Source organism: Carassius gibelio, chromosome B16, assembly GCF_023724105.1.
Source record: "Carassius gibelio isolate Cgi1373 ecotype wild population from Czech Republic chromosome B16, carGib1.2-hapl.c, whole genome shotgun sequence".
NCBI classification, from domain to species: Eukaryota; Metazoa; Chordata; class Actinopteri; order Cypriniformes; family Cyprinidae; genus Carassius; species Carassius gibelio.
Window position 1 is genome coordinate 32,037,073 of NC_068411.1, and position 144,179 is coordinate 32,181,251.

The window sequence follows — 144,179 nt, forward strand, 5'->3', positions numbered from 1 at the left end:
CATTAGTTTTTGTGCATATAACTTCTAACACATTAAAAACTATCTTACAGCATTGCAGAAAACATTTTATTTCATAAGACATAAGCATGTTTCAGTTTGGCAAGATTTGCACTGAATATTGAATGAAACAGCTTTCTCTAATAGAGAGACAAGCTTTTGAGCAGATTTGGGCTTGATTTCACTTCATTTGAACAAAAGCACTATTTCAGCATTACTGGACTCAGAAAGCTGTAAACTGACAATCTTGATCATTGAAGTCCTAACATTAGTTTTTGTGCATATAACTTCTAACACATTAAAAACTGTCTTACAGCATTGCAGAAAACATTTTATTTCATAAGGCATAAGCATGTTTCAGTTTGGCAAGATTTGCACTGAATATTGAATGAAACAGCTTTCTCTAATAGAGAGAAAAGCTTTTGAGCAGATTTGGGCTTGATTTCACTTCATTTGAACAAAAGCACTATTTCAACATTACTGGACTCAGAAAGCTGTAAACTGACAATCTTGATCATTGAAGTCCTAACATTAGTTTTTGTGCATATAACTTCTAACACATTAAAAACTGTCTTACAGCATTGCAGAAAACATTGTATTTCATATGGCATAAGCATCTATCAGTTTGGCAAGATTTGCACTGAATACTGAATGAAACAGCTTTCTCTATTAGAGAGACAAGCTTTTGAGCAGATTTGGGCTTGATTTCACTTCATTTGAACAAAAGCACTATTTCAACATTACTGGACTCAGAAAGCTGTGAACTGACAATCTTGATCATTGAAGTCCTAACATTAGTTTTTGTGTATATAACTTCTAACACATTAAAAACTGTCTTACAGCATTGCAGAAAACATTGTACTTCATAAGGTTTAAGCATCTATCAGTTTGGCAAGATTTGCACTGAATACTGAATGAAACAGCTTTCTCTAATAGAGAGACAAGCTTTTGAGCAGATTTGGGCTTGATTTCACTTCATTTGAACAGAATCACTATTTCAACATTACTGGACTCAGAAAGCTGTAAACTGACAATCTTGATCATTGAAGTCCTAACATTAGTTTTTGTTCATATAACTTCTAACACATTAAAAACTGTCTTACAGCATTGCAGAAAACATTTTATTTCATAAGACATAAGCATGTTTCAGATTGGCAAGATTTGCACTGAATACTGAATGAAACAGCTTTCTCTAATAGAGAGACAAGCTTTTGAGCAGATTTGGGCTTGATTTCACTTCATTTGAACAAAAGCACTATTTCAACATTACTGGACTCAGAAAGCTGTAAACTGACAATCTTGATCATTGAAGTCCTAACATTAGTTTTTGTGCATATAACTTCTAACACATTAAAAACTGTCTTACAGCATTGCAGAAAACATTTTATTTCATAAGACATAAGCATGTTTCAGTTTGGCAAGATTTGCACTTAATACTAAATGAAACAGCTTTCTCTAATAGAGAGAAAAGCTTTTGAGCAGATTTGGTCTTGATTTCACTTCATTTGAACAGAAGCAATATTTCAACATTACTGGACTCAGAAAGCTGTAAACTGACAATCTTGATCATTGAAGTCCTAACATTAGTTTTTGTGCATGTAACTTCTAACACATTAAAAACTGTCTTACAGCATTGCAGAAAACATTTTATTTCATAAGACATAAGCATGTTTCAGTTTGGCAAGATTTGCACTGAATACTGAATGAAACAGCTTTCTCTAATAGAGAGAAAAGCTTTTGAGCAGATTTGGGCTTGATTTCACTTCATTTGAACAGAAGCACTATTTCAACATTACTGGACTCAGAAAGCTGTAAACTGACAATCTTGATCATTGAAGTCCTAACATTAGTTTTTGTGCATATAACTTCTAACACATTAAAAACTGTCTTACAGCATTGCAGAAAACATTTTATTTCATAAGACATAAGCATGTTTCAGTTTGGCAAGATTTGCACTGAATATTGAATGAAACAGCTTTCTCTAATAGAGAGAAAAGCTTTTGAGCAGATTTGGGCTTGATTTCACTTCATTTGAACAAAAGCACTATTTCAACATTACTGGACTCAGAAAGCTGTAAACTGACAATCTTGATCATTGAAGTCCTAACATTAGTTTTTGTGCATATAACTTCTAACACATTAAAAACTGTCTTACAGCATTGCAGAAAACATTTTATTTCATAAGACATAAGCATGTTTCAGTTTGGCAAGATTTGCACTGAATACTGAATGAAACAGCTTTCTCTAATAGAGAGAAAAGCTTTTGAGCAGATTTGGGCTTGATTTCACTTCATTTGAACAAAAGCACTATTTCAACATTACTGGACTCAGAAAGCTGTAAACTGACAATCTTGATCATTGAAGTCCTAACATTAGTTTTTGTGCATATAACTTCTAACACATTAAAAACTGTCTTACAGCATTGCAGAAAACATTTTACTTCATAAGACATAAGCTTGTTTCAGTTTGGCAAGATTTGCACTGAATACTGAATGAAACAGCTTTCTCTATTAGAGAGACAAGCTTTTGAGCAGATTTGGGCTTGATTTCACTTCATTTGAACAAAAGCACTATTTCAACATTACTGGACTCAGAAAGCTGTAAACTGACAATCTTGATCATTGAAGTCCTAACATTAGTTTTTGTGCATATAACTTCTAACACATTAAAAACTATCTTACAGCATTGCAGAAAACATTTTATTTCATAAGACATAAGCATGTTTCAGTTTGGCAAGATTTGCACTGAATATTGAATGAAACAGCTTTCTCTAATAGAGAGACAAGCTTTTGAGCAGATTTGGGCTTGATTTCACTTCATTTGAACAAAAGCACTATTTCAGCATTACTGGACTCAGAAAGCTGTAAACTGACAATCTTGATCATTGAAGTCCTAACATTAGTTTTTGTGCATATAACTTCTAACACATTAAAAACTGTCTTACAGCATTGCAGAAAACATTTTATTTCATAAGGCATAAGCATGTTTCAGTTTGGCAAGATTTGCACTGAATATTGAATGAAACAGCTTTCTCTAATAGAGAGAAAAGCTTTTGAGCAGATTTGGGCTTGATTTCACTTCATTTGAACAAAAGCACTATTTCAACATTACTGGACTCAGAAAGCTGTAAACTGACAATCTTGATCATTGAAGTCCTAACATTAGTTTTTGTGCATATAACTTCTAACACATTAAAAACTGTCTTACAGCATTGCAGAAAACATTGTATTTCATATGGCATAAGCATCTATCAGTTTGGCAAGATTTGCACTGAATACTGAATGAAACAGCTTTCTCTATTAGAGAGACAAGCTTTTGAGCAGATTTGGGCTTGATTTCACTTCATTTGAACAAAAGCACTATTTCAACATTACTGGACTCAGAAAGCTGTGAACTGACAATCTTGATCATTGAAGTCCTAACATTAGTTTTTGTGTATATAACTTCTAACACATTAAAAACTGTCTTACAGCATTGCAGAAAACATTGTACTTCATAAGGTTTAAGCATCTATCAGTTTGGCAAGATTTGCACTGAATACTGAATGAAACAGCTTTCTCTAATAGAGAGACAAGCTTTTGAGCAGATTTGGGCTTGATTTCACTTCATTTGAACAGAATCACTATTTCAACATTACTGGACTCAGAAAGCTGTAAACTGACAATCTTGATCATTGAAGTCCTAACATTAGTTTTTGTTCATATAACTTCTAACACATTAAAAACTGTCTTACAGCATTGCAGAAAACATTTTATTTCATAAGACATAAGCATGTTTCAGATTGGCAAGATTTGCACTGAATACTGAATGAAACAGCTTTCTCTAATAGAGAGAAAAGCTTTTGAGCAGATTTGGGCTTGATTTCACTTCATTTGAACAAAAGCACTATTTCAACATTACTGGACTCAGAAAGCTGTGAACTGACAATCTTGATCATTGAAGTCCTAACATTAGTTCCCTTTCAATACTTCACTCGTACTGCGTCGAAGACGCATATGGGAAAAAACCCCTTTTTCTCCTGAACTGAAGCCTTATTCAATCACGCAGTGAAACTGCACAGCCATTGGATCGTGCAGTGCTATTAAAACAAACCAATGGCTTGGCAGCGGTGCTGCACGAACCTATGGCAGCGAAGCCCGCCAAAGCCCGCCAATATGGGCGGGGAATCTGGCTATATATTGGCCGCTTCGCCACAGGAATTCAGATTATTTCTCCTTCAGCGACGACGTCACATCGCTTCGCTGATCTCCGCTGAACTGCTCGCCGTTGACACGCCTCGCACTGGAACGCGACTGCCGGTCCCCACCGCAGATTCATCGCTTCCCTGCGGCCATCCGGTGAGATATATTGAAAGAGCAAATTTCTCTAAAAGAGCCTTTTTCTACGGCGTTGTTGCAAATGCCGTCTCGTCATTGCAGCTCGTGCAGAGCCCCTCTGCACGCTGATGACGGGCACAGCGAGTGTGTCGCGTGCTTGGGGAAACCCCACGCTGACACAGCACTCGCGGGGAATTCATGTTCTCATTGCGAGAACATGAATATCGCCTCTCTGCGCTCGCGAATCGCTTTCTTTTCAGAGAGCGATCTCGCTCCTCGCGCCCTCCCTTTTTCTTCCTCCCGCGAGCCGGCGAGGAAGAAAAGGCGGGGCAGAGGATTAAAGCAGCAGGATGAAAGCGAGCTCACGCCGGCTCAGCCCCCGCGTGCCTCGTTTTCTCCGCCCAGAGGGGATTCCCCAGTCCTCTTTGTACAGCCAGACCAGTGTCCCTCTGCTGCCGCGAGTGATCTGGTTTTGTTTGGAGGGACTGAAGAGGAACTGCTAGAGGACAGCATGTCTCTAGCCGCTTCAGATGCTGAGGAGCTGTCGGGCTCGCCGGACCCCGCCCCCTCGATGTCATCTGAACCAAACCGCTCGAAACTCGGGATGGACGCCGAGCTTATCCGCGTTCTCTCCAGGGCAGTGGATGAGCTGGGTCTGGATTGGTCTCCTCCAGAGGAACCAGCCCGTAGCCGTCGGGATGAATGGTTTCTGCCGGGGCGCCAGCAAGCCCCTCGTCAGCGAACTGCTCCGTTCTTCCCGGAGGTCCACGACGAGCTCACTAAATCGTGGCGCGCCCCCTACTCAGCGCGCCTGCGTACTTCATCTTCATCTGCCCTCACCTCAATTGACGGCGCTGATGAAAGAGGATACGAACGGCTGCCGCCGCTGGACGAGTCTGTGGCCGTGCATCTCTGCCCGCCAGCAGCTATTGGATGGAAAGCCAAGGCCAACCATCCGTCCAAACCCTGCCGTACGACGTCGGCGCTCGCCGGGCGTGCCTACTCATCGGCAGGGCAAGCAGCCGCGGCGCTCCACTCTATGGCGGTGCTTCAAGTCTTCCAGGCCAAACTTCTCGCCGCCACCGACGAGTCTGGCCCAGATGTCGCCACACTCAGGGAGCTGAGAAGTGCAACAGACTTGGCGCTGCGTGCTACCAAGAGCACCGCCCAGGCCATTGGGCGCTCGATGGCTAACCTGGTCATCTTGGAGCGCCACTTATGGCTCAACCTTACGGAGATCAAGGATGCTGACAGAGCCCAGTTCCTAGACGCACCGATCTCCCCCAGCGGCCTCTTTGGCCCGGCGATAGAGGGATTCGCCGAGCGTTTCACAGAGGCGCAGAAGTCGTCCCAGGCAATGCGACACTTCCTGCCGAAGCGCGCTTCATCTGCTGCCAGTCGCCCCAGACAGGTGCCGATTCGTCAGCCTCCTAAGCAAGCGCCAGCTGCTACCACCGCAGCCCAGCCGGTGAAACCCGAGCCTCGACACCGTTCTCGCTCGGCCACCAGACGGTATCAGTATCCCAAGCGCATGGGACCCCGGCCCAAGATAGTGCTGGACCCTGCGCCGCCGCCGTCATCCTGATCGACAGGAAAGAAAGAGGAGGGGGCTAAGTCTCGCCACAGCCGGACCACCCCCCAAACTGCCCCGTGTGTTCTGCCGTCCATCTCCAGATGTCGACGAAGTTGTTCCTGCTGCAAACAATGGGCCCTTGTTAGCGCCCAGACAGCAAAGCGCTGTTATAGTGCAAAAAATAAAAAACACACTCCTTCACAAAAAGAGCAGTTCTCCTCACACAACACTCACGAGTGCTATGTCCCCCCACGGCGGTCAATCACTCGAGTTAATACAACCTCTGTCCATCCGGGCCTCACAATGGCAAGCCATTCCCGGGGTATCAGATTGGGTCATGGGAGTAATAAAACACGGCTATTCCCTTCAGTTCACACGACGGCCACCACGCTTTCACGGGGCGGTCACCACTTCAGTGCACAACGAGAACGCTCACGTTCTTCGTGCCGAAGTGAAAATCTGCTGGTGAAGGGAGCTATAGAAATCGTTCCCCCAGCACACCGCGACTCAGGGTTTTACAGCCGTTACTTCCTGGTTCTTAAGAAGGATGGTGGGCTGCGCCCCATCCTCGATTTAAGACATCTGAACCGTGCCCTCATGAGACGGCGCTTCAGAATGATCACATTGAAACAAATCCTCTCGCAAATACGCTCAGGGGATTGGTTCTTTTCGCTGGATCTGAAAGACGCTTACTTTCACATCCAGATAGCCCCCCGTCACAGGCCGTTCTTGAGATTTGCCTTCGAGGGCGTGGCTTACCAATACAAGGTCCTCCCCTTTGGGCTGTCTCTGGCGACTCGCACGTTCACAAAGTGCATGGATGCGGCTCTCTCCCCTCTCAGGCAGAAGGGCATCCGCATTCTCAATTACCTCGACGACTGGCTAGTTCTAGCTCAGTCAGAGGGGGAGGCATTGGGTTACAGAACTGTGCTCCTCAGCCATCTGGAATGCCTGGGGCTCAGGGTGAACTTTGTCAAGAGCTCACTGTCCCCCAGCCGGCGGATATCGTTTCTGGGAACAATGTTAGACTCAGTGACAATGAGGGCAACAATGGTGAAGGAGTGCGCTGCGGCTCTACAGCGACTTGCGGCCTCTTTCAAAATAGGTGCTTCTCGACCCCTAAAGACATTCCAGAAGCTGCTGGGTCTTATGGCGGCGGCATCGCCGGTGCTGGAGCTCGGGCTGCTTCGTATGCGCCCCCTCCAATATTGGCTGAAACCACGTGTTCCACCTCATGCATGGCGTCACAGACGCTTGAATATCAAGGTGAGTCAGGACTGTATTTCGGCCCTGACCCCTTGGAGGGACATGCAATGGATAGAACGGGGTGCTCCACTTGGTATGGTTTGCAGAAGGAAAGTGATCTCCACAGACGCGTCCAACAAGGGTTGGGGCGCGCTGTGCGAAGGGAAACCCGCTTTCGGCCAATGGTCGAAAGAGGAGAGCAGGCTTCACATCAACTGCCTCGAGATGATTGCAGTTCAACGAGCCTGCCAGAGCTTCCTGTCAGACCTAAAGAGCCACCACGTGCTGGTCAGATCGGACAGCATGACGGTGGTCTCTTATATAAATCACCAAGGTGGGCTGTCGTCGACGCGTCTCTTCAGACTGACGTCGCGACTGCTGGAATGGACCCAAAGCAATTTGGGGTCCCTGAGAGCAGTGCATCTTCCGGGCAAGCTGAACAAGGGCGCGGATATGCTGTCAAGAAGCGGAGTCTCCTCAGAAGAGTGGAGACTCCACCCGCAGACGGTTCAGAAGATATGGGAGGTCTTTGGCAGAGCGGAAATAGACCTCTTTGCCTCAAAAGACAACTCTCATTGCCCAATATATTTTTCCAAGATCAAGGACGCGTTGTCCCAGGACTGGCCCAACCGTCTTCTTTATGCTTTTCCTCCGGTCCCTCTGATTCCCCAAGTAATCAGGCGGGTCAGGGACCAGAGATGCAGGGTTCTGCTTGTAGCCCCATTCTGGGAAAATCAGCACTGGATAGCCGACCTGTCGCAGATGCTGACTGCAGCCCCATGGCCCGTTCCCCTGAGACGGGACCTCCTTTCTCAGGCGGACGGGACGATTTGGCATCCACACCCAGAGAAGTGGTCTCTGCACCTTTGGTCGCTCGACGGGAGCCCGCGGGACTCCCTGAGCGTGTGCTAGACACAATTTCACAGGCTAGAGCTCCGTCTACACGACGCCTCTATGCCTCCAAATGGTCTGTGTTCTCCACATGGTGTTCAGACCATGGTGAGAGCCCGACCTCTTGTGACGTATCAGTGATACTGTCATTTTTGCAAGAGCTCTTGGAGAAGGGACGATCCCCCTCCACGCTCAAGGTCTATGTAGCAACTATAGCGGCATCACACGCCCTTATAGCAGGCCAGTCGGTGGGCAGAAACGACTTAGTCGTCCGATTTATGAGAGGTGCCAGACGGCTTCATCCGCCTTGCCCTCCCACCGTCCCTTCTTGGGACCTGCCCACGGTGCTGAAAGCCCTGAAGGGGGCCCCCTTTGAACCGCTACAGTCCATAGGCCTTAAAGCCCTGTCGCTAAAGACCGCTCTGCTATTGGCACTAGCGTCTGTTAAGCGTGTGGGTGATTTGCAAGCACTTTCGATGAGCCCTAATTGCCTAGAATTCGGGCCTAACGACTCGAGGGTCGTCCTGAAACCGAGGCATGGCTATGTGCCAAAGGTGCTCTCCACACCTTTTAGAGAACAAGTGGTCACCCTCTCTGCGTTACAAAACACAGAGGAGGATCCAGGGCTGAATCTACTTTGCCCAGTGAGGGCTCTAAAAGTCTACATAGAGCGTTCTGCACCAATAAGACGATCAGAACAGCTCTTCATATGCTTTGGAAACCGCACCAGAGGGTTACCGGTCTCTAAGCAAAGACTTTCAAGGTGGATTGTGGATGCAATCCAGCTAGCCTACTCTTCTTTGGGCCTGCAAAGCCCAATTGGAGTAAGAGCCCATTCGACGAGAGCAGTGTCTTCGTCTTGGGCATGGTCTAATGGTGTGACTATCGCAGAAATTTGTGAGGCGGCTGGCTGGAGCTCGCCGTCCACATTTGCTAGATTTTACAATCTAGACGTCCCAGCGCTTCATGCTAGGGTACTTTCTGTGTGAAGGTCACCTTCTTGTTCCTCATTTGCATGCTCTTGGCCATTCTTGCCCAAGGCTCAAACTCTACTCGTATGCACTCGGTCCCTTGGCTACTGAGGCGATACGAACACGGGATGATCAGGCTAGGCCAGACGTAACCTCATTGAGCTTATTCTGCCCCTAGTTGCTATTATCATATCTTGGTTTAACAAATCAAGTTTGATTGCGTTGGTCGTCCTCCCTTCTTAGCATGGCGTGATTGAACTGGGTTCCCATATGCGTCTTCGACGCAGTACGAGTGAAGTATTGAAAGGGAACGTACTCGGTTACTAACGTAACCTCGGTTCCCTGAAATACGGGAACGAGTACTGCGTTCCTTGCCATGCTAAAAAGGCTGCACAACTCAGTCGTCGCTTCAGTCGAAGTAACCTGAATTCCTGTGGCGAAGCGGCCAATATATAGCCAGATTCCCCGCCCATATTGGCGGGCTTTGGCGGGCTTCGCTGCCATAGGTTCGTGCAGCACCGCTGCCAAGCCATTGGTTTGTTTTAATAGCACTGCACGATCTAATGGCTGTGCAGTTTCACTGCGTGATTGAATAAGGCTTCAGTTCAGGAGAAAAAGGGGGTTTTTCCCATATGCGTCTTCGACGCAGTACTCGTTCCCGTATTTCAGGGAACCGAGGTTACGTTAGTAACCGAGTACGTTTTTGTGCATATAACTTCTAACACATTAAAAACTGTCTTACAGCATTGCAGAAAACATTTTATTTCATAAGACATAAGCATGTTTCAGTTTGGCAAGATTTGCACTGAATACTGAATGAAACAGCTTTCTCTAATAGAGAGAAAGCTTTTGAGCAGATTTGGGCTTGATTTCACTTCATTTGAACAAAAGCACTATTTCAACATTACTGGACTCAGAAAGCTGTAAACTGACAATCTTGATCATTGAAGTCCTAACATTAGTTTTTGTGCATATAACTTCTAACACATTAAAAACTGTCTTACAGCATTGCAGAAAACATTTTATTTCATAAGACATAAGCATGTTTCAGTTTGGCAAGATTTGCACTGAATACTGAATGAAACAGCTTTCTCTAATAGAGAGAAAAGCTTTTGAGCAGATTTGGGCTTGATTTCACTTCATTTGAACAGAAGCAATATTTCAACATTACTGGACTCAGAAAGCTGTAAACTGACAATCTTGATCATTGAAGTCCTAACATTAGTTTTTGTGCATGTAACTTCTAACACATTAAAAACTGTCTTACAGCATTGCAGAAAACATTTTATTTCATAAGACATAAGCATGTTTCAGTTTGGCAAGATTTGCACTGAATACTGAATGAAACAGCTTTCTCTAATAGAGAGAAAAGCTTTTGAGCAGATTTGGGCTTGATTTCACTTCATTTGAACAGAAGCACTATTTCAACATTACTGGACTCAGAAAGCTGTAAACTGACAATCTTGATCATTGAAGTCCTAACATTAGTTTTTGTGCATATAACTTCTAACACATTAAAAACTGTCTTACAGCATTGCAGAAAACATTTTATTTCATAAGACATAAGCATGTTTCAGTTTGGCAAGATTTGCACTGAATATTGAATGAAACAGCTTTCTCTAATAGAGAGAAAAGCTTTTGAGCAGATTTGGGCTTGATTTCACTTCATTTGAACAAAAGCACTATTTCAACATTACTGGACTCAGAAAGCTGTGAACTGACAATCTTGATCATTGAAGTCCTAACATTAGTTTTTGTGTATATAACTTCTAACACATTAAAAACTGTCTTACAGCATTGCACAAAACATTGTACTTCATAAGGTTTAAGCATCTATCAGTTTGGCAAGATTTGCACTGAATACTGAATGAAACAGCTTTCTCTAATAGAGAGACAAGCTTTTGAGCAGATTTGGGCTTGATTTCACTTCATTTGAACAGAATCACTATTTCAACATTACTGGACTCAGAAAGCTGTAAACTGACAATCTTGATCATTGAAGTCCTAACATTAGTTTTTGTTCATATAACTTCTAACACATTAAAAACTGTCTTACAGCATTGCAGAAAACATTTTATTTCATAAGACATAAGCATGTTTCAGATTGGCAAGATTTGCACTGAATACTGAATGAAACAGCTTTCTCTAATAGAGAGAAAAGCTTTTGAGCAGATTTGGGCTTGATTTCACTTCATTTGAACAAAAGCACTATTTCAACATTACTGGACTCAGAAAGCTGTAAACTGACAATCTTGATCATTGAAGTCCTAACATTAGTTTTTGTGCATATAACTTCTAACACATTAAAAACTATCTTACAGCATTGCAGAAAACATTTTATTTCATAAGACATAAGCATGTTTCAGTTTGGCAAGATTTGCACTGAATATTGAATGAAACAGCTTTCTCTAATAGAGAGACAAGCTTTTGAGCAGATTTGGGCTTGATTTCACTTCATTTTAACAAAAGCACTATTTCAGCATTACTGGACTCAGAAAGCTGTAAACTGACAATCTTGATCATTGAAGTCCTAACATTAGTTTTTGTGCATATAACTTCTAACACATTAAAAACTGTCTTACAGCATTGCAGAAAACATTTTATTTCATAAGGCATAAGCATGTTTCAGTTTGGCAAGATTTGCACTGAATATTGAATGAAACAGCTTTCTCTAATAGAGAGAAAAGCTTTTGAGCAGATTTGGGCTTGATTTCACTTCATTTGAACAAAAGCACTATTTCAACATTACTGGACTCAGAAAGCTGTAAACTGACAATCTTGATCATTGAAGTCCTAACATTAGTTTTTGTGCATATAACTTCTAACACATTAAAAACTGTCTTACAGCATTGCAGAAAACATTGTATTTCATATGGCATAAGCATCTATCAATTTGGCAAGATTTGCACTGAATACTGAATGAAACAGCTTTCTCTATTAGAGAGACAAGCTTTTGAGCAGATTTGGGCTTGATTTCACTTCATTTGAACAAAAGCACTATTTCAACATTACTGGACTCAGAAAGCTGTAAACTGACAATCTTGATCATTGAAGTCCTAACATTAGTTTTTGTGTATATAACTTCTGACACATTAAAAACTGTCTTACAGCATTGCAGAAAACATTGTACTTCATAAGGTTTAAGCATCTATCAGTTTGGCAAGATTTGCACTGAATACTGAATGAAACAGCTTTCTCTAATAGAGAGACAAGCTTTTGAGCAGATTTGGGCTTGATTTCACTTCATTTGAACAGAATCACTATTTCAACATTACTGGACTCAGAAAGCTGTAAACTGACAATCTTGATCATTGAAGTCCTAACATTAGTTTTTGTGCATATAACTTCTAACACATTAAAAACTGTCTTACAGCATTGCAGAAAACATTTTATTTCATAAGACATAAGCATGTTTCAGTTTGGCAAGATTTGCACTGAATGTTGAATGAAACAGCTTTCTCTAATAGAGAGACAAGCTTTTGAGCAGATTTGGGCTTGATTTCACTTCATTTGAACAAAAGCACTATTTCAGCATTACTGGACTCAGAAAGCTGTAAACTGACAATCTTGATCATTGAAGTCCTAACATTAGTTTTTGTGCATATAACTTCTAACACATTAAAAACTGTCTTACAGCATTGCAGAAAACATTTTATTTCATAAGACATAAGCATGTTTCAGTTTGGCAAGATTTGCACTGAATATTGAATGATACAGCTTTCTCTAATAGAGAGACAAGCTTTTGAGCAGATTTGGGCTTGATTTCACTTCATTTGAACAAAAGCACTATTTCAGCATTACTAGACTCAGAAAGCTGTAAACTGACAATCTTGATCATTGAAGTCCTAACATTAGTTTTTGTGCATATAACTTCTAACACATTAAAAACTGTCTTACAGCATTGCAGAAAACATTTTATTTCATAAGACATAAGCATGTTTCAGTTTGGCAAGATTTGCACTGAATACTGAAGGAAACAGCTTTCTCTAATAGAGAGAAAAGCTTTTGAGCAGATTTGGGCTTGATTTCACTTCATTTGAACAAAAGCACTATTTCAACATTACTGGACTCAGAAAGCTGTAAACTGACAATCTTGATCATTGAAGTCCTAACATTAGTTTTTGTGTATATAACTTCTAACACATTAGAAACTGTCTTACAGCATTGCAGAAAACATTGTACTTCATAAGGTTTAAGCATCTATCAGTTTGGCAAGATTTGCACTGAATACTGAATGAAACAGCTTTCTCTAATAGAGAGACAAGCTTTTGAGCAGATTTGGGCTTGATTTCACTTCATTTGAACAGAATCACTATTTCAACATTACTGGACTCAGAAAGCTGTAAACTGACAATCTTGATCATTGATGTCCTAACATTAGTTTTTGTGCATATAACTTCTAACACATTAAAAACTGTCTTACAGCATTGCAGAAAACATTGTACTTCATAAGGTTTAAGCATCTATCAGTTTGGCAAGATTTGCACTGAATGCTGAATGAAACAGCTTTCTCTAATAGAGAGAAAAGCTTTTGAGCAGATTTGGGCTTGATTTCACTTCATTTGAACAAAAGCACTATTTCAACATTACTGGACTCAGAAAGCTGTAAACTGACAATCTTGATCATTGAAGTCCTAACATTAGTTTTTGTGCATATAACTTCTAACACATTAAAAACTGTCTTACAGCATTGCAGAAAACATTGTATTTCATATGGCATAAGCATCTATCAGTTTGGCAAGATTTGCACTGAATACTGAATGAAACAGCTTTCTCTATTAGAGAGACAAGCTTTTGAGCAGATTTGGGCTTGATTTCACTTCATTTGAACAAAAGCACTATTTCAACATTACTGGACTCAGAAAGCTGTAAACTGACAATCTTGATCATTGAAGTCCTAACATTAGTTTTTGTGCATATAACTTCTAACACATTAAAAACTATCTTACAGCATTGCAGAAAACATTTTATTTCATAAGACATAAGCATGTTTCAGTTTGGCAAGATTTGCACTGAATATTGAATGAAACAGCTTTCTCTAATAGAGAGACAAGCTTTTGAGCAGATTTGGGCTTGATTTCACTTCATTTTAACAAAAGCACTATTTCAGCATTACTGGACTCAGAAAGCTGTAAACTGACAATCTTGATCATTGAAGTCCTAACATTAGTTTTTGTGCATATAACTTCTAACACATTAAAAACTGTCTTACACCATTGCAGAAAACATTTTATTTCATAAGGCATAAGCATGTTTCAGTTTGGCAAGATTTGCACTGAATATTGAATGAAACAGCTTTCTCTAATAGAGAGAAAAGCTTTTGAGCAGATTTGGGCTTGATTTCACTTCATTTGAACAAAAGCACTATTTCAACATTACTGGACTCAGAAAGCTGTAAACTGACAATCTTGATCATTGAAGTCCTAACATTAGTTTTTGTGCATATAACTTCTAACACATTAAAAACTGTCTTACAGCATTGCAGAAAACATTGTATTTCATATGGCATAAGCATCTATCAGTTTGGCAAGATTTGCACTGAATACTGAATGAAACAGCTTTCTCTATTAGAGAGACAAGCTTTTGAGCAGATTTGGGCTTGATTTCACTTCATTTGAACAAAAGCACTATTTCAACATTACTGGACTCAGAAAGCTGTAAACTGACAATCTTGATCATTGAAGTCCTAACATTAGTTTTTGTGTATATAACTTCTAACACATTAAAAACTGTCTTACAGCATTGCAGAAAACATTGTACTTCATAAGGTTTAAGCATCTATCAGTTTGGCAAGATTTGCACTGAATACTGAATGAAACAGCTTTCTCTAATAGAGAGACAAGCTTTTGAGCAGATTTGGGCTTGATTTCACTTCATTTGAACAAAAGCACTATTTCAACATTACTGGACTCAGAAAGCTGTAAACTGACAATCTTGATCATTGAAGTCCTAACATTAGTTTTTGTGCATATAACTTCTAACACATTAAAAACTGTCTTACAGCATTGCAGAAAACATTTTATTTCATAAGACATAAGCATGTTTCAGATTGGCAAGATTTGCACTGAATACTGAATGAAACAGCTTTCTCTGATAGAGAGAAAAGCTTTTGAGCAGATTTGGGCTTGATTTCACTTCATTTGAACAAAAGCACTATTTCAACATTACTGGACTCAGAAAGCTGTAAACTGACAATCTTGATCATTGAAGTCCTAACATTAGTTTTTGTGCATATAACTTCTAACACATTAAAAACTGTCTTACAGCATTGCAGAAAACATTTTATTTCATAAGACATAAGCATGTTTCAGTTTGGCAAGATTTGCACTGAATATTGAATGATACAGCTTTCTCTAATAGAGAGACAAGCTTTTGAGCAGATTTGGGCTTGATTTCACTTCATTTGAACAAAAGCACTATTTCAGCATTAATAGACTCAGAAAGCTGTAAACTGACAATCTTGATCATTGAAGTCCTAACATTAGTTTTTGTGCATATAACTTCTAACACATTAAAAACTGTCTTACAGCATTGCAGAAAACATTTTATTTCATAAGACATAAGCATGTTTCAGTTTGGCAAGATTTGCACTGAATACTGAATGAAACAGCTTTCTCTAATAGAGAGAAAAGCTTTTGAGCAGATTTGGGCTTGATTTCACTTCATTTGAACAAAAGCACTATTTCAACATTACTGGACTCAGAAAGCTGTAAACTGACAATCTTGATCATTGAAGTCCTAACATTAGTTTTTGTGCATATAACTTCTAACACATTAAAAACTGTCTTACAGCATTGCAGAAAACATTGTATTTCATATGGCATAAGCATCTATCAGTTTGGCAAGATTTGCACTGAATACTGAATGAAACAGCTTTCTCTATTTGAGAGACAAGCTTTTGAGCAGATTTGGGCTTGATTTCACTTCATTTGAACAAAAGCACTATTTCAACATTACTGGACTCAGAAAGCTGTAAACTGACAATCTTGATCATTGAAGTCCTAACATTAGTTTTTGTGTATATAACTTCTAACACATTAAAAACTGTCTTACAGCATTGCAGAAAACATTGTACTTCATAAGGTTTAAGCATCTATCAGTTTGGCAAGATTTGCACTGAATACTGAATGAAACAGCTTTCTCTAATAGAGAGACAAGCTTTTGAGCAGATTTGGGCTTGATTTCACTTCATTTGAACAGAATCACTATTTCAACATTACTGGACTCAGAAAGCTGTAAACTGACAATCTTGATCATTGATGTCCTAACATTAGTTTTTGTGCATATAACTTCTAACACATTAAAAACTGTCTTACAGCATTGCAGAAAACATTGTACTTCATAAGGTTTAAGCATCTATCAGTTTGGCAAGATTTGCACTGAATACTGAATGAAACAGCTTTCTCTAATAGAGAGAAAAGCTTTTGAGCAGATTTGGGCTTGATTTCACTTCATTTGAACAAAAGCACTATTTCAACATTACTGGACTCAGAAAGCTGTAAACTGACAATCTTGATCATTGAAGTCCTAACATTAGTTTTTGTGCATATAACTTCTAACACATTAAAAACTGTCTTACAGCATTGCAGAAAACATTGTATTTCATATGGCATAAGCATCTATCAGTTTGGCAAGATTTGCACTGAATACTGAATGAAACAGCTTTCTCTATTAGAGAGACAAGCTTTTGAGCAGATTTGGGCTTGATTTCACTTCATTTGAACAAAAGCACTATTTCAACATTACTGGACTCAGAAAGCTGTAAACTGACAATCTTGATCATTGAAGTCCTAACATTAGTTTTTGTGTATATAACTTCTAACACATTAAAAACTGTCTTACAGCATTGCAGAAAACATTGTACTTCATAAGGTTTAAGCATCTATCAGTTTGGCAAGATTTGCACTGAATACTGAATGAAACAGCTTTCTCTAATAGAGAGACAAGCTTTTGAGCAGATTTGGGCTTGATTTCACTTCATTTGAACAGAATCACTATTTCAACATTACTGGACTCAGAAACATGTAAACTGACAATCTTGATCATTGAAGTCCTAACATTAGTTTTTGTGTATATAACTTCTAACACATTAAAAACTGTCTTACAGCATTGCAGAAAACATTGTACTTCATAAGGTTTAAGCATCTATCAGTTTGGCAAGATTTGCACTGAATACTGAATGAAACAGCTTTCTCTAATAGAGAGACAAGCTTTTGAGCAGATTTGGGCTTGATTTCACTTCATTTGAACAGAATCACTATTTCAACATTACTGGACTCAGAAAGCTGTAAACTGACAATCTTGATCATTGAAGTCCTAACATTAGTTTTTGTGCATATAACTTCTAACACATTAAAAACTGTCTTACAGCATTGCAGAAAACATTTTATTTCATAAGACATAAGCATGTTTCAGATTGGCAAGATTTGCACTGAATACTGAATGAAACAGCTTTCTCTAATAGAGAGAAAAGCTTTTGAGCAGATTTGGGCTTGATTTCACTTCATTTGAACAAAAGCACTATTTCAACATTACTGGACTCAGAAAGCTGTAAACTGACAATCTTGATCATTGAAGTCCTAACATTAGTTTTTGTGCATATAACTTCTAACACATTAAAAACTGTCTTACAGCATTGCAGAAAACATTGTATTTCATATGGCATAAGCATCTATCAGTTTGGCAAGATTTGCACTGAATACTGAATGAAACAGCTTTCTCTATTAGAGAGACAAGCTTTTGAGCAGATTTGGGCTTGATTTCACTTCATTTGAACAAAAGCACTATTTCAACATTACTGGACTCAGAAAGCTGTAAACTGACAATCTTGATCATTGAAGTCCTAACATTAGTTTTTGTGCATATAACTTCTAACACATTAAAAACTATCTTACAGCATTGCAGAAAACATTTTATTTCATAAGACATAAGCATGTTTCAGTTTGGCAAGATTTGCACTGAATATTGAATGAAACAGCTTTCTCTAATAGAGAGAAAAGCTTTTGAGCAGATTTGGGCTTGATTTCACTTCATTTGAACAAAAGCACTATTTCAACATTACTGGACTCAGAAAGCTGTAAACTGACAATCTTGATCATTGAAGTCCTAACATTAGTTTTTGTGCATATAACTTCTAACACATTAAAAACTGTCTTACAGCATTGCAGAAAACATTGTATTTCATATGGCATAAGCATCTATCAGTTTGGCAAGATTTGCACTGAATACTGAATGAAACAGCTTTCTCTATTAGAGAGACAAGCTTTTGAGCAGATTTGGGCTTGATTTCACTTCATTTGAACAAAAGCACTATTTCAACATTACTGGACTCAGAAAGCTGTAAACTGACAATCTTGATCATTGAAGTCCTAACATTAGTTTTTGTGTATATAACTTCTAACACATTAAAAACTGTCTTACAGCATTGCAGAAAACATTGTACTTCATAAAGTTTAAGCATCTATCAGTTTGGCAAGATTTGCACTGAATACTGAATGAAACAGCTTTCTCTAATAGAGAGACAAGCTTTTGAGCAGATTTGGGCTTGATTTCACTTCATTTGAACAAAAGCACTATTTCAACATTACTGGACTCAGAAAGCTGTAAACTGACAATCTTGATCATTGAAGTCCTAACATTAGTTTTTGTGCATATAACTTCTAACACATTAAAAACTGTCTTACAGCATTGCAGAAAACATTTTATTTCATAAGACATAAGCATGTTTCAGATTGGCAAGATTTGCACTGAATACTGAATGAAACAGCTTTCTCTGATAGAGAGAAAAGCTTTTGAGCAGATTTGGGCTTGATTTCACTTCATTTGAACAAAAGCACTATTTCAACATTACTGGACTCAGAAAGCTGTAAACTGACAATCTTGATCATTGAAGTCCTAACATTAGTTTTTGTGCATATAACTTCTAACACATTAAAAACTGTCTTACAGCATTGCAGAAAACATTTTATTTCATAAGACATAAGCATGTTTCAGTTTGGCAAGATTTGCACTGAATATTGAATGATACAGCTTTCTCTAATAGAGAGACAAGCTTTTGAGCAGATTTGGGCTTGATTTCACTTCATTTGAACAAAAGCACTATTTCAGCATTACTAGACTCAGAAAGCTGTAAACTGACAATCTTGATCATTGAAGTCCTAACATTAGTTTTTGTGCATATAACTTCTAACACATTAAAAACTGTCTTACAGCATTGCAGAAAACATTTTATTTCATAAGACATAAGCATGTTTCAGTTTGGCAAGATTTGCACTGAATACTGAATGAAACAGCTTTCTCTAATAGAGAGAAAAGCTTTTGAGCAGATTTGGGCTTGATTTCACTTCATTTGAACAAAAGCACTATTTCAACATTACTGGACTCAGAAAGCTGTAAACTGACAATCTTGATCATTGAAGTCCTAACATTAGTTTTTGTGCATATAACTTCTAACACATTAAAAACTGTCTTACAGCATTGCAGAAAACATTGTATTTCATATGGCATAAGCATCTATCAGTTTGGCAAGATTTGCACTGAATACTGAATGAAACAGCTTTCTCTATTAGAGAGACAAGCTTTTGAGCAGATTTGGGCTTGATTTCACTTCATTTGAACAAAAGCACTATTTCAACATTACTGGACTCAGAAAGCTGTAAACTGACAATCTTGATCATTGAAGTCCTAACATTAGTTTTTGTGTATATAACTTCTAACACATTAAAAACTGTCTTACAGCATTGCAGAAAACATTGTACTTCATAAGGTTTAAGCATCTATCAGTTTGGCAAGATTTGCACTGAATACTGAATGAAACAGCTTTCTCTAATAGAGAGACAAGCTTTTGAGCAGATTTGGGCTTGATTTCACTTCATTTGAACAGAATCACTATTTCAACATTACTGGACTCAGAAAGCTGTAAACTGACAATCTTGATCATTGATGTCCTAACATTAGTTTTTGTGCATATAACTTCTAACACATTAAAAACTGTCTTACAGCATTGCAGAAAACATTGTACTTCATAAGGTTTAAGCATCTATCAGTTTGGCAAGATTTGCACTGAATACTGAATGAAACAGCTTTCTCTAATAGAGAGAAAAGCTTTTGAGCAGATTTGGGCTTGATTTCACTTCATTTGAACAAAAGCACTATTTCAACATTACTGGACTCAGAAAGCTGTAAACTGACAATCTTGATCATTGAAGTCCTAACATTAGTTTTTGTGCATATAACTTCTAACACATTAAAAACTGTCTTACAGCATTGCAGAAAACATTGTATTTCATATGGCATAAGCATCTATCAGTTTGGCAAGATTTGCACTGAATACTGAATGAAACAGCTTTCTCTATTAGAGAGACAAGCTTTTGAGCAGATTTGGGCTTGATTTCACTTCATTTGAACAAAAGCACTATTTCAACATTACTGGACTCAGAAAGCTGTAAACTGACAATCTTGATCATTGAAGTCCTAACATTAGTTTTTGTGTATATAACTTCTAACACATTAAAAACTGTCTTACAGCATTGCAGAAAACATTGTACTTCATAAGGTTTAAGCATCTATCAGTTTGGCAAGATTTGCACTGAATACTGAATGAAACAGCTTTCTCTAATAGAGAGACAAGCTTTTGAGCAGATTTGGGCTTGATTTCACTTCATTTGAACAGAATCACTATTTCAACATTACTGGACTCAGAAACATGTAAACTGACAATCTTGATCATTGAAGTCCTAACATTAGTTTTTGTGTATATAACTTCTAACACATTAAAAACTGTCTTACAGCATTGCAGAAAACATTGTACTTCATAAGGTTTAAGCATCTATCAGTTTGGCAAGATTTGCACTGAATACTGAATGAAACAGCTTTCTCTAATAGAGAGACAAGCTTTTGAGCAGATTTGGGCTTGATTTCACTTCATTTGAACAGAATCACTATTTCAACATTACTGGACTCAGAAAGCTGTAAACTGACAATCTTGATCATTGAAGTCCTAACATTAGTTTTTGTGCATATAACTTCTAACACATTAAAAACTGTCTTACAGCATTGCAGAAAACATTTTATTTCATAAGACATAAGCATGTTTCAGATTGGCAAGATTTGCACTGAATACTGAATGAAACAGCTTTCTCTAATAGAGAGAAAAGCTTTTGAGCAGATTTGGGCTTGATTTCACTTCATTTGAACAAAAGCACTATTTCAACATTACTGGACTCAGAAAGCTGTAAACTGACAATCTTGATCATTGAAGTCCTAACATTAGTTTTTGTGCTGTCACGGGAGGAGCACAAGACAGACACAGTGGGCGTGGCGTCAGGCCTCGGAGAGGCTTTTATTAACAGAAATCATAAAACAAAGGGAATAAAAGTGGCCAAAAGGGGGAAAGTGTCCAAAATAACAGGGAATCTGGTGTCCTCGTTGTGCTGCGGGATTTGTGTAGGTCGGGCAGTGTTCATCAAGGAAGGGTCCAGGCAAGGGGCGGAGTCCGGCGGCCGCACGCGCTCCCCTCCTTGGTCCGGGGCGCGAGGGGCGGCGGCTTCTCCTAGCGGCCGCGTCTCTCTCGTTGGCCGCGGCGCTGGTAGGGGATGGACGGCCCGGCATCCTGGCCCGTCGGCCGTGTATACGGGTGCGGTTCCCATCCGGATCGCGGGTCCGGCAGCTCACGTCTTGGTGGCGCGGGAGTCCCTCAACGCACCCTTCCTGGACCCACGAGGACACCAGTGTGCATGCACGGGGAAGAGACCGGTCTCCTGAGGAGAGGCGCGTTGGGCTTTTAAACAGCGGCGGTAATGAGGCTCCACTTCCTTCAGGTGTGCCCCATCACACGCCGCCAGCCCTGACTCGTCCAGCGCCCCTCCTCTCACACACCCACTCCAGTCGGGAGCCTGGTGAAGGGCGGCGATTTAGGACGGGGTGCCGGTGACAATCAGGGAGGAGGCAGCTGACTCGTCACATTCCCCCTCCCAAGCGACATCCCCGTCCCCAGGGCGCCACCCACACGGGAGTGCTACCATCCTCAACCAGGCTCCTTACGGTCGGAGTGGGCGGGGATTCCTCTCCGGGCGGTCCTCCCTCTCGCAGCGCACCAGAACAGGGACAGAGAAACCGGGTTTTAGTGACAGCCTCAACCAACCACAGGGTAAAATGACAATGGAAAAGTCACTTACCCCTTGTGTGGCTGGGAGGCTGTCCCCAGTTTTCCTCCGTCCCAGTCTGGGTTCTCACGAACGTTTGCAAGCGAGAGGGGTTGACGTCACCAGACGTTTCCCAACTGCGCTGTCTAGGCTCCGCCTGCCCGCATTCTCCACCAGTGTCACGGGAGGAGCACAAGACAGACACAGTGGGCGTGGCGTCAGGCCTCGGAGAGGCTTTTATTAACAGAAATCATAAAACAAAGGGAATAAAAGTGGCCAAAAGGGGGAAAGTGTCCAAAATAACAGGGAATCTGGTGTCCTCGTTGTGCTGCGGGATTTGTGTAGGTCGGGCAGTGTTCATCAAGGAAGGGTCCAGGCAAGGGGCGGAGTCCGGCGGCCGCACGCGCTCCCCTCCTTGGTCCGGGGCGCGAGGGGCGGCGGCTTCTCCTAGCGGCCGCGTCTCTCTCGTTGGCCGCAGCGCTAGTAGGGGATGGACGGCCCGGCATCCTGGCCCGTCGGCCGTGTATACGGGTGCGGTTCCCATCCGGATCGCGGGTCCGGCAGCTCACGTCTTGGTGGCGCGGGAGTCCCTCAACGCACCCTTCCTGGACCCACGAGGACACCAGTGTGCATGCACGGGGAAGAGACCGGTCTCCTGAGGAGAGGCGCGTTGGGCTTTTAAACAGCGGCGGTAATGAGGCTCCACTTCCTTCAGGTGTGCCCCATCACACGCCGCCAGCCCTGACTCGTCCAGCGCCCCTCCTCTCACACACCCACTCTAGTCGGGAGCCTGGTGAAGGGCGGCGATTTAGGACGGGGTGCCGGTGACAATCAGGGAGGAGGCAGCTGACTCGTCACAGTGCATATAACTTCTAACACATTAAAAACTGTCTTACAGCATTGCAGAAAACATTTTATTTCATAAGGCATAAGCATAATTCAGTTTGGCAAGATTTGCACTGAATATTGAATGAAACAGCTTTCTCTAATAGAGAGAAAAGCTTTTGAGCAGATTTGGGCTTGATTTCACTTCATTTGAACAAAAGCACTATTTCAACATTACTGGACTCAGAAAGCTGTAAACTGACAATCTTGATCATTGAAGTCCTAACATTAGTTTTTGTGCATATAACTTCTAACACATTAAAAACTGTCTTACAGCATTGCAGAAAACATTGTATTTCATATGGCATAAGCATCTATCAGTTTGGCAAGATTTGCACTGAATACTGAATGAAACAGCTTTCTCTATTAGAGAGACAAGCTTTTGAGCAGATTTGGGCTTGATTTCACTTCATTTGAACAAAAGCACTATTTCAACATTACTGGACTCAGAAAGCTGTAAACTGACAATCTTGATCATTGAAGTCCTAACATTAGTTTTTGTGTATATAACTTCTAACACATTAAAAACTGTCTTACAGCATTGCAGAAAACATTGTACTTCATAAGGTTTAAGCATCTATCAGTTTGGCAAGATTTGCACTGAATACTGAATGAAACAGCTTTCTCTAATAGAGAGACAAGCTTTTGAGCAGATTTGGGCTTGATTTCACTTCATTTGAACAGAATCACTATTTCAACATTACTGGACTCAGAAAGCTGTAAACTGACAATCTTGATCATTGAAGTCCTAACATTAGTTTTTGTGCATATAACTTCTAACACATTAAAAACTGTCTTACAGCATTGCAGAAAACATTTTATTTCATAAGACATAAGCATGTTTCAGATTGGCAAGATTTGCACTGAATACTGAATGAAACAGCTTTCTCTAATAGAGAGAAAAGCTTTTGAGCAGATTTGGGCTTGATTTCACTTCATTTGAACAAAAGCACTATTTCAACATTACTGGACTCAGAAAGCTGTAAACTGACAATCTTGATCATTGAAGTCCTAACATTAGTTTTTGTGCATATAACTTCTAACACATTAAAAACTGTCTTACAGCATTGCAGAAAACATTTTATTTCATAAGACATAAGCATGTTTCAGTTTGGCAAGATTTGCACTGAATGTTGAATGAAACAGCTTTCTCTAATAGAGAGACAAGCTTTTGAGCAGATTTGGGCTTGATTTCACTTCATTTGAACAAAAGCACTATTTCAACATTACTGGACTCAGAAAGCTGTAAACTGACAATCTTGATCATTGAAGTCCTAACATTAGTTTTTGTGCATATAACTTCTAACACATTAAAAACTGTCTTACAGCATTGCAGAAAACATTGTATTTCATATGGCATAAGCATCTATCAGTTTGGCAAGATTTGCACTGAATACTGAATGAAACAGCTTTCTCTATTAGAGAGACAAGCTTTTGAGCAGATTTGGGCTTGATTTCACTTCATTTGAACAAAAGCACTATTTCAACATTCCTTGACTCAGAAAGCTGTAAACTGACAATCTTGATCATTGAAGTCCTAACATTAGTTTTTGTGTATATAACTTCTAACACATTAAAAACTGTCTTACAGCATTGCAGAAAACATTGTACTTCATAAGGTTTAAGCATCTATCAGTTTGGCAAGATTTGCACTGAATACTGAATGAAACAGCTTTCTCTAATAGAGAGACAAGCTTTTGAGCAGATTTGGGCTTGATTTCACTTCATTTGAACAGAATCACTATTTCAACATTACTGGACTCAGAAAGCTGTAAACTGACAATCTTGATCATTGAAGTCCTAACATTAGTTTTTGTGCATATAACTTCTAACACATTAAAAACTGTCTTACAGCATTGCAGAAAACATTTTATTTCATAAGACATAAGCATGTTTCAGACTGGCAAGATTTCCACTGAATACTGAATGAAACAGCTTTCTCTAATAGAGAGAAAAGCTTTTGAGCAGATTTGGGCTTGATTTCACTTCATTTGAACAAAAGCACTATTTCAACATTACTGGACTCAGAAAGCTGTAAACTGACAATCTTGATCATTGAAGTCCTAACATTAGTTTTTGTGCATATAACTTCTAACACATTAAAAACTGTCTTACAGCATTGCAGAAAACATTTTATTTCATAAGACATAAGCATGTTTCAGTTTGGCAAGATTTGCACTGAATGTTGAATGAAACAGCTTTCTCTAATAGAGAGACAAGCTTTTGAGCAGATTTGGGCTTGATTTCACTTCATTTGAACAAAAGCACTATTTCAGCATTACTGGACTCAGAAAGCTGTAAACTGACAATCTTGATCATTGAAGTCCTAACATTAGTTTTTGTGCATATAACTTCTAACACATTAAAAACTGTCTTACAGCATTGCAGAAAACATTTTATTTCATAAGACATAAGCATGTTTCAGTTTGGCAAGATTTGCACTGAATATTGAATGATACAGCTTTCTCTAATAGAGAGACAAGCTTTTGAGCAGATTTGGGCTTGATTTCACTTCATTTGAACAAAAGCACTATTTCAACATTACTGGACTCAGAAAGCTGTAAACTGACAATCTTGATCATTGAAGTCCTAACATTAGTTTTTGTGCATATAACTTCTAACACATTAAAAACTGTCTTACAGCATTGCAGAAAACATTGTATTTCATATGGCATAAGCATCTATCAGTTTGGCAAGATTTGCACTGAATACTGAATGAAACAGCTTTCTCTATTAGAGAGACAAGCTTTTGAGCAGATTTGGGCTTGATTTCACTTCATTTGAACAAAAGCACTATTTCAACATTACTGGACTCAGAAAGCTGTAAACTGACAATCTTGATCATTGAAGTCCTAACATTAGTTTTTTGTGTATATAACTTCTAACACATTAAAAACTGTCTTACAGCATTGCAGAAAACATTGTACTTCATAAGGTTTAAGCATCTATCAGTTTGGCAAGATTTGCACTGAATACTGAATGAAACAGCTTTCTCTAATAGAGAGACAAGCTTTTGAGCAGATTTGGGCTTGATTTCACTTCATTTGAACAGAATCACTATTTCAACATTACTGGACTCAGAAAGCTGTAAACTGACAATCTTGATCATTGAAGTCCTAACATTAGTTTTTGTGCATATAACTTCTAACACATTAAAAACTGTCTTACAGCATTGCAGAAAACATTTTATTTCATAAGACATAAGCATGTTTCAGATTGGCAAGATTTGCACTGAATACTGAATGAAACAGCTTTCTCTAATAGAGAGAAAAGCTTTTGAGCAGATTTGGGCTTGATTTCACTTCATTTGAACAAAAGCACTATTTCAACATTACTGGACTCAGAAAGCTGTAAACTGACAATCTTGATCATTGAAGTCCTAACATTAGTTTTTGTGCATATAACTTCTAACACATTAAAAACTGTCTTACAGCATTGCAGAAAACATTTTATTTCATAAGACATAAGCATGTTTCAGTTTGGCAAGATTTGCACTGAATGTTGAATGAAACAGCTTTCTCTAATAGAGAGACAAGCTTTTGAGCAGATTTGGGCTTGATTTCACTTCATTTGAACAAAAGCACTATTTCAGCATTACTGGACTCAGAAAGCTGTAAACTGACAATCTTGATCATTGAAGTCCTAACATTAGTTTTTGTGCATATAACTTCTAACACATTAAAAACTGTCTTACAGCATTGCAGAAAACATTTTATTTCATAAGACATAAGCATGTTTCAGTTTGGCAAGATTTGCACTGAATATTGAATGATACAGCTTTCTCTAATAGAGAGACAAGCTTTTGAGCAGATTTGGGCTTGATTTCACTTCATTTGAACAAAAGCACTATTTCAGCATTACTAGACTCAGAAAGCTGTAAACTGACAATCTTGATCATTGAAGTCCTAACATTAGTTTTTGTGCATATAACTTCTAACACATTAAAAACTGTCTTACAGCATTGCAGAAAACATTTTATTTCATAAGACATAAGCATGTTTCAGTTTGGCAAGATTTGCACTGAATACTGAATGAAACAGCTTTCTCTAATAGAGAGAAAAGCTTTTGAGCAGATTTGGGCTTGATTTCACTTCATTTGAACAAAAGCACTATTTCAACATTACTGGACTCAGAAAGCTGTAAACTGACAATCTTGATCATTGAAGTCCTAACATTAGTTTTTGTGCATATAACTTCTAACACATTAAAAACTGTCTTACAGCATTGCAGAAAACATTGTATTTCATATGGCATAAGCATCTATCAGTTTGGCAAGATTTGCACTGAATACTGAATGAAACAGCTTTCTCTATTAGAGAGACAAGCTTTTGAGCAGATTTGGGCTTGATTTCACTTCATTTGAACAAAAGCACTATTTCAACATTACTGGACTCAGAAAGCTGTAAACTGACAATCTTGATCATTGAAGTCCTAACATTAGTTTTTGTGTATATAACTTCTAACACATTAAAAACTGTCTTACAGCATTGCAGAAAACATTGTACTTCATAAGGTTTAAGCATCTATCAGTTTGGCAAGATTTGCACTGAATACTGAATGAAACAGCTTTCTCTAATAGAGAGACAAGCTTTTGAGCAGATTTGGGCTTGATTTCACTTCATTTGAACAGAATCACTATTTCAACATTACTGGACTCAGAAAGCTGTAAACTGACAATCTTGATCATTGATGTCCTAACATTAGTTTTTGTGCATATAACTTCTAACACATTAAAAACTGTCTTACAGCATTGCAGAAAACATTGTACTTCATAAGGTTTAAGCATCTATCAGTTTGGCAAGATTTGCACTGAATACTGAATGAAACAGCTTTCTCTAATAGAGAGAAAAGCTTTTGAGCAGATTTGGGCTTGATTTCACTTCATTTGAACAAAAGCACTATTTCAACATTACTGGACTCAGAAAGCTGTAAACTGACAATCTTGATCATTGAAGTCCTAACATTAGTTTTTGTGCATATAACTTCTAACACATTAAAAACTGTCTTACAGCATTGCAGAAAACATTGTATTTCATATGGCATAAGCATCTATCAGTTTGGCAAGATTTGCACTGAATACTGAATGAAACAGCTTTCTCTATTAGAGAGACAAGCTTTTGAGCAGATTTGGGCTTGATTTCACTTCATTTGAACAAAAGCACTATTTCAACATTACTGGACTCAGAAAGCTGTAAACTGACAATCTTGATCATTGAAGTCCTAACATTAGTTTTTGTGTATATAACTTCTAACACATTAAAAACTGTCTTACAGCATTGCAGAAAACATTGTACTTCATAAGGTTTAAGCATCTATCAGTTTGGCAAGATTTGCACTGAATACTGAATGAAACAGCTTTCTCTAATAGAGAGACAAGCTTTTGAGCAGATTTGGGCTTGATTTCACTTCATTTGAACAGAATCACTATTTCAACATTACTGGACTCAGAAAGCTGTAAACTGACAATCTTGATCATTGAAGTCCTAACATTAGTTTTTGTGCATATAACTTCTAACACATTAAAAACTGTCTTACAGCATTGCAGAAAACATTTTATTTCATAAGACATAAGCATGTTTCAGTTTGGCAAGATTTGCACTGAATACTGAATGAAACAGCTTTCTCTAATAGAGAGAAAAGCTTTTGAGCAGATTTGGGCTTGATTTCACTTCATTTGAACAAAAGCACTATTTCAACATTACTGGACTCAGAAAAGCTGTAAACTGACAATCTTGATCATTGAAGTCCTAACATTAGTTTTTGTGCATATAACTTCTAACACATTAAAAACTGTCTTACAGCATTGCAGAAAACATTGTATTTCATATGGCATAAGCATCTATCAGTTTGGCAAGATTTGCACTGAATACTGAATGAAACAGCTTTCTCTATTAGAGAGACAAGCTTTTGAGCAGATTTGGGCTTGATTTCACTTCATTTGAACAAAAGCACTATTTCAACATTACTGGACTCAGAAAGCTGTAAACTGACAATCTTGATCATTGAAGTCCTAACATTAGTTTTTGTGTATATAACTTCTAACACATTAAAAACTGTCTTACAGCATTGCAGAAAACATTGTACTTCATAAGGTTTAAGCATCTATCAGTTTGGCAAGATTTGCACTGAATACTGAATGAAACACCTTTCTCTAATAGAGAGACAAGCTTTTGAGCAGATTTGGGCTTGATTTCACTTCATTTGAACAGAATCACTATTTCAACATTACTGGACTCAGAAAGCTGTAAACTGACAATCTTGATCATTGAAGTCCTAACATTAGTTTTTGTGCATATAACTTCTAACACATTAAAAACTGTCTTACAGCATTGCAGAAAACATTGTACTTCATAAGATTTAAGCATCTATCAGTTTGGCAAGATTTGCACTGAATACTGAATGAAACAGCTTTCTCTAATAGAGAGACAAGCTTTTGAGCAGATTTGGGCTTGATTTCACTTCATTTGAACAAAAGCACTATTTCAACATTACTGGACTCAGAAAGCTGTAAACTGACAATCTTGATCATTGAAGTCCTAACATTAGTTTTTGTGCATATAACTTCTAACACATTAAAAACTGTCTTACAGCATTGCAGAAAACATTGTATTTCATAAGACATAAGCATGTTTCAGTTTGGCAAGATTTGCACTGAATATTGAATGAAACAGCTTTCTCTAATAGAGAGACAAGCTTTTGAGCAGATTTGGGCTTGATTTCACTTCATTTGAACAAAAGCACTATTTCAGCATTACTGGACTCAGAAAGCTGTAAACTGACAATCTTGATCATTGAAGTCCTAAAATAAGTTTTTGTGCATATAACTTCTAACACATTAAAAACTGTCTTACAGCATTGCAGAAAACATTGTATTTCATATGGCATAAGCATCTATCAGTTTGACAAGATTTGCACTGAATACTGAATGAAACAGCTTTCTCTATTAGAGAGACAAGCTTTTGAGCAGATTTGGGCTTGATTTCACTTCATTTGAACAAAAGCACTATTTCAACATTACTGGACTCAGAAAGCTGTAAACTGACAATCTTGATCATTGAAGTCCTAACATTAGTTTTTGTGTATATAACTTCTAACACATTAAAAACTGTCTTACAGCATTGCAGAAAACATTGTACTTCATAAGGTTTAAGCATCTATCAGTTTGGCAAGATTTGCACTGAATACTGAATGAAACAGCTTTCTCTAATAGAGAGACAAGCTTTTGAGCAGACTTGGGCTTGATTTCACTTCATTTGAACAGAAGCACTATTTCAACATTACTGGACTCAGAAAGCTGTGAACTGACAATCTTGATCATTGAAGTCCTAACATTAGTTTTTGTGCATATAACTTCTAACACATTAAAAACTGTCTTACAGCATTGCAGAAAACATTGTACTTCATAAGGTTTAAGCATCTATCAGTTTGGCAAGATTTGCACTGAATACTGAATGAAACAGCTTTCTCTAATAGAGAGACAAGCTTTTGAGCAGATTTGGGCTTGATTTCACTTCATTTGAACAGAATCACTATTTCAACATTACTGGACTCAGAAAGCTGTAAACTGACAATCTTGATCATTGAAGTCCTAACATTAGTTTTTGTGCATATAACTTCTAACACATTAAAAACTGTCTTACAGCATTGCAGAAAACATTTTATTTCATAAGACATAAGCATGTTTCAGATTGGCAAGATTTGCACTGAATACTGAATGAAACAGCTTTCTCTAATAGAGAGAAAAGCTTTTGAGCAGATTTGGGCTTGATTTCACTTCATTTGAACAAAAGCACTATTTCAACATTACTGGACTCAGAAAGCTGTAAACTGACAATCTTGATCATTGAAGTCCTAACATTAGTTTTTGTGCATATAACTTCTAACACATTAAAAACTGTCTTACAGCATTGCAGAAAACATTTTATTTCATAAGACATAAGCATGTTTCAGTTTGGCAAGATTTGCACTGAATGTTGAATGAAACAGCTTTCTCTAATAGAGAGACAAGCTTTTGAGCAGATTTGGGCTTGATTTCACTTCATTTGAACAAAAGCACTATTTCAGCATTACTGGACTCAGAAAGCTGTAAACTGACAATCTTGATCATTGAAGTCCTAACATTAGTTTTTGTGCATATAACTTCTAACACATTAAAAACTGTCTTACAGCATTGCAGAAAACATTTTATTTCATAAGACATAAGCATGTTTCAGTTTGGCAAGATTTGCACTGAATATTGAATGATACAGCTTTCTCTAATAGAGAGACAAGCTTTTGAGCAGATTTGGGCTTGATTTCACTTCATTTGAACAAAAGCACTATTTCAGCATTACTAGACTCAGAAAGCTGTAAACTGACAATCTTGATCATTGAAGTCCTAACATTAGTTTTTGTGCATATAACTTCTAACACATTAAAAACTGTCTTACAGCATTGCAGAAAACATTTTATTTCATAAGACATAAGCATGTTTCAGTTTGGCAAGATTTGCACTGAATACTGAATGAAACAGCTTTCTCTAATAGAGAGAAAAGCTTTTGAGCAGATTTGGGCTTGATTTCACTTCATTTGAACAAAAGCACTATTTCAACATTACTGGACTCAGAAAGCTGTAAACTGACAATCTTGATCATTGAAGTCCTAACATTAGTTTTTGTGCATATAACTTCTAACACATTAAAAACTGTCTTACAGCATTGCAGAAAACATTGTATTTCATATGGCATAAGCATCTATCAGTTTGGCAAGATTTGCACTGAATACTGAATGAAACAGCTTTCTCTATTAGAGAGACAAGCTTTTGAGCAGATTTGGGCTTGATTTCACTTCATTTGAACAAAAGCACTATTTCAACATTACTGGACTCAGAAAGCTGTAAACTGACAATCTTGATCATTGAAGTCCTAACATTAGTTTTTGTGTATATAACTTCTAACACATTAAAAACTGTCTTACAGCATTGCAGAAAACATTGTACTTCATAAGGTTTAAGCATCTATCAGTTTGGCAAGATTTGCACTGAATACTGAATGAAACAGCTTTCTCTAATAGAGAGACAAGCTTTTGAACAGATTTGGGCTTGATTTCACTTCATTTGAACAGAATCACTATTTCAACATTACTGGACTCAGAAAGCTGTAAACTGACAATCTTGATCATTGATGTCCTAACATTAGTTTTTGTGCATATAACTTCTAACACATTAAAAACTGTCTTACAGCATTGCAGAAAACATTGTACTTCATAAGGTTTAAGCATCTATCAGTTTGGCAAGATTTGCACTGAATACTGAATGAAACAGCTTTCTCTAATAGAGAGAAAAGCTTTTGAGCAGATTTGGGCTTGATTTCACTTCATTTGAACAAAAGCACTATTTCAACATTACTGGACTCAGAAAGCTGTAAACTGACAATCTTGATCATTGAAGTCCTAACATTAGTTTTTGTGCATATAACTTCTAACACATTAAAAACTGTCTTACAGCATTGCAGAAAACATTGTATTTCATATGGCATAAGCATCTATCAGTTTGGCAAGATTTGCACTGAATACTGAATGAAACAGCTTTCTCTATTAGAGAGACAAGCTTTTGAGCAGATTTGGGCTTGATTTCACTTCATTTGAACAAAAGCACTATTTCAACATTACTGGACTCAGAAAGCTGTAAACTGACAATCTTGATCATTGAAGTCCTAACATTAGTTTTTGTGTATATAACTTCTAACACATTAAAAACTGTCTTACAGCATTGCAGAAAACATTGTACTTCATAAGGTTTAAGCATCTATCAGTTTGGCAAGATTTGCACTGAATACTGAATGAAACAGCTTTCTCTAATAGAGAGACAAGCTTTTGAGCAGATTTGGGCTTGATTTCACTTCATTTGAACAGAATCACTATTTCAACATTACTGGACTCAGAAAGCTGTAAACTGACAATCTTGATCATTGAAGTCCTAACATTAGTTTTTGTGCATATAACTTCTAACACATTAAAAACTGTCTTACAGCATTGCAGAAAACATTTTATTTCATAAGACATAAGCATGTTTCAGTTTGGCAAGATTTGCACTGAATACTGAATGAAACAGCTTTCTCTAATAGAGAGAAAAGCTTTTGAGCAGATTTGGGCTTGATTTCACTTCATTTGAACAAAAGCACTATTTCAACATTACTGGACTCAGAAAAGCTGTAAACTGACAATCTTGATCATTGAAGTCCTAACATTAGTTTTTGTGCATATAACTTCTAACACATTAAAAACTGTCTTACAGCATTGCAGAAAACATTGTATTTCATATGGCATAAGCATCTATCAGTTTGGCAAGATTTGCACTGAATACTGAATGAAACAGCTTTCTCTATTAGAGAGACAAGCTTTTGAGCAGATTTGGGCTTGATTTCACTTCATTTGAACAAAAGCACTATTTCAACATTACTGGACTCAGAAAGCTGTAAACTGACAATCTTGATCATTGAAGTCCTAACATTAGTTTTTGTGTATATAACTTCTAACACATTAAAAACTGTCTTACAGCATTGCAGAAAACATTGTACTTCATAAGGTTTAAGCATCTATCAGTTTGGCAAGATTTGCACTGAATACTGAATGAAACACCTTTCTCTAATAGAGAGACAAGCTTTTGAGCAGATTTGGGCTTGATTTCACTTCATTTGAACAGAATCACTATTTCAACATTACTGGACTCAGAAAGCTGTAAACTGACAATCTTGATCATTGAAGTCCTAACATTAGTTTTTGTGCATATAACTTCTAACACATTAAAAACTGTCTTACAGCATTGCAGAAAACATTGTACTTCATAAGATTTAAGCATCTATCAGTTTGGCAAGATTTGCACTGAATACTGAATGAAACAGCTTTCTCTAATAGAGAGACAAGCTTTTGAGCAGATTTGGGCTTGATTTCACTTCATTTGAACAAAAGCACTATTTCAACATTACTGGACTCAGAAAGCTGTAAACTGACAATCTTGATCATTGAAGTCCTAACATTAGTTTTTGTGCATATAACTTCTAACACATTAAAAACTGTCTTACAGCATTGCAGAAAACATTGTATTTCATAAGACATAAGCATGTTTCAGTTTGGCAAGATTTGCACTGAATATTGAATGAAACAGCTTTCTCTAATAGAGAGACAAGCTTTTGAGCAGATTTGGGCTTGATTTCACTTCATTTGAACAAAAGCACTATTTCAGCATTACTGGACTCAGAAAGCTGTAAACTGACAATCTTGATCATTGAAGTCCTAAAATAAGTTTTTGTGCATATAACTTCTAACACATTAAAAACTGTCTTACAGCATTGCAGAAAACATTGTATTTCATATGGCATAAGCATCTATCAGTTTGACAAGATTTGCACTGAATACTGAATGAAACAGCTTTCTCTATTAGAGAGACAAGCTTTTGAGCAGATTTGGGCTTGATTTCACTTCATTTGAACAAAAGCACTATTTCAACATTACTGGACTCAGAAAGCTGTAAACTGACAATCTTGATCATTGAAGTCCTAACATTAGTTTTTGTGTATATAACTTCTAACACATTAAAAACTGTCTTACAGCATTGCAGAAAACATTGTACTTCATAAGGTTTAAGCATCTATCAGTTTGGCAAGATTTGCACTGAATACTGAATGAAACAGCTTTCTCTAATAGAGAGACAAGCTTTTGAGCAGACTTGGGCTTGATTTCACTTCATTTGAACAGAAGCACTATTTCAACATTACTGGACTCAGAAAGCTGTGAACTGACAATCTTGATCATTGAAGTCCTAACATTAGTTTTTGTGCATATAACTTCTAACACATTAAAAACTGTCTTACAGCATTGCAGAAAACATTTTATTTCATAAGACATAAGCATGTTTCAGTTTGGCAAGATTTGCACTGCATACTGAATGAAACAGCTTTCTCTAATAGAGAGAAAAGCTTTTGAGCAGATTTGGGCTTGATTTCACTTCATTTGAACAAAAGCACTATTTCAACATTACTGGACTCAGAAAGCTGTAAACTGACAATCTTGATCATTGAAGTCCTAACATTAGTTTTTGTGCATATAACTTCTAACACATTAAAAACTGTCTTACAGCATTGCAGAAAACATTTTATTTCATAAGACATAAGCATGTTTCAGTTTGGCAAGATTTGCACTGAATACTGAATGAAACAGCTTTCTCTAATAGAGAGAAAAGCTTTTGAGCAGATTTGGGCTTGATTTCACTTCATTTGAACAAAAGCACTATTTCAACATTACTGGACTCAGAAAGCTGTAAACTGACAATCTTGATCATTGAAGTCCTAACATTAGTTTTTGTGCATATAACTTCTAACACATTAAAAACTGTCTTACAGCATTGCAGAAAACATTGTATTTCATATGGCATAAGCATCTATCAGTTTGGCAAGATTTGCACTGAATACTGAATGAAACAGCTTTCTCTATTAGAGAGACAAGCTTTTGAGCAGATTTGGGCTTGATTTCACTTCATTTGAACAAAAGCACTATTTCAACATTACTGGACTCAGAAAGCTGTAAACTGACAATCTTGATCATTGAAGTCCTAACATTAGTTTTTGTGTATATAACTTCTAACACATTAAAAACTGTCTTACAGCATTGCAGAAAACATTGTACTTCATAAGGTTTAAGCATCTATCAGTTTGGCAAGATTTGCACTGAATACTGAATGAAACAGCTTTCTCTAATAGAGAGACAAGCTTTTGAGCAGATTTGGGCTTGATTTCACTTCATTTGAACAGAATCACTATTTCAACATTACTGGACTCAGAAAGCTGTAAACTGACAATCTTGATCATTGAAGTCCTAACATTAGTTTTTGTGCATATAACTTCTAACACATTAAAAACTGTCTTACAGCATTGCAGAAAACATTGTACTTCATAAGGTTTAAGCATCTATCAGTTTGGCAAGATTTGCACTGAATACTGAATGAAACAGCTTTCTCTAATAGAGAGACAAGCTTTTGAGCAGATTTGGGCTTGATTTCACTTCATTTGAACAAAAGCACTATTTCAACATTACTGGACTCAGAAAGCTGTAAACTGACAATCTTGATCATTGAAGTCCTAACATTAGTTTTTGTGCATATAACTTCTAACACATTAAAAACTGTCTTACAGCATTGCAGAAAACATTTTATTTCATAAGACATAAGCATGTTTCAGTTTGGCAAGATTTGCACTGAATATTGAATGAAACAGCTTTCTCTAATAGAGAGACAAGCTTTTGAGCAGATTTGGGCTTGATTTCACTTCATTTGAACAAAAGCACTATTTCAACATTACTGGACTCAGAAAGCTGTAAACTGACAATCTTGATCATTGAAGTCCTAACATTAGTTTTTGTGCATATAACTTCTAACACATTAAAAACTGTCTTACAGCATTGCAGAAAACATTTTATTTCATAAGACATAAGCATGTTTCAGTTTGGCAAGATTTGCACTGAATACTGAATGAAACAGCTTTCTCTAATAGAGAGAAAAGCTTTTGAGCAGATTTGGGCTTGATTTCACTTCATTTGAACAGAAGCACTATTTCAACATTACTGGACTCAGAAAGCTGTAAACTGACAATCTTGATCATTGAAGTCCTAACATTAGTTTTTGTGCATATAACTTCTAACACATTAAAAACTGTCTTACAGCATTGCAGAAAACATTTTATTTCATAAGACATAAGCATGTTTCAGTTTGGCAAGATTTGCACTGAATATTGAATGAAACAGCTTTCTCTAATAGAGAGAAAAGCTTTTGAGCAGATTTGGGCTTGATTTCACTTCATTTGAACAAAAGCACTATTTCAACATTACTGGACTCAGAAAGCTGTAAACTGACAATCTTGATCATTGAAGTCCTAAGATTAGTTTTTGTGCATATAACTTCTAACACATTAAAAACTGTCTTACAGCATTGCAGAAAACATTTTATTTCATAAGACATAAGCATGTTTCAGTTTGGCAAGATTTGCACTGAATACTGAATGAAACAGCTTTCTCTAATAGAGAGAAAAGCTTTTGAGCAGATTTGGGCTTGATTTCACTTCATTTGAACAGAAGCACTATTTCAACATTACTGGACTCAGAAAGCTGTAAACTGACAATCTTGATCATTGAAGTCCTAACATTAGTTTTTGTGCATATAACTTCTAACACATTAAAAACTGTCTTACAGCATTGCAGAAAACATTGTATTTCATATGGCATAAGCATCTATCAGTTTGGCAAGATTTGCACTGAATACTGAATGAAACAGCTTTCTCTAATAGAGAGACAAGCTTTTGAGTAGATTTGGGCTTGATTTCACTTCATTTGAACAAAAGCACTATTTCAACATTACTGGACTCAGAAAGCTGTAAACTGACAATCTTGATCATTGAAGTCCTAACATTAGTTTTTGTGTATATAACTTCTAACACATTAAAATCTGTCTTACAGCATTGCAGAAAACATTGTACTTCATAAGGTTTAAGCATCTATCAGTTTGGCAAGATTTGCACTGAATACTGAATGAAACAGCTTTCTCTAATAGAGAGACAAGCTTTTGAGCAGATTTGGGCTTGATTTCACTTCATTTGAACAGAATCACTATTTCAACATTACTGGACTCAGAAAGCTGTAAACTGACAATCTTGATCATTGAAGTCCTAACATTAGTTTTTGTGCATATAACTTCTAACACATTAAAAACTGTCTTACAGCATTGCAGAAAACATTTTATTTCATAAGACATAAGCATGTTTCAGTTTGGCAAGATTTGCACTGAATATTGAATGAAACAGCTTTCTCTAATAGAGAGAAAAGCTTTTGAGCAGATTTGGGCTTGATTTCACTTCATTTGAACAAAAGCACTATTTCAACATTACTGGACTCAGAAAGCTGTAAACTGACAATCTTGATCATTGAAGTCCTAACATTAGTTTTTGTGCATATAACTTCTAACACATTAAAAACTGTCTTATAGCATTGCAGAAAACATTTTATTTCATAAGACATAAGCATGTTTCAGTTTGGCAAGATTTGCACTGAATACTGAATGAAACAGCTTTCTCTAATAGAGAGAAAAGCTTTTGAGCAGATTTGGGCTTGATTTCACTTCATTTGAACAGAAGCACTATTTCAACATTACTGGACTCAGAAAGCTGTAAACTGACAATCTTGATCATTGAAGTCCTAACATTAGTTTTTGTGCATATAACTTCTAACACATTAAAAACTGTCTTACAGCATTGCAGAAAACATTGTATTTCATATGGCATAAGCATCTATCAGTTTGGCAAGAATTGCACTGAATACTGAATGAAACAGCTTTCTCTATTAGAGAGACAAGCTTTTGAGCAGATTTGGGCTTGATTTCACTTCATTTGAACAAAAGCACTATTTCAACATTACTGGACTCAGAAAGCTGTAAACTGACAATCTTGATCATTGAAGTCCTAACATTAGTTTTTGTGTATATAACTTCTAACACATTAAAAACTGTCTTACAGCATTGCAGAAAACATTGTACTTCATAAGGTTTAAGCATCTATCAGTTTGGCAAGATTTGCACTGAATACTGAATGAAACAGCTTTCTCTAATAGAGAGACAAGCTTTTGAGCAGATTTGGGCTTGATTTCACTTCATTTGAACAGAATCACTATTTCAACATTACTGGACTCAGAAAGCTGTAAACTGACAATCTTGATCATTGAAGTCCTAACATTAGTTTTTGTGCATATAACTTCTAACACATTAAAAACTGTCTTACAGCATTGCAGAAAACATTGTACTTCATAAGGTTTAAGCATCTATCAGTTTGGCAAGATTTGCACTGAATACTGAATGAAACAGCTTTCTCTAATAGAGAGACAAGCTTTTGAGCAGATTTGGGCTTGATTTCACTTCATTTGAACAAAAGCACTATTTCAACATTACTGGACTCAGAAAGCTGTAAACTGACAATCTTGATCATTGAAGTCCTAACATTAGTTTTTGTGCATATAACTTCTAACACATTAAAAACTGTCTTACAGCATTGCAGAAAACATTTTATTTCATAAGACATAAGCATGTTTCAGTTTGGCAAGATTTGCACTGAATATTGAATGAAACAGCTTTCTCTAATAGAGAGACAAGCTTTTGAGCAGATTTGGGCTTGATTTCACTTCATTTGAACAAAAGCACTATTTCAGCATTACTGGACTCAGAAAGCTGTAAACTGACAATCTTGATCATTGAAGTCCTAAAATAAGTTTTTGTGCATATAACTTCTAACACATTAAAAACTGTCTTACAGCATTGCAGAAAACATTGTATTTCATATGGCATAAGCATCTATCAGTTTGACAAGATTTGCACTGAATACTGAATGAAACAGCTTTCTCTATTAGAGAGACAAGCTTTTGAGCAGATTTGGGCTTGATTTCACTTCATTTGAACAAAAGCACTATTTCAACATTACTGGACTCAGAAAGCTGTAAACTGACAATCTTGATCATTGAAGTCCTAACATTAGTTTTTGTGTATATAACTTCTAACACATTAAAAACTGTCTTACAGCATTGCAGAAAACATTGTACTTCATAAGGTTTAAGCATCTATCAGTTTGGCAAGATTTGCACTGAATACTGAATGAAACAGCTTTCTCTAATAGAGAGACAAGCTTTTGAGCAGATTTGGGCTTGATTTCACTTCATTTGAACAGAAGCACTATTTCAACATTACTGGACTCAGAAAGCTGTGAACTGACAATCTTGATCATTGAAGTCCTAACATTAGTTTTTGTGCATATAACTTCTAACACATTAAAAACTGTCTTACAGCATTGCAGAAAACATTTTATTTCATAAGACATAAGCATGTTTCAGTTTGGCAAGATTTGCACTGAATACTGAATGAAACAGCTTTCTCTAATAGAGAGAAAAGCTTTTGAGCAGATTTGGGCTTGATTTCACTTCATTTGAACAAAAGCACTATTTCAACATTACTGGACTCAGAAAGCTGTAAACTGACAATCTTGATCATTGAAGTCCTAACATTAGTTTTTGTGCATATAACTTCTAACACATTAAAAACTGTCTTACAGCATTGCAGAAAACAAATTTATTTCATAAGACATAAGCATGTTTCAGTTTGGCAAGATTTGCACTGAATACTGAATGAAACAGCTTTCTCTAATAGAGAGACAAGCTTTTGAGCAGATTTGGGCTTGATTTCACTTCATTTGAACAAAAGCATTATTTCAGCATTACTGGACTCAGAAAGCTGTAAACTGACAATCTTGATCATTGAAGTCCTAAAATAAGTTTTTGTGCATATAACTTCTAACACATTAAAAACTGTCTTACAGCATTGCAGAAAACATTGTATTTCATATGGCATAAGCATCTATCAGTTTGACAAGATTTGCACTGAATACTGAATGAAACAGCTTTCTCTATTAGAGAGACAAGCTTTTGAGCAGATTTGGGCTTGATTTCACTTCATTTGAACAAAAGCACTATTTCAACATTACTGGACTCAGAAAGCTGTAAACTGACAATCTTGATCATTGAAGTCCTAACATTAGTTTTTGTGTATATAACTTCTAACACATTAAAAACTGTCTTACAGCATTGCAGAAAACATTGTACTTCATAAGGTTTAAGCATCTATCAGTTTGGCAAGATTTGCACTGAATACTGAATGAAACAGCTTTCTCTAATAGAGAGACAAGCTTTTGAGCAGACTTGGGCTTGATTTCACTTCATTTGAACAAAAGCACTATTTCAACATTACTGGACTCAGAAAGCTGTAAACTGACAATCTTGATCATTGAAGTCCTAACATTAGTTTTTGTGCATATAACTTCTAACACATTAAAAACTGTCTTACAGCATTGCAGAAAACATTGTATTTCATATGGCATAAGCATCTATCAGTTTGGCAAGATTTGCACTGAATACTGAATGAAACAGCTTTCTCTATTAGAGAGACAAGCTTTTGAGCAGATTTGGGCTTGATTTCACTTCATTTGAACAAAAGCACTATTTCAACATTACTGGACTCAGAAAGCTGTAAACTGACAATCTTGATCATTGAAGTCCTAACATTAGTTTTTGTGTATATAACTTCTAACACATTAAAAACTGTCTTACAGCATTGCAGAAAACATTGTACTTCATAAGGTTTAAGCATCTATCAGTTTGGCAAGATTTGCACTGAATACTGAATGAAACAGCTTTCTCTAATAGAGAGACAAGCTTTTGAGCAGATTTGGGCTTGATTTCACTTCATTTGAACAGAATCACTATTTCAACATTACTGGACTCAGAAAGCTGTAAACTGACAATCTTGATCATTGAAGTCCTAACATTAGTTTTTGTGCATATAACTTCTAACACATTAAAAACTGTCTTACAGCATTGCAGAAAACATTGTACTTCATAAGGTTTAAGCATCTATCAGTTTGGCAAGATTTGCACTGAATACTGAATGAAACAGCTTTCTCTAATAGAGAGACAAGCTTTTGAGCAGATTTGGGCTTGATTTCACTTCATTTGAACAGAAGCACTATTTCAACATTACTGGACTCAGAAAGCTGTAAACTGACAATCTTGATCATTGAAGTCCTAACATTAGTTTTTGTGCATATAACTTCTAACACATTAAAAACTGTCTTACAGCATTGCAGAAAACATTGTATTTCATATGGCATAAGCATCTATCAGTTTGGCAAGATTTGCACTGAATACTGAATGAAACAGCTTTCTCTATTAGAGAGACAAGCTTTTGAGCAGATTTGGGCTTGATTTCACTTCATTTGAACAAAAGCACTATTTCAACATTACTGGACTCAGAAAGCTGTAAACTGACAATCTTGATCATTGAAGTCCTAACATTAGTTTTTGTGTATATAACTTCTAACACATTAAAAACTGTCTTACAGCATTGCAGAAAACATTGTACTTCATAAGGTTTAAGCATCTATCAGTTTGGCAAGATTTGCACTGAATACTGAATGAAACAGCTTTCTCTAATAGAGAGACAAGCTTTTGAGCAGATTTGGGCTTGATTTCACTTCATTTGAACAGAATCACTATTTCAACATTACTGGACTCAGAAAGCTGTAAACTGACAATCTTGATCATTGAAGTCCTAACATTAGTTTTTGTGCATATAACTTCTAACACATTAAAAACTGTCTTACAGCATTGCAGAAAACATTGTACTTCATAAGGTTTAAGCATCTATCAGTTTGGCAAGATTTGCACTGAATACTGAATGAAACAGCTTTCTCTAATAGAGAGACAAGCTTTTGAGCAGATTTGGGCTTGATTTCACTTCATTTGAACAAAAGCACTATTTCAACATTACTGGACTCAGAAAGCTGTAAACTGACAATCTTGATCATTGAAGTCCTAACATTAGTTTTTGTGCATATAACTTCTAACACATTAAAAACTGTCTTACAGCATTGCAGAAAACATTTTATTTCATAAGACATAAGCATGTTTCAGTTTGGCAAGATTTGCACTGAATATTGAATGAAACAGCTTTCTCTAATAGAGAGACAAGCTTTTGAGCAGATTTGGGCTTGATTTCACTTCATTTGAACAAAAGCACTATTTCAGCATTACTGGACTCAGAAAGCTGTAAACTGACAATCTTGATCATTGAAGTCCTAAAATAAGTTTTTGTGCATATAACTTCTAACACATTAAAAACTGTCTTACAGCATTGCAGAAAACATTGTATTTCATATGGCATAAGCATCTATCAGTTTGACAAGATTTGCACTGAATACTGAATGAAACAGCTTTCTCTATTAGAGAGACAAGCTTTTGAGCAGATTTGGGCTTGATTTCACTTCATTTGAACAAAAGCACTATTTCAACATTACTGGACTCAGAAAGCTGTAAACTGACAATCTTGATCATTGAAGTCCTAACATTAGTTTTTGTGTATATAACTTCTAACACATTAAAAACTGTCTTACAGCATTGCAGAAAACATTGTACTTCATAAGGTTTAAGCATCTATCAGTTTGGCAAGATTTGCACTGAATACTGAATGAAACAGCTTTCTCTAATAGAGAGACAAGCTTTTGAGCAGATTTGGGCTTGATTTCACTTCATTTGAACAGAAGCACTATTTCAACATTACTGGACTCAGAAAGCTGTGAACTGACAATCTTGATCATTGAAGTCCTAACATTAGTTTTTGTGCATATAACTTCTAACACATTAAAAACTGTCTTACAGCATTGCAGAAAACATTTTATTTCATAAGACATAAGCATGTTTCAGTTTGGCAAGATTTGCACTGAATACTGAATGAAACAGCTTTCTCTAATAGAGAGAAAAGCTTTTGAGCAGATTTGGGCTTGATTTCACTTCATTTGAACAAAAGCACTATTTCAACATTACTGGACTCAGAAAGCTGTAAACTGACAATCTTGATCATTGAAGTCCTAACATTAGTTTTTGTGCATATAACTTCTAACACATTAAAAACTGTCTTACAGCATTGCAGAAAACAAATTTATTTCATAAGACATAAGCATGTTTCAGTTTGGCAAGATTTGCACTGAATACTGAATGAAACAGCTTTCTCTAATAGAGAGACAAGCTTTTGAGCAGATTTGGGCTTGATTTCACTTCATTTGAACAAAAGCATTATTTCAGCATTACTGGACTCAGAAAGCTGTAAACTGACAATCTTGATCATTGAAGTCCTAAAATAAGTTTTTGTGCATATAACTTCTAACACATTAAAAACTGTCTTACAGCATTGCAGAAAACATTGTATTTCATATGGCATAAGCATCTATCAGTTTGACAAGATTTGCACTGAATACTGAATGAAACAGCTTTCTCTATTAGAGAGACAAGCTTTTGAGCAGATTTGGGCTTGATTTCACTTCATTTGAACAAAAGCACTATTTCAACATTACTGGACTCAGAAAGCTGTAAACTGACAATCTTGATCATTGAAGTCCTAACATTAGTTTTTGTGTATATAACTTCTAACACATTAAAAACTGTCTTACAGCATTGCAGAAAACATTGTACTTCATAAGGTTTAAGCATCTATCAGTTTGGCAAGATTTGCACTGAATACTGAATGAAACAGCTTTCTCTAATAGAGAGACAAGCTTTTGAGCAGACTTGGGCTTGATTTCACTTCATTTGAACAAAAGCACTATTTCAACATTACTGGACTCAGAAAGCTGTAAACTGACAATCTTGATCATTGAAGTCCTAACATTAGTTTTTGTGCATATAACTTCTAACACATTAAAAACTGTCTTACAGCATTGCAGAAAACATTGTATTTCATATGGCATAAGCATCTATCAGTTTGGCAAGATTTGCACTGAATACTGAATGAAACAGCTTTCTCTATTAGAGAGACAAGCTTTTGAGCAGATTTGGGCTTGATTTCACTTCATTTGAACAAAAGCACTATTTCAACATTACTGGACTCAGAAAGCTGTAAACTGACAATCTTGATCATTGAAGTCCTAACATTAGTTTTTGTGTATATAACTTCTAACACATTAAAAACTGTCTTACAGCATTGCAGAAAACATTGTACTTCATAAGGTTTAAGCATCTATCAGTTTGGCAAGATTTGCACTGAATACTGAATGAAACAGCTTTCTCTAATAGAGAGACAAGCTTTTGAGCAGATTTGGGCTTGATTTCACTTCATTTGAACAGAATCACTATTTCAACATTACTGGACTCAGAAAGCTGTAAACTGACAATCTTGATCATTGAAGTCCTAACATTAGTTTTTGTGCATATAACTTCTAACACATTAAAAACTGTCTTACAGCATTGCAGAAAACATTGTACTTCATAAGGTTTAAGCATCTATCAGTTTGGCAAGATTTGCACTGAATACTGAATGAAACAGCTTTCTCTAATAGAGAGACAAGCTTTTGAGCAGATTTGGGCTTGATTTCACTTCATTTGAACAAAAGCACTATTTCAACATTACTGGACTCAGAAAGCTGTAAACTGACAATCTTGATCATTGAAGTCCTAACATTAGTTTTTGTGCATATAACTTCTAACACATTAAAAACTGTCTTACAGCATTGCAGAAAACATTTTATTTCATAAGACATAAGCATGTTTCAGTTTGGCAAGATTTGCACTGAATATTGAATGAAACAGCTTTCTCTAATAGAGAGAAAAGCTTTTGAGCAGATTTGGGCTTGATTTCACTTCATTTGAACAAAAGCACTATTTCAACATTACTGGACTCAGAAAGCTGTAAACTGACAATCTTGATCATTGAAGTCCTAACATTAGTTTTTGTGCATATAACTTCTAACACATTAAAAACTGTCTTACAGCATTGCAGAAAACATTTTATTTCATAAGACATAAGCATGTTTCAGTTTGGCAAGATTTGCACTGAATACTGAATGAAACAGCTTTCTCTAATAGAGAGAAAAGCTTTTGAGCAGATTTGGGCTTGATTTCACTTCATTTGAACAGAAGCACCATTTCAACATTACTGGACTCAGAAAGCTGTAAACTGACAATCTTGATCATTGAAGTCCTAACATTAGTTTTTGTGCATATAACTTCTAACACATTAAAAACTGTCTTACAGCATTGCAGAAAACATTTTATTTCATAAGACATAAGCATGTTTCAGTTTGGCAAGATTTGCACTGAATATTGAATGAAACAGCTTTCTCTAATAGAGAGAAAAGCTTTTGAGCAGATTTGGGCTTGATTTCACTTCATTTGAACAAAAGCACTATTTCAACATTACTGGACTCAGAAAGCTGTAAACTGACAATCTTGATCATTGAAGTCCTAAGATTAGTTTTTGTGCATATAACTTCTAACACATTAAAAACTGTCTTACAGCATTGCAGAAAACATTTTATTTCATAAGACATAAGCATGTTTCAGTTTGGCAAGATTTGCACTGAATACTGAATGAAACAGCTTTCTCTAATAGAGAGAAAAGCTTTTGAGCAGATTTGGGCTTGATTTCACTTCATTTGAACAGAAGCACTATTTCAACATTACTGGACTCAGAAAGCTGTAAACTGACAATCTTGATCATTGAAGTCCTAACATTAGTTTTTGTGCATATAACTTCTAACACATTAAAAACTGTCTTACAGCATTGCAGAAAACATTGTATTTCATATGGCATATGCATCTATCAGTTTGGCAAGATTTGCACTGAATACTGAATGAAACAGCTTTCTCTATTAGAGAGACAAGCTTTTGAGTAGATTTGGGCTTGATTTCACTTCATTTGAACAAAAGCACTATTTCAACATTACTGGACTCAGAAAGCTGTAAACTGACAATCTTGATCATTGAAGTCCTAACATTAGTTTTTGTGTATATAACTTCTAACACATTAAAAACTGTCTTACAGCATTGCAGAAAACATTGTACTTCATAAGGTTTAAGCATCTATCAGTTTGGCAAGATTTGCACTGAATACTGAATGAAACAGCTTTCTCTAATAGAGAGACAAGCTTTTGAGCAGATTTGGGCTTGATTTCACTTCATTTGAACAGAATCACTATTTCAACATTACTGGACTCAGAAAGCTGTAAACTGACAATCTTGATCATTGAAGTCCTAACATTAGTTTTTGTGCATATAACTTCTAACACATTAAAAACTGTCTTACAGCATTGCAGAAAACATTTTATTTCATAAGACATAAGCATGTTTCAGTTTGGCAATATTTGCACTGAATATTGAATGAAACAGCTTTCTCTAATAGAGAGAAAAGCTTTTGAGCAGATTTGGGCTTGATTTCACTTCATTTGAACAAAAGCACTATTTCAACATTACTGGACTCAGAAAGCTGTAAACTGACAATCTTGATCATTGAAGTCCTAACATTAGTTTTTGTGCATATAACTTCTAACACATTAAAAACTGTCTTACAGCATTGCAGAAAACATTTTATTTCATAAGACATAAGCATGTTTCAGTTTGGCAAGATTTGCACTGAATACTGAATGAAACAGCTTTCTCTAATAGAGAGAAAAGCTTTTGAGCAGATTTGGGCTTGATTTCACTTCATTTGAACAGAAGCACTATTTCAACATTACTGGACTCAGAAAGCTGTAAACTGACAATCTTGATCATTGAAGTCCTAACATTAGTTTTTGTGCATATAACTTCTAACACATTAAAAACTGTCTTACAGCATTGCAGAAAACATTGTATTTCATATGGCATAAGCATCTATCAGTTTGGCAAGATTTGCACTGAATACTGAATGAAACAGCTTTCTCTATTAGAGAGACAAGCTTTTGAGCAGATTTGGGCTTGATTTCACTTCATTTGAACAAAAGCACTATTTCAACATTACTGGACTCAGAAAGCTGTAAACTGACAATCTTGATCATTGAAGTCCTAACATTAGTTTTTGTGTATATAACTTCTAACACATTAAAAACTGTCTTACAGCATTGCAGAAAACATTGTACTTCATAAGGTTTAAGCATCTATCAGTTTGGCAAGATTTGCACTGAATACTGAATGAAACAGCTTTCTCTAATAGAGAGACAAGCTTTTGAGCAGATTTGGGCTTGATTTCACTTCATTTGAACAGAATCACTATTTCAACATTACTGGACTCAGAAAGCTGTAAACTGACAATCTTGATCATTGAAGTCCTAACATTAGTTTTTGTGCATATAACTTCTAACACATTAAAAACTGTCTTACAGCATTGCAGAAAACATTGTACTTCATAAGGTTTAAGCATCTATCAGTTTGGCAAGATTTGCACTGAATACTGAATGAAACAGCTTTCTCTAATAGAGAGACAAGCTTTTGAGCAGATTTGGGCTTGATTTCACTTCATTTGAACAAAAGCACTATTTCAACATTACTGGACTCAGAAAGCTGTAAACTGACAATCTTGATCATTGAAGTCCTAACATTAGTTTTTGTGCATATAACTTCTAACACATTAAAAACTGTCTTACAGCATTGCAGAAAACATTTTATTTCATAAGACATAAGCATGTTTCAGTTTGGCAAGATTTGCACTGAATATTGAATGAAACAGCTTTCTCTAATAGAGAGACAAGCTTTTGAGCAGATTTGGGCTTGATTTCACTTCATTTGAACAAAAGCACTATTTCAGCATTACTGGACTCAGAAAGCTGTAAACTGACAATCTTGATCATTGAAGTCCTAAAATAAGTTTTTGTGCATATAACTTCTAACACATTAAAAACTGTCTTACAGCATTGCAGAAAACATTGTATTTCATATGGCATAAGCATCTATCAGTTTGACAAGATTTGCACTGAATACTGAATGAAACAGCTTTCTCTATTAGAGAGACAAGCTTTTGAGCAGATTTGGGCTTGATTTCACTTCATTTGAACAAAAGCACTATTTCAACATTACTGGACTCAGAAAGCTGTAAACTGACAATCTTGATCATTGAAGTCCTAACATTAGTTTTTGTGTATATAACTTCTAACACATTAAAAACTGTCTTACAGCATTGCAGAAAACATTGTACTTCATAAGGTTTAAGCATCTATCAGTTTGGCAAGATTTGCACTGAATACTGAATGAAACAGCTTTCTCTAATAGAGAGACAAGCTTTTGAGCAGATTTGGGCTTGATTTCACTTCATTTGAACAGAAGCACTATTTCAACATTACTGGACTCAGAAAGCTGTGAACTGACAATCTTGATCATTGAAGTCCTAACATTAGTTTTTGTGCATATAACTTCTAACACATTAAAAACTGTCTTACAGCATTGCAGAAAACATTTTATTTCATAAGACATAAGCATGTTTCAGTTTGGCAAGATTTGCACTGAATACTGAATGAAACAGCTTTCTCTAATAGAGAGAAAAGCTTTTGAGCAGATTTGGGCTTGATTTCACTTCATTTGAACAAAAGCACTATTTCAACATTACTGGACTCAGAAAGCTGTAAACTGACAATCTTGATCATTGAAGTCCTAACATTAGTTTTTGTGCATATAACTTCTAACACATTAAAAACTGTCTTACAGCATTGCAGAAAACAAATTTATTTCATAAGACATAAGCATGTTTCAGTTTGGCAAGATTTGCACTGAATACTGAATGAAACAGCTTTCTCTAATAGAGAGACAAGCTTTTGAGCAGATTTGGGCTTGATTTCACTTCATTTGAACAAAAGCACTATTTCAGCATTACTGGACTCAGAAAGCTGTAAACTGACAATCTTGATCATTGAAGTCCTAAAATAAGTTTTTGTGCATATAACTTCTAACACATTAAAAACTGTCTTACAGCATTGCAGAAAACATTGTATTTCATATGGCATAAGCATCTATCAGTTTGACAAGATTTGCACTGAATACTGAATGAAACAGCTTTCTCTATTAGAGAGACAAGCTTTTGAGCAGATTTGGGCTTGATTTCACTTCATTTGAACAAAAGCACTATTTCAACATTACTGGACTCAGAAAGCTGTAAACTGACAATCTTGATCATTGAAGTCCTAACATTAGTTTTTGTGTATATAACTTCTAACACATTAAAAACTGTCTTACAGCATTGCAGAAAACATTGTACTTCATAAGGTTTAAGCATCTATCAGTTTGGCAAGATTTGCACTGAATACTGAATGAAACAGCTTTCTCTAATAGAGAGACAAGCTTTTGAGCAGACTTGGGCTTGATTTCACTTCATTTGAACAGAAGCACTATTTCAACATTACTGGACTCAGAAAGCTGTGAACTGACAATCTTGATCATTGAAGTCCTAACATTAGTTTTTGTGCATATAACTTCTAACACATTAAAAACTGTCTTACAGCATTGCAGAAAACATTTTATTTCATAAGACATAAGCATGTTTCAGTTTGGCAAGATTTGCACTGCATACTGAATGAAACAGCTTTCTCTAATAGAGAGAAAAGCTTTTGAGCAGATTTGGGCTTGATTTCACTTCATTTGAACAAAAGCACTATTTCAACATTACTGGACTCAGAAAGCTGTAAACTGACAATCTTGATCATTGAAGTCCTAACATTAGTTTTTGTGCATATAACTTCTAACACATTAAAAACTGTCTTACAGCATTGCAGAAAACATTTTATTTCATAAGACATAAGCATGTTTCAGTTTGGCAAGATTTGCACTGAATACTGAATGAAACAGCTTTCTCTAATAGAGAGAAAAGCTTTTGAGCAGATTTGGGCTTGATTTCACTTCATTTGAACAAAAGCACTATTTCAACATTACTGGACTCAGAAAGCTGTAAACTGACAATCTTGATCATTGAAGTCCTAACATTAGTTTTTGTGCATATAACTTCTAACACATTAAAAACTGTCTTACAGCATTGCAGAAAACATTGTATTTCATATGGCATAAGCATCTATCAGTTTGGCAAGATTTGCACTGAATACTGAATGAAACAGCTTTCTCTATTAGAGAGACAAGCTTTTGAGCAGATTTGGGCTTGATTTCACTTCATTTGAACAAAAGCACTATTTCAACATTACTGGACTCAGAAAGCTGTAAACTGACAATCTTGATCATTGAAGTCCTAACATTAGTTTTTGTGTATATAACTTCTAACACATTAAAAACTGTCTTACAGCATTGCAGAAAACATTTTATTTCATAAGACATAAGCATGTTTCAGTTTGGCAAGATTTGCACTGCATACTGAATGAAACAGCTTTCTCTAATAGAGAGAAAAGCTTTTGAGCAGATTTGGGCTAGATTTCACTTCATTTGAACAAAAGCACTATTTCAACATTACTGGACTCAGAAAGCTGTAAACTGACAATCTTGATCATTGAAGTCCTAACATTAGTTTTTGTGCATATAACTTCTAACACATTAAAAACTGTCTTACAGCATTGCAGAAAACATTGTATTTCATATGGCATAAGCATCTATCAGTTTGGCAAGATTTGCACTGAATACTGAATGAAACAGCTTTCTCTATTAGAGAGACAAGCTTTTGAGCAGATTTGGGCTTGATTTCACTTCATTTGAACAAAAGCACTATTTCAACATTACTGGACTCAGAAAGCTGTAAACTGACAATCTTGATCATTGAAGTCCTAACATTAGTTTTTGTGTATATAACTTCTAACACATTAAAAACTGTCTTACAGCATTGCAGAAAACATTTTATTTCATAAGACATAAGCATGTTTCAGTTTGGCAAGATTTGCACTGCATACTGAATGAAACAGCTTTCTCTAATAGAGAGAAAAGCTTTTGAGCAGATTTGGGCTTGATTTCACTTCATTTGAACAAAAGCACTATTTCAACATTACTGGACTCAGAAAGCTGTAAACTGACAATCTTGATCATTGAAGTCCTAACATTAGTTTTTGTGCATATAACTTCTAACACATTAAAAACTGTCTTACAGCATTGCAGAAAACATTTTATTTCATAAGACATAAGCATGTTTCAGTTTGGCAAGATTTGCACTGAATACTGAATGAAACAGCTTTCTCTAATAGAGAGAAAAGCTTTTGAGCAGATTTGGGCTTGATTTCACTTCATTTGAACAAAAGCACTATTTCAACATTACTGGACTCAGAAAGCTGTAAACTGACAATCTTGATCATTGAAGTCCTAACATTAGTTTTTGTGCATATAACTTCTAACACATTAAAAACTGTCTTACAGCATTGCAGAAAACATTGTATTTCATATGGCATAAGCATCTATCAGTTTGGCAAGATTTGCACTGAATACTGAATGAAACAGCTTTCTCTATTAGAGAGACAAGCTTTTGAGCAGATTTGGGCTTGATTTCACTTCATTTGAACAAAAGCACTATTTCAACATTACTGGACTCAGAAAGCTGTAAACTGACAATCTTGATCATTGAAGTCCTAACATTAGTTTTTGTGTATATAACTTCTAACACATTAAAAACTGTCTTACAGCATTGCAGAAAACATTGTACTTCATAAGGTTTAAGCATCTATCAGTTTGGCAAGATTTGCACTGAATACTGAATGAAACAGCTTTCTCTAATAGAGAGACAAGCTTTTGAGCAGATTTGGGCTTGATTTCACTTCATTTGAACAGAATCACTATTTCAACATTACTGGACTCAGAAAGCTGTAAACTGACAATCTTGATCATTGAAGTCCTAACATTAGTTTTTGTGCATATAACTTCTAACACATTAAAAACTGTCTTACAGCATTGCAGAAAACATTGTACTTCATAAGGTTTAAGCATCTATCAGTTTGGCAAGATTTGCACTGAATACTGAATGAAACAGCTTTCTCTAATAGAGAGACAAGCTTTTGAGCAGATTTGGGCTTGATTTCACTTCATTTGAACAAAAGCACTATTTCAACATTACTGGACTCAGAAAGCTGTAAACTGACAATCTTGATCATTGAAGTCCTAACATTAGTTTTTGTGCATATAACTTCTAACACATTAAAAACTGTCTTACAGCATTGCAGAAAACATTTTATTTCATAAGACATAAGCATGTTTCAGTTTGGCAAGATTTGCACTGAATATTGAATGAAACAGCTTTCTCTAATAGAGAGACAAGCTTTTGAGCAGATTTGGGCTTGATTTCACTTCATTTGAACAAAAGCACTATTTCAACATTACTGGACTCAGAAAGCTGTAAACTGACAATCTTGATCATTGAAGTCCTAACATTAGTTTTTGTGCATATAACTTCTAACACATTAAAAACTGTCTTACAGCATTGCAGAAAACATTTTATTTCATAAGACATAAGCATGTTTCAGTTTGGCAAGATTTGCACTGAATACTGAATGAAACAGCTTTCTCTAATAGAGAGAAAAGCTTTTGAGCAGATTTGGGCTTGATTTCACTTCATTTGAACAGAAGCACTATTTCAACATTACTGGACTCAGAAAGCTGTAAACTGACAATCTTGATCATTGAAGTCCTAACATTAGTTTTTGTGCATATAACTTCTAACACATTAAAAACTGTCTTACAGCATTGCAGAAAACATTTTATTTCATAAGACATAAGCATGTTTCAGTTTGGCAAGATTTGCACTGAATATTGAATGAAACAGCTTTCTCTAATAGAGAGAAAAGCTTTTGAGCAGATTTGGGCTTGATTTCACTTCATTTGAACAAAAGCACTATTTCAACATTACTGGACTCAGAAAGCTGTAAACTGACAATCTTGATCATTGAAGTCCTAAGATTAGTTTTTGTGCATATAACTTCTAACACATTAAAAGCTGTCTTACAGCATTGCAGAAAACATTTTATTTCATAAGACATAAGCATGTTTCAGTTTGGCAAGATTTGCACTGAATACTGAATGAAACAGCTTTCTCTAATAGAGAGAAAAGCTTTTGAGCAGATTTGGGCTTGATTTCACTTCATTTGAACAGAAGCACTATTTCAACATTACTGGACTCAGAAAGCTGTAAACTGACAATCTTGATCATTGAAGTCCTAACATTAGTTTTTGTGCATATAACTTCTAACACATTAAAAACTGTCTTACAGCATTGCAGAAAACATTGTATTTCATATGGCATAAGCATCTATCAGTTTGGCAAGATTTGCACTGAATACTGAATGAAACAGCTTTCTCTATTAGAGAGACAAGCTTTTGAGTAGATTTGGGCTTGATTTCACTTCATTTGAACAAAAGCACTATTTCAACATTACTGGACTCAGAAAGCTGTAAACTGACAATCTTGATCATTGAAGTCCTAACATTAGTTTTTGTGTATATAACTTCTAACACATTAAAAACTGTCTTACAGCATTGCAGAAAACATTGTACGTCATAAGGTTTAAGCATCTATCAGTTTGGCAAGATTTGCACTGAATACTGAATGAAACAGCTTTCTCTAATAGAGAGACAAGCTTTTGAGCAGATTTGGGCTTGATTTCACTTCATTTGAACAGAATCACTATTTCAACATTACTGGACTCAGAAAGCTGTAAACTGACAATCTTGATCATTGAAGTCCTAACATTAGTTTTTGTGCATATAACTTCTAACACATTAAAAACTGTCTTACAGCATTGCAGAAAACATTTTATTTCATAAGACATAAGCATGTTTCAGTTTGGCAAGATTTGCACTGAATATTGAATGAAACAGCTTTCTCTAATAGAGAGAAAAGCTTTTGAGCAGATTTGGGCTTGATTTCACTTCATTTGAACAAAAGCACTATTTCAACATTACTGGACTCAGAAAGCTGTAAACTGACAATCTTGATCATTGAAGTCCTAACATTAGTTTTTGTGCATATAACTTCTAACACATTAAAAACTGTCTTATAGCATTGCAGAAAACATTTTATTTCATAAGACATAAGCATGTTTCAGTTTGGCAAGATTTGCACTGAATACTGAATGAAACAGCTTTCTCTAATAGAGAGAAAAGCTTTTGAGCAGATTTGGGCTTGATTTCACTTCATTTGAACAGAAGCACTATTTCAACATTACTGGACTCAGAAAGCTGTAAACTGACAATCTTGATCATTGAAGTCCTAACATTAGTTTTTGTGCATATAACTTCTAACACATTAAAAACTGTCTTACAGCATTGCAGAAAACATTGTATTTCATATGGCATAAGCATCTATCAGTTTGGCAAGATTTGCACTGAATACTGAATGAAACAGCTTTCTCTATTAGAGAGACAAGCTTTTGAGCAGATTTGGGCTTGATTTCACTTCATTTGAACAAAAGCACTATTTCAACATTACTGGACTCAGAAAGCTGTAAACTGACAATCTTGATCATTGAAGTCCTAACATTAGTTTTTGTGTATATAACTTCTAACACATTAAAAACTGTCTTACAGCATTGCAGAAAACATTGTACTTCATAAGGTTTAAGCATCTATCAGTTTGGCAAGATTTGCACTGAATACTGAATGAAACAGCTTTCTCTAATAGAGATACAAGCATTTGAGCATATTTGGGCTTGATTTCACTTCATTTGAACAGAATCACTATTTCAACATTACTGGACTCAGAAAGCTGTAAACTGACAATCTTGATCATTGAAGTCCTAACATTAGTTTTTGTGCATATAACTTCTAACACATTAAAAACTGTCTTACAGCATTGCAGAAAACATTGTACTTCATAAGGTTTAAGCATCTATCAGTTTGGCAAGATTTGCACTGAATACTGAATGAAACAGCTTTCTCTAATAGAGAGACAAGCTTTTGAGCAGATTTGGGCTTGATTTCACTTCATTTGAACAAAAGCACTATTTCAACATTACTGGACTCAGAAAGCTGTAAACTGACAATCTTGATCATTGAAGTCCTAACATTAGTTTTTGTGCATATAACTTCTAACACATTAAAAACTGTCTTACAGCATTGCAGAAAACATTTTATTTCATAAGACATAAGCATGTTTCAGTTTGGCAAGATTTGCACTGAATATTGAATGAAACAGCTTTCTCTAATAGAGAGACAAGCTTTTGAGCAGATTTGGGCTTGATTTCACTTCATTTGAACAAAAGCACTATTTCAGCATTACTGGACTCAGAAAGCTGTAAACTGACAATCTTGATCATTGAAGTCCTAAAATAAGTTTTTGTGCATATAACTTCTAACACATTAAAAACTGTCTTACAGCATTGCAGAAAACATTGTATTTCATATGGCATAAGCATCTATCAGTTTGACAATATTTGCACTGAATACTGAATGAAACAGCTTTCTCTATTAGAGAGACAAGCTTTTGAGCAGATTTGGGCTTGATTTCACTTCATTTGAACAAAAGCACTATTTCAACATTACTGGACTCAGAAAGCTGTAAACTGACAATCTTGATCATTGAAGTCCTAACATTAGTTTTTGTGTATATAACTTCTAACACATTAAAAACTGTCTTACAGCATTGCAGAAAACATTGTATTTCATATGGCATAAGCATCTATCAGTTTGGCAAGATTTGCACTGAATACTGAATGAAACAGCTTTCTCTAATAGAGAGAAAAGCTTTTGAGCAGATTTGGGCTTGATTTCACTTCATTTGAACAGAAGCACTATTTCAACATTACTGGACTCAGAAAGCTGTAAACTGACAATCTTGATCATTGAAGTCCTAACATTAGTTTTTGTGCATATAACTTCTAACACATTAAAAACTGTCTTACAGCATTGCAGAAAACATTTTATTTCATAAGACATAAGCATGTTTCAGTTTGGCAAGATTTGCACTGAATATTGAATGAAACAGCTTTCTCTAATAGAGAGAAAAGCTTTTGAGCAGATTTGGGCTTGATTTCACTTCATTTGAACAAAAGCACTATTTCAACATTACTGGACTCAGAAAGCTGTAAACTGACAATCTTGATCATTGAAGTCCTAAGATTAGTTTTTGTGCATATAACTTCTAACACATTAAAAACTGTCTTACAGCATTGCAGAAAACATTTTATTTCATAAGACATAAGCATGTTTCAGTTTGGCAAGATTTGCACTGAATACTGAATGAAACAGCTTTCTCTAATAGAGAGAAAAGCTTTTGAGCAGATTTGGGCTTGATTTCACTTCATTTGAACAGAAGCACTATTTCAACATTACTGGACTCAGAAAGCTGTAAACTGACAATCTTGATCATTGAAGTCCTAACATTAGTTTTTGTGCATATAACTTCTAACACATTAAAAACTGTCTTACAGCATTGCAGAAAACATTGTATTTCATATGGCATAAGCATCTATCAGTTTGGCAAGATTTGCACTGAATACTGAATGAAACAGCTTTCTCTATTAGAGAGACAAGCTTTTGAGTAGATTTGGGCTTGATTTCACTTCATTTGAACAAAAGCACTATTTCAACATTACTGGACTCAGAAAGCTGTAAACTGACAATCTTGATCATTGAAGTCCTAACATTAGTTTTTGTGTATATAACTTCTAACACATTAAAAACTGTCTTACAGCATTGCAGAAAACATTGTACGTCATAAGGTTTAAGCATCTATCAGTTTGGCAAGATTTGCACTGAATACTGAATGAAACAGCTTTCTCTAATAGAGAGACAAGCTTTTGAGCAGATTTGGGCTTGATTTCACTTCATTTGAACAGAATCACTATTTCAACATTACTGGACTCAGAAAGCTGTAAACTGACAATCTTGATCATTGAAGTCCTAACATTAGTTTTTGTGCATATAACTTCTAACACATTAAAAACTGTCTTACAGCATTGCAGAAAACATTTTATTTCATAAGACATAAGCATGTTTCAGTTTGGCAAGATTTGCACTGAATATTGAATGAAACAGCTTTCTCTAATAGAGAGAGAAGCTTTTGAGCAGATTTGGGCTTGATTTCACTTCATTTGAACAAAAGCACTATTTCAACATTACTGGACTCAGAAAGCTGTAAACTGACAATCTTGATCATTGAAGTCCTAACATTAGTTTTTGTGCATATAACTTCTAACACATTAAAAACTGTCTTATAGCATTGCAGAAAACATTTTATTTCATAAGACATAAGCATGTTTCAGTTTGGCAAGATTTGCACTGAATACTGAATGAAACAGCTTTCTCTAATAGAGAGAAAAGCTTTTGAGCAGATTTGGGCTTGATTTCACTTCATTTGAACAGAAGCACTATTTCAACATTACTGGACTCAGAAAGCTGTAAACTGACAATCTTGATCATTGAAGTCCTAACATTAGTTTTTGTGCATATAACTTCTAACACATTAAAAACTGTCTTACAGCATTGCAGAAAACATTGTATTTCATATGGCATAAGCATCTATCAGTTTGGCAAGATTTGCACTGAATACTGAATGAAACAGCTTTCTCTATTAGAGAGACAAGCTTTTGAGCAGATTTGGGCTTGATTTCACTTCATTTGAACAAAAGCACTATTTCAACATTACTGGACTCAGAAAGCTGTAAACTGACAATCTTGATCATTGAAGTCCTAACATTAGTTTTTGTGTATATAACTTCTAACACATTAAAAACTGTATTACAGCATTGCAGAAAACATTGTACTTCATAAGGTTTAAGCATCTATCAGTTTGGCAAGATTTGCACTGAATACTGAATGAAACAGCTTTCTCTAATAGAGAGACAAGCATTTGAGCATATTTGGGCTTGATTTCACTTCATTTGAACAGAATCACTATTTCAACATTACTGGACTCAGAAAGCTGTAAACTGACAATCTTGATCATTGAAGTCCTAACATTAGTTTTTGTGCATATAACTTCTAACACATTAAAAACTGTCTTACAGCATTGCAGAAAACATTGTATTTCATATGGCATAAGCATCTATCAGTTTGGCAAGATTTGCACTGAATACTGAATGAAACAGCTTTCTCTATTAGAGAGACAAGCTTTTGAGCAGATTTGGGCTTGATTTCACTTCATTTGAACAAAAGCACTATTTCAACATTACTGGACTCAGAAAGCTGTAAACTGACAATCTTGATCATTGAAGTCCTAACATTAGTTTTTGTGTATATAACTTCTAACACATTAAAAACTGTCTTACAGCATTGCAGAAAACATTGTACTTCATAAGGTTTAAGCATCTATCAGTTTGGCAAGATTTGCACTGAATACTGAATGAAACAGCTTTCTCTAATAGAGAGACAAGCTTTTGAGCAGATTTGGGCTTGATTTCACTTCATTTGAACAGAATCACTATTTCAACATTACTGGACTCAGAAAGCTGTAAACTGACAATCTTGATCATTGAAGTCCTAACATTAGTTTTTGTGCATATAACTTCTAACACATTAAAAACTGTCTTACAGCATTGCAGAAAACATTGTACTTCATAAGGTTTAAGCATCTATCAGTTTGGCAAGATTTGCACTGAATACTGAATGAAACAGCTTTCTCTAATAGAGAGACAAGCTTTTGAGCAGATTTGGGCTTGATTTCACTTCATTTGAACAAAAGCACTATTTCAACATTACTGGACTCAGAAAGCTGTAAACTGACAATCTTGATCATTGAAGTCCTAACATTAGTTTTTGTGCATATAACTTCTAACACATTAAAAACTGTCTTACAGCATTGCAGAAAACATTTTATTTCATAAGACATAAGCATGTTTCAGTTTGGCAAGATTTGCACTGAATATTGAATGAAACAGCTTTCTCTAATAGAGAGACAAGCTTTTGAGCAGATTTGGGCTTGATTTCACTTCATTTGAACAAAAGCACTATTTCAGCATTACTGGACTCAGAAAGCTGTAAACTGACAATCTTGATCATTGAAGTCCTAAAATAAGTTTTTGTGCATATAACTTCTAACACATTAAAAACTGTCTTACAGCATTGCAGAAAACATTGTATTTCATATGGCATAAGCATCTATCAGTTTGACAATATTTGCACTGAATACTGAATGAAACAGCTTTCTCTATTAGAGAGACAAGCTTTTGAGCAGATTTGGGCTTGATTTCACTTCATTTGAACAAAAGCACTATTTCAACATTACTGGACTCAGAAAGCTGTAAACTGACAATCTTGATCATTGAAGTCCTAACATTAGTTTTTGTGTATATAACTTCTAACACATTAAAAACTGTCTTACAGCATTGCAGAAAACATTGTACTTCATAAGGTTTAAGCATCTATCAGTTTGGCAAGATTTGCACTGAATACTGAATGAAACAGCTTTCTCTATTAGAGAGACAAGCTTTTGAGCAGATTTGGGCTTGATTTCACTTCATTTTAACAGAAGCACTATTTCAACATTACTGGACTCAGAAAGCTGTGAACTGACAATCTTGATCATTGAAGTCCTAACATTAGTTTTTGTGCATATAACTTCTAACACATTAAAAACTGTCTTACAGCATTGCAGAAAACATTTTATTTCATAAGACATAAGCATGTTTCAGTTTGGCAAGATTTGCACTGAATACTGAATGAAACAGCTTTCTCTAATAGAGAGAAAAGCTTTTGAGCAGATTTGGGCTTGATTTCACTTCATTTGAACAAAAGCACTATTTCAACATTACTGGACTCAGAAAGCTGTAAACTGACAATCTTGATCATTGAAGTCCTAACATTAGTTTTTGTGCATATAACTTCTAACACATTAAAAACTGTCTTACAGCATTGCAGAAAACAAATTTATTTCATAAGACATAAGCATGTTTCAGTTTGGCAAGATTTGCACTGAATACTGAATGAAACAGCTTTCTCTAATAGAGAGACAAGCTTTTGAGCAGATTTGGGCTTGATTTCACTTCATTTGAACAAAAGCACTATTTCAGCATTACTGGACTCAGAAAGCTGTAAACTGACAATCTTGATCATTGAAGTCCTAAAATAAGTTTTTGTGCATATAACTTCTAACACATTAAAAACTGTCTTACAGCATTGCAGAAAACATTGTATTTCATATGGCATAAGCATCTATCAGTTTGACAAGATTTGCACTGAATACTGAATGAAACAGCTTTCTCTATTAGAGAGACAAGCTTTTGAGCAGATTTGGGCTTGATTTCACTTCATTTGAACAAAAGCACTATTTCAACATTACTGGACTCAGAAAGCTGTAAACTGACAATCTTGATCATTGAAGTCCTAACATTAGTTTTTGTGTATATAACTTCTAACACATTAAAAACTGTCTTACAGCATTGCAGAAAACATTGTACTTCATAAGGTTTAAGCATCTATCAGTTTGGCAAGATTTGCACTGAATACTGAATGAAACAGCTTTCTCTAATAGAGTGACAAGCTTTTGAGCAGACTTGGGCTTGATTTCACTTCATTTGAACAGAAGCACTATTTCAACATTACTGGACTCAGAAAGCTGTGAACTGACAATCTTGATCATTGAAGTCCTAACATTAGTTTTTGTGCATATAACTTCTAACACATTAAAAACTGTCTTACAGCATTGCAGAAAACATTTTATTTCATAAGACATAAGCATGTTTCAGTTTGGCAAGATTTGCACTGCATACTGAATGAAACAGCTTTCTCTAATAGAGAGAAAAGCTTTTGAGCAGATTTGGGCTTGATTTCACTTCATTTGAACAAAAGCACTATTTCAACATTACTGGACTCAGAAAGCTGTAAACTGACAATCTTGATCATTGAAGTCCTAACATTAGTTTTTGTGCATATAACTTCTAACACATTAAAAACTGTCTTACAGCATTGCAGAAAACATTTTATTTCATAAGACATAAGCATGTTTCAGTTTGGCAAGATTTGCACTGAATACTGAATGAAACAGCTTTCTCTAATAGAGAGAAAAGCTTTTGAGCAGATTTGGGCTTGATTTCACTTCATTTGAACAAAAGCACTATTTCAACATTACTGGACTCAGAAAGCTGTAAACTGACAATCTTGATCATTGAAGTCCTAACATTAGTTTTTGTGCATATAACTTCTAACACATTAAAAACTGTCTTACAGCATTGCAGAAAACATTGTATTTCATATGGCATAAGCATCTATCAGTTTGGCAAGATTTGCACTGAATACTGAATGAAACAGCTTTCTCTATTAGAGAGACAAGCTTTTGAGCAGATTTGGGCTTGATTTCACTTCATTTGAACAAAAGCACTATTTCAACATTACTGGACTCAGAAAGCTGTAAACTGACAATCTTGATCATTGAAGTCCTAACATTAGTTTTTGTGTATATAACTTCTAACACATTAAAAACTGTCTTACAGCATTGCAGAAAACATTGTACTTCATAAGGTTTAAGCATCTATCAGTTTGGCAAGATTTGCACTGAATACTGAATGAAACAGCTTTCTCTAATAGAGAGACAAGCTTTTGAGCAGATTTGGGCTTGATTTCACTTCATTTGAACAGAATCACTATTTCAACATTACTGGACTCAGAAAGCTGTAAACTGACAATCTTGATCATTGAAGTCCTAACATTAGTTTTTGTGCATATAACTTCTAACACATTAAAAACTGTCTTACAGCATTGCAGAAAACATTGTACTTCATAAGGTTTAAGCATCTATCAGTTTGGCAAGATTTGCACTGAATACTGAATGAAACAGCTTTCTCTAATAGAGAGACAAGCTTTTGAGCAGATTTGGGCTTGATTTCACTTCATTTGAACAAAAGCACTATTTCAACATTACTGGACTCAGAAAGCTGTAAACTGACAATCTTGATCATTGAAGTCCTAACATTAGTTTTTGTGCATATAACTTCTAACACATTAAAAACTGTCTTACAGCATTGCAGAAAACATTTTATTTCATAAGACATAAGCATGTTTCAGTTTGGCAAGATTTGCACTGAATATTGAATGAAACAGCTTTCTCTAATAGAGAGACAAGCTTTTGAGCAGATTTGGGCTTGATTTCACTTCATTTGAACAAAAGCACTATTTCAACATTACTGGACTCAGAAAGCTGTAAACTGACAATCTTGATCATTGAAGTCCTAACATTAGTTTTTGTGCATATAACTTCTAACACATTAAAAACTGTCTTACAGCATTGCAGAAAACATTTTATTTCATAAGACATAAGCATGTTTCAGTTTGGCAAGATTTGCACTGAATACTGAATGAAACAGCTTTCTCTAATAGAGAGAAAAGCTTTTGAGCAGATTTGGGCTTGATTTCACTTCATTTGAACAGAAGCACTATTTCAACATTACTGGACTCAGAAAGCTGTAAACTGACAATCTTGATCATTGAAGTCCTAACATTAGTTTTTGTGCATATAACTTCTAACACATTAAAAACTGTCTTACAGCATTGCAGAAAACATTTTATTTCATAAGACATAAGCATGTTTCAGTTTGGCAAGATTTGCACTGAATATTGAATGAAACAGCTTTCTCTAATAGAGAGAAAAGCTTTTGAGCAGATTTGGGCTTGATTTCACTTCATTTGAACAAAAGCACTATTTCAACATTACTGGACTCAGAAAGCTGTAAACTGACAATCTTGATCATTGAAGTCCTAAGATTAGTTTTTGTGCATATAACTTCTAACACATTAAAAACTGTCTTACAGCATTGCAGAAAACATTTTATTTCATAAGACATAAGCATGTTTCAGTTTGGCAAGATTTGCACTGAATACTGAATGAAACAGCTTTCTCTAATAGAGAGAAAAGCTTTTGAGCAGATTTGGGCTTGATTTCACTTCATTTGAACAGAAGCACTATTTCAACATTACTGGACTCAGAAAGCTGTAAACTGACAATCTTGATCATTGAAGTCCTAACATTAGTTCCCTTTCGAAGGGAACTTCGACAATACGTCAACGACGCTATGGGGAACGCCTCAGGTGTGACAGGTGTCTGAAATCAAATATCAACTCACAGCAATCATGCTGACCGGCGACAGCCGTGAATCATCAGCTTGAATGATGAGCGTGCGACCTGGATATAAAAAGGGCGCCTTGAAACCATGACAATATCCTTTTCGTCTTCAGGGACTGTTTTGTCTGATTTAAACGTCTGCTTACAGCGAAAATGAAACGCACATCTAAGGCAAGTCCTAAAAATTTCGTGAAATGTGCTGACCCGTGCCCAAGATATTTGTCGCCGGGTGACACTCACGAGATGTGTGTGTACTGTTTGGGTGAAGAGCACGCACGGGATGCTCTTGAGGGAGCGTCCTGTGCAAATTGTGAGCGTTTTCCTATGAGAACGCTCCGCTCTCGTCTGGCTCTCTTCTCGAGGGAAGAGAGTTCAGCGTCTGGTCCTCGCGGATCAGGTCCCGCTCGTGCCGAGGCAGAGCGGCGACGCGCTTCATGGGGCTCCCAGATGGAGCTCGCTGACAGTCTCGAGGGGGGCGTTAACCTCTCGGACGCGTCATCGGCTGACGAGAGTGAGCTGCAGGGGGATGACGGAGACTTTTCTCCTACTAATACTGCAGCGAGTGCTCTTCGGGCTGGGCAAGAGATGGCTGAGGAGGATGATTTAGATCCTCAACCTCGTCAGCCATCCTGCCCCGTGTACGCAGAGTTGGTGGAAGTTATGGAGCGCGCCACTGACAAACTTCAGTTGCCATGGCGGCGCGCTCAGGGAGAGATCGTTCGCGGTCGTTTGGATGATCGGTTTCTCCCTGAACATAGACCACCAGCTCAGCAGAGCCTTCCATTCCTTCCTGATCTCCATTCAGAGATCGAGAGGGCATGGAAGAAACCGTACTCTGCCCGTATTCATCGACATCAGCGGGGTAACTTCGCTGATGTTGAGGGGATCGGTGAGTACGGTTATGTGTCGATGCCGCCCGTTGACGAGACGTTTGCGAACTATCTCGTTTCTGGGCGGGTGTCGACACTAAAAGCTCCGACTCTGCCATCCAAGCCCCTTAAAACCACGGCTCGCTTGAATGGCAGAGCGTACACGGCAGCAGGTCAGGTTGGTGCTGCCCTTCATACCATGGCAGTGCTCCAAGCCTACCAAGCTGACCTGCTGCAGGATCTCGACCAGGGGGCAGGGCTGTCCCCTGAGGCGGTCGCTGAGTTGCGCCGGACCACAGATTTGTCCCTCCGGGCCACTAAACAGACTGCTGCCGCGATCGGCCGATCGATGGCGGCAATGGTGGCCACAGAGAGGCATCTGTGGCTCAACTTGGCTGATATCGGGGAGAAAGAAAAGTCCCTTCTCCTTGATTCACCAGTTTCGCCTGCTAAACTTTTTGGCACCTCCGTTGAGGCGGTGGTTGGGAAGTTTAGGGAGGCGAAGGCGCGCTCGGCTGCATTTAAGACCTGTATACCGCTGAGATCCGGGCCCCAGCCCAGGCAGGCGGGAGGACCTGGTCCGTCTTGGTCTGAGGACCGTAGGCAGGACCAGAGGTCTAGTGTCGCCTCTCGTGCCCCCCCTCCATGGAGGAGTAGGACACAGAGGAGGCGAGCCTCCCGCAAAAAGAGGGACTTAAGGGAGGTCATTCAGCACAAGCGCTGCAACGCTCAGCGGAAGTAGGGTCTGATCTCCCTGGAGGGCTTTTTCTACCAGCCCTCTCCCTCTTCTTGACTCCCCAGGCGTTTACGTTACACCAGCCCTGGGGATGGGCCTTATGATGAGAACTATGTTCTGATGGGCCGCCGTAGCAACTGGTTGATGTGAGCGCCTCTTTTAGGCATGTAAAAGTGGTGGACCCCAGATTCATTGAGAACTCTCTGGCGAGTCTTCACTCCGCACGCCGCAGGTTTGTAAAATTCTGTGTGTATAACTAACACTGATTGTATTTCTCTACAGACCCTGTTCCCTGTATAGACCTAGGGGGTCATTCTTAGAGGAGCAATTAAAGTATGGACTTTAGGGCCCTGAAGCCTCCCCCAGTTGGTGGCTAGAACGAATTAGGAAGAAGCTCAAAGAAGATTTGGCTTCTGTGCTGAGTATGTGATGGCCTTCCTGTCATAACATTTTATATGCGTGGTGGGCCACCGCTCATTTCTGTTTAGCCTCAGGGCTATTAGCCACCCAGAGGGTAGAGTAGTTGGTCTTCCTAGAGAAAAAAAAAAAACTTTTTTGCTTTAGGTTTAGACTGACGCTGGCGCTTCAGATAGATCTTCAGATAGATGTCCTGCCTATCGGTTTGTGACATTGGTATCCTGAGTACTCGCTCCCCTGAGCTCTGTTGGGTTTCAGTAGGTTGAGTGTTTTCACGGCCTCTCAATCAAGTAGGCTGTGGCTCCTCCGAGCCCTCAGGTAGATCTATGCTTGTAGGTCGGCCCTCATCCGGGCCGCCTCTGTAGCTGGCCTAGGCTATGCTAGGGATGTTGGAGGCGTGTTGCTAAGTATAGCTGCCACATTCATTATGTGTTAGGCTTCCTCCCCTTGATTTCAGCCTCCTCCCTTAAATGGGAGTTGTTGGCCAAGGCCCGCCCCTTTCTCTGCATTCAGGGGTGATAGAGTAATGCAGGGTGGTAGCTGAGGTAGGATCAGTCTGGCAGGGTTAGGCCATCTTTCGCTCTGCGAAGTGAGAGTTTGTCAGACCCTGCCGAACAGAGATGTTTTTGGGCCTCTAGAGCTGGCTCCACTCAGCCCGTTGAGCTAATCGCTCGACCGATGGGTTGAAGTGGGTTGGCTTGCAATTTAGCCCCCCCGCTCCCCTAGGCTGGGCGCAGGACAAATCCCTGTCACCCTTTGGAGCCACTTGCAGGCCTGTTCCCTGTCTAACATTGCAGGGGCATATGGTTGTTACTCCCCCGCTAACTCAGGGTAGTTTTGAGTAGTCCATTCTCAGCTCTGTATGTATCTACCTCACACCACGATGGCTCCGGTTGAGCAGGGAGTTCTAAACTACATTCCATTCCGGTTTTTGAACTCCGCTCCCTTTGAAGCCAGAGCATTGCCATGGGCTGATGCCTATGCATTTAGTAGGTAGGCCCCTAATGGGGCCTCCACTAGGCAGAATGGCGTATGTTGTACTCCCCTGCTATAAGGGTATTGCTATTTGCTGAGTACACTGCCTCTGGCAATGTGATTAGGTACCAGGATGCTGTAGCAACAGATTTCTGCCGCGAAGGCTGCAGTTGGGTAGTAGGCCCCAGCAGGCCTCCTTGACGGAATAGCCCCCAATAGGGCTCCTAGGCCAGCTCACCTTCGATGGTTGGCCCTGGTAGTTCGGGCAGAAGGCTCACTGCTGATTAGTAGGCCTTAACAGGCCTCCTCTGAGGTGGGTCGCAACATTGTGGAACATACACTTGGACAAAACTATAGGAAAAGTTTTTAATAGTATGGTTCCAGCAGTGTTCGGTAAAGTAGCAGAATAGACTCGCTATCAGCTAGCAGGCTCGCCCAGGCCTCCCTGTTAGGCGAGTCCCCAGCAGCAGTTACATCCAGCTGATTAGACTGTTTCAGGTAGTAGGCCTCTTCAGGCCTCCCTGAAGGTGGGCTCCCACATTTTGTGGTGGTCAGGTAGTAGGCTTTACTAGGCCTCCCTGAGGGTTTAATCCCACATACTGTGGTTACTAGGTGGCAGGCCCCACAGGCCTCCCTGGAGTTGAATTCCCGCTTCTTTGAACTGTCAGGCAGTAGGCCTCATAAGGCCTCCCTGAAGGCAAAGCCCCAAAGACAGTCAACTGGACTGCCAGTCTGGCTCACTATCAGCTATGGTTTTCAGGTAGTAGGCCTCTCCAGGCCTCCCTGAAAGTAAGCTTTCCTGCACTGTGTTTATCAGGTAGTAGGCCTCACTAGGCCTCCCTGAAGTTGAGCTCCCACATACTGTGGTTGTCAGGTGGTAGGCCTTACCAGGCCTCCCTGGAGTTGAGTTCCAAATGACTTTCAGTTTCCACTTAAGGTGGTTATCTGGTAACAGGTAGTAGGCCTCTCTAGGCCTCTCTGTAGGTGAACTCCCACATATTGTGGTTATCAGATAGCAGGCTTCACCAGGCCTCTCTGAAGGTGAGCTCCCACATACTGTGGTTGTCAGGTAGTAGGCTTCTCCAGGTCTCCCTGGGAGTAGTTTCACGGTGATGCTGGGTTTCGTAAGCTAGTGGCCACTTACTTTCAGTTTAGCAGTCCTTATCAGGCAGCTACTGGAGGTGAGTTTGCGCCCTGGCTCGGCTCAAGTTTTTATTCTCTGCTACGGGTTCCCTCCTGGAACCTTTTTATCCTGCTACAGCCTGGTTGCCTACCAGGTAGATCTTATGCTCCCCTCACTGAGGGTCAATGTGAGTATGTGGTCTCCTGAGTCTGGTCCGTCGGTCGTAGGCCTCTCATGAGGCCTCCCAGTTAGATCAGTCCTAAGGCCCTCACAGGCCTCCTCAGTGTTTTTGAAACACAAACACTGGGTAGATCCGTGGATCGAGTAGAGAAACTCCCCTCGCTGGCAAGGGTTGTAAAGCACTACGCTGAGTCATACTCTCCAGGATATCCCGTCTCTGAGATCCGGGCCGAGTGGTTCACTGCCTGCTCCGCAGTTCCTCGGGCTGGATGCCTTCCTTAAGGCAAGTGTCCAGAGGCTCTGTCTTCGGACAGACAGGAAGTGGCCAGTCTGTAGTGTCTTATGTAGTGACACCAGGTCAGGCCTGCCTGGTGGCTTTTCAGGTGGTACATTCCCCTGAATAGTGACTGGCTGGGGTTCCCTCGGGTTCCCTAGCCACATTCCCTAGAAGGGACCCCTTCTAAGAAGTTGAAGTTGTGGTCCTAGGCCCTTGAGCAGGCCCAGGTAGACCTTTCACTAAACTATGTTTATGGAGGTTTTCTGTGGTATCATATAGCTTGGGCTATGACCGTAGGGAGTGCTGTCACTGACAGCCCTGTGTGACCTGAGGGTGAGTGGTTCTAGCGTTCACTGAATGCTGGTTCTGACAGTTGTCACTGCCATTGGGCATGCACTCCCTTTAGCATGGCGGCGTGGGTATTTCGTTCCCCATAGCGTCGTTGACGTATTGTCGAAGTTCCCTTCGAAAGGGAACGTCTCAGGTTACAAATGTAACCTTGGTTCCCTGAGAACAGGGAACGAGACAATACGTCTCCCAGCCATGCCTCAGGGTCTGCCTGCCAAACAGTCCCTTCAGACGAAAGGATATTGTCATGGTTTCAAGGCGCCCTTTTTATATCCAGGTCGCACGCTCATCATTCAAGCTGATGATTCACGGCTGTCGCCGGTCAGCATGATTGCTGTGAGTTGATATTTGATTTCAGACACCTGTCACACCTGAGGCGTTCCCCATAACGTCGTTGACGTATTGTCTCGTTCCCTGTTCTCAGGGAACCAAGGTTACATTTGTAACCTGAGACGTTTTTGTGCATATAACTTCTAACACATTAAAAACTGTCTTACAGCATTGCAGAAAACATTGTATTTCATATGGCATAAGCATCTATCAGTTTGGCAAGATTTGCACTGAATACTGAATGAAACAGCTTTCTCTATTAGAGAGACAAGCTTTTGAGTAGATTTGGGCTTGATTTCACTTCATTTGAACAAAAGCACTATTTCAACATTACTGGACTCAGAAAGCTGTAAACTGACAATCTTGATCATTGAAGTCCTAACATTAGTTTTTGTGTATATAACTTCTAACACATTAAAAACTGTCTTACAGCATTGCAGAAAACATTGTACTTCATAAGGTTTAAGCATCTATCAGTTTGGCAAGATTTGCACTGAATACTGAATGAAACAGCTTTCTCTAATAGAGAGACAAGCTTTTGAGCAGATTTGGGCTTGATTTCACTTCATTTGAACAGAATCACTATTTCAACATTACTGGACTCAGAAAGCTGTAAACTGACAATCTTGATCATTGAAGTCCTAACATTAGTTTTTGTGCATATAACTTCTAACACATTAAAAACTGTCTTACAGCATTGCAGAAAACATTTTATTTCATAAGACATAAGCATGTTTCAGTTTGGCAAGATTTGCACTGAATATTGAATGAAACAGCTTTCTCTAATAGAGAGAAAAGCTTTTGAGCAGATTTGGGCTTGATTTCACTTCATTTGAACAAAAGCACTATTTCAACATTACTGGACTCAGAAAGCTGTAAACTGACAATCTTGATCATTGAAGTCCTAACATTAGTTTTTGTGCATATAACTTCTAACACATTAAAAACTGTCTTATAGCATTGCAGAAAACATTTTATTTCATAAGACATAAGCATGTTTCAGTTTGGCAAGATTTGCACTGAATACTGAATGAAACAGCTTTCTCTAATAGAGAGAAAAGCTTTTGAGCAGATTTGGGCTTGATTTCACTTCATTTGAACAGAAGCACTATTTCAACATTACTGGACTCAGAAAGCTGTAAACTGACAATCTTGATCATTGAAGTCCTAACATTAGTTTTTGTGCATATAACTTCTAACACATTAAAAACTGTCTTACAGCATTGCAGAAAACATTGTATTTCATATGGCATAAGCATCTATCAGTTTGGCAAGATTTGCACTGAATACTGAATGAAACAGCTTTCTCTATTAGAGAGACAAGCTTTTGAGCAGATTTGGGCTTGATTTCACTTCATTTGAACAAAAGCACTATTTCAACATTACTGGACTCAGAAAGCTGTAAACTGACAATCTTGATCATTGAAGTCCTAACATTAGTTTTTGTGTATATAACTTCTAACACATTAAAAACTGTCTTACAGCATTGCAGAAAACATTGTACTTCATAAGGTTTAAGCATCTATCAGTTTGGCAAGATTTGCACTGAATACTGAATGAAACAGCTTTCTCTAATAGAGAGACAAGCTTTTGAGCAGATTTGGGCTTGATTTCACTTCATTTGAACAGAATCACTATTTCAACATTACTGGACTCAGAAAGCTGTAAACTGACAATCTTGATCATTGAAGTCCTAACATTAGTTTTTGTGCATGTAACTTCTAACACATTAAAAACTGTCTTACAGCATTGCAGAAAACATTGTACTTCATAAGGTTTAAGCATCTATCAGTTTGGCAAGATTTGCACTGAATACTGAATGAAACAGCTTTCTCTAATAGAGAGACAAGCTTTTGAGCAGATTTGGGCTTGATTTCACTTCATTTGAACAAAAGCACTATTTCAACATTACTGGACTCAGAAAGCTGTAAACTGACAATCTTGATCATTGAAGTCCTAACATTAGTTTTTGTGCATATAACTTCTAACACATTAAAAACTGTCTTACAGCATTGCAGAAAACATTTTATTTCATAAGACATAAGCATGTTTCAGTTTGGCAAGATTTGCACTGAATATTGAATGAAACAGCTTTCTCTAATAGAGAGACAAGCTTTTGAGCAGATTTGGGCTTGATTTCACTTCATTTGAACAAAAGCACTATTTCAGCATTACTGGACTCAGAAAGCTGTAAACTGACAATCTTGATCATTGAAGTCCTAAAATAAGTTTTTGTGCATATAACTTCTAACACATTAAAAACTGTCTTACAGCATTGCAGAAAACATTGTATTTCATATGGCATAAGCATCTATCAGTTTGACAAGATTTGCACTGAATACTGAATGAAACAGCTTTCTCTATTAGAGAGACAAGCTTTTGAGCAGATTTGGGCTTGATTTCACTTCATTTGAACAAAAGCACTATTTCAACATTACTGGACTCAGAAAGCTGTAAACTGACAATCTTGATCATTGAAGTCCTAACATTAGTTTTTGTGTATATAACTTCTAACACATTAAAAACTGTCTTACAGCATTGCAGAAAACATTGTACTTCATAAGGTTTAAGCATCTATCAGTTTGGCAAGATTTGCACTGAATACTGAATGAAACAGCTTTCTCTAATAGAGAGACAAGCTTTTGAGCAGATTTGGGATTGATTTCACTTCATTTGAACAGAAGCACTATTTCAACATTACTGGACTCAGAAAGCTGTGAACTGACAATCTTGATCATTGAAGTCCTAACATTAGTTTTTGTGCATATAACTTCTAACACATTAAAAACTGTCTTACAGCATTGCAGAAAACATTTTATTTCATAAGACATAAGCATGTTTCAGTTTGGCAAGATTTGCACTGAATACTGAATGAAACAGCTTTCTCTAATAGAGAGAAAAGCTTTTGAGCAGATTTGGGCTTGATTTCACTTCATTTGAACAAAAGCAGTATTTCAACATTACTGGACTCAGAAAGCTGTAAACTGACAATCTTGATCATTGAAGTCCTAACATTAGTTTTTGTGCATATAACTTCTAACACATTAAAAACTGTCTTACAGCATTGCAGAAAACATTTTATTTCAAAAGACATAAGCATGTTTCAGTTTGGCAAGATTTGCACTGAATATTGAATGAAACAGCTTTCTCTAATAGAGAGAAAAGCTTTTGAGCAGATTTGGGCTTGATTTCACTTCATTTGAACAAAAGCACTATTTCAACATTACTGGACTCAGAAAGCTGTAAACTGACAATCTTGATCATTGAAGTCCTAACATTAGTTTTTGTGCATATAACTTCTAACACATTAAAAACTGTCTTACAGCATTGCAGAAAACATTGTATTTCATATGGCATAAGCATCTATCAGTTTGGCAAGATTTGCACTGAATACTGAATGAAACAGCTTTCTCTATTAGAGAGACAAGCTTTTGAGTAGATTTGGGCTTGATTTCACTTCATTTGAACAAAAGCACTATTTCAACATTACTGGACTCAGAAAGCTGTAAACTGACAATCTTGATCATTGAAGTCCTAACATTAGTTTTTGTGTATATAACTTCTAACACATTAAAAACTGTCTTACAGCATTGCAGAAAACATTGTACTTCATAAGGTTTAAGCATCTATCAGTTTGGCAAGATTTGCACTGAATACTGAATGAAACAGCTTTCTCTAATAGAGAGACAAGCTTTTGAGCAGATTTGGGCTTGATTTCACTTCATTTGAACAGAAGCACTATTTCAACATTACTGGACTCAGAAAGCTGTAAACTGACAATCTTGATCATTGAAGTCCTAACATTAGTTTTTGTGCATATAACTTCTAACACATTAAAAACTGTCTTACAGCATTGCAGAAAACATTGTATTTCATATGGCATAAGCATCTATCAGTTTGGCAAGATTTGCACTGAATACTGAATGAAACAGCTTTCTCTAATAGAGAGAAAAGCTTTTGAGCAGATTTGGGCTTGATTTCACTTCATTTGAACAGAAGCACTATTTCAACATTACTGGACTCAGAAAGCTGTAAACTGACAATCTTGATCATTGAAGTCCTAACATTAGTTTTTGTGCATATAACTTCTAACACATTAAAAACTGTCTTACAGCATTGCAGAAAACATTGTATTTCATATGGCATAAGCATCTATCAGTTTGGCAAGATTTGCACTGAATACTGAATGAAACAGCTTTCTCTATTAGAGAGACAAGCTTTTGAGCAGATTTGGGCTTGATTTCACTTCATTTGAACAAAAGCACTATTTCAACATTACTGGACTCAGAAAGCTGTAAACTGACAATCTTGATCATTGAAGTCCTAACATTAGTTTTTGTGTATATAACTTCTAACACATTAAAAACTGTCTTACAGCATTGCAGAAAACATTGTACTTCATAAGGTTTAAGCATCTATCAGTTTGGCAAGATTTGCACTGAATACTGAATGAAACAGCTTTCTCTAATAGAGAGACAAGCTTTTGAGCAGATTTGGGCTTGATTTCACTTCATTTGAACAGAATCACTATTTCAACATTACTGGACTCAGAAAGCTGTAAACTGACAATCTTGATCATTGAAGTCCTAACATTAGTTTTTGTGTATATAACTTCTAACACATTAAAAACTGTCTTACAGCATTGCAGAAAACATTGTACTTCATAAGGTTTAAGCATCTATCAGTTTGGCAAGATTTGCACTGAATACTGAATGAAACAGCTTTCTCTAATAGAGAGACAAGCTTTTGAGCAGATTTGGGCTTGATTTCACTTCATTTGAACAGAATCACTATTTCAACATTACTGGACTCAGAAAGCTGTAAACTGACAATCTTGATCATTGAAGTCCTAACATTAGTTTTTGTGCATGTAACTTCTAACACATTAAAAACTGTCTTACAGCATTGCAGAAAACATTGTACTTCATAAGGTTTAAGCATCTATCAGTTTGGCAAGATTTGCACTGAATACTGAATGAAACAGCTTTCTCTAATAGAGAGACAAGCTTTTGAGCAGATTTGGGCTTGATTTCACTTCATTTGAACAAAAGCACTATTTCAACATTACTGGACTCAGAAAGCTGTAAACTGACAATCTTGATCATTGAAGTCCTAACATTAGTTTTTGTGCATATAACTTCTAACACATTAAAAACTGTCTTACAGCATTGCAGAAAACATTTTATTTCATAAGACATAAGCATGTTTCAGTTTGGCAAGATTTGCACTGAATATTGAATGAAACAGCTTTCTCTAATAGAGAGACAAGCTTTTGAGCAGATTTGGGCTTGATTTCACTTCATTTGAACAAAAGCACTATTTCAGCATTACTGGACTCAGAAAGCTGTAAACTGACAATCTTGATCATTGAAGTCCTAAAATAAGTTTTTGTGCATATAACTTCTAACACATTAAAAACTGTCTTACAGCATTGCAGAAAACATTGTATTTCATATGGCATAAGCATCTATCAGTTTGACAAGATTTGCACTGAATACTGAATGAAACAGCTTTCTCTATTAGAGAGACAAGCTTTTGAGCAGATTTGGGCTTGATTTCACTTCATTTGAACAAAAGCACTATTTCAACATTACTGGACTCAGAAAGCTGTAAACTGACAATCTTGATCATTGAAGTCCTAACATTAGTTTTTGTGTATATAACTTCTAACACATTAAAAACTGTCTTACAGCATTGCAGAAAACATTGTACTTCATAAGGTTTAAGCATCTATCAGTTTGGCAAGATTTGCACTGAATACTGAATGAAACAGCTTTCTCTAATAGAGAGACAAGCTTTTGAGCAGATTTGGGATTGATTTCACTTCATTTGAACAGAAGCACTATTTCAACATTACTGGACTCAGAAAGCTGTGAACTGACAATCTTGATCATTGAAGTCCTAACATTAGTTTTTGTGCATATAACTTCTAACACATTAAAAACTGTCTTACAGCATTGCAGAAAACATTTTATTTCATAAGACATAAGCATGTTTCAGTTTGGCAAGATTTGCACTGAATACTGAATGAAACAGCTTTCTCTAATAGAGAGAAAAGCTTTTGAGCAGATTTGGGCTTGATTTCACTTCATTTGAACAAAAGCAGTATTTCAACATTACTGGACTCAGAAAGCTGTAAACTGACAATCTTGATCATTGAAGTCCTAACATTAGTTTTTGTGCATATAACTTCTAACACATTAAAAACTGTCTTACAGCATTGCAGAAAACATTTTATTTCAAAAGACATAAGCATGTTTCAGTTTGGCAAGATTTGCACTGAATATTGAATGAAACAGCTTTCTCTAATAGAGAGAAAAGCTTTTGAGCAGATTTGGGCTTGATTTCACTTCATTTGAACAAAAGCACTATTTCAACATTACTGGACTCAGAAAGCTGTAAACTGACAATCTTGATCATTGAAGTCCTAACATTAGTTTTTGTGCATATAACTTCTAACACATTAAAAACTGTCTTACAGCATTGCAGAAAACATTGTATTTCATATGGCATAAGCATCTATCAGTTTGGCAAGATTTGCACTGAATACTGAATGAAACAGCTTTCTCTATTAGAGAGACAAGCTTTTGAGTAGATTTGGGCTTGATTTCACTTCATTTGAACAAAAGCACTATTTCAACATTACTGGACTCAGAAAGCTGTAAACTGACAATCTTGATCATTGAAGTCCTAACATTAGTTTTTGTGTATATAACTTCTAACACATTAAAAACTGTCTTACAGCATTGCAGAAAACATTGTACTTCATAAGGTTTAAGCATCTATCAGTTTGGCAAGATTTGCACTGAATACTGAATGAAACAGCTTTCTCTAATAGAGAGACAAGCTTTTGAGCAGATTTGGGCTTGATTTCACTTCATTTGAACAGAAGCACTATTTCAACATTACTGGACTCAGAAAGCTGTAAACTGACAATCTTGATCATTGAAGTCCTAACATTAGTTTTTGTGCATATAACTTCTAACACATTAAAAACTGTCTTACAGCATTGCAGAAAACATTGTATTTCATATGGCATAAGCATCTATCAGTTTGGCAAGATTTGCACTGAATACTGAATGAAACAGCTTTCTCTAATAGAGAGAAAAGCTTTTGAGCAGATTTGGGCTTGATTTCACTTCATTTGAACAGAAGCACTATTTCAACATTACTGGACTCAGAAAGCTGTAAACTGACAATCTTGATCATTGAAGTCCTAACATTAGTTTTTGTGCATATAACTTCTAACACATTAAAAACTGTCTTACAGCATTGCAGAAAACATTGTATTTCATATGGCATAAGCATCTATCAGTTTGGCAAGATTTGCACTGAATACTGAATGAAACAGCTTTCTCTATTAGAGAGACAAGCTTTTGAGCAGATTTGGGCTTGATTTCACTTCATTTGAACAAAAGCACTATTTCAACATTACTGGACTCAGAAAGCTGTAAACTGACAATCTTGATCATTGAAGTCCTAACATTAGTTTTTGTGTATATAACTTCTAACACATTAAAAACTGTCTTACAGCATTGCAGAAAACATTGTACTTCATAAGGTTTAAGCATCTATCAGTTTGGCAAGATTTGCACTGAATACTGAATGAAACAGCTTTCTCTAATAGAGAGACAAGCTTTTGAGCAGATTTGGGCTTAATTTCACTTCATTTGAACAGAATCACTATTTCAACATTACTGGACTCAGAAAGCTGTAAACTGACAATCTTGATCATTGAAGTCCTAACATTAGTTTTTGTGCATATAACTTCTAACACATTAAAAACTGTCTTACAGCATTGCAGAAAACATTGTACTTCATAAGGTTTAAGCATCTATCAGTTTGGCAAGATTTGCACTGAATACTGAATGAAACAGCTTTCTCTAATAGAGAGACAAGCTTTTGAGCAGATTTGGGCTTGATTTCACTTCATTTGAACAAAAGCACTATTTCAACATTACTGGACTCAGAAAGCTGTAAACTGACAATCTTGATCATTGAAGTCCTAACATTAGTTTTTGTGCATATAACTTCTAACACATTAAAAACTGTCTTACAGCATTGCAGAAAACATTTTATTTCATAAGACATAAGCATGTTTCAGTTTGGCAAGATTTGCACTGAATATTGAATGAAACAGCTTTCTCTAATAGAGAGACAAGCTTTTGAGCAGATTTGGGCTTGATTTCACTTCATTTGAACAAAAGCACTATTTCAGCATTACTGGACTCAGAAAGCTGTAAACTGACAATCTTGATCATTGAAGTCCTAAAATAAGTTTTTGTGCATATAACTTCTAACACATTAAAAACTGTCTTACAGCATTGCAGAAAACATTGTATTTTATATGGCATAAGCATCTATCAGTTTGACAAGATTTGCACTGAATACTGAATGAAACAGCTTTCTCTATTAGAGAGACAAGCTTTTGAGCAGATTTGGGCTTGATTTCACTTCATTTGAACAAAAGCACTATTTCAACATTACTGGACTCAGAAAGCTGTAAACTGACAATCTTGATCATTGAAGTCCTAACATTAGTTTTTGTGTATATAACTTCTAACACATTAAAAACTGTCTTACAGCATTGCAGAAAACATTGTACTTCATAAGGTTTAAGCATCTATCAGTTTGGCAAGATTTGCACTGAATACTGAATGAAACAGCTTTCTCTAATAGAGAGACAAGCTTTTGAGCAGATTTGGGCTTGATTTCACTTCATTTGAACAGAAGCACTATTTCAACATTACTGGACTCAGAAAGCTGTGAACTGACAATCTTGATCATTGAAGTCCTAACATTAGTTTTTGTGCATATAACTTCTAACACATTAAAAACTGTCTTACAGCATTGCAGAAAACATTTTATTTCATAAGACATAAGCATGTTTCAGTTTGGCAAGATTTGCACTGAATACTGAATGAAACAGCTTTCTCTAATAGAGAGAAAAGCTTCTGAGCAGATTTGGGCTTGATTTCACTTCATTTGAACAAAAGCACTATTTCAACATTACTGGACTCAGAAAGCTGTAAACTGACAATATTGATCATTGAAGTCCTAACATTAGTTTTTGTGCATATAACTTCTAACACATTAAAAACTGTCTTACAGCATTGCAGAAAACAAATTTATTTCATAAGACATAAGCATGTTTCAGTTTGGCAAGATTTGCACTGAATACTGAATGAAACAGCTTTCTCTAATAGAGAGACAAGCTTTTGAGCAGATTTGGGCTTGATTTCACTTCATTTGAACAAAAGCAGTATTTCAACATTACTGGACTCAGAAAGCTGTAAACTGACAATCTTGATCATTGAAGTCCTAACATTAGTTTTTGTGCATATAACTTCTAACACATTAAAAACTGTCTTACAGCATTGCAGAAAACATTTTATTTCAAAAGACATAAGCATGTTTCAGTTTGGCAAGATTTGCACTGAATATTGAATGAAACAGCTTTCTCTAATAGAGAGAAAAGCTTTTGAGCAGATTTGGGCTTGATTTCACTTCATTTGAACAAAAGCACTATTTCAACATTACTGGACTCAGAAAGCTGTAAACTGACAATCTTGATCATTGAAGTCCTAACATTAGTTTTTGTGCATATAACTTCTAACACATTAAAAACTGTCTTACAGCATTGCAGAAAACATTTTATTTCATAAGACATAAGCATGTTTCAGTTTGGCAAGATTTGCACTGAATACTGAATGAAACAGCTTTCTCTAATAGAGAGAAAAGCTTTTGAGCAGATTTGGGCTTGATTTCACTTCATTTGAACAGAAGCACTATTTCAACATTACTGGACTCAGAAAGCTGTAAACTGACAATCTTGATCATTGAAGTCCTAACATTAGTTTTTGTGCATATAACTTCTAACACATTAAAAACTGTCTTACAGCATTGCAGAAAACATTTTATTTCATAAGACATAAGCATGTTTCAGTTTGGCAAGATTTGCACTGAATATTGAATGAAACAGCTTTCTCTAATAGAGAGAAAAGCTTTTGAGCAGATTTGGGCTTGATTTCACTTCATTTGAACAAAAGCACTATTTCAACATTACTGGACTCAGAAAGCTGTAAACTGACAATCTTGATCATTGAAGTCCTAAGATTAGTTTTTGTGCATATAACTTCTAACACATTAAAAACTGTCTTACAGCATTGCAGAAAACATTTTATTTCATAAGACATAAGCATGTTTCAGTTTGGCAAGATTTGCACTGAATACTGAATGAAACAGCTTTCTCTAATAGAGAGAAAAGCTTTTGAGCAGATTTGGGCTTGATTTCACTTCATTTGAACAGAAGCACTATTTCAACATTACTGGACTCAGAAAGCTGTAAACTGACAATCTTGATCATTGAAGTCCTAACATTAGTTTTTGTGCATATAACTTCTAACACATTAAAAACTGTCTTACAGCATTGCAGAAAACATTGTATTTCATATGGCATAAGCATCTATCAGTTTGGCAAGATTTGCACTGAATACTGAATGAAACAGCTTTCTCTATTAGAGAGACAAGCTTTTGAGCAGATTTGGGCTTGATTTCACTTCATTTGAACAAAAGCACTATTTCAACATTACTGGACTCAGAAAGCTGTAAACTGACAATCTTGATCATTGAAGTCCTAACATTAGTTTTTGTGCATATAACTTCTAACACATTAAAAACTGTCTTACAGCATTGCAGAAAACATTGTACTTCATAAGGTTTAAGCATCTATCAGTTTGGCAAGATTTGCACTGAATACTGAATGAAACAGCTTTCTCTAATAGAGAGACAAGCTTTTGAGCAGATTTGGGCTTGATTTCACTTCATTTGAACAGAATCACTATTTCAACATTACTGGACTCAGAAAGCTGTAAACTGACAATCTTGATCATTGAAGTCCTAACATTAGTTTTTGTGCATATAACTTCTAACACATTAAAAACTGTCTTACAGCATTGCAGAAAACATTTTATTTCATAAGACATAAGCATGTTTCAGTTTGGCAAGATTTGCACTGAATATTGAATGAAACAGCTTTCTCTAATAGAGAGAAAAGCTTTTGAGCAGATTTGGGCTTGATTTCACTTCATTTGAACAAAAGCACTATTTCAACATTACTGGACTCAGAAAGCTGTAAACTGACAATCTTGATCATTGAAGTCCTAACATTAGTTTTTGTGCATATAACTTCTAACACATTAAAAACTGTCTTATAGCATTGCAGAAAACATTTTATTTCATAAGACATAAGCATGTTTCAGTTTGGCAAGATTTGCACTGAATACTGAATGAAACAGCTTTCTCTAATAGAGAGAAAAGCTTTTGAGCAGATTTGGGCTTGATTTCACTTCATTTGAACAGAAGCACTATTTCAACATTACTGGACTCAGAAAGCTGTAAACTGACAATCTTGATCATTGAAGTCCTAACATTAGTTTTTGTGCATATAACTTCTAACACATTAAAAACTGTCTTACAGCATTGCAGAAAACATTGTATTTCATATGGCATAAGCATCTATCAGTTTGGCAAGATTTGCACTGAATACTGAATGAAACAGCTTTCTCTATTAGAGAGACAAGCTTTTGAGCAGATTTGGGCTTGATTTCACTTCATTTGAACAAAAGCACTATTTCAACATTACTGGACTCAGAAAGCTGTAAACTGACAATCTTGATCATTGAAGTCCTAACATTAGTTTTTGTGTATATAACTTCTAACACATTAAAAACTGTCTTACAGCATTGCAGAAAACATTGTACTTCATAAGGTTTAAGCATCTATCAGTTTGGCAAGATTTGCACTGAATACTGAATGAAACAGCTTTCTCTATTAGAGAGACAAGCTTTTGAGTAGATTTGGGCTTGATTTCACTTCATTTGAACAAAAGCACTATTTCAACATTACTGGACTCAGAAAGCTGTAAACTGACAATCTTGATCATTGAAGTCCTAACATTAGTTTTTGTGTATATAACTTCTAACACATTAAAAACTGTCTTACAGCATTGCAGAAAACATTGTACTTCATAAGGTTTAAGCATCTATCAGTTTGGCAAGATTTGCACTGAATACTGAATGAAACAGCTTTCTCTAATAGAGAGACAAGCTTTTGAGCAGATTTGGGCTTGATTTCACTTCATTTGAACAGAAGCACTATTTCAACATTACTGGACTCAGAAAGCTGTAAACTGACAATCTTGATCATTGAAGTCCTAACATTAGTTTTTGTGCATATAACTTCTAACACATTAAAAACTGTCTTATAGCATTGCAGAAAACATTTTATTTCATAAGACATAAGCATGTTTCAGTTTGGCAAGATTTGCACTGAATACTGAATGAAACAGCTTTCTCTAATAGAGAGAAAAGCTTTTGAGCAGATTTGGGCTTGATTTCACTTCATTTGAACAGAAGCACTATTTCAACATTACTGGACTCAGAAAGCTGTAAACTGACAATCTTGATCATTGAAGTCCTAACATTAGTTTTTGTGTATATAACTTCTAACACATTAAAAACTGTCTTACAGCATTGCAGAAAACATTGTACTTCATAAGGTTTAAGCATCTATCAGTTTGGCAAGATTTGCACTGAATACTGAATGAAACAGCTTTCTCTAATAGAGAGACAAGCTTTTGAGCAGATTTGGGCTTGATTTCACTTCATTTGAACAGAAGCACTATTTCAACATTACTGGACTCAGAAAGCTGTAAACTGACAATCTTGATCATTGAAGTCCTAACATTAGTTTTTGTGCATATAACTTCTAACACATTAAAAACTGTCTTATAGCATTGCAGAAAACATTTTATTTCATAAGACATAAGCATGTTTCAGTTTGGCAAGATTTGCACTGAATACTGAATGAAACAGCTTTCTCTAATAGAGAGAAAAGCTTTTGAGCAGATTTGGGCTTGATTTCACTTCATTTGAACAGAAGCACTATTTCAACATTACTGGACTCAGAAAGCTGTAAACTGACAATCTTGATCATTGAAGTCCTAACATTAGTTTTTGTGCATATAACTTCTAACACATTAAAAACTGTCTTACAGCATTGCAGAAAACATTGTATTTCATATGGCATAAGCATCTATCAGTTTGGCAAGATTTGCACTGAATACTGAATGAAACAGCTTTCTCTATTAGAGAGACAAGCTTTTGAGCAGATTTGGGCTTGATTTCACTTCATTTGAACAAAAGCACTATTTCAACATTACTGGACTCAGAAAGCTGTAAACTGACAATCTTGATCATTGAAGTCCTAACATTAGTTTTTGTGTATATAACTTCTAACACATTAAAAACTGTCTTACAGCATTGCAGAAAACATTGTACTTCATAAGGTTTAAGCATCTATCAGTTTGGCAAGATTTGCACTGAATACTGAATGAAACAGCTTTCTCTAATAGAGAGACAAGCTTTTGAGCAGATTTGGGCTTGATTTCACTTCATTTGAACAGAATCACTATTTCAACATTACTGGACTCAGAAAGCTGTAAACTGACAATCTTGATCATTGAAGTCCTAACATTAGTTTTTGTGCATATAACTTCTAACACATTAAAAACTGTCTTACAGCATTGCAGAAAACATTGTACTTCATAAGGTTTAAGCATCTATCAGTTTGGCAAGATTTGCACTGAATACTGAATGAAACAGCTTTCTCTAATAGAGAGACAAGCTTTTGAGCAGATTTGGGCTTGATTTCACTTCATTTGAACAAAAGCACTATTTCAACATTACTGGACTCAGAAAGCTGTAAACTGACAATCTTGATCATTGAAGTCCTAACATTAGTTTTTGTGCATATAACTTCTAACACATTAAAAACTGTCTTACAGCATTGCAGAAAACATTTTATTTCATAAGACATAAGCATGTTTCAGTTTGGCAAGATTTGCACTGAATATTGAATGAAACAGCTTTCTCTAATAGAGAGACAAGCTTTTGAGCAGATTTGGGCTTGATTTCACTTCATTTGAACAAAAGCACTATTTCAGCATTACTGGACTCAGAAAGCTGTAAACTGACAATCTTGATCATTGAAGTCCTAAAATAAGTTTTTGTGCATATAACTTCTAACACATTAAAAACTGTCTTACAGCATTGCAGAAAACATTGTATTTCATATGGCATAAGCATCTATCAGTTTGACAAGATTTGCACTGAATACTGAATGAAACAGCTTTCTCTAATAGAGAGACAAGCTTTTGAGCAGATTTGGCCTTGATTTCACTTCATTTGAACAGAATCACTATTTCAACATTACTGGACTCAGAAAGCTGTAAACTGACAATCTTGATCATTGAAGTCCTAACATTAGTTTTTGTGCATATAACTTCTAACACATTAAAAACTGTCTTACAGCATTGCAGAAAACATTGTACTTCATAAGGTTTAAGCATCTATCAGTTTGGCAAGATTTGCACTGAATACTGAATGAAACAGCTTTCTCTAATAGAGAGACAAGCTTTTGAGCAGATTTGGGCTTGATTTCACTTCATTTGAACAAAAGCACTATTTCAACATTACTGGACTCAGAAAGCTGTAAACTGACAATCTTGATCATTGAAGTCCTAACATTAGTTTTTGTGCATATAACTTCTAACACATTAAAAACTGTCTTACAGCATTGCAGAAAACATTTTATTTCATAAGACATAAGCATGTTTCAGTTTGGCAAGATTTGCACTGAATACTGAATGAAACAGCTTTCTCTAATAGAGAGACAAGCTTTTGAGCAGATTTGGGCTTGATTTCACTTCATTTGAACAAAAGCACTATTTCAACATTACTGGACTCAGAAAGCTGTAAACTGACAATCTTGATCATTGAAGTCCTAACATTAGTTTTTGTGCATATAACTTCTAACACATTAAAAACTGTCTTACAGCATTGCAGAAAACATTTTATTTCATAAGACATAAGCATGTTTCAGTTTGGCAAGATTTGCACTGAATACTGAATGAAACAGCTTTCTCTAATAGAGAGAAAAGCTTTTGAGCAGATTTGGGCTTGATTTCACTTCATTTGAACAGAAGCACTATTTCAACATTACTGGACTCAGAAAGCTGTAAACTGACAATCTTGATCATTGAAGTCCTAAGATTAGTTTTTGTGCATATAACTTCTAACACATTAAAAACTGTCTTACAGCATTGCAGAAAACATTTTATTTCATAAGACATAAGCATGTTTCAGTTTGGCAAGATTTGCACTGAATACTGAATGAAACAGCTTTCTCTAATAGAGAGAAAAGCTTTTGAGCAGATTTGGGCTTGATTTCACTTCATTTGAACAGAAGCACTATTTCAACATTACTGGACTCAGAAAGCTGTAAACTGACAATCTTGATCATTGAAGTCCTAACATTAGTTTTTGTGCATATAACTTCTAACACATTAAAAACTGTCTTACAGCATTGCAGAAAACGTTGTATTTCATATGGCATAAGCATCTATCAGTTTGGCAAGATTTGCACTGAATACTGAATGAAACAGCTTTCTCTATTAGAGAGACAAGCTTTTGAGTAGATTTGGGCTTGATTTCAGTTCATTTGAACAAAAGCACTATTTCAACATTACTGGACTCAGAAAGCTGTAAACTGACAATCTTGATCATTGAAGTCCTAACATTAGTTTTTGTGTATATAACTTCTAACACATTAAAAACTGTCTTACAGCATTGCAGAAAACATTGTACTTCATAAGGTTTAAGCATCTATCAGTTTGGCAAGATTTGCACTGAATACTGAATGAAACAGCTTTCTCTAATAGAGAGACAAGCTTTTGAGCAGATTTGGGCTTGATTTCACTTCATTTGAACAGAATCACTATTTCAACATTACTGGACTCAGAAAGCTGTAAACTGACAATCTTGATCATTGAAGTCCTAACATTAGTTTTTGTGCATATAACTTCTAACACATTAAAAACTGTCTTACAGCATTGCAGAAAACATTTTATTTCATAAGACATAAGCATGTTTCAGTTTGGCAAGATTTGCACTGAATATTGAATGAAACAGCTTTCTCTAATAGAGAGAAAAGCTTTTGAGCAGATTTGGGCTTGATTTCACTTCATTTGAACAAAAGCACTATTTCAACATTACTGGACTCAGAAAGCTGTAAACTGACAATCTTGATCATTGAAGTCCTAACATTAGTTTTTGTGCATATAACTTCTAACACATTAAAAACTGTCTTATAGCATTGCAGAAAACATTTTATTTCATAAGACATAAGCATGTTTCAGTTTGGCAAGATTTGCACTGAATACTGAATGAAACAGCTTTCTCTAATAGAGAGAAAAGCTTTTGAGCAGATTTGGGCTTGATTTCACTTCATTTGAACAGAAGCACTATTTCAACATTACTGGACTCAGAAAGCTGTAAACTGACAATCTTGATCATTGAAGTCCTAACATTAGTTTTTGTGCATATAACTTCTAACACATTAAAAACTGTCTTACAGCATTGCAGAAAACATTGTATTTCATATGGCATAAGCATCTATCAGTTTGGCAAGATTTGCACTGAATACTGAATGAAACAGCTTTCTCTATTAGAGAGACAAGCTTTTGAGCAGATTTGGGCTTGATTTCACTTCATTTGAACAAAAGCACTATTTCAACATTACTGGACTCAGAAAGCTGTAAACTGACAATCTTGATCATTGAAGTCCTAACATTAGTTTTTGTGTATATAACTTCTAACACATTAAAAACTGTCTTACAGCATTGCAGAAAACATTGTACTTCATAAGGTTTAAGCATCTATCAGTTTGGCAAGATTTGCACTGAATACTGAATGAAACAGCTTTCTCTAATAGAGAGACAAGCTTTTGAGCAGATTTGGGCTTGATTTCACTTCATTTGAACAGAATCACTATTTCAACATTACTGGACTCAGAAAGCTGTAAACTGACAATCTTGATCATTGAAGTCCTAACATTAGTTTTTGTGCATATAACTTCTAACACATTAAAAACTGTCTTACAGCATTGCAGAAAACATTGTACTTCATAAGGTTTAAGCATCTATCAGTTTGGCAAGATTTGCACTGAATACTGAATGAAACAGCTTTCTCTAATAGAGAGACAAGCTTTTGAGCAGATTTGGGCTTGATTTCACTTCATTTGAACAAAAGCACTATTTCAGCATTACTGGACTCAGAAAGCTGTAAACTGACAATCTTGATCATTGAAGTCCTAAAATAAGTTTTTGTGCATATAACTTCTAACACATTAAAAACTGTCTTACAGCATTGCAGAAAACATTGTATTTCATATGGCATAAGCATCTATCAGTTTGACAAGATTTGCACTGAATACTGAATGAAACAGCTTTCTCTATTAGAGAGACAAGCTTTTGAGCAGATTTGGGCTTGATTTCACTTCATTTGAACAAAAGCACTATTTCAACATTACTGGACTCAGAAAGCTGTAAACTGACAATCTTGATCATTGAAGTCCTAACATTAGTTTTTGTGTATATAACTTCTAACACATTAAAAACTGTCTTACAGCATTGCAGAAAACATTGTACTTCATAAGGTTTAAGCATCTATCAGTTTGGCAAGATTTGCACTGAATACTGAATGAAACAGCTTTCTCTAATAGAGAGACAAGCTTTTGAGCAGATTTGGGCTTGATTTCACTTCATTTGAACAGAAGCACTATTTCAACATTACTGGACTCAGAAAGCTGTGAACTGACAATCTTGATCATTGAAGTCCTAACATTAGTTTTTGTGCATATAACTTCTAACACATTAAAAACTGTCTTACAGCATTGCAGAAAACATTTTATTTCATAAGACATAAGCATGTTTCAGTTTGGCAAGATTTGCACTGAATACTGAATGAAACAGCTTTCTCTAATAGAGAGAAAAGCTTTTGAGCAGATTTGGGCTTGATTTCACTTCATTTGAACAAAAGCACTATTTCAACATTACTGGACTCAGAAAGCTGTAAACTGACAATCTTGATCATTGAAGTCCTAACATTAGTTTTTGTGCATATAACTTCTAACACATTAAAAACTGTCTTACAGCATTGCAGAAAACAAATTTATTTCATAAGACATAAGCATGTTTCAGTTTGGCAAGATTTGCACTGAATACTGAATGAAACAGCTTTCTCTAATAGAGAGACAAGCTTTTGAGCAGATTTGGGCTTGATTTCACTTCATTTGAACAAAAGCACTATTTCAGCATTACTGGACTCAGAAAGCTGTAAACTGACAATCTTGATCATTGAAGTCCTAAAATAAGTTTTTGTGCATATAACTTCTAACACATTAAAAACTGTCTTACAGCATTGCAGAAAACATTGTATTTCATATGGCATAAGCATCTATCAGTTTGACAAGATTTGCACTGAATACTGAATGAAACAGCTTTCTCTATTAGAGAGACAAGCTTTTGAGCAGATTTGGGCTTGATTTCACTTCATTTGAACAAAAGCACTATTTCAACATTACTGGACTCAGAAAGCTGTAAACTGACAATCTTGATCATTGAAGTCCTAACATTAGTTTTTGTGTATATAACTTCTAACACATTAAAAACTGTCTTACAGCATTGCAGAAAACATTGTACTTCATAAGGTTTAAGCATCTATCAGTTTGGCAAGATTTGCACTGAATACTGAATGAAACAGCTTTCTCTAATAGAGAGACAAGCTTTTGAGCAGATTTGGGCTTGATTTCACTTCATTTGAACAAAAGCACTATTTCAACATTACTGGACTCAGAAAGCTGTAAACTGACAATCTTGATCATTGAAGTCCTAACATTAGTTTTTGTGCATATAACTTCTAACACATTAAAAACTGTCTTACAGCATTGCAGAAAACATTTTATTTCATAAGACATAAGCATGTTTCAGTTTGGCAAGATTTGCACTGAATATTGAATGAAACAGCTTTCTCTAATAGAGAGACAAGCTTTTGAGCAGATTTGGGCTTGATTTCACTTCATTTGAACAAAAGCACTATTTCAACATTACTGGACTCAGAAAGCTGTAAACTGACAATCTTGATCATTGAAGTCCTAACATTAGTTTTTGTGCATATAACTTCTAACACATTAAAAACTGTCTTACAGCATTGCAGAAAACATTTTATTTCATAAGACATAAGCATGTTTCAGTTTGGCAAGATTTGCACTGAATACTGAATGAAACAGCTTTCTCTAATAGAGAGAAAAGCTTTTGAGCAGATTTGGGCTTGATTTCACTTCATTTGAACAGAAGCACTATTTCAACATTACTGGACTCAGAAAGCTGTAAACTGACAATCTTGATCATTGAAGTCCTAACATTAGTTTTTGTGCATATAACTTCTAACACATTAAAAACTGTCTAACAGCATTGCAGAAAACATTTTATTTCATAAGACATAAGCATGTTTCAGTTTGGCAAGATTTGCACTGAATATTGAATGAAACAGCTTTCTCTAATAGAGAGAAAAGCTTTTGAGCAGATTTGGGCTTGATTTCACTTCATTTGAACAAAAGCACTATTTCAACATTACTGGACTCAGAAAGCTGTAAACTGACAATCTTGATCATTGAAGTCCTAAGATTAGTTTTTGTGCATATAACTTCTAACACATTAAAAACTGTCTTACAGCATTGCAGAAAACATTTTATTTCATAAGACATAAGCATGTTTCAGTTTGGCAAGATTTGCACTGAATACTGAATGAAACAGCTTTCTCTAATAGAGAGAAAAGCTTTTGAGCAGATTTGGGCTTGATTTCACTTCATTTGAACAGAAGCACTATTTCAACATTACTGGACTCAGAAAGCTGTAAACTGACAATCTTGATCATTGAAGTCCTAACATTAGTTCCCTTTCGAAGGGAACTTCGACAATACGTCAACGACGCTATGGGGAACGCCTCAGGTGTGACAGGTGTCTGAAATCAAATATCAACTCACAGCAATCATGCTGACCGGCGACAGCCGTGAATCATCAGCTTGAATGATGAGCGTGCGACCTGGAGTTCAGTTCAGCGTCTGGTCCTCGCGGATCGGGTCCCGCTCGTGCCGAGGCAGAGCGGCGACGCGCTTCATGGGGCTCCCAGATGGAGCTCGCTGACAGTCTCGAGGGGGGCGTTAACCTCTCGGACGCGTCATCGGCTGACGAGAGTGAGCTGCAGGGGGATGACGGAGACTTTTCTCCTACTAATACTGCAGCGAGTGCTCTTCGGGCTGGGCAAGAGATGGCTGAGGAGGATGATTTAGATCCTCAACCTCGTCAGCCATCCTGCCCCGTGTACGCAGAGTTGGTGGAAGTTATGGAGCGTGCCACTGACAAACTTCAGTTGCCATGGCGGCGCGCTCAGGGAGAGATCGTTCGCGGTCGTTTGGATGATCGGTTTCTCCCTGAACATAGACCACCAGCTCAGCAGAGCCTTCCATTCCTTCCTGATCTCCATTCAGAGATCGAGAGGGCATGGAAGAAACCGTACTCTGCCCGTATTCATCGACATCAGCGGGGTAACTTCGCTGATGTTGAGGGGATCGGTGAGTACGGTTATGTGTCGATGCCGCCCGTTGACGAGACGTTTGCGAACTATCTCGTTTCTGGGCGGGTGTCGACACTAAAAGCTCCGACTCTGCCATCCAAGCCCCTTAAAACCACGGCTCGCTTGAATGGCAGAGCGTACACGGCAGCAGGTCAGGCTGGTGCTGCCCTTCATACCATGGCAGTGCTCCAAGCCTACCAAGCTGACCTGCTGCAGGATCTCGACCAGGGGGCAGGGCTGTCCCCTGAGGCGGTCGCTGAGTTGCGCCGGACCACAGATTTGTCCCTCCGGGCCACTAAACAGACTGCTGCCGCGATCGGCCGATCGATGGCGGCAATGGTGGCCACAGAGAGGCATCTGTGGCTCAACTTGGCTGATATCGGGGAGAAAGAAAAGTCCCTTCTCCTTGATTCACCAGTTTCGCCTGCTAAACTTTTTGGCACCTCCGTTGAGGCGGTGGTTGGGAAGTTTAGGGAGGCGAAGGCGCGCTCGGCTGCATTTAAGACCTGTATACCGCTGAGATCCGGGCCCCAGCCCAGGCAGGCGGGAGGACCTGGTCCGTCTTGGTCTGAGGACCGTAGGCAGGACCAGAGGTCTAGTGTCGCCTCTCGTGCCCCCCCTCCATGGAGGAGTAGGACACAGAGGAGGCGAGCCTCCCGCAAAAAGAGGGACTTAAGGGAGGTCATTCAGCACAAGCGCTGCAACGCTCAGCGGAAGTAGGGTCTGATCTCCCTGGAGGGCTTTTTCTACCAGCCCTCTCCCTCTTCTTGACTCCCCAGGCGTTTACGTTACACCAGCCCTGGGGATGGGCCTTATGATGAGAACTATGTTCTGATGGGCCGCCGTAGCAACTGGTTGATGTGAGCGCCTCTTTTAGGCATGTAAAAGTGGTGGACCCCAGATTCATTGAGAACTCTCTGGCGAGTCTTCACTCCGCACGCCGCAGGTGAACTTTTGGTTTGTAAAATTCTGTGTGTATAACTAACACTGATTGTATTTCTCTACAGACCCTGTTCCCTGTATAGACCTAGGGGGTCATTCTTAGAGGAGCAATTAAAGTATGGACTTTAGGGCCCTGAAGCCTCCCCCAGTTGGTGGCTAGAACGAATTAGGAAGAAGCTCAAAGAAGATTTGGCTTCTGTGCTGAGTATGTGATGGCCTTCCTGTCATAACATTTTATATGCGTGGTGGGCCACCGCTCATTTCTGTTTAGCCTCAGGGCTATTAGCCACCCAGAGGGTAGAGTAGTTGGTCTTCCTAGAGAAAAAAAAAAAACTTTTTTGCTTTAGGTTTAGACTGACGCTGGCGCTTCAGATAGATCTTCAGATAGATGTCCTGCCTATCGGTTTGTGACATTGGTATCCTGAGTACTCGCTCCCCTGAGCTCTGTTGGGTTTCAGTAGGTTGAGTGTTTTCACGGCCTCTCAATCAAGTAGGCTGTGGCTCCTCCGAGCCCTCAGGTAGATCTATGCTTGTAGGTCGGCCCTCATCCGGGCCGCCTCTGTAGCTGGCCTAGGCTATGCTAGGGATGTTGGAGGCGTGTTGCTAAGTATAGCTGCCACATTCATTATGTGTTAGGCTTCCTCCCCTTGATTTCAGCCTCCTCCCTTAAATGGGAGTTGTTGGCCAAGGCCCGCCCCTTTCTCTGCATTCAGGGGTGATAGAGTAATGCAGGGTGGTAGCTGAGGTAGGATCAGTCTGGCAGGGTTAGGCCATCTTTCGCTCTGCGAAGTGAGAGTTTGTCAGACCCTGCCGAACAGAGATGTTTTTGGGCCTCTAGAGCTGGCTCCACTCAGCCCGTTGAGCTAATCGCTCGACCGATGGGTTGAAGTGGGTTGGCTTGCAATTTAGCCCCCCCGCTCCCCTAGGCTGGGCGCAGGACAAATCCCTGTCACCCTTTGGAGCCACTTGCAGGCCTGTTCCCTGTCTAACATTGCAGGGGCATATGGTTGTTACTCCCCCGCTAACTCAGGGTAGTTTTGAGTAGTCCATTCTCAGCTCTGTATGTATCTACCTCACACCACGATGGCTCCGGTTGAGCAGGGAGTTCTAAACTACATTCCATTCCGGTTTTTGAACTCCGCTCCCTTTGAAGCCAGAGCATTGCCATGGGCTGATGCCTATGCATTTAGTAGGTAGGCCCCTAATGGGGCCTCCACTAGGCAGAATGGCGTATGTTGTACTCCCCTGCTATAAGGGTATTGCTATTTGCTGAGTACACTGCCTCTGGCAATGTGATTAGGTACCAGGATGCTGTAGCAACAGATTTCTGCCGCGAAGGCTGCAGTTGGGTAGTAGGCCCCAGCAGGCCTCCTTGACGGAATAGCCCCCAATAGGGCTCCTAGGCCAGCTCACCTTCGATGGTTGGCCCTGGTAGTTCGGGCAGAAGGCTCACTGCTGATTAGTAGGCCTTAACAGGCCTCCTCTGAGGTGGGTCGCAACATTGTGGAACATACACTTGGACAAAACTATAGGAAAAGTTTTTAATAGTATGGTTCCAGCAGTGTTCGGTAAAGTAGCAGAATAGACTCGCTATCAGCTAGCAGGCTCGCCCAGGCCTCCCTGTTAGGCGAGTCCCCAGCAGCAGTTACATCCAGCTGATTAGACTGTTTCAGGTAGTAGGCCTCTTCAGGCCTCCCTGAAGGTGGGCTCCCACATTTTGTGGTGGTCAGGTAGTAGGCTTTACTAGGCCTCCCTGAGGGTTTAATCCCACATACTGTGGTTACTAGGTGGCAGGCCCCACAGGCCTCCCTGGAGTTGAATTCCCGCTTCTTTGAACTGTCAGGCAGTAGGCCTCATAAGGCCTCCCTGAAGGCAAAGCCCCAAAGACAGTCAACTGGACTGCCAGTCTGGCTCACTATCAGCTATGGTTTTCAGGTAGTAGGCCTCTCCAGGCCTCCCTGAAAGTAAGCTTTCCTGCACTGTGTTTATCAGGTAGTAGGCCTCACTAGGCCTCCCTGAAGTTGAGCTCCCACATACTGTGGTTGTCAGGTGGTAGGCCTCACCAGGCCTCCCTGGAGTTGAGTTCCAAATGACTTTCAGTTTCCACTTAAGGTGGTTATCTGGTAACAGGTAGTAGGCCTCTCTAGGCCTCTCTGTAGGTGAACTCCCACATATTGTGGTTATCAGATAGCAGGCTTCACCAGGCCTCTCTGAAGGTGAGCTCCCACATACTGTGGTTGTCAGGTAGTAGGCTTCTCCAGGTCTCCCTGGGAGTAGTTTCACGGTGATGCTGGGTTTCGTAAGCTAGTGGCCACTTACTTTCAGTTTAGCAGTCCTTATCAGGCAGCTACTGGAGGTGAGTTTGCGCCCTGGCTCGGCTCAAGTTTTTATTCTCTGCTACGGGTTCCCTCCTGGAACCTTTTTATCCTGCTACAGCCTGGTTGCCTACCAGGTAGATCTTATGCTCCCCTCACTGAGGGTCAATGTGAGTATGTGGTCTCCTGAGTCTGGTCCGTCGGTCGTAGGCCTCTCATGAGGCCTCCCAGTTAGATCAGTCCTAAGGCCCTCACAGGCCTCCTCAGTGTTTTTGAAACACAAACACTGGGTAGATCCGTGGATCGAGTAGAGAAACTCCCCTCGCTGGCAAGGGTTGTAAAGCACTACGCTGAGTCATACTCTCCAGGATATCCCGTCTCTGAGATCCGGGCCGAGTGGTTCACTGCCTGCTCCGCAGTTCCTCGGGCTGGATGCCTTCCTAAAGGCAAGTGTCCAGAGGCTCTGTCTTCGGACAGACAGGAAGTGGCCAGTCTGTAGTGTCTTATGTAGTGACACCAGGTCAGGCCTGCCTGGTGGCTTTTCAGGTGGTACATTCCCCTGAATAGTGACTGGCTGGGGTTCCCTCGGGTTCCCTAGCCACATTCCCTAGAAGGGACCCCTTCTAAGAAGTTGAAGTTGTGGTCCTAGGCCCTTGAGCAGGCCCAGGTAGACCTTTCACTAAACTATGTTTATGGAGGTTTTCTGTGGTATCATATAGCTTGGGCTATGACCGTAGGGAGTGCTGTCACTGACAGCCCTGTGTGACCTGAGGGTGAGTGGTTCTAGCGTTCACTGAATGCTGGTTCTGACAGTTGTCACTGCCATTGGGCATGCACTCCCTTTAGCATGGCGGCGTGGGTATTTCGTTCCCCATAGCGTCGTTGACGTATTGTCGAAGTTCCCTTCGAAAGGGAACGTCTCAGGTTACAAATGTAACCTTGGTTCCCTGAGAACAGGGAACGAGACAATACGTCTCCCAGCCATGCCTCAGGGTCTGCCTGCCAAACAGTCCCTTCAGACGAAAGGATATTGTCATGGTTTCAAGGCGCCCTTTTTATATCCAGGTCGCACGCTCATCATTCAAGCTGATGATTCACGGCTGTCGCCGGTCAGCATGATTGCTGTGAGTTGATATTTGATTTCAGACACCTGTCACACCTGAGGCGTTCCCCATAGCGTCGTTGACGTATTGTCTCGTTCCCTGTTCTCAGGGAACCAAGGTTACATTTGTAACCTGAGACGTTTTTGTGCATATAACTTCTAACACATTAAAAACTGTCTTACAGCATTGCAGAAAACATTGTATTTCATAAGACATAAGCATGTTTCAGTTTGGCAAGATTTGCACTGAATACTGAATGAAACAGCTTTCTCTAATAGAGAGAAAAGCTTTTGAGCAGATTTGGGCTTGATTTCACTTCATTTGAACAAAAGCACTATTTCAACATTACTGGACTCAGAAAGCTGTAAACTGACAATCTTGATCATTGAAGTCCTAACATTAGTTTTTGTGCATATAACTTCTAACACATTAAAAACTGTCTTACAGCATTGCAGAAAACAAATTTATTTCATAAGACATAAGCATGTTTCAGTTTGGCAAGATTTGCACTGAATACTGAATGAAACAGCTTTCTCTAATAGAGAGACAAGCTTTTGAGCAGATTTGGGCTTGATTTCACTTCATTTGAACAAAAGCAGTATTTCAACATTACTGGACTCAGAAAGCTGTAAACTGACAATCTTGATCATTGAAGTCCTAACATTAGTTTTTGTGCATATAACTTCTAACACATTAAAAACTGTCTTACAGCATTGCAGAAAACATTTTATTTCAAAAGACATAAGCATGTTTCAGTTTGGCAAGATTTGCACTGAATATTGAATGAAACAGCTTTCTCTAATAGAGAGAAAAGCTTTTGAGCAGATTTGGGCTTGATTTCACTTCATTTGAACAAAAGCACTATTTCAACATTACTGGCCTCAGAAAGCTGTAAACTGACAATCTTGATCATTGAAGTCCTAACATTAGTTTTTGTGCATATAACTTCTAACACATTAAAAACTGTCTTACAGCATTGCAGAAAACATTGTATTTCATATGGCATAAGCATCTATCAGTTTGGCAAGATTTGCACTGAATACTGAATGAAACAGCTTTCTCTATTAGAGAGACAAGCTTTTGAGTAGATTTGGGCTTGATTTCACTTCATTTGAACAAAAGCACTATTTCAACATTACTGGACTCAGAAAGCTGTAAACTGACAATCTTGATCATTGAAGTCCTAACATTAGTTTTTGTGTATATAACTTCTAACACATTAAAAACTGTCTTACAGCATTGCAGAAAACATTGTACTTCATAAGGTTTAAGCATCTATCAGTTTGGCAAGATTTGCACTGAATACTGAATGAAACAGCTTTCTCTAATAGAGAGACAAGCTTTTGAGCAGATTTGGGCTTGATTTCACTTCATTTGAACAGAAGCACTATTTCAACATTACTGGACTCAGAAAGCTGTAAACTGACAATCTTGATCATTGAAGTCCTAACATTAGTTTTTGTGCATATAACTTCTAACACATTAAAAACTGTCTTACAGCATTGCAGAAAACATTGTATTTCATATGGCATAAGCATCTATCAGTTTGGCAAGATTTGCACTGAATACTGAATGAAACATTTTTCTCTAATAGAGAGAAAAGCTTTTGAGCAGATTTGGGCTTGATTTCACTTCATTTGAACAGAAGCACTATTTCAACATTACTGGACTCAGAAAGCTGTAAACTGACAATCTTGATCATTGAAGTCCTAACATTAGTTTTTGTGCATATAACTTCTAACACATTAAAAACTGTCTTACAGCATTGCAGAAAACATTGTATTTCATATGGCATAAGCATCTATCAGTTTGGCAAGATTTGCACCGAATACTGAATGAAACAGCTTTCTCTATTAGAGAGACAAGCTTTTGAGCAGATTTGGGCTTGATTTCACTTCATTTGAACAAAAGCACTATTTCAACATTACTGGACTCAGAAAGCTGTAAACTGACAATCTTGATCATTGAAGTCCTAACATTAGTTTTTGTGTATATAACTTCTAACACATTAAAAACTGTCTTACAGCATTGCAGAAAACATTGTACTTCATAAGGTTTAAGCATCTATCAGTTTGGCAAGATTTGCACTGAATACTGAATGAAACAGCTTTCTCTAATAGAGAGACAAGCTTTTGAGCAGATTTGGGCTTGATTTCACTTCATTTGAACAGAATCACTATTTCAACATTACTGGACTCAGAAAGCTGTAAACTGACAATCTTGATCATTGAAGTCCTAACATTAGTTTTTGTGCATATAACTTCTAACACATTAAAAACTGTCTTACAGCATTGCAGAAAACATTGTACTTCATAAGGTTTAAGCATCTATCAGTTTGGCAAGATTTGCACTGAATACTGAATGAAACAGCTTTCTCTAATAGAGAGACAAGCTTTTGAGCAGATTTGGGCTTGATTTCACTTCATTTGAACAAAAGAACTATTTCAACATTACTGGACTCAGAAAGCTGTAAACTGACAATCTTGATCATTGAAGTCCTAACATTAGTTTTTGTGCATATAACTTCTAACACATTAAAAACTGTCTTACAGCATTGCAGAAAACATTTTATTTCATAAGACATAAGCATGTTTCAGTTTGGCAAGATTTGCACTGAATATTGAATGAAACAGCTTTCTCTAATAGAGAGACAAGCTTTTGAGCAGATTTGGGCTTGATTTCACTTCATTTGAACAAAAGCACTATTTCAGCATTACTGGACTCAGAAAGCTGTAAACTGACAATCTTGATCATTGAAGTCCTAAAATAAGTTTTTGTGCATATAACTTCTAACACATTAAAAACTGTCTTACAGCATTGCAGAAAACATTGTATTTCATATGGCATAAGCATCTATCAGTTTGACAAGATTTGCACTGAATACTGTATGAAACAGCTTTCTCTATTAGAGAGACAAGCTTTTGAGCAGATTTGGGCTTGATTTCACTTCATTTGAACAAAAGCACTATTTCAACATTACTGGACTCAGAAAGCTGTAAACTGACAATCTTGATCATTGAAGTCCTAACATTAGTTTTTGTGTATATAACTTCTAACACATTAAAAACTGTCTTACAGCATTGCAGAAAACATTGTACTTCATAAGGTTTAAGCATCTATCAGTTTGGCAAGATTTGCACTGAATACTGAATGAAACAGCTTTCTCTAATAGAGAGACAAGCTTTTGAGCAGATTTGGGCTTGATTTCACTTCATTTGAACAGAAGCACTATTTCAACATTACTGGACTCAGAAAGCTGTGAACTGACAATCTTGATCATTGAAGTCCTAACATTAGTTTTTGTGCATATAACTTCTAACACATTAAAAACTGTCTTACAGCATTGCAGAAAACATTTTATTTCATAAGACATAAGCATGTTTCAGTTTGGCAAGATTTGCACTGAATACTGAATGAAACAGCTTTCTCTAATAGAGAGAAAAGCTTTTGAGCAGATTTGGGCTTGATTTCACTTCATTTGAACAAAAGCACTATTTCAACATTACTGGACTCAGAAAGCTGTAAACTGACAATATTGATCATTGAAGTCCTAACATTAGTTTTTGTGCATATAACTTCTAACACATTAAAAACTGTCTTACAGCATTGCAGAAAACAAATTTATTTCATAAGACATAAGCATGTTTCAGTTTGGCAAGATTTGCACTGAATACTGAATGAAACAGCTTTCTCTAATAGAGAGACAAGCTTTTGAGCAGATTTGGGCTTGATTTCACTTCATTTGAACAAAAGCAGTATTTCAACATTACTGGACTCAGAAAGCTGTAAACTGACAATCTTGATCATTGAAGTCCTAACATTAGTTTTTGTGCATATAACTTCTAACACATTAAAAACTGTCTTACAGCATTGCAGAAAACATTTTATTTCAAAAGACATAAGCATGTTTCAGTTTGGCAAGATTTGCACTGAATATTGAATGAAACAGCTTTCTCTAATAGAGAGAAAAGCTTTTGAGCAGATTTGGGCTTGATTTCACTTCATTTGAACAAAAGCACTATTTCAACATTACTGGACTCAGAAAGCTGTAAACTGACAATCTTGATCATTGAAGTCCTAACATTAGTTTTTGTGCATATAACTTCTAACACATTAAAAACTGTCTTACAGCATTGCAGAAAACATTTTATTTCATAAGACATAAGCATGTTTCAGTTTGGCAAGATTTGCACTGAATACTGAATGAAACAGCTTTCTCTAATAGAGAGAAAAGCTTTTGAGCAGATTTGGGCTTGATTTCACTTCATTTGAACAGAAGCACTATTTCAACATTACTGGACTCAGAAAGCTGTAAACTGACAATCTTGATCATTGAAGTCCTAACATTAGTTTTTGTGCATATAACTTCTAACACATTAAAAACTGTCTTACAGCATTGCAGAAAACATTTTATTTCATAAGACATAAGCATGTTTCAGTTTGGCAAGATTTGCACTGAATATTGAATGAAACAGCTTTCTCTAATAGAGAGAAAAGCTTTTGAGCAGATTTGGGCTTGATTTCACTTCATTTGAACAGAAGCACTATTTCAACATTACTGGACTCAGAAAGCTGTAAACTGACAATCTTGATCATTGAAGTCCTAACATTAGTTTTTGTGCATATAACTTCTAACACATTAAAAACTGTCTTACAGCATTGCAGAAAACATTGTATTTCATATGGCATAAGCATCTATCAGTTTGGCAAGATTTGCACTGAATACTGAATGAAACAGCTTTCTCTATTAGAGAGACAAGCTTTTGAGCAGATTTGGGCTTGATTTCACTTCATTTGAACAAAAGCACTATTTCAACATTACTGGACTCAGAAAGCTGTAAACTGACAATCTTGATCATTGAAGTCCTAACATTAGTTTTTGTGCATATAACTTCTAACACATTAAAAACTGTCTTACAGCATTGCAGAAAACATTGTACTTCATAAGGTTTAAGCATCTATCAGTTTGGCAAGATTTGCACTGAATACTGAATGAAACAGCTTTCTCTAATAGAGAGACAAGCTTTTGAGCAGATTTGGGCTTGATTTCACTTCATTTGAACAGAATCACTATTTCAACATTACTGGACTCAGAAAGCTGTAAACTGACAATCTTGATCATTGAAGTCCTAACATTAGTTTTTGTGCATATAACTTCTAACACATTAAAAACTGTCTTACAGCATTGCAGAAAACATTTTATTTCATAAGACATAAGCATGTTTCAGTTTGGCAAGATTTGCACTGAATATTGAATGAAACAGCTTTCTCTAATAGAGAGAAAAGCTTTTGAGCAGATTTGGGCTTGATTTCACTTCATTTGAACAAAAGCACTATTTCAACATTACTGGACTCAGAAAGCTGTAAACTGACAATCTTGATCATTGAAGTCCTAACATTAGTTTTTGTGCATATAACTTCTAACACATTAAAAACTGTCTTATAGCATTGCAGAAAACATTTTATTTCATAAGACATAAGCATGTTTCAGTTTGGCAAGATTTGCACTGAATACTGAATGAAACAGCTTTCTCTAATAGAGAGAAAAGCTTTTGAGCAGATTTGGGCTTGATTTCACTTCATTTGAACAAAAGCACTATTTCAACATTACTGGACTCAGAAAGCTGTAAACTGACAATCTTGATCATTGAAGTCCTAACATTAGTTTTTGTGTATATAACTTCTAACACATTAAAAACTGTCTTACAGCATTGCAGAAAACATTGTACTTCATAAGGTTTAAGCATCTATCAGTTTGGCAAGATTTGCACTGAATACTGAATGAAACAGCTTTCTCTAATAGAGAGACAAGCTTTTGAGCAGATTTGGGCTTGATTTCACTTCATTTGAACAGAAGCACTATTTCAACATTACTGGACTCAGAAAGCTGTAAACTGACAATCTTGATCATTGAAGTCCTAACATTAGTTTTTGTGCATATAACTTCTAACACATTAAAAACTGTCTTACAGCATTGCAGAAAACATTGTATTTCATATGGCATAAGCATCTATCAGTTTGGCAAGATTTGCACTGAATACTGAATGAAACAGCTTTCTCTATTAGAGAGACAAGCTTTTGAGCAGATTTGGGCTTGATTTCACTTCATTTGAACAAAAGCACTATTTCAACATTACTGGACTCAGAAAGCTGTAAACTGACAATCTTGATCATTGAAGTCCTAACATTAGTTTTTGTGTATATAACTTCTAACACATTAAAAACTGTCTTACAGCATTGCAGAAAACATTGTACTTCATAAGGTTTAAGCATCTATCAGTTTGGCAAGATTTGCACTGAATACTGAATGAAACAGCTTTCTCTAATAGAGAGACAAGCTTTTGAGCAGATTTGGGCTTGATTTCACTTCATTTGAACAGAATCACTATTTCAACATTACTGGACTCAGAAAGCTGTAAACTGACAATCTTGATCATTGAAGTCCTAACATTAGTTTTTGTGTATATAACTTCTAACACATTAAAAACTGTCTTACAGCATTGCAGAAAACATTGTACTTCATAAGGTTTAAGCATCTATCAGTTTGGCAAGATTTGCACTGAATACTGAATGAAACAGCTTTCTCTAATAGAGAGACAAGCTTTTGAGCAGATTTGGGCTTGATTTCACTTCATTTGAACAGAATCACTATTTCAACATTACTGGACTCAGAAAGCTGTAAACTGACAATCTTGATCATTGAAGTCCTAACATTAGTTTTTGTGCATATAACTTCTAACACATTAAAAACTGTCTTACAGCATTGCAGAAAACATTGTACTTCATAAGGTTTAAGCATCTATCAGTTTGGCAAGATTTGCACTGAATACTGAATGAAACAGCTTTCTCTAATAGAGAGACAAGCTTTTGAGCAGATTTGGGCTTGATTTCACTTCATTTGAACAAAAGCACTATTTCAACATTACTGGACTCAGAAAGCTGTAAACTGACAATCTTGATCATTGAAGTCCTAACATTAGTTTTTGTGCATATAACTTCTAACACATTAAAAACTGTCTTACAGCATTGCAGAAAACATTTTATTTCATAAGACATAAGCATGTTTCAGTTTGGCAAGATTTGCACTGAATATTGAATGAAACAGCTTTCTCTAATAGAGAGACAAGCTTTTGAGCAGATTTGGGCTTGATTTCACTTCATTTGAACAAAAGCACTATTTCAGCATTACTGGACTCAGAAAGCTGTAAACTGACAATCTTGATCATTGAAGTCCTAAAATAAGTTTTTGTGCATATAACTTCTAACACATTAAAAACTGTCTTACAGCATTGCAGAAAACATTGTATTTCATATGGCATAAGCATCTATCAGTTTGACAAGATTTGCACTGAATACTGAATGAAACAGCTTTCTCTATTAGAGAGACAAGCTTTTGAGCAGATTTGGGCTTGATTTCACTTCATTTGAACAAAAGCACTATTTCAACATTACTGGACTCAGAAAGCTGTAAACTGACAATCTTGATCATTGAAGTCCTAACATTAGTTTTTGTGCATATAACTTCTAACACATTAAAAACTGTCTTACAGCATTGCAGAAAACATTTTATTTCATAAGACATAAGCATGTTTTAGTTTGGCAAGATTTGCACTGAATATTGAATGAAACAGCTTTCTCTAATAGAGAGAAAAGCTTTTGAGCAGATTTGGGCTTGATTTCACTTCATTTGAACAAAAGCACTATTTCAACATTACTGGACTCAGAAAGCTGTAAACTGACAATCTTGATCATTGAAGTCCTAAGATTAGTTTTTGTGCATATAACTTCTAACACATTAAAAACTGTCTTACAGCATTGCAGAAAACATTTTATTTCATAAGACATAAGCATGTTTCAGTTTGGCAAGATTTGCACTGAATACTGAATGAAACAGCTTTCTCTAATAGAGAGAAAAGCTTTTGAGCAGATTTGGGCTTGATTTCACTTCATTTGAACAGAAGCACTATTTCAACATTACTGGACTCAGAAAGCTGTAAACTGACAATCTTGATCATTGAAGTCCTAACATTAGTTTTTGTGCATATAACTTCTAACACATTAAAAACTGTCTTACAGCATTGCAGAAAACATTGTATTTCATATGGCATAAGCATCTATCAGTTTGGCAAGATTTGCACTGAATACTGAATGAAACAGCTTTCTCTATTAGAGAGACAAGCTTTTGAGCAGATTTGGGCTTGATTTCACTTCATTTGAACAAAAGCACTATTTCAACATTACTGGACTCAGAAAGCTGTAAACTGACAATCTTGATCATTGAAGTCCTAACATTAGTTTTTGTGTATATAACTTCTAACACATTAAAAACTGTCTTACAGCATTGCAGAAAACATTGTACTTCATAAGGTTTAAGCATCTATCAGTTTGGCAAGATTTGCACTGAATACTGAATGAAACAGCTTTCTCTAATAGAGAGACAAGCTTTTGAGCAGATTTGGGCTTGATTTCACTTCATTTGAACAGAAGCACTATTTCAACATTACTGGACTCAGAAAGCTGTAAACTGACAATCTTGATCATTGAAGTCCTAACATTAGTTTTTGTGCATATAACTTCTAACACATTAAAAACTGTCTTACAGCATTGCAGAAAACATTGTATTTCATATGGCATAAGCATCTATCAGTTTGGCAAGATTTGCACTGAATACTGAATGAAACAGCTTTCTCTATTAGAGAGACAAGCTTTTGAGCAGATTTGGGCTTGATTTCACTTCATTTGAACAAAAGCACTATTTCAACATTACTGGACTCAGAAAGCTGTAAACTGACAATCTTGATCATTGAAGTCCTAACATTAGTTTTTGTGTATATAACTTCTAACACATTAAAAACTGTCTTACAGCATTGCAGAAAACATTGTACTTCATAAGGTTTAAGCATCTATCAGTTTGGCAAGATTTGCACTGAATACTGAATGAAACAGCTTTCTCTAATAGAGAGACAAGCTTTTGAGCAGATTTGGGCTTGATTTCACTTCATTTGAACAGAATCACTATTTCAACATTACTGGACTCAGAAAGCTGTAAACTGACAATCTTGATCATTGAAGTCCTAACATTAGTTTTTGTGCATATAACTTCTAACACATTAAAAACTGTCTTACAGCATTGCAGAAAACATTGTACTTCATAAGGTTTAAGCATCTATCAGTTTGGCAAGATTTGCACTGAATACTGAATGAAACAGCTTTCTCTAATAGAGAGACAAGCTTTTGAGCAGATTTGGGCTTGATTTCACTTCATTTGAACAAAAGCACTATTTCAACATTACTGGACTCAGAAAGCTGTAAACTGACAATCTTGATCATTGAAGTCCTAACATTAGTTTTTGTGCATATAACTTCTAACACATTAAAAACTGTCTTACAGCATTGCAGAAAACATTTTATTTCATAAGACATAAGCATGTTTCAGTTTGGCAAGATTTGCACTGAATATTGAATGAAACAGCTTTCTCTAATAGAGAGACAAGCTTTTGAGCAGATTTGGGCTTGATTTCACTTCATTTGAACAAAAGCACTATTTCAGCATTACTGGACTCAGAAAGCTGTAAACTGACAATCTTGATCATTGAAGTCCTAAAATAAGTTTTTGTGCATATAACTTCTAACACATTAAAAACTGTCTTACAGCATTGCAGAAAACATTGTATTTCATATGGCATAAGCATCTATCAGTTTGACAAGATTTGCACTGAATACTGAATGAAACAGCTTTCTCTATTAGAGAGACAAGCTTTTGAGCAGATTTGGGCTTGATTTCACTTCATTTGAACAAAAGCACTATTTCAACATTACTGGACTCAGAAAGCTGTAAACTGACAATCTTGATCATTGAAGTCCTAACATTAGTTTTTGTGTATATAACTTCTAACACATTAAAAACTGTCTTACAGCATTGCAGAAAACATTGTACTTCATAAGGTTTAAGCATCTATCAGTTTGGCAAGATTTGCACTGAATACTGAATGAAACAGCTTTCTCTAATAGAGAGACAAGCTTTTGAGCAGATTTGGGCTTGATTTCACTTCATTTGAACAGAAGCACTATTTCAACATTACTGGACTCAGAAAGCTGTGAACTGACAATCTTGATCATTGAAGTCCTAACATTAGTTTTTGTGCATATAACTTCTAACACATTAAAAACTGTCTTACAGCATTGCAGAAAACATTTTATTTCATAAGACATAAGCATGTTTCAGTTTGGCAAGATTTGCACTGAATACTGAATGAAACAGCTTTCTCTAATAGAGAGAAAAGCTTTTGAGCAGATTTGGGCTTGATTTCACTTCATTTGAACAAAAGCACTATTTCAACATTACTGGACTCAGAAAGCTGTAAACTGACAATATTGATCATTGAAGTCCTAACATTAGTTTTTGTGCATATAACTTCTAACACATTAAAAACTGTCTTACAGCATTGCAGAAAACAAATTTATTTCATAAGACATAAGCATGTTTCAGTTTGGCAAGATTTGCACTGAATACTGAATGAAACAGCTTTCTCTAATAGAGAGACAAGCTTTTGAGCAGATTTGGGCTTGATTTCACTTCATTTGAACAAAAGCAGTATTTCAACATTACTGGACTCAGAAAGCTGTAAACTGACAATCTTGATCATTGAAGTCCTAACATTAGTTTTTGTGCATATAACTTCTAACACATTAAAAACTGTCTTACAGCATTGCAGAAAACATTTTATTTCAAAAGACATAAGCATGTTTCAGTTTGGCAAGATTTGCACTGAATATTGAATGAAACAGCTTTCTCTAATAGAGAGAAAAGCTTTTGAGCAGATTTGGGCTTGATTTCACTTCATTTGAACAAAAGCACTATTTCAACATTACTGGACTCAGAAAGCTGTAAACTGACAATCTTGATCATTGAAGTCCTAACATTAGTTTTTGTGCATTTAACTTCTAACACATTAAAAACTGTCTTACAGCATTGCAGAAAACATTTTATTTCATAAGACATAAGCATGTTTCAGTTTGGCAAGATTTGCACTGAATACTGAATGAAACAGCTTTCTCTAATAGAGAGAAAGGCTTTTGAGCAGATTTGGGCTTGATTTCACTTCATTTGAACAGAAGCACTATTTCAACATTACTGGACTCAGAAAGCTGTAAACTGACAATCTTGATCATTGAAGTCCTAACATTAGTTTTTGTGCATATAACTTCTAACACATTAAAAACTGTCTTACAGCATTGCAGAAAACATTTTATTTCATAAGACATAAGCATGTTTCAGTTTGGCAAGATTTGCACTGAATATTGAATGAAACAGCTTTCTCTAATAGAGAGAAAAGCTTTTGAGCAGATTTGGGCTTGATTTCACTTCATTTGAACAAAAGCACTATTTCAACATTACTGGACTCAGAAAGCTGTAAACTGACAATCTTGATCATTGAAGTCCTAAGATTAGTTTTTGTGCATATAACTTCTAACACATTAAAAACTGTCTTACAGCATTGCAGAAAACATTTTATTTCATAAGACATAAGCATGTTTCAGTTTGGCAAGATTTGCACTGAATACTGAATGAAACAGCTTTCTCTAATAGAGAGAAAAGCTTTTGAGCAGATTTGGGCTTGATTTCACTTCATTTGAACAGAAGCACTATTTCAACATTACTGGACTCAGAAAGCTGTAAACTGACAATCTTGATCATTGAAGTCCTAACATTAGTTTTTGTGCATATAACTTCTAACACATTAAAAACTGTCTTACAGCATTGCAGAAAACATTGTATTTCATATGGCATAAGCATCTATCAGTTTGGCAAGATTTGCACTGAATACTGAATGAAACAGCTTTCTCTATTAGAGAGACAAGCTTTTGAGCAGATTTGGGCTTGATTTCACTTCATTTGAACAAAAGCACTATTTCAACATTACTGGACTCAGAAAGCTGTAAACTGACAATCTTGATCATTGAAGTCCTAACATTAGTTTTTGTGCATATAACTTCTAACACATTAAAAACTGTCTTACAGCATTGCAGAAAACATTTTATTTCATAAGACATAAGCATGTTTCAGTTTGGCAAGATTTGCACTGAATATTGAATGAAACAGCTTTCTCTAATAGAGAGACAAGCTTTTGAGCAGATTTGGGCTTGATTTCACTTCATTTGAACAAAAGCACTATTTCAGCATTACTGGACTCAGAAAGCTGTAAACTGACAATCTTGATCATTGAAGTCCTAAAATAAGTTTTTGTGCATATAACTTCTAACACATTAAAAACTGTCTTACAGCATTGCAGAAAACATTGTATTTCATATGGCATAAGCATCTATCAGTTTGACAAGATTTGCACTGAATACTGAATGAAACAGCTTTCTCTATTAGAGAGACAAGCTTTTGAGCAGATTTGGGCTTGATTTCACTTCATTTGAACAAAAGCACTATTTCAACATTACTGGACTCAGAAAGCTGTAAACTGACAATCTTGATCATTGAAGTCCTAACATTAGTTTTTGTGTATATAACTTCTAACACATTAAAAACTGTCTTACAGCATTGCAGAAAACATTGTACTTCATAAGGTTTAAGCATCTATCAGTTTGGCAAGATTTGCACTGAATACTGAATGAAACAGCTTTCTCTAATAGAGAGACAAGCTTTTGAGCAGACTTGGGCTTGATTTCACTTCATTTGAACAGAAGCACTCTTTCAACATTACTGGACTCAGAAAGCTGTGAACTGACAATCTTGATCATTGAAGTCCTAACATTAGTTTTTGTGCATATAACTTCTAACACATTAAAAACTGTCTTACAGCATTGCAGAAAACATTTTATTTCATAAGACATAAGCATGTTTCAGTTTGGCAAGATTTGCACTGAATACTGAATGAAACAGCTTTCTCTAATAGAGAGAAAAGCTTTTGAGCAGATTTGGGCTTGATTTCACTTCATTTGAACAGAAGCACTATTTCAACATTACTGGACTCAGAAAGCTGTAAACTGACAATCTTGATCATTGAAGTCCTAACATTAGTTTTTGTGCATATAACTTCTAACACATTAAAAACTGTCTTACAGCATTGCAGAAAACATTGTACTTCATAAGGTTTAAGCATCTATCAGTTTGGCAAGATTTGCACTGAATACTGAATGAAACAGCTTTCTCTAATAGAGAGACAAGCTTTTGAGCAGATTTGGGCTTGATTTCACTTCATTTGAACAGAATCACTATTTCAACATTACTGGACTCAGAAAGCTGTAAACTGACAATCTTGATCATTGAAGTCCTAACATTAGTTTTTGTGCATATAACTTCTAACACATTAAAAACTGTCTTACAGCATTGCAGAAAACATTTTATTTCATAAGACATAAGCATGTTTCAGTTTGGCAAGATTTGCACTGAATATTGAATGAAACAGCTTTCTCTAATAGAGAGAAAAGCTTTTGAGCAGATTTGGGCTTGATTTCACTTCATTTGAACAAAAGCACTATTTCAACATTACTGGACTCAGAAAGCTGTAAACTGACAATCTTGATCATTGAAGTCCTAACATTAGTTTTTGTGCATATAACTTCTAACACATTAAAAACTGTCTTATAGCATTGCAGAAAACATTTTATTTCATAAGACATAAGCATGTTTCAGTTTGGCAAGATTTGCACTGAATACTGAATGAAACAGCTTTCTCTAATAGAGAGAAAAGCTTTTGAGCAGATTTGGGCTTGATTTCACTTCATTTGAACAGAAGCACTATTTCAACATTACTGGACTCAGAAAGCTGTAAACTGACAATCTTGATCATTGAAGTCCTAACATTAGTTTTTGTGCATATAACTTCTAACACATTAAAAACTGTCTTACAGCATTGCAGAAAACATTGTATTTCATATGGCATAAGCATCTATCAGTTTGGCAAGATTTGCACTGAATACTGAATGAAACAGCTTTCTCTATTAGAGAGACAAGCTTTTGAGCAGATTTGGGCTTGATTTCACTTCATTTGAACAAAAGCACTATTTCAACATTACTGGACTCAGAAAGCTGTAAACTGACAATCTTGATCATTGAAGTCCTAACATTAGTTTTTGTGCATATAACTTCTAACACATTAAAAACTGTCTTACAACATTGCAGAAAACATTGTACTTCATAAGGTTTAAGCATCTATCAGTTTGGCAAGATTTGCACTGAATATTGAATGAAACAGCTTTCTCTAATAGAGAGAAAAGCTTTTGAGCAGATTTGGGCTTGATTTCACTTCATTTGAACAAAAGCACTATTTCAACATTACTGGACTCAGAAAGCTGTAAACTGACAATCTTGATCATTGAAGTCCTAACATTAGTTTTTGTGCATATAACTTCTAACACATTAAAAACTGTCTTATAGCATTGCAGAAAACATTTTATTTCATAAGACATAAGCATGTTTCAGTTTGGCAAGATTTGCACTGAATACTGAATGAAACAGCTTTCTCTAATAGAGAGAAAAGCTTTTGAGCAGATTTGGGCTTGATTTCACTTCATTTGAACAGAAGCACTATTTCAACATTACTGGACTCAGAAAGCTGTAAACTGACAATCTTGATCATTGAAGTCCTAACATTAGTTTTTGTGCATATAACTTCTAACACATTAAAAACTCTCTTACAGCATTGCAGAAAACATTGTACTTCATAAGGTTTAAGCATCTATCAGTTTGGCAAGATTTGCACTGAATACTGAATGAAACAGCTTTCTCTAATAGAGAGACAAGCTTTTGAGCAGATTTGGGCTTGATTTCACTTCATTTGAACAAAAGCACTATTTCAACATTACTGGACTCAGAAAGCTGTAAACTGACAATCTTGATCATTGAAGTCCTAACATTAGTTTTTGTGCATATAACTTCTAACACATTAAAAACTGTCTTACAGCATTGCAGAAAACATTTTATTTCATAAGACATAAGCATGTTTCAGTTTGGCAAGATTTGCACTGAATATTGAATGAAACAGCTTTCTCTAATAGAGAGACAAGCTTTTGAGCAGATTTGGGCTTGATTTCACTTCATTTGAACAAAAGCACTATTTCAGCATTACTGGACTCAGAAAGCTGTAAACTGACAATCTTGATCATTGAAGTCCTAAAATAAGTTTTTGTGCATATAACTTCTAACACATTAAAAACTGTCTTACAGCATTGCAGAAAACATTGTATTTCATATGGCATAAGCATCTATCAGTTTGACAAGATTTGCACTGAATACTGAATGAAACAGCTTTCTCTATTAGAGAGACAAGCTTTTGAGCAGATTTGGGCTTGATTTCACTTCATTTGAACAAAAGCACTATTTCAACATTACTGGACTCAGAAAGCTGTAAACTGACAATCTTGATCATTGAAGTCCTAACATTAGTTTTTGTGTATATAACTTCTAACACATTAAAAACTGTCTTACAGCATTGCAGAAAACATTGTACTTCATAAGGTTTAAGCATCTATCAGTTTGGCAAGATTTGCACTGAATACTGAATGAAACAGCTTTCTCTAATAGAGAGACAAGCTTTTGAGCAGACTTGGGCTTGATTTCACTTCATTTGAACAGAAGCACTATTTCAACATTACTGGACTCAGAAAGCTGTGAACTGACAATCTTGATCATTGAAGTCCTAACATTAGTTTTTGTGCATATAACTTCTAACACATTAAAAACTGTCTTACAGCATTGCAGAAAACATTTTATTTCATAAGACATAAGCATGTTTCAGTTTGGCAAGATTTGCACTGAATACTGAATGAAACAGCTTTCTCTAATAGAGAGAAAAGCTTTTGAGCAGATTTGGGCTTGATTTCACTTCATTTGAACAAAAGCACTATTTCAACATTACTGGACTCAGAAAGCTGTAAACTGACAATCTTGATCATTGAAGTCCTAACATTAGTTTTTGTGCATATAACTTCTAACACATTAAAAACTGTCTTACAGCATTGCAGAAAACATTGTACTTCATAAGGTTTAAGCATCTATCAGTTTGGCAAGATTTGCACTGAATACTGAATGAAACAGCTTTCTCTAATAGAGAGACAAGCTTTTGAGCAGATTTGGGCTTGATTTCACTTCATTTGAACAGAATCACTATTTCAACATTACTGGACTCAGAAAGCTGTAAACTGACAATCTTGATCATTGAAGTCCTAACATTAGTTTTTGTGCATATAACTTCTAACACATTAAAAACTGTCTTACAGCATTGCAGAAAACATTTTATTTCATAAGACATAAGCATGTTTCAGTTTGGCAAGATTTGCACTGAATATTGAATGAAACAGCTTTCTCTAATAGAGAGAAAAGCTTTTGAGCAGATTTGGGCTTGATTTCACTTCATTTGAACAAAAGCACTATTTCAACATTACTGGACTCAGAAAGCTGTAAACTGACAATCTTGATCATTGAAGTCCTAACATTAGTTTTTGTGCATATAACTTCTAACACATTAAAAACTGTCTTATAGCATTGCAGAAAACATTTTATTTCATAAGACATAAGCATGTTTCAGTTTGGCAAGATTTGCACTGAATACTGAATGAAACAGCTTTCTCTAATAGAGAGAAAAGCTTTTGAGCAGATTTGGGCTTGATTTCACTTCATTTGAACAGAAGCACTATTTCAACATTACTGGACTCAGAAAGCTGTAAACTGACAATCTTGATCATTGAAGTCCTAACATTAGTTTTTGTGCATATAACTTCTAACACATTAAAAACTGTCTTACAGCATTGCAGAAAACATTGTATTTCATATGGCATAAGCATCTATCAGTTTGGCAAGATTTGCACTGAATACTGAATGAAACAGCTTTCTCTATTAGAGAGACAAGCTTTTGAGCAGATTTGGGCTTGATTTCACTTCATTTGAACAAAAGCACTATTTCAACATTACTGGACTCAGAAAGCTGTAAACTGACAATCTTGATCATTGAAGTCCTAACATTAGTTTTTGTGCATATAACTTCTAACACATTAAAAACTGTCTTACAACATTGCAGAAAACATTGTACTTCATAAGGTTTAAGCATCTATCAGTTTGGCAAGATTTGCACTGAATATTGAATGAAACAGCTTTCTCTAATAGAGAGAAAAGCTTTTGAGCAGATTTGGGCTTGATTTCACTTCATTTGAACAAAAGCACTATTTCAACATTACTGGACTCAGAAAGCTGTAAACTGACAATCTTGATCATTGAAGTCCTAACATTAGTTTTTGTGCATATAACTTCTAACACATTAAAAACTGTCTTATAGCATTGCAGAAAACATTTTATTTCATAAGACATAAGCATGTTTCAGTTTGGCAAGATTTGCACTGAATACTGAATGAAACAGCTTTCTCTAATAGAGAGAAAAGCTTTTGAGCAGATTTGGGCTTGATTTCACTTCATTTGAACAGAAGCACTATTTCAACATTACTGGACTCAGAAAGCTGTAAACTGACAATCTTGATCATTGAAGTCCTAACATTAGTTTTTGTGCATATAACTTCTAACACATTAAAAACTCTCTTACAGCATTGCAGAAAACATTGTACTTCATAAGGTTTAAGCATCTATCAGTTTGGCAAGATTTGCACTGAATACTGAATGAAACAGCTTTCTCTAATAGAGAGACAAGCTTTTGAGCAGATTTGGGCTTGATTTCACTTCATTTGAACAAAAGCAGTATTTCAACATTACTGGACTCAGAAAGCTGTAAACTGACAATCTTGATCATTGAAGTCCTAACATTAGTTTTTGTGCATATAACTTCTAACACATTAAAAACTGTCTTACAGCATTGCAGAAAACATTTTATTTCAAAAGACATAAGCATGTTTCAGTTTGGCAAGATTTGCACTGAATATTGAATGAAACAGCTTTCTCTAATAGAGAGAAAAGCTTTTGAGCAGATTTGGGCTTGATTTCACTTCATTTGAACAAAAGCACTATTTCAACATTACTGGACTCAGAAAGCTGTAAACTGACAATCTTGATCATTGAAGTCCTAACATTAGTTTTTGTGCATTTAACTTCTAACACATTAAAAACTGTCTTACAGCATTGCAGAAAACATTTTATTTCATAAGACATAAGCATGTTTCAGTTTGGCAAGATTTGCACTGAATACTGAATGAAACAGCTTTCTCTAATAGAGAGAAAAGCTTTTGAGCAGATTTGGGCTTGATTTCACTTCATTTGAACAGAAGCACTATTTCAACATTACTGGACTCAGAAAGCTGTAAACTGACAATCTTGATCATTGAAGTCCTAACATTAGTTTTTGTGCATATAACTTCTAACACATTAAAAACTGTCTTACAGCATTGCAGAAAACATTTTATTTCATAAGACATAAGCATGTTTCAGTTTGGCAAGATTTGCACTGAATATTGAATGAAACAGCTTTCTCTAATAGAGAGAAAAGCTTTTGAGCAGATTTGGGCTTGATTTCACTTCATTTGAACAAAAGCACTATTTCAACATTACTGGACTCAGAAAGCTGTAAACTGACAATCTTGATCATTGAAGTCCTAAGATTAGTTTTTGTGCATATAACTTCTAACACATTAAAAACTGTCTTACAGCATTGCAGAAAACATTTTATTTCATAAGACATAAGCATGTTTCAGTTTGGCAAGATTTGCACTGAATACTGAATGAAACAGCTTTCTCTAATAGAGAGAAAAGCTTTTGAGCAGATTTGGGCTTGATTTCACTTCATTTGAACAGAAGCACTATTTCAACATTACTGGACTCAGAAAGCTGTAAACTGACAATCTTGATCATTGAAGTCCTAACATTAGTTTTTGTGCATATAACTTCTAACACATTAAAAACTGTCTTACAGCATTGCAGAAAACATTGTATTTCATATGGCATAAGCATCTATCAGTTTGGCAAGATTTGCACTGAATACTGAATGAAACAGCTTTCTCTATTAGAGAGACAAGCTTTTGAGCAGATTTGGGCTTGATTTCACTTCATTTGAACAAAAGCACTATTTCAACATTACTGGACTCAGAAAGCTGTAAACTGACAATCTTGATCATTGAAGTCCTAACATTAGTTTTTGTGCATATAACTTCTAACACATTAAAAACTGTCTTACAGCATTGCAGAAAACATTTTATTTCATAAGACATAAGCATGTTTCAGTTTGGCAAGATTTGCACTGAATATTGAATGAAACAGCTTTCTCTAATAGAGAGACAAGCTTTTGAGCAGATTTGGGCTTGATTTCACTTCATTTGAACAAAAGCACTATTTCAGCATTACTGGACTCAGAAAGCTGTAAACTGACAATCTTGATCATTGAAGTCCTAAAATAAGTTTTTGTGCATATAACTTCTAACACATTAAAAACTGTCTTACAGCATTGCAGAAAACATTGTATTTCATATGGCATAAGCATCTATCAGTTTGACAAGATTTGCACTGAATACTGAATGAAACAGCTTTCTCTATTAGAGAGACAAGCTTTTGAGCAGATTTGGGCTTGATTTCACTTCATTTGAACAAAAGCACTATTTCAACATTACTGGACTCAGAAAGCTGTAAACTGACAATCTTGATCATTGAAGTCCTAACATTAGTTTTTGTGTATATAACTTCTAACACATTAAAAACTGTCTTACAGCATTGCAGAAAACATTGTACTTCATAAGGTTTAAGCATCTATCAGTTTGGCAAGATTTGCACTGAATACTGAATGAAACAGCTTTCTCTAATAGAGAGACAAGCTTTTGAGCAGACTTGGGCTTGATTTCACTTCATTTGAACAGAAGCACTATTTCAACATTACTGGACTCAGAAAGCTGTGAACTGACAATCTTGATCATTGAAGTCCTAACATTAGTTTTTGTGCATATAACTTCTAACACATTAAAAACTGTCTTACAGCATTGCAGAAAACATTTTATTTCATAAGACATAAGCATGTTTCAGTTTGGCAAGATTTGCACTGAATACTGAATGAAACAGCTTTCTCTAATAGAGAGAAAAGCTTTTGAGCAGATTTGGGCTTGATTTCACTTCATTTGAACAGAAGCACTATTTCAACATTACTGGACTCAGAAAGCTGTAAACTGACAATCTTGATCATTGAAGTCCTAACATTAGTTTTTGTGCATATAACTTCTAACACATTAAAAACTGTCTTACAGCATTGCAGAAAACATTGTACTTCATAAGGTTTAAGCATCTATCAGTTTGGCAAGATTTGCACTGAATACTGAATGAAACAGCTTTCTCTAATAGAGAGACAAGCTTTTGAGCAGATTTGGGCTTGATTTCACTTCATTTGAACAGAATCACTATTTCAACATTACTGGACTCAGAAAGCTGTAAACTGACAATCTTGATCATTGAAGTCCTAACATTAGTTTTTGTGCATATAACTTCTAACACATTAAAAACTGTCTTACAGCATTGCAGAAAACATTTTATTTCATAAGACATAAGCATGTTTCAGTTTGGCAAGATTTGCACTGAATATTGAATGAAACAGCTTTCTCTAATAGAGAGAAAAGCTTTTGAGCAGATTTGGGCTTGATTTCACTTCATTTGAACAAAAGCACTATTTCAACATTACTGGACTCAGAAAGCTGTAAACTGACAATCTTGATCATTGAAGTCCTAACATTAGTTTTTGTGCATATAACTTCTAACACATTAAAAACTGTCTTATAGCATTGCAGAAAACATTTTATTTCATAAGACATAAGCATGTTTCAGTTTGGCAAGATTTGCACTGAATACTGAATGAAACAGCTTTCTCTAATAGAGAGAAAAGCTTTTGAGCAGATTTGGGCTTGATTTCACTTCATTTGAACAGAAGCACTATTTCAACATTACTGGACTCAGAAAGCTGTAAACTGACAATCTTGATCATTGAAGTCCTAACATTAGTTTTTGTGCATATAACTTCTAACACATTAAAAACTGTCTTACAGCATTGCAGAAAACATTGTATTTCATATGGCATAAGCATCTATCAGTTTGGCAAGATTTGCACTGAATACTGAATGAAACAGCTTTCTCTATTAGAGAGACAAGCTTTTGAGCAGATTTGGGCTTGATTTCACTTCATTTGAACAAAAGCACTATTTCAACATTACTGGACTCAGAAAGCTGTAAACTGACAATCTTGATCATTGAAGTCCTAACATTAGTTTTTGTGCATATAACTTCTAACACATTAAAAACTGTCTTACAACATTGCAGAAAACATTGTACTTCATAAGGTTTAAGCATCTATCAGTTTGGCAAGATTTGCACTGAATATTGAATGAAACAGCTTTCTCTAATAGAGAGAAAAGCTTTTGAGCAGATTTGGGCTTGATTTCACTTCATTTGAACAAAAGCACTATTTCAACATTACTGGACTCAGAAAGCTGTAAACTGACAATCTTGATCATTGAAGTCCTAACATTAGTTTTTGTGCATATAACTTCTAACACATTAAAAACTGTCTTATAGCATTGCAGAAAACATTTTATTTCATAAGACATAAGCATGTTTCAGTTTGGCAAGATTTGCACTGAATACTGAATGAAACAGCTTTCTCTAATAGAGAGAAAAGCTTTTGAGCAGATTTGGGCTTGATTTCACTTCATTTGAACAGAAGCACTATTTCAACATTACTGGACTCAGAAAGCTGTAAACTGACAATCTTGATCATTGAAGTCCTAACATTAGTTTTTGTGCATATAACTTCTAACACATTAAAAACTCTCTTACAGCATTGCAGAAAACATTGTACTTCATAAGGTTTAAGCATCTATCAGTTTGGCAAGATTTGCACTGAATACTGAATGAAACAGCTTTCTCTAATAGAGAGACAAGCTTTTGAGCAGATTTGGGCTTGATTTCACTTCATTTGAACAAAAGCACTATTTCAACATTACTGGACTCAGAAAGCTGTAAACTGACAATCTTGATCATTGAAGTCCTAACATTAGTTTTTGTGCATATAACTTCTAACACATTAAAAACTGTCTTACAGCATTGCAGAAAACATTTTATTTCATAAGACATAAGCATGTTTCAGTTTGGCAAGATTTGCACTGAATATTGAATGAAACAGCTTTCTCTAATAGAGAGACAAGCTTTTGAGCAGATTTGGGCTTGATTTCACTTCATTTGAACAAAAGCACTATTTCAGCATTACTGGACTCAGAAAGCTGTAAACTGACAATCTTGATCATTGAAGTCCTAAAATAAGTTTTTGTGCATATAACTTCTAACACATTAAAAACTGTCTTACAGCATTGCAGAAAACATTGTATTTCATATGGCATAAGCATCTATCAGTTTGACAAGATTTGCACTGAATACTGAATGAAACAGCTTTCTCTATTAGAGAGACAAGCTTTTGAGCAGATTTGGGCTTGATTTCACTTCATTTGAACAAAAGCACTATTTCAACATTACTGGACTCAGAAAGCTGTAAACTGACAATCTTGATCATTGAAGTCCTAACATTAGTTTTTGTGTATATAACTTCTAACACATTAAAAACTGTCTTACAGCATTGCAGAAAACATTGTACTTCATAAGGTTTAAGCATCTATCAGTTTGGCAAGATTTGCACTGAATACTGAATGAAACAGCTTTCTCTAATAGAGAGACAAGCTTTTGAGCAGACTTGGGCTTGATTTCACTTCATTTGAACAGAAGCACTATTTCAACATTACTGGACTCAGAAAGCTGTGAACTGACAATCTTGATCATTGAAGTCCTAACATTAGTTTTTGTGCATATAACTTCTAACACATTAAAAACTGTCTTACAGCATTGCAGAAAACATTTTATTTCATAAGACATAAGCATGTTTCAGTTTGGCAAGATTTGCACTGAATACTGAATGAAACAGCTTTCTCTAATAGAGAGAAAAGCTTTTGAGCAGATTTGGGCTTGATTTCACTTCATTTGAACAAAAGCACTATTTCAACATTACTGGACTCAGAAAGCTGTAAACTGACAATCTTGATCATTGAAGTCCTAACATTAGTTTTTGTGCATATAACTTCTAACACATTAAAAACTGTCTTACAGCATTGCAGAAAACATTGTACTTCATAAGGTTTAAGCATCTATCAGTTTGGCAAGATTTGCACTGAATACTGAATGAAACAGCTTTCTCTAATAGAGAGACAAGCTTTTGAGCAGATTTGGGCTTGATTTCACTTCATTTGAACAGAATCACTATTTCAACATTACTGGACTCAGAAAGCTGTAAACTGACAATCTTGATCATTGAAGTCCTAACATTAGTTTTTGTGCATATAACTTCTAACACATTAAAAACTGTCTTACAGCATTGCAGAAAACATTTTATTTCATAAAACATAAGCATGTTTCAGTTTGGCAAGATTTGCACTGAATATTGAATGAAACAGCTTTCTCTAATAGAGAGAAAAGCTTTTGAGCAGATTTGGGCTTGATTTCACTTCATTTGAACAAAAGCACTATTTCAACATTACTGGACTCAGAAAGCTGTAAACTGACAATCTTGATCATTGAAGTCCTAACATTAGTTTTTGTGCATATAACTTCTAACACATTAAAAACTGTCTTATAGCATTGCAGAAAACATTTTATTTCATAAGACATAAGCATGTTTCAGTTTGGCAAGATTTGCACTGAATACTGAATGAAACAGCTTTCTCTAATAGAGAGAAAAGCTTTTGAGCAGATTTGGGCTTGATTTCACTTCATTTGAACAGAAGCACTATTTCAACATTACTGGACTCAGAAAGCTGTAAACTGACAATCTTGATCATTGAAGTCCTAACATTAGTTTTTGTGCATATAACTTCTAACACATTAAAAACTGTCTTACAGCATTGCAGAAAACATTGTATTTCATATGGCATAAGCATCTATCAGTTTGGCAAGATTTGCACTGAATACTGAATGAAACAGCTTTCTCTATTAGAGAGACAAGCTTTTGAGCAGATTTGGGCTTGATTTCACTTCATTTGAACAAAAGCACTATTTCAACATTACTGGACTCAGAAAGCTGTAAACTGACAATCTTGATCATTGAAGTCCTAACATTAGTTTTTGTGCATATAACTTCTAACACATTAAAAACTGTCTTACAACATTGCAGAAAACATTGTACTTCATAAGGTTTAAGCATCTATCAGTTTGGCAAGATTTGCACTGAATATTGAATGAAACAGCTTTCTCTAATAGAGAGAAAAGCTTTTGAGCAGATTTGGGCTTGATTTCACTTCATTTGAACAAAAGCACTATTTCAACATTACTGGACTCAGAAAGCTGTAAACTGACAATCTTGATCATTGAAGTCCTAACATTAGTTTTTGTGCATATAACTTCTAACACATTAAAAACTGTCTTATAGCATTGCAGAAAACATTTTATTTCATAAGACATAAGCATGTTTCAGTTTGGCAAGATTTGCACTGAATACTGAATGAAACAGCTTTCTCTAATAGAGAGAAAAGCTTTTGAGCAGATTTGGGCTTGATTTCACTTCATTTGAACAGAAGCACTATTTCAACATTACTGGACTCAGAAAGCTGTAAACTGACAATCTTGATCATTGAAGTCCTAACATTAGTTTTTGTGCATATAACTTCTAACACATTAAAAACTCTCTTACAGCATTGCAGAAAACATTGTACTTCATAAGGTTTAAGCATCTATCAGTTTGGCAAGATTTGCACTGAATACTGAATGAAACAGCTTTCTCTAATAGAGAGACAAGCTTTTGAGCAGATTTGGGCTTGATTTCACTTCATTTGAACAAAAGCACTATTTCAACATTACTGGACTCAGAAAGCTGTAAACTGACAATCTTGATCATTGAAGTCCTAACATTAGTTTTTGTGCATATAACTTCTAACACATTAAAAACTGTCTTACAGCATTGCAGAAAACATTTTATTTCATAAGACATAAGCATGTTTCAGTTTGGCAAGATTTGCACTGAATATTGAATGAAACAGCTTTCTCTAATAGAGAGACAAGCTTTTGAGCAGATTTGGGCTTGATTTCACTTCATTTGAACAAAAGCACTATTTCAGCATTACTGGACTCAGAAAGCTGTAAACTGACAATCTTGATCATTGAAGTCCTAAAATAAGTTTTTGTGCATATAACTTCTAACACATTAAAAACTGTCTTACAGCATTGCAGAAAACATTGTATTTCATATGGCATAAGCATCTATCAGTTTGACAAGATTTGCACTGAATACTGAATGAAACAGCTTTCTCTATTAGAGAGACAAGCTTTTGAGCAGATTTGGGCTTGATTTCACTTCATTTGAACAAAAGCACTATTTCAACATTACTGGACTCAGAAAGCTGTAAACTGACAATCTTGATCATTGAAGTCCTAACATTAGTTTTTGTGTATATAACTTCTAACACATTAAAAACTGTCTTACAGCATTGCAGAAAACATTGTACTTCATAAGGTTTAAGCATCTATCAGTTTGGCAAGATTTGCACTGAATACTGAATGAAACAGCTTTCTCTAATAGAGAGACAAGCTTTTGAGCAGACTTGGGCTTGATTTCACTTCATTTGAACAGAAGCACTATTTCAACATTACTGGACTCAGAAAGCTGTGAACTGACAATCTTGATCATTGAAGTCCTAACATTAGTTTTTGTGCATATAACTTCTAACACATTAAAAACTGTCTTACAGCATTGCAGAAAACATTTTATTTCATAAGACATAAGCATGTTTCAGTTTGGCAAGATTTGCACTGAATACTGAATGAAACAGCTTTCTCTAATAGAGAGAAAAGCTTTTGAGCAGATTTGGGCTTGATTTCACTTCATTTGAACAAAAGCACTATTTCAACATTACTGGACTCAGAAAGCTGTAAACTGACAATCTTGATCATTGAAGTCCTAACATTAGTTTTTGTGCATATAACTTCTAACACATTAAAAACTGTCTTACAGCATTGCAGAAAACATTGTACTTCATAAGGTTTAAGCATCTATCAGTTTGGCAAGATTTGCACTGAATACTGAATGAAACAGCTTTCTCTAATAGAGAGACAAGCTTTTGAGCAGATTTGGGCTTGATTTCACTTCATTTGAACAGAATCACTATTTCAACATTACTGGACTCAGAAAGCTGTAAACTGACAATCTTGATCATTGAAGTCCTAACATTAGTTTTTGTGCATATAACTTCTAACACATTAAAAACTGTCTTACAGCATTGCAGAAAACATTTTATTTCATAAGACATAAGCATGTTTCAGTTTGGCAAGATTTGCACTGAATATTGAATGAAACAGCTTTCTCTAATAGAGAGAAAAGCTTTTGAGCAGATTTGGGCTTGATTTCACTTCATTTGAACAAAAGCACTATTTCAACATTACTGGACTCAGAAAGCTGTAAACTGACAATCTTGATCATTGAAGTCCTAACATTAGTTTTTGTGCATATAACTTCTAACACATTAAAAACTGTCTTATAGCATTGCAGAAAACATTTTATTTCATAAGACATAAGCATGTTTCAGTTTGGCAAGATTTGCACTGAATACTGAATGAAACAGCTTTCTCTAATAGAGAGAAAAGCTTTTGAGCAGATTTGGGCTTGATTTCACTTCATTTGAACAGAAGCACTATTTCAACATTACTGGACTCAGAAAGCTGTAAACTGACAATCTTGATCATTGAAGTCCTAACATTAGTTTTTGTGCATATAACTTCTAACACATTAAAAACTGTCTTACAGCATTGCAGAAAACATTGTATTTCATATGGCATAAGCATCTATCAGTTTGGCAAGATTTGCACTGAATACTGAATGAAACAGCTTTCTCTATTAGAGAGACAAGCTTTTGAGCAGATTTGGGCTTGATTTCACTTCATTTGAACAAAAGCACTATTTCAACATTACTGGACTCAGAAAGCTGTAAACTGACAATCTTGATCATTGAAGTCCTAACATTAGTTTTTGTGTATATAACTTCTAACACATTAAAAACTGTCTTACAGCATTGCAGAAAACATTGTACTTCATAAGGTTTAAGCATCTATCAGTTTGGCAAGATTTGCACTGAATACTGAATGAAACAGCTTTCTCTAATAGAGAGACAAGCTTTTGAGCAGATTTGGGCTTGATTTCACTTCATTTGAACAGAATCACTATTTCAACATTACTGGACTCAGAAAGCTGTAAACTGACAATCTTGATCATTGAAGTCCTAACATTAGTTTTTGTGCATATAACTTCTAACACATTAAAAACTGTCTTACAGCATTGCAGAAAACATTGTACTTCATAAGGTTTAAGCATCTATCAGTTTGGCAAGATTTGCACTGAATACTGAATGAAACAGCTTTCTCTAATAGAGAGACAAGCTTTTGAGCAGATTTGGGCTTGATTTCACTTCATTTGAACAAAAGCACTATTTCAACATTACTGGACTCAGAAAGCTGTAAACTGACAATCTTGATCATTGAAGTCCTAACATTAGTTTTTGTGCATATAACTTCTAACACATTAAAAACTGTCTTACAGCATTGCAGAAAACATTTTATTTCATAAGACATAAGCATGTTTCAGTTTGGCAAGATTTGCACTGAATATTGAATGAAACAGCTTTCTCTAATAGAGAGACAAGCTTTTGAGCAGATTTGGGCTTGATTTCACTTCATTTGAACAAAAGCACTATTTCAGCATTACTGGACTCAGAAAGCTGTAAACTGACAATCTTGATCATTGAAGTCCTAAAATAAGTTTTTGTGCATATAACTTCTAACACATTAAAAACTGTCTTACAGCATTGCAGAAAACATTGTATTTCATATGGCATAAGCATCTATCAGTTTGACAAGATTTGCACTGAATACTGAATGAAACAGCTTTCTCTATTAGAGAGACAAGCTTTTGAGCAGATTTGGGCTTGATTTCACTTCATTTGAACAAAAGCACTATTTCAACATTACTGGACTCAGAACGCTGTAAACTGACAATCTTGATCATTGAAGTCCTAACATTAGTTTTTGTGTATATAACTTCTAACACATTAAAAACTGTCTTACAGCATTGCAGAAAACATTGTACTTCATAAGGTTTAAGCATCTATCAGTTTGGCAAGATTTGCACTGAATACTGAATGAAACAGCTTTCTCTAATAGAGAGACAAGCTTTTGAGCAGATTTGGGCTTGATTTCACTTCATTTGAACAGAAGCACTATTTCAACATTACTGGACTCAGAAAGCTGTGAACTGACAATCTTGATCATTGAAGTCCTAACATTAGTTTTTGTGCATATAACTTCTAACACATTAAAAACTGTCTTACAGCATTGCAGAAAACATTTTATTTCATAAGACATAAGCATGTTTCAGTTTGGCAAGATTTGCACTGAATACTGAATGAAACAGCTTTCTCTAATAGAGAGAAAAGCTTTTGAGCAGATTTGGGCTTGATTTCACTTCATTTGAACAAAAGCACTATTTCAACATTACTGGACTCAGAAAGCTGTAAACTGACAATCTTGATCATTGAAGTCCTAACATTAGTTTTTGTGCATATAACTTCTAACACATTAAAAACTGTCTTACAGCATTGCAGAAAACAAATTTATTTCATAAGACATAAGCATGTTTCAGTTTGGCAAGATTTGCACTGAATACTGAATGAAACAGCTTTCTCTAATAGAGAGACAAGCTTTTGAGCAGATTTGGGCTTGATTTCACTTCATTTGAACAAAAGCACTATTTCAGCATTACTGGACTCAGAAAGCTGTAAACTGACAATCTTGATCATTGAAGTCCTAAAATAAGTTTTTGTGCATATAACTTCTAACACATTAAAAACTGTCTTACAGCATTGCAGAAAACATTGTATTTCATATGGCATAAGCATCTATCAGTTTGACAAGATTTGCACTGAATACTGAATGAAACAGCTTTCTCTATTAGAGAGACAAGCTTTTGAGCAGATTTGGGCTTGATTTCACTTCATTTGAACAAAAGCACTATTTCAACATTACTGGACTCAGAAAGCTGTAAACTGACAATCTTGATCATTGAAGTCCTAACATTAGTTTTTGTGTATATAACTTCTAACACATTAAAAACTGTCTTACAGCATTGCAGAAAACATTGTACTTCATAAGGTTTAAGCATCTATCAGTTTGGCAAGATTTGCACTGAATACTGAATGAAACAGCTTTCTCTAATAGAGAGACAAGCTTTTGAGCAGATTTGGGCTTGATTTCACTTCATTTGAACAGAATCACTATTTCAACATTACTGGACTCAGAAAGCTGTAAACTGACAATCTTGATCATTGAAGTCCTAACATTAGTTTTTGTGCATATAACTTCTAACACATTAAAAACTGTCTTACAGCATTGCAGAAAACATTGTACTTCATAAGGTTTAAGCATCTATCAGTTTGGCAAGATTTGCACTGAATACTGAATGAAACAGCTTTCTCTAATAGAGAGACAAGCTTTTGAGCAGATTTGGGCTTGATTTCACTTCATTTGAACAAAAGCACTATTTCAACATTACTGGACTCAGAAAGCTGTAAACTGACAATCTTGATCATTGAAGTCCTAACATTAGTTTTTGTGCATATAACTTCTAACACATTAAAAACTGTCTTACAGCATTGCAGAAAACATTTTATTTCATAAGACATAAGCATGTTTCAGTTTGGCAAGATTTGCACTGAATATTGAATGAAACAGCTTTCTCTAATAGAGAGACAAGCTTTTGAGCAGATTTGGGCTTGATTTCACTTCATTTGAACAAAAGCACTATTTCAACATTACTGGACTCAGAAAGCTGTAAACTGACAATCTTGATCATTGAAGTCCTAACATTAGTTTTTGTGCATATAACTTCTAACACATTAAAAACTGTCTTACAGCATTGCAGAAAACATTTTATTTCATAAGACATAAGCATGTTTCAGTTTGGCAAGATTTGCACTGAATACTGAATGAAACAGCTTTCTCTAATAGAGAGAAAAGCTTTTGAGCAGATTTGGGCTTGATTTCACTTCATTTGAACAGAAGCACTATTTCAACATTACTGGACTCAGAAAGCTGTAAACTGACAATCTTGATCATTGAAGTCCTAACATTAGTTTTTGTGCATATAACTTCTAACACATTAAAAACTGTCTTACAGCATTGCAGAAAACATTTTATTTCATAAGACATAAGCATGTTTCAGTTTGGCAAGATTTGCACTGAATATTGAATGAAACAGCTTTCTCTAATAGAGAGAAAAGCTTTTGAGCAGATTTGGGCTTGATTTCACTTCATTTGAACAAAAGCACTATTTCAACATTACTGGACTCAGAAAGCTGTAAACTGACAATCTTGATCATTGAAGTCCTAAGATTAGTTTTTGTGCATATAACTTCTAACACATTAAAAACTGTCTTACAGCATTGCAGAAAACATTTTATTTCATAAGACATAAGCATGTTTCAGTTTGGCAAGATTTGCACTGAATACTGAATGAAACAGCTTTCTCTAATAGAGAGAAAAGCTTTTGAGCAGATTTGGGCTTGATTTCACTTCATTTGAACAGAAGCACTATTTCAACATTACTGGACTCAGAAAGCTGTAAACTGACAATCTTGATCATTGAAGTCCTAACATTAGTTCCCTTTCGAAGGGAACTTCGACAATACGTCAACGACGCTATGGGGAACGCCTCAGGTGTGACAGGTGTCTGAAATCAAATATCAACTCACAGCAATCATGCTGACCGGCGACAGCCGTGAATCATCAGCTTGAATGATGAGCGTGCGACCTGGAGTTCAGTTCAGCGTCTGGTCCTCGCGGATCGGGTCCCGCTCGTGCCGAGGCAGAGCGGCGACGCGCTTCATGGGGCTCCCAGATGGAGCTCGCTGACAGTCTCGAGGGGGGCGTTAACCTCTCGGACGCGTCATCGGCTGACGAGAGTGAGCTGCAGGGGGATGACGGAGACTTTTCTCCTACTAATACTGCAGCGAGTGCTCTTCGGGCTGGGCAAGAGATGGCTGAGGAGGATGATTTAGATCCTCAACCTCGTCAGCCATCCTGCCCCGTGTACGCAGAGTTGGTGGATGTTATGGAGCGTGCCACTGACAAACTTCAGTTGCCATGGCGGCGCGCTCAGGGAGAGATCGTTCGCGGTCGTTTGGATGATCGGTTTCTCCCTGAACATAGACCACCAGCTCAGCAGAGCCTTCCATTCCTTCCTGATCTCCATTCAGAGATCGAGAGGGCATGGAAGAAACCGTACTCTGCCCGTATTCATCGACATCAGCGGGGTAACTTCGCTGATGTTGAGGGGATCGGTGAGTACGGTTATGTGTCGATGCCGCCCGTTGACGAGACGTTTGCGAACTATCTCGTTTCTGGGCGGGTGTCGACACTAAAAGCTCCGACTCTGCCATCCAAGCCCCTTAAAACCACGGCTCGCTTGAATGGCAGAGCGTACACGGCAGCAGGTCAGGCTGGTGCTGCCCTTCATACCATGGCAGTGCTCCAAGCCTACCAAGCTGACCTGCTGCAGGATCTCGACCAGGGGGCAGGGCTGTCCCCTGAGGCGGTCGCTGAGTTGCGCCGGACCACAGATTTGTCCCTCCGGGCCACTAAACAGACTGCTGCCGCGATCGGCCGATCGATGGCGGCAATGGTGGCCACAGAGAGGCATCTGTGGCTCAACTTGGCTGATATCGGGGAGAAAGAAAAGTCCCTTCTCCTTGATTCACCAGTTTCGCCTGCTAAACTTTTTGGCACCTCCGTTGAGGCGGTGGTTGGGAAGTTTAGGGAGGCGAAGGCGCGCTCGGCTGCATTTAAGACCTGTATACCGCTGAGATCCGGGCCCCAGCCCAGGCAGGCGGGAGGACCTGGTCCGTCTTGGTCTGAGGACCGTAGGCAGGACCAGAGGTCTAGTGTCGCCTCTCGTGCCCCCCCTCCATGGAGGAGTAGGACACAGAGGAGGCGAGCCTCCCGCAAAAAGAGGGACTTAAGGGAGGTCATTCAGCACAAGCGCTGCAACGCTCAGCGGAAGTAGGGTCTGATCTCCCTGGAGGGCTTTTTCTACCAGCCCTCTCCCTCTTCTTGACTCCCCAGGCGTTTACGTTACACCAGCCCTGGGGATGGGCCTTATGATGAGAACTATGTTCTGATGGGCCGCCGTAGCAACTGGTTGATGTGAGCGCCTCTTTTAGGCATGTAAAAGTGGTGGACCCCAGATTCATTGAGAACTCTCTGGCGAGTCTTCACTCCGCACGCCGCAGGTGAACTTTTGGTTTGTAAAATTCTGTGTGTATAACTAACACTGATTGTATTTCTCTACAGACCCTGTTCCCTGTATAGACCTAGGGGGTCATTCTTAGAGGAGCAATTAAAGTATGGACTTTAGGGCCCTGAAGCCTCCCCCAGTTGGTGGCTAGAACGAATTAGGAAGAAGCTCAAAGAAGATTTGGCTTCTGTGCTGAGTATGTGATGGCCTTCCTGTCATAACATTTTATATGCGTGGTGGGCCACCGCTCATTTCTGTTTAGCCTCAGGGCTATTAGCCACCCAGAGGGTAGAGTAGTTGGTCTTCCTAGAGAAAAAAAAAAAACTTTTTTGCTTTAGGTTTAGACTGACGCTGGCGCTTCAGATAGATCTTCAGATAGATGTCCTGCCTATCGGTTTGTGACATTGGTATCCTGAGTACTCGCTCCCCTGAGCTCTGTTGGGTTTCAGTAGGTTGAGTGTTTTCACGGCCTCTCAATCAAGTAGGCTGTGGCTCCTCCGAGCCCTCAGGTAGATCTATGCTTGTAGGTCGGCCCTCATCCGGGCCGCCTCTGTAGCTGGCCTAGGCTATGCTAGGGATGTTGGAGGCGTGTTGCTAAGTATAGCTGCCACATTCATTATATGTTAGGCTTCCTCCCCTTGATTTCAGCCTCCTCCCTTAAATGGGAGTTGTTGGCCAAGGCCCGCCCCTTTCTCTGCATTCAGGGGTGATAGAGTAATGCAGGGTGGTAGCTGAGGTAGGATCAGTCTGGCAGGGTTAGGCCATCTTTCGCTCTGCGAAGTGAGAGTTTGTCAGACCCTGCCGAACAGAGATGTTTTTGGGCCTCTAGAGCTGGCTCCACTCAGCCCGTTGAGCTAATCGCTCGACCGATGGGTTGAAGTGGGTTGGCTTGCAATTTAGCCCCCCCGCTCCCCTAGGCTGGGCGCAGGACAAATCCCTGTCACCCTTTGGAGCCACTTGCAGGCCTGTTCCCTGTCTAACATTGCAGGGGCATATGGTTGTTACTCCCCCGCTAACTCAGGGTAGTTTTGAGTAGTCCATTCTCAGCTCTGTATGTATCTACCTCACACCACGATGGCTCCGGTTGAGCAGGGAGTTCTAAACTACATTCCATTCCGGTTTTTGAACTCTGCTCCCTTTGAAGCCAGAGCATTGCCATGGGCTGATGCCTATGCATTTAGTAGGTAGGCCCCTAATGGGGCCTCCACTAGGCAGAATGGCGTATGTTGTACTCCCCTGCTATAAGGGTATTGCTATTTGCTGAGTACACTGCCTCTGGCAATGTGATTAGGTACCAGGATGCTGTAGCAACAGATTTCTGCCGCGAAGGCTGCAGTTGGGTAGTAGGCCCCAGCAGGCCTCCTTGACGGAATAGCCCCCAATAGGGCTCCTAGGCCAGCTCACCTTCGATGGTTGGCCCTGGTAGTTCGGGCAGAAGGCTCACTGCTGATTAGTAGGCCTTAACAGGCCTCCTCTGAGGTGGGTCGCAACATTGTGGAACATACACTTGGACAAAACTATAGGAAAAGTTTTTAATAGTATGGTTCCAGCAGTGTTCGGTAAAGTAGCAGAATAGACTCGCTATCAGCTAGCAGGCTCGCCCAGGCCTCCCTGTTAGGCGAGTCCCCAGCAGCAGTTACACCCAGCAGCAGTTACATCCAGCTGATTAGACTGTTTCAGGTAGTAGGCCTCTTCAGGCCTCCCTGAAGGTGGGCTCCCACATTTTGTGGTGGTCAGGTAGTAGGCTTTACTAGGCCTCCCTGAGGGTTTAATCCCACATACTGTGGTTACTAGGTGGCAGGCCCCACAGGCCTCCCTGGAGTTGAATTCCCGCTTCTTTGAACTGTCAGGCAGTAGGCCTCATAAGGCCTCCCTGAAGGCAAAGCCCCAAAGACAGTCAACTGGACTGCCAGTCTGGCTCACTATCAGCTATGGTTTTCAGGTAGTAGGCCTCTCCAGGCCTCCCTGAAAGTAAGCTTTCCTGCACTGTGTTTATCAGGTAGTAGGCCTCACTAGGCCTCCCTGAAGTTGAGCTCCCACATACTGTGGTTGTCAGGTGGTAGGCCTTACCAGGCCTCCCTGGAGTTGAGTTCCAAATGACTTTCAGTTTCCACTTAAGGTGGTTATCTGGTAACAGGTAGTAGGCCTCTCTAGGCCTCTCTGTAGGTGAACTCCCACATATTGTGGTTATCAGATAGCAGGCTTCACCAGGCCTCTCTGAAGGTGAGCTCCCACATACTGTGGTTGTCAGGTAGTAGGCTTCTCCAGGTCTCCCTGGGAGTAGTTTCACGGTGATGCTGGGTTTCGTAAGCTAGTGGCCACTTACTTTCAGTTTAGCAGTCCTTATCAGGCAGCTACTGGAGGTGAGTTTGCGCCCTGGCTCGGCTCAAGTTTTTATTCTCTGCTACGGGTTCCCTCCTGGAACCTTTTTATCCTGCTACAGCCTGGTTGCCTACCAGGTAGATCTTATGCTCCCCTCACTGAGGGTCAATGTGAGTATGTGGTCTCCTGAGTCTGGTCCGTCGGTCGTAGGCCTCTCATGAGGCCTCCCAGTTAGATCAGTCCTAAGGCCCTCACAGGCCTCCTCAGTGTTTTTGAAACACAAACACTGGGTAGATCCGTGGATCGAGTAGAGAAACTCCCCTCGCTGGCAAGGGTTGTAAAGCACTACGCTGAGTCATACTCTCCAGGATATCCCGTCTCTGAGATCCGGGCCGAGTGGTTCACTGCCTGCTCCGCAGTTCCTCGGGCTGGATGCCTTCCTAAAGGCAAGTGTCCAGAGGCTCTGTCTTCGGACAGACAGGAAGTGGCCAGTCTGTAGTGTCTTATGTAGTGACACCAGGTCAGGCCTGCCTGGTGGCTTTTCAGGTGGTACATTCCCCTGAATAGTGACTGGCTGGGGTTCCCTCGGGTTCCCTAGCCACATTCCCTAGAAGGGACCCCTTCTAAGAAGTTGAAGTTGTGGTCCTAGGCCCTTGAGCAGGCCCAGGTAGACCTTTCACTAAACTATGTTTATGGAGGTTTTCTGTGGTATCATATAGCTTGGGCTATGACCGTAGGGAGTGCTGTCACTGACAGCCCTGTGTGACCTGAGGGTGAGTGGTTCTAGCGTTCACTGAATGCTGGTTCTGACAGTTGTCACTGCCATTGGGCATGCACTCCCTTTAGCATGGCGGCGTGGGTATTTCGTTCCCCATAGCGTCGTTGACGTATTGTCGAAGTTCCCTTCGAAAGGGAACGTCTCAGGTTACAAATGTAACCTTGGTTCCCTGAGAACAGGGAACGAGACAATACGTCTCCCAGCCATGCCTCAGGGTCTGCCTGCCAAACAGTCCCTTCAGACGAAAGGATATTGTCATGGTTTCAAGGCGCCCTTTTTATATCCAGGTCGCACGCTCATCATTCAAGCTGATGATTCACGGCTGTCGCCGGTCAGCATGATTGCTGTGAGTTGATATTTGATTTCAGACACCTGTCACACCTGAGGCGTTCCCCATAACGTCGTTGACGTATTGTCTCGTTCCCTGTTCTCAGGGAACCAAGGTTACATTTGTAACCTGAGACGTTTTTGTGCATATAACTTCTAACACATTAAAAACTGTCTTACAGCATTGCAGAAAACATTGTATTTCATATGGCATAAGCATCTATCAGTTTGGCAAGATTTGCACTGAATACTGAATGAAACAGCTTTCTCTATTAGAGAGACAAGCTTTTGAGTAGATTTGGGCTTGATTTCACTTCATTTGAACAAAAGCACTATTTCAACATTACTGGACTCAGAAAGCTGTAAACTGACAATCTTGATCATTGAAGTCCTAACATTAGTTTTTGTGTATATAACTTCTAACACATTAAAAACTGTCTTACAGCATTGCAGAAAACATTGTACTTCATAAGGTTTAAGCATCTATCAGTTTGGCAAGATTTGCACTGAATACTGAATGAAACAGCTTTCTCTAATAGAGAGACAAGCTTTTGAGCAGATTTGGGCTTGATTTCACTTCATTTGAACAGAATCACTATTTCAACATTACTGGACTCAGAAAGCTGTAAACTGACAATCTTGATCATTGAAGTCCTAACATTAGTTTTTGTGCATATAACTTCTAACACATTAAAAACTGTCTTACAGCATTGCAGAAAACATTTTATTTCATAAGACATAAGCATGTTTCAGTTTGGCAAGATTTGCACTGAATATTGAATGAAACAGCTTTCTCTAATAGAGAGAAAAGCTTTTGAGCAGATTTGGGCTTGATTTCACTTCATTTGAACAAAAGCACTATTTCAACATTACTGGACTCAGAAAGCTGTAAACTGACAATCTTGATCATTGAAGTCCTAACATTAGTTTTTGTGCATATAACTTCTAACACATTAAAAACTGTCTTATAGCATTGCAGAAAACATTTTATTTCATAAGACATAAGCATGTTTCAGTTTGGCAAGATTTGCACTGAATACTGAATGAAACAGCTTTCTCTAATAGAGAGAAAAGCTTTTGAGCAGATTTGGGCTTGATTTCACTTCATTTGAACAGAAGCACTATTTCAACATTACTGGACTCAGAAAGCTGTAAACTGACAATCTTGATCATTGAAGTCCTAACATTAGTTTTTGTGCATATAACTTCTAACACATTAAAAACTGTCTTACAGCATTGCAGAAAACATTGTATTTCATATGGCATAAGCATCTATCAGTTTGGCAAGATTTGCACTGAATACTGAATGAAACAGCTTTCTCTATTAGAGAGACAAGCTTTTGAGCAGATTTGGGCTTGATTTCACTTCATTTGAACAAAAGCACTATTTCAACATTACTGGACTCAGAAAGCTGTAAACTGACAATCTTGATCATTGAAGTCCTAACATTAGTTTTTGTGTATATAACTTCTAACACATTAAAAACTGTCTTACAGCATTGCAGAAAACATTGTACTTCATAAGGTTTAAGCATCTATCAGTTTGGCAAGATTTGCACTGAATACTGAATGAAACAGCTTTCTCTAATAGAGAGACAAGCTTTTGAGCAGATTTGGGCTTGATTTCACTTCATTTGAACAGAATCACTATTTCAACATTACTGGACTCAGAAAGCTGTAAACTGACAATCTTGATCATTGAAGTCCTAACATTAGTTTTTGTGCATATAACTTCTAACACATTAAAAACTGTCTTACAGCATTGCAGAAAACATTGTACTTCATAAGGTTTAAGCATCTATCAGTTTGGCAAGATTTGCACTGAATACTGAATGAAACAGCTTTCTCTAATAGAGAGACAAGCTTTTGAGCAGATTTGGGCTTGATTTCACTTCATTTGAACAGAATCACTATTTCAACATTACTGGACTCAGAAAGCTGTAAACTGACAATCTTGATCATTGAAGTCCTAACATTAGTTTTTGTGCATGTAACTTCTAACACATTAAAAACTGTCTTACAGCATTGCAGAAAACATTGTACTTCATAAGGTTTAAGCATCTATCAGTTTGGCAAGATTTGCACTGAATACTGAATGAAACAGCTTTCTCTAATAGAGAGACAAGCTTTTGAGCAGATTTGGGCTTGATTTCACTTCATTTGAACAAAAGCACTATTTCAACATTACTGGACTCAGAAAGCTGTAAACTGACAATCTTGATCATTGAAGTCCTAACATTAGTTTTTGTGCATATAACTTCTAACACATTAAAAACTGTCTTACAGCATTGCAGAAAACATTTTATTTCATAAGACATAAGCATGTTTCAGTTTGGCAAGATTTGCACTGAATATTGAATGAAACAGCTTTCTCTAATAGAGAGATAAGCTTTTGAGCAGATTTGGGCTTGATTTCACTTCATTTGAACAAAAGCACTATTTCAGCATTACTGGACTCAGAAAGCTGTAAACTGACAATCTTGATCATTGAAGTCCTAAAATAAGTTTTTGTGCATATAACTTCTAACACATTAAAAACTGTCTTACAGCATTGCAGAAAACATTGTATTTCATATGGCATAAGCATCTATCAGTTTGACAAGATTTGCACTGAATACTGAATGAAACAGCTTTCTCTATTAGAGAGACAAGCTTTTGAGCAGATTTGGGCTTGATTTCACTTCATTTGAACAAAAGCACTATTTCAACATTACTGGACTCAGAAAGCTGTAAACTGACAATCTTGATCATTGAAGTCCTAACATTAGTTTTTGTGTATATAACTTCTAACACATTAAAAACTGTCTTACAGCATTGCAGAAAACATTGTACTTCATAAGGTTTAAGCATCTATCAGTTTGGCAAAATTTGCACTGAATACTGAATGAAACAGCTTTCTCTAATAGAGAGACAAGCTTTTGAGCAGATTTGGGCTTGATTTCACTTCATTTGAACAGAAGCACTATTTCAACATTACTGGACTCAGAAAGCTGTGAACTGACAATCTTGATCATTGAAGTCCTAACATTAGTTTTTGTGCATATAACTTCTAACACATTAAAAACTGTCTTACAGCATTGCAGAAAACATTTTATTTCATAAGACATAAGCATGTTTCAGTTTGGCAAGATTTGCACTGAATACTGAATGAAACAGCTTTCTCTAATAGAGAGAAAAGCTTTTGAGCAGATTTGGGCTTGATTTCACTTCATTTGAACAAAAGCAGTATTTCAACATTACTGGACTCAGAAAGCTGTAAACTGACAATCTTGATCATTGAAGTCCTAACATTAGTTTTTGTGCATTTAACTTCTAACACATTAAAAACTGTCTTACAGCATTGCAGAAAACATTTTATTTCAAAAGACATAAGCATGTTTCAGTTTGGCAAGATTTGCACTGAATATTGAATGAAACAGCTTTCTCTAATAGAGAGAAAAGCTTTTGAGCAGATTTGGGCTTGATTTCACTTCATTTGAACAAAAGCACTATTTCAACATTACTGGACTCAGAAAGCTGTAAACTGACAATCTTGATCATTGAAGTCCTAACATTAGTTTTTGTGCATATAACTTCTAACACATTAAAAACTGTCTTACAGCATTGCAGAAAACATTGTATTTCATATGGCATAAGCATCTATCAGTTTGGCAAGATTTGCACTGAATACTGAATGAAACAGCTTTCTCTATTAGAGAGACAAGCTTTTGAGTAGATTTGGGCTTGATTTCACTTCATTTGAACAAAAGCACTATTTCAACATTACTGGACTCAGAAAGCTGTAAACTGACAATCTTGATCATTGAAGTCCTAACATTAGTTTTTGTGTATATAACTTCTAACACATTAAAAACTGTCTTACAGCATTGCAGAAAACATTGTACTTCATAAGGTTTAAGCATCTATCAGTTTGGCAAGATTTGCACTGAATACTGAATGAAACAGCTTTCTCTAATAGAGAGACAAGCTTTTGAGCAGATTTGGGCTTGATTTCACTTCATTTGAACAGAAGCACTATTTCAACATTACTGGACTCAGAAAGCTGTAAACTGACAATCTTGATCATTGAAGTCCTAACATTAGTTTTTGTGCATATAACTTCTAACACATTAAAAACTGTCTTACAGCATTGCAGAAAACATTGTATTTCATATGGCATAAGCATCTATCAGTTTGGCAAGATTTGCACTGAATACTGAATGAAACAGCTTTCTCTAATAGAGAGAAAAGCTTTTGAGCAGATTTGGGCTTGATTTCACTTCATTTGAACAGAAGCACTATTTCAACATTACTGGACTCAGAAAGCTGTAAACTGACAATCTTGATCATTGAAGTCCTAACATTAGTTTTTGTGCATATAACTTCTAACACATTAAAAACTGTCTTACAGCATTGCAGAAAACATTGTATTTCATATGGCATAAGCATCTATCAGTTTGGCAAGATTTGCACTGAATACTGAATGAAACAGCTTTCTCTATTAGAGAGACAAGCTTTTGAGCAGATTTGGGCTTGATTTCACTTCATTTGAACAAAAGCACTATTTCAACATTACTGGACTCAGAAAGCTGTAAACTGACAATCTTGATCATTGAAGTCCTAACATTAGTTTTTGTGTATATAACTTCTAACACATTAAAAACTGTCTTACAGCATTGCAGAAAACATTGTACTTCATAAGGTTTAAGCATCTATCAGTTTGGCAAGATTTGCACTGAATACTGAATGAAACAGCTTTCTCTAATAGAGAGACAAGCTTTTGAGCAGATTTGGGCTTGATTTCACTTCATTTGAACAAAAGCACTATTTCAACATTACTGGACTCAGAAAGCTGTAAACTGACAATCTTGATCATTGAAGTCCTAACATTAGTTTTTGTGCATATAACTTCTAACACATTAAAAACTGTCTTACAGCATTGCAGAAAACATTTTATTTCATAAGACATAAGCATGTTTCAGTTTGGCAAGATTTGCACTGAATATTGAATGAAACAGCTTTCTCTAATAGAGAGACAAGCTTTTGAGCAGATTTGGGCTTGATTTCACTTCATTTGAACAAAAGCACTATTTCAGCATTACTGGACTCAGAAAGCTGTAAACTGACAATCTTGATCATTGAAGTCCTAAAATAAGTTTTTGTGCATATAACTTCTAACACATTAAAAACTGTCTCACAGCATTGCAGAAAACATTGTATTTTATATGGCATAAGCATCTATCAGTTTGACAAGATTTGCACTGAATACTGAATGAAACAGCTTTCTCTATTAGAGAGACAAGCTTTTGAGCAGATTTGGGCTTGATTTCACTTCGTTTGAACAAAAGCACTATTTCAACATTACTGGACTCAGAAAGCTGTAAACTGACAATCTTGATCATTGAAGTCCTAACATTAGTTTTTGTGTATATAACTTCTAACACATTAAAAACTGTCTTACAGCATTGCAGAAAACATTGTACTTCATAAGGTTTAAGCATCTATCAGTTTGGCAAGATTTGCACTGAATACTGAATGAAACAGCTTTCTCTAATAGAGAGACAAGCTTTTGAGCAGATTTGGGCTTGATTTCACTTCATTTGAACAGAAGCACTATTTCAACATTACTGGACTCAGAAAGCTGTAAACTGACAATCTTGATCATTGAAGTCCTAACATTAGTTTTTGTGCATATAACTTCTAACACATTAAAAACTGTCTTACAGCATTGCAGAAAACATTGTATTTCATATGGCATAAGCATCTATCAGTTTGGCAAGATTTGCACTGAATACTGAATGAAACAGCTTTCTCTAATAGAGAGAAAAGCTTTTGAGCAGATTTGGGCTTGATTTCACTTCATTTGAACAGAAGCACTATTTCAACATTACTGGACTCAGAAAGCTGTAAACTGACAATCTTGATCATTGAAGTCCTAACATTAGTTTTTGTGCATATAACTTCTAACACATTAAAAACTGTCTTACAGCATTGCAGAAAACATTGTATTTCATATGGCATAAGCATCTATCAGTTTGGCAAGATTTGCACTGAATACTGAATGAAACAGCTTTCTCTATTAGAGAGACAAGCTTTTGAGCAGATTTGGGCTTGATTTCACTTCATTTGAACAAAAGCACTATTTCAACATTACTGGACTCAGAAAGCTGTAAACTGACAATCTTGATCATTGAAGTCCTAACATTAGTTTTTGTGTATATAACTTCTAACACATTAAAAACTGTCTTACAGCATTGCAGAAAACATTGTACTTCATAAGGTTTAAGCATCTATCAGTTTGGCAAGATTTGCACTGAATACTGAATGAAACAGCTTTCTCTAATAGAGAGACAAGCTTTTGAGCAGATTTGGGCTTGATTTCACTTCATTTGAACAAAAGCACTATTTCAACATTACTGGACTCAGAAAGCTGTAAACTGACAATCTTGATCATTGAAGTCCTAACATTAGTTTTTGTGCATATAACTTCTAACACATTAAAAACTGTCTTACAGCATTGCAGAAAACATTTTATTTCATAAGACATAAGCATGTTTCAGTTTGGCAAGATTTGCACTGAATATTGAATGAAACAGCTTTCTCTAATAGAGAGACAAGCTTTTGAGCAGATTTGGGCTTGATTTCACTTCATTTGAACAAAAGCACTATTTCAGCATTACTGGACTCAGAAAGCTGTAAACTGACAATCTTGATCATTGAAGTCCTAAAATAAGTTTTTGTGCATATAACTTCTAACACATTAAAAACTGTCTCACAGCATTGCAGAAAACATTGTATTTTATATGGCATAAGCATCTATCAGTTTGACAAGATTTGCACTGAATACTGAATGAAACAGCTTTCTCTATTAGAGAGACAAGCTTTTGAGCAGATTTGGGCTTGATTTCACTTCGTTTGAACAAAAGCACTATTTCAACATTACTGGACTCAGAAAGCTGTAAACTGACAATCTTGATCATTGAAGTCCTAACATTAGTTTTTGTGTATATAACTTCTAACACATTAAAAACTGTCTTACAGCATTGCAGAAAACATTGTACTTCATAAGGTTTAAGCATCTATCAGTTTGGCAAGATTTGCACTGAATACTGAATGAAACAGCTTTCTCTAATAGAGAGACAAGCTTTTGAGCAGATTTGGGCTTGATTTCACTTCATTTGAACAGAAGCACTATTTCAACATTACTGGACTCAGAAAGCTGTGAACTGACAATCTTGATCATTGAAGTCCTAACATTAGTTTTTGTGCATATAACTTCTAACACATTAAAAACTGTCTTACAGCATTGCAGAAAACATTTTATTTCATAAGACATAAGCATGTTTCAGTTTGGCCAGATTTGCACTGAATACTGAATGAAACAGCTTTCTCTAATAGAGAGAAAAGCTTCTGAGCAGATTTGGGCTTGATTTCACTTCATTTGAACAAAAGCACTATTTCAACATTACTGGACTCAGAAAGCTGTAAACTGACAATATTGATCATTGAAGTCCTAACATTAGTTTTTGTGCATATAACTTCTAACACATTAAAAACTGTCTTACAGCATTGCAGAAAACAAATTTATTTCATAAGACATAAGCATGTTTCAGTTTGGCAAGATTTGCACTGAATACTGAATGAAACAGCTTTCTCTAATAGAGAGACAAGCTTTTGAGCAGATTTGGGCTTGATTTCACTTCATTTGAACAAAAGCAGTATTTCAACATTACTGGACTCAGAAAGCTGTAAACTGACAATCTTGATCATTGAAGTCCTAACATTAGTTTTTGTGCATATAACTTCTAACACATTAAAAACTGTCTTACAGCATTGCAGAAAACATTTTATTTCAAAAGACATAAGCATGTTTCAGTTTGGCAAGATTTGCACTGAATATTGAATGAAACAGCTTTCTCTAATAGAGAGAAAAGCTTTTGAGCAGATTTGGGCTTGATTTCACTTCATTTGAACAAAAGCACTATTTCAACATTACTGGACTCAGAAAGCTGTAAACTGACAATCTTGATCATTGAAGTCCTAACATTAGTTTTTGTGCATATAACTTCTAACACATTAAAAACTGTCTTACAGCATTGCAGAAAACATTTTATTTCATAAGACATAAGCATGTTTCAGTTTGGCAAGATTTGCACTGAATACTGAATGAAACAGCTTTCTCTAATAGAGAGAAAAGCTTTTGAGCAGATTTGGGCTTGATTTCACTTCATTTGAACAGAAGCACTATTTCAACATTACTGGACTCAGAAAGCTGTAAACTGACAATCTTGATCATTGAAGTCCTAACATTAGTTTTTGTGCATATAACTTCTAACACATTAAAAACTGTCTTACAGCATTGCAGAAAACATTTTATTTCATAAGACATAAGCATGTTTCAGTTTGGCAAGATTTGCACTGAATATTGAATGAAACAGCTTTCTCTAATAGAGAGAAAAGCTTTTGAGCAGATTTGGGCTTGATTTCACTTCATTTGAACAAAAGCACTATTTCAACATTACTGGACTCAGAAAGCTGTAAACTGACAATCTTGATCATTGAAGTCCTAAGATTAGTTTTTGTGCATATAACTTCTAACACATTAAAAACTGTCTTACAGCATTGCAGAAAACATTTTATTTCATAAGACATAAGCATGTTTCAGTTTGGCAAGATTTGCACTGAATACTGAATGAAACAGCTTTCTCTAATAGAGAGAAAAGCTTTTGAGCAGATTTGGGCTTGATTTCACTTCATTTGAACAGAAGCACTATTTCAACATTACTGGACTCAGAAAGCTGTAAACTGACAATCTTGATCATTGAAGTCCTAACATTAGTTTTTGTGCATATAACTTCTAACACATTAAAAACTGTCTTACAGCATTGCAGAAAACATTGTATTTCATATGGCATAAGCATCTATCAGTTTGGCAAGATTTGCACTGAATACTGAATGAAACAGCTTTCTCTATTAGAGAGACAAGCTTTTGAGCAGATTTGGGCTTGATTTCACTTCATTTGAACAAAAGCACTATTTCAACATTACTGGACTCAGAAAGCTGTAAACTGACAATCTTGATCATTGAAGTCCTAACATTAGTTTTTGTGCATATAACTTCTAACACATTAAAAACTGTCTTACAGCATTGCAGAAAACATTGTACTTCATAAGGTTTAAGCATCTATCAGTTTGGCAAGATTTGCACTGAATACTGAATGAAACAGCTTTCTCTAATAGAGAGACAAGCTTTTGAGCAGATTTGGGCTTGATTTCACTTCATTTGAACAGAATCACTATTTCAACATTACTGGACTCAGAAAGCTGTAAACTGACAATCTTGATCATTGAAGTCCTAACATTAGTTTTTGTGCATATAACTTCTAACACATTAAAAACTGTCTTACAGCATTGCAGAAAACATTGTATTTCATATGGCATAAGCATCTATCAGTTTGGCAAGATTTGCACTGAATACTGAATGAAACAGCTTTCTCTATTAGAGAGACAAGCTTTTGAGTAGATTTGGGCTTGATTTCACTTCATTTGAACAAAAGCACTATTTCAACATTACTGGACTCAGAAAGCTGTAAACTGACAATCTTGATCATTGAAGTCCTAACATTAGTTTTTGTGTATATAACTTCTAACACATTAAAAACTGTCTTACAGCATTGCAGAAAACATTGTACTTCATAAGGTTTAAGCATCTATCAGTTTGGCAAGATTTGCACTGAATACTGAATGAAACAGCTTTCTCTAATAGAGAGACAAGCTTTTGAGCAGATTTGGGCTTGATTTCACTTCATTTGAACAGAAGCACTATTTCAACATTACTGGACTCAGAAAGCTGTAAACTGACAATCTTGATCATTGAAGTCCTAACATTAGTTTTTGTGCATATAACTTCTAACACATTAAAAACTGTCTTATAGCATTGCAGAAAACATTTTATTTCATAAGACATAAGCATGTTTCAGTTTGGCAAGATTTGCACTGAATACTGAATGAAACAGCTTTCTCTAATAGAGAGAAAAGCTTTTGAGCAGATTTGGGCTTGATTTCACTTCATTTGAACAGAAGCACTATTTCAACATTACTGGACTCAGAAAGCTGTAAACTGACAATCTTGATCATTGAAGTCCTAACATTAGTTTTTGTGCATATAACTTCTAACACATTAAAAACTGTCTTACAGCATTGCAGAAAACATTGTATTTCATATGGCATAAGCATCTATCAGTTTGGCAAGATTTGCACTGAATACTGAATGAAACAGCTTTCTCTATTAGAGAGACAAGCTTTTGAGCAGATTTGGGCTTGATTTCACTTCATTTGAACAAAAGCACTATTTCAACATTACTGGACTCAGAAAGCTGTAAACTGACAATCTTGATCATTGAAGTCCTAACATTAGTTTTTGTGTATATAACTTCTAACACATTAAAAACTGTCTTACAGCATTGCAGAAAACATTGTACTTCATAAGGTTTAAGCATCTATCAGTTTGGCAAGATTTGCACTGAATACTGAATGAAACAGCTTTCTCTAATAGAGAGACAAGCTTTTGAGCAGATTTGGGCTTGATTTCACTTCATTTGAACAGAATCACTATTTCAACATTACTGGACTCAGAAAGCTGTAAACTGACAATCTTGATCATTGAAGTCCTAACATTAGTTTTTGTGCATATAACTTCTAACACATTAAAAACTGTCTTACAGCATTGCAGAAAACATTGTACTTCATAAGGTTTAAGCATCTATCAGTTTGGCAAGATTTGCACTGAATACTGAATGAAACAGCTTTCTCTAATAGAGAGACAAGCTTTTGAGCAGATTTGGGCTTGATTTCACTTCATTTGAACAAAAGCACTATTTCAACATTACTGGACTCAGAAAGCTGTAAACTGACAATCTTGATCATTGAAGTCCTAACATTAGTTTTTGTGCATATAACTTCTAACACATTAAAAACTGTCTTACAGCATTGCAGAAAACATTTTATTTCATAAGACATAAGCATGTTTCAGTTTGGCAAGATTTGCACTGAATATTGAATGAAACAGCTTTCTCTAATAGAGAGACAAGCTTTTGAGCAGATTTGGGCTTGATTTCACTTCATTTGAATAAAAGCACTATTTCAGCATTACTAGACTCAGAAAGCTGTAAACTGACAATCTTGATCATTGAAGTCCTAAAATAAGTTTTTGTGCATATAACTTCTAACACATTAAAAACTGTCTTACAGCATTGCAGAAAACATTGTATTTCATATGGCATAAGCATCTATCAGTTTGACAAGATTTGCACTGAATACTGAATGAAACAGCTTTCTCTAATAGAGAGACAAGCTTTTGAGCAGATTTGGCCTTGATTTCACTTCATTTGAACAGAATCACTATTTCAACATTACTGGACTCAGAAAGCTGTAAACTGACAATCTTGATCATTGAAGTCCTAACATTAGTTTTTGTGCATATAACTTCTAACACATTAAAAACTGTCTTACAGCATTGCAGAAAACATTGTACTTCATAAGGTTTAAGCATCTATCAGTTTGGCAAGATTTGCACTGAATACTGAATGAAACAGCTTTCTCTAATAGAGAGACAAGCTTTTGAGCAGATTTGGGCTTGATTTCACTTCATTTGAACAAAAGCACTATTTCAACATTACTGGACTCAGAAAGCTGTAAACTGACAATCTTGATCATTGAAGTCCTAACATTAGTTTTTGTGCATATAACTTCTAACACATTAAAAACTGTCTTACAGCATTGCAGAAAACATTTTATTTCATAAGACATAAGCATGTTTCAGTTTGGCAAGATTTGCACTGAATATTGAATGAAACAGCTTTCTCTAATAGAGAGACAAGCTTTTGAGCAGATTTGGGCTTGATTTCACTTCATTTGAACAAAAGCACTATTTCAGCATTACTGGACTCAGAAAGCTGTAAACTGACAATCTTGATCATTGAAGTCCTAACATTAGTTTTTGTGCATATAACTTCTAACACATTAAAAACTGTCTTACAGCATTGCAGAAAACATTTTATTTCATAAGACATAAGCATGTTTCAGTTTGGCAAGATTTGCACTGAATATTGAATGAAACAGCTTTCTCTAATAGAGAGACAAGCTTTTGAGCAGATTTGGGCTTGATTTCACTTCATTTGAATAAAAGCACTATTTCAGCATTACTAGACTCAGAAAGCTGTAAACTGACAATCTTGATCATTGAAGTCCTAACATTAGTTTTTGTGCATATAACTTCTAACACATTAAAAACTGTCTTACAGCATTGCAGAAAACATTTTATTTCATAAGACATAAGCATGTTTCAGTTTGGCAAGATTTGCACTGAATACTGAATGAAACAGCTTTCTCTAATAGAGAGAAAAGCTTTTGAGCAGATTTGGGCTTGATTTCACTTCATTTGAACAAAAGCACTATTTCAACATTACTGGACTCAGAAAGCTGTAAACTGACAATCTTGATCATTGAAGTCCTAACATTAGTTTTTGTGCATATAACTTCTAACACATTAAAAACTGTCTTACAGCATTGCAGAAAACATTGTACGTCATAAGGTTTAAGCATCTATCAGTTTGGCAAGATTTGCACTGAATACTGAATGAAACCGCTTTCTCTAATAGAGAGACAAGCTTTTGAGCAGATTTGGGCTTGATTTCACTTCATTTGAACAAAAGCACTATTTCAACATTACTGGACTCAGAAAGCTGTAAACTGACAATCTTGATCATTGAAGTCCTAACATTAGTTTTTGTGCATATAACTTCTAACACATTAAAAACTGTCTTACAGCATTGCAGAAAACATTGTATTTCATATGGCATAAGCATCTATCAGTTTGGCAAGATTTGCACTGAATACTGAATGAAACAGCTTTCTCTATTAGAGAGACAAGCTTTTGAGCAGATTTGGGCTTGATTTCACTTCAATTGAACAAAAGCACTATTTCAACATTACTGGACTCAGAAAGCTGTAAACTGACAATCTTGATCATTGAAGTCCTAACATTAGTTTTTGTGCATATAACTTCTAACACATTAAAAACTGTCTTACAGCATTGCAGAAAACATTTTATTTCATAAGACATAAGCATGTTTCAGTTTGGCAAGATTTGCACTGAATACTGAATGAAACAGCTTTCTCTAATAGAGAGAAAAGCTTTTGAGCAGATTTGGGCTTGATTTCACTTCATTTGAACAGAAGCCTATTTCAACATTACTGGACTCAGAAAGCTGTAAACTGACAATCTTGATCATTGAAGTCCTAACATTAGTTTTTGTGCATATAACTTCTAACACATTAAAAACTGTCTTACAGCATTGCAGAAAACATTTTATTTCATAAGACATAAGCTTGTTTCAGTTTGGCAAGATTTGCACTGAATACTGAATGAAACAGCTTTCTCTATTAGAGAGACAAGCTTTTGAGCAGATTTGGGCTTGATTTCACTTCATTTGAACAAAAGCACTATTTCAACATTACTGGACTCAGAAAGCTGTAAACTGACAATCTTGATCATTGAAGTCCTAACATTAGTTTTTGTGCATATAACTTCTAACACATTAAAAACTGTCTTACAGCATTGCAGAAAACATTTTATTTCATAAGACATAAGCATGTTTCAGTTTGGCAAGATTTGCACTGAATATTGAATGAAACAGCTTTCTCTAATAGAGAGACAAGCTTTTGAGCAGATTTGGGCTTGATTTCACTTCATTTGAACAAAAGCACTATTTCAGCATTACTGGACTCAGAAAGCTGTAAACTGACAATCTTGATCATTGAAGTCCTAACATTAGTTTTTGTGCATATATCTTCTAACACATTAAAAACTGTCTTACAGCATTGCAGAAAACATTTTATTTCATAAGACATAAGCATGTTTCAGTTTGGCAAGATTTGCACTGAATATTGAATGAAACAGCTTTCTCTAATAGAGAGACAAGCTTTTGAGCAGATTTGGGCTTGATATCACTTCATTTGAACAAAAGCACTATTTCAGCATTACTGGACTCAGAAAGCTGTAAACTGACAATCTTGATCATTGAAGTCCTAACATTAGTTTTTGTGCATATAACTTCTAACACATTAAAAACTGTCTTACAGCATTGCAGAAAACATTTTATTTCATAAGACATAAGCATGTTTCAGTTTGGCAAGATTTGCACTGAATATTGAATGAAACAGCTTTCTCTAATAGAGAGACAAGCTTTTGAGCAGATTTGGGCTTGATTTCACTTCATTTGAATAAAAGCACTATTTCAGCATTACTAGACTCAGAAAGCTGTAAACTGACAATCTTGATCATTGAAGTCCTAACATTAGTTTTTGTGCATATAACTTCTAACACATTAAAAACTGTCTTACAGCATTGCAGAAAACATTTTATTTCATAAGACATAAGCATGTTTCAGTTTGGCAAGATTTGCACTGAATACTGAATGAAACAGCTTTCTCTAATAGAGAGAAAAGCTTTTGAGCAGATTTGGGCTTGATTTCACTTCATTTGAACAAAAGCACTATTTCAACATTACTGGACTCAGAAAGCTGTAAACTGACAATCTTGATCATTGAAGTCCTAACATTAGTTTTTGTGCATATAACTTCTAACACATTAAAAACTGTCTTACAGCATTGCAGAAAACATTGTACTTCATAAGGTTTAAGCATCTATCAGTTTGGCAAGATTTGCACTGAATACTGAATGAAACCGCTTTCTCTAATAGAGAGACAAGCTTTTGAGCAGATTTGGGCTTGATTTCACTTCATTTGAACAAAAGCACTATTTCAACATTACTGGACTCAGAAAGCTGTAAACTGACAATCTTGATCATTGAAGTCCTAACATTAGTTTTTGTGCATATAACTTCTAACACATTAAAAACTGTCTTACAGCATTGCAGAAAACATTGTATTTCATATGGCATAAGCATCTATCAGTTTGGCAAGATTTGCACTGAATACTGAATGAAACAGC